Source organism: Rhinolophus hipposideros (genome assembly GCF_964194185.1).
Source record: "Rhinolophus hipposideros genome assembly, chromosome: 9".
NCBI lineage: Eukaryota > Metazoa > Chordata > Mammalia > Chiroptera > Rhinolophidae > Rhinolophus > Rhinolophus hipposideros.
The window spans coordinates 8013112-8153725 of NC_138055.1; the positions used below are offsets into that span (position 1 = coordinate 8013112).

The window sequence follows — 140614 nt, forward strand, 5'->3', positions numbered from 1 at the left end:
CTCTCCTTACATCTGTTTGGCTATAACTTAACTCATGCCACATGTAGCTAAAAGGGAGGTCAGGAAATGTAGGCTTTGGACTGAGCTACAATGTGCCCAACTACAGTTTCTGTTACTAAAGAAGGCTAGGATAATGGATACCAGGAGGCTATGAGCAGTCTTCTCTGCCATGAAGGGGTTTGGGAGGGGCCAGGTGGTTTTTCTGGAAAGAATCAGGATTTGGAGCCCAACCCACTCCATTCTAATCGCTGCCCCATATCCTGTCACCTGTGTGACCCTGAATAAGTCACCTCCCCTGTCTGAGCCTCAGGACCCCTCTTTGTATAATGGGAGTGAGGCTACCTGGCAGAATGACTGCAAGGATTAGATGAGATGCCATGGAAAGACCTGGCTTGTGGTAGGCCCTGATTACAATTTAATGTTTTTAAAGATAATAAACACACATTGAGCACCTACTGTATGCCAAGCACTTGCTGGATGCTTTTTCATCATACACTTATTTATTTCTCACACCAGCCTTGTCAGATAAATATTGTAGTCATCTTTAGTTTATAATGTAGGAAACTTCAGTTCAGCAAGTTACCCAATAAATAAATGTCGGGATTTGAACCTAGGTCTTCTGACTCTGTGATGTGATGTAATAAGAAATACATATTTTGGACTTGATCCCAGTTCCTGGCACAGAGCTTCTCTTTTTTTCTTTCCCCTTTCTTCTGCCTCCCCCCATCCCCCAACCCTACTCTGGTTCAAGCCGTTGTTTCTCAGTCTAGTTGTGTAGGACACAGCTCCCTGGCCCATGCTGGTATTATGAGCCTTCTGCTCCCCCGGCTGAGGCAGTCGGTTGCTGGTCATTGGTCGGCGGCTCACAGCAGCTCTTGCCCGCTGCCGGCCACTCACGCTGGCCAGTGGCAGCACACAGCAGCCCACAGCAGCACTCAGCAGCCCATGACAACCTCCTGTTGCTCACAGCAGCCCAGCTCCCGGGAGAGGCGTTGTTCACAATCTTAGCTGTAGAGGGCACAGCTCACTGGCCCATGTGGGAATCAAACTGGCAACCTCAGCATTAGGAGCACAGCGCTCCAACCACCCGAGGCACCAGGCTGTCCCCACAGAGCTTCTAAAAGGGTTTTGAAATTTCCCTGAGTGATAGAGATGGTAGGACATCATTTGTTACTCTTAACAAGCACCTTTCAACTATCTTGCAGTTTATGTTAATGAGATGACAGGTGGCTGGAAGCCCCTGGATGACTTTAGGTTGGAAGCTGGTTGCCAGAGCAACCACCCACGTGATTAGAGCTTTGAGCCCTGCCACTCCCATCTCAGGAGGGGAGAGGAGCTAGGAATTGAGTTAATCACCAGTGGCCAGTGATTTAATCAACCGTGCCTATGTAATGGAACCTCCATAAAAATCCTAAAGGAAGGAGTTTGGAGAACTTCTGCGTTGGTGAACACATCTGCGTGCTGGGAGTGTGTCACACTCCAAACTCCAGGGGGACAGACACTCCTGCACTCTGTGGACCTTTCCAGATCTTACCCTATTACCTCTTCACTTGTATCCTTTGTCATAACCGGGCAATAGCAAGTAAAGTGTTTCCCTGAGTTCTTTGAGCTGTTATAGTATATTACAGAATTTGAGGAGGGGGTCATGGGAACCGCCGATTTTTGGCCAAATTGGACATTAGTGTAGATAACCTGAGGACCCACTACTTGGGACTCGTGTCTGAAGAGGGGGCAGTCTTGTGGGAATCCGCCCTTAGCCTGTGGGATCTGTACTAACTCTGGGTAGTTAGTGTTAGAATGACTTAGATTACAGGCACCCAGTTGGCGTCTGCAGAGAACTGGAGAATTGCTTCCTGTGGAAAACCCACACATCTGACGTCAGAAGTGTTCTGCTGTTGTAGGTAAAAACCCCTCAGTCGAAGACTCCAAGGCCTTTCCCGGCAACCTTGTGAGAGAAGCAGACTCTCCAAGGCCCTTCACAGCTCAGCCTCGTTGTAATTGCTGGAAGTTTTCCACACAACCACACTGTTTCCGGCCTCCATCTTTGTGCCTGTTGTTCCCACATTTGACTACCTGGTGGACTTCTGTTCAATTGTCCAGGCTCTTAGCAAATGAAAGCCCTTCTCAGAAATTCCTCTTGATTCCCACCCTAAGGATTACTCCCTCGGTCATTTTCGATCATTGAAAACTCTAGTTATTGGTTGCAGTGACCTTCCAGAGGGCAAGAACTCTGGCCTTTTAGCTCTGGGTCTCCTCACAGGCTCCAGGAAAGCTGCTCAGCAAATGTGTGTTCGCAAACTGGTTGAAGAGTCGGGGACAGGCAGTCCCAATGTCTCCAAGTATCTTAGAGGAGAACTGGGTCTATGACTTGGGGCTTCCAGGCCCCCCACCCCTCTTTCCATACCTCAGCCCCTAAACAGTAAACTATGGCAAGCCCTCCTTCCAAAATGTCTCGGATCTGGTTTTCGAGGGAGAAAGGAGACACTGGGCTCAGCACAGCACTTGGAAGAACAAGCATTAAAGTTGGCACCTGCTGTTTGCAGGGCACTGAGCTCCCAGGAGGTGGGGGTGGATACAAGGAACTCCTCCTCTGGGAATCGCATTCCTAGAAACAAAGCTGTGACGTGGGTCCTGTTTTCCCCAGGACAACCCTGGTGGTCACATGGGTTTGCAATCAATCCAAGACAGGCTTCTGCCAGCAGAACAAAGATACCACAACTGCTGACCTTGGAAACTGTTTTGACAGCCTGAGCGAGCTCGGGCCCTATCATGGGCGCCCAGGTGGATGGGCCATCTGGCAGGGACAAGGGCCCCAACACACTATGACATGCACACGTGGGCCCAAACATCAGATAACTTTGTGCCACCATCCCGTGATCTTTCGAAACTCCAGACCCCAGAAGGATAAACAGCCGTGCAGTGTGTTAACCACCTTTGGGAACTGAGGAGGATTGTGCATGGGGGTTGGAACCGCCCCTTGTCATAAGGTCTGCAGCCAGGCTTTCCATGCCTCCAGCCAGCTCCCCACAGAGCCAGCAGATTCCATCGATCCTTTGTTCGGCCTCACAGACAGACTGCTGCAGCAATGCTGGTTGGCAGATAACAGCCTGGGAAGATGACATAAAGAACACTGAAGAATATTTTGAAGGGAAAATAACATTTGCCCATCACCCGACCATCGTCATCCCACCTTCCGTTTTGTCTTCTCCATTCTGGCTGGAAACCCAGGCAGGTCTTTTGGCCTGGCTGCCAGATGAAAGTGCAGAGACCACTTGGACCAGGCCCTTTGCCTTTCTGGAGTTTTCTTGGTCACATGTGGTTTCCTACGTGGCTGTGTGGTCTTTGTGTTGATCGTCATAACGCCTTCGTGATAGTCCTTTGACCGATACACCCTCACTTTCAAATTTTGGCTACTAAGCTTGTTTTCAGTTGGGGCTATTATAAACAGCCCTGCCACGAACAGTCATCCATGGGTTTAAAAACTATTTATTGAATTTCTTCAATAAGAAGCACAATGAAATAGATAGGGGAAATGACTTGCTTTACAGTACTTTAGCAAAGGAAGAAATAAAAAAGGAGAGATGGAACCAATGGGACAAATTCTGCATAATCAGGGGTGGTGGGCAAATGGCGTCTCATGGTGCGATTCTCTCCCTATTTCTGTATATGTTTGAAATTTTTTATAATAGAAAATTAAAAATTGAAATGTAAACACAGTCCCTGCCCTCAAGAATCTCACAGTCCAGCAGGAAAACAGAACAGACAGGTACTTAGCCCTGGCAGAGCAGTGTGACAAGTAGTGGGTTGGGGCTAAGTGCATAAAATAGTGTATATAAGATTACAATAGAAACCAATTATATTGAAACACATTCATCGAAAAATATTTTTAAATTGGGCTATCGTGATCCAAAGAAGGTGTGAGACGTGGAGCAGAGCAGCCCCAACCTTGGGGCCTAAAGCCTCCAGCCCCACTCAGCCACAATCAGCTGAACCCCACAACACCCACAGATGTGTGATCGTTGCTGTAAGCTCCTGAGTTTTGGAATAGCGTGCTTCATGAGAAAGTCTCTCTGGTGCCATAGGGGAGGGTAGTGTGTCTGCCTACAGAAAACATCATCTCAGCTAGTAGTTAAACCTGGAGCAGAAATGGCTAATAAGCCAAAAGTTGTCCACGTCCTATGCCATTAGGGAATTGCCAATTTAACAAAAATGAGACACCACTACACATCGACTAGAATGGCTAAAATCCCAAACACTGACAACACCAAATGCGGACAAGGATGTGGAGCAACAGGAATTTTCCTTCATTGCTGGTGGGAACGCAAAATGGTACAGCCACTTTGGAAGACAATGTGCCGATTTTTTAAAAAGCTAAATATAGTTTTACTGTATGATCCAGCAACTGGGCTTCTTAATCTTTATGCACATGAGTTGAAAATTACATCCACATGAAAACCTGCACACACATGTTTATAGCAGCTTTATTCATCATTGCCGACACTGAAGCAACCAAGGTGTCCTTCAGTAGGTGAGTGGATGAACAACTGGGGTCCATCCAGACCCCAGAATATTATCAGAGATAAAAAGAAATGAGCTGTCAAGCCATGAAAAGACATGAGGGAACCTTAAATGTGTATTGCTAAGTAAAGAAGATGATCTGAAAAGTCTACAAACTGTATGATTCCAACTAAATGATGTTCTGGAAAAGGCAAAACTAGAGACGGTAAAAGGTCAGTGGTTCCAGGGGTTCGGGAAAAGGGATGAACAGGTGGAATGTGGGGGATTTTTAGGGCAGTGTAAATACTCTGTATATGTATAGTGCCGTACGTAATAGTGGATACATGACATTATGCATTTGTCCACATCCGGAGACAACAACATAAAGAGTGGACTCTGGACTTTAGTTAATAACGTATCGTTATTGGTTTATCCATGGGAACAAATGTACCACATTACCATAGGGTGTTAATAATAAACTCTGGGGACAGAGAGACAGGAAGTATATGGAACTCTCTGTATTTCCTGCTCAATTTTTATGTAAACCTAAAACTACTCTAAAAAATAAAGTCTATTTCGAAACAAAAATAAAATTGGGCTATAGTTACAGAGGCTACAGTTACAGTTATAGTTCTTAATGCATTTAGTAACAAGGTCTCCTAGCAGGGCTAATAAGCACAGAACTTGGATGGGTGATGACTGTTCCAGAGCTCAGCTATGCCACGGGTACTGCTAATTCTACTGTGGTTTGCTGCCCTCATTCATAAGTGAAGGAAGTGCTACATTTCATGGAGAGGTCCCTAAAATAAAGGTGTAATGTTTGTGTCCCCCATTCAGGTTCACAGATCTTTGTTATACAGTAAACTTTCTTTGACCGTAAGATACACTCCTAGAGATGGTTTTGTTGGGTCATAGAGTATGCACACTTTTAAGGGTTTTGCTAGCAGTTGGAAAGTTGTCTAGTTTGAAGTTGTCATTTCCACTCACCCAGCACACTAAAGGGCATGTTTTCCTGCCTCCTGCCTGCACCCAGGAGTCCTCAAATTTCTCCATCCCCTGGGCCCTTCGGCTTTTTCTTTAATACGGAAATGAAAACGGCTTGAATGTCAGCCCATGAGACTAAGCCTTTGGAGGTTTGCTCCTCCAGGTGACTTCTAAGCAATGCTTCCTATGCCCTGCTCTGACCTGATGTCACTCATTACCTCAGCCACCTCCCTTCCTCTGGACCACTGCCTTACTCCCCGCAAATGAGTCACCTCCTGCCATCTGGTGACATCACCAGGCTTCAGCTCCCCGGATGGCTTCTCTGGGCTCAGCGCCTTCCCTAAAACATGGCTACCACCAGTCTGACCAAACCTGACACAGGTTTGGGGAGAACAGAAGGTAAATGTGAATTGGGCACTGCTGCGAGAGTGCACAGTCTGAGATTCTCCATTGGGCCCATGCTGGCTGCTTTCTTCTTAGGTCTCATTGGCCTCAGTGCAGCGAGTGCCCAGAGTCCTCACCCCAGGGGAGGAGAAATCCTGGCCTCCTGTCCAAAGCCTGCTTCAGCTTCTGCTCCTGCAGCATTGACAGTAGGAATATTCCTTCTCTTGGGGGAACCTCTACTCTCATTATGGGGCCTGGTCAGGCCAGACCATCACAACATCTGGCTGCATATCCCAAGGTCAGACTGGCTCCACTGCCTACAGCCCGACAGCCCAGGCCAGTGGTTCCTGGTTAAACCTGGGCAGCCTCCTGCTGGTGGCCTGCCTCCCTCAGCCATTCTCCTTTGCAGATAGTGGGACCAACTCACACACACACACACACACACACACACACACACACACAATTTTCTTGCATAGAGCGGTCCAAGCTCCAGATTAGGAAAAAAAAGTTCTTTAACTAACAGATTCAGTTTGTAGAGCTGAATAGAATACTTGACATCTTAGTCTAAAGCAGTTGGCTTTAGGCTTCCGGAAGAGCAACAGAAGGCTTTTACTTCACAGCTGCCTGACCATGTGGGCCCTGAAGGTGGTCTTTCCAGAACAATCCAGAACAAAGAGAATGGTCTTTGTAAACAGATTCTCTCTCCTGCCCAAGAATGCAAAAGCTGTTTATAACCTTTAAAATGGCAGTTTCTAGCATGGGCAATTTTAAGATATATTTTCCCATGGTACCCTATGACACTATCATTTTATTAAAACAAATGTCTGATAACTTGCCATAGGAAAAATGATACCTCAATTTGATTTAATTTGTATTTCTAGGATTACTAGGAAAATCGCAATTTCTTCCTATGTGAATTGTCTATTTAGATCACAAACCTATATTTCTGCCTGCTAACGTGAGAAATATTTTTCCTAGTTTTCCATTTTACTTATTTATTTTTGACATGCTAAACATTCACATTTTTACAAAGCCAAATCTCTCAGTATTTTCCTTTATAGTCTCCGCTTTCTGTGTTATGCAGAGAAAGACCTTCCCAACCCCAAATTCTTATAAATATTCACCTTCAGGTTTACTCCATTTGGAGTTTTAACACACTATAAAGTGGGACTGTTTTCATATACATAGCCAAGTTCGTATTAAAGTCTTTTATTGAATAATCTCTTCTTTCCCCTACTGCTTTGAAATGCCACCTTTATTAGTTTTGTAAATCTGATACCCCAGGTCCTTTGTTTTTAAAATCCCTAGTTCCCAGGGCTGTTCTGACGATTAAATAAAGTTAGTATCTTCAAAGCTAGGAACAGCATGAGAATATAGAATTTGCAGCAGACATGTTGGTTCTCTCCCCTTCTCCTTCTCTTTTCCAGACCCATTTCCACCTCCTCATGCCATATGCGTCTACCATTTGACCTTGGAATTCTGGGAACAGATCCAGATACACAGAAGGCGCTTACTAAGGCTGTACTTTTGGGCCCCCAAACTGCTTTTTTTACTGTTGTTGCCACAGCCATGGTGAGCCCCCCTCCTGCAAAATGGTAATTACACGGTGCTGGGGAAGGGGGGTAGAGGAGTGTTCAGGGAAGACTTCATAGGGGAGGTGTCCTTAGCGCTCATCTAGGAGGGAAGAGGAATTGGGAAGGCAGAAAGGGGAGAAAGGACACCCCAGGCCAAGGGAACAGCATTAGAGTGTGCCTGTGTGTTTGGGGGGGGGACTGTTGAGCAATAGCAGAAGTGGAGTGTGGCAGGCAGCTGGGGATGACACACCAGGCAGGGTGTGGGTGTAGGAAAAAGGATATAGATTCGTTTCAGTGGGAGAGTCGTGATCATACTTAAGTTTTAGGAAGATCACCCGGGGCGAGGCAGCAGGCAGGGAGACTCGTATGAGGGGGCTGCAGAAATAGCCCAGATAAGATGGGTGGTGGCCTGGACTAGGGTGGTGGCCACGAGGATGAAAAGGATGAAAGGTAATGGGCCGTTTTCAGGAATAACCAGGTAGGTAACATAATAAGACCGGCAGTGGATTGGAGATGGAAGAAAGGGGAGTTGAGGATGACTCCCAAGTGCCTGGCCTAGGCAGCCAGGTTGATGTGGGTGGAGTTACAGAAACGCGAGCACTAGAGAAGAAGCAGATTTGGACCTGGTCTGGGAGGACTTGGGGATCAATGGAGTGGGGTGGAGCTGGAGAGAACATTTAAAACTTCCAAATGTGCAAACTCTGTATTATTGTATGCATTCGAGACATCTGTTATAGAAGGGCAGACCCAAGGAAATGGCAGAGGGGTGACAGGAAGTGGATGGTTTGAAAAATATTGAGGAAGTTGAGTCAACAAGATCTGGCAATGCTTGGATTTTTGAAGAGAGGGACAAATCTCGGATAACATCCCCACAGGGTAACTCTGGGATGATGATACCTTTTTCTGGGATGATGAACCCAGGGAAGGGAGGAGGTTTGGTGGGGAGATTAACTCAACAATTCTAGATTAAGTACCTACTATGTATATGCCAGGTACTTTTGTATTTTGGATAGGGCAATGACAAAATCCCTGCCCTCATGATACTTACCTTCAGTGAGGAGAGTCAGACAATAAAGAAATAAACACGTCAAGTGGTAGAAGGTGATATGGAGGAAAAGAAAGTGGGGATGAGGACTCATTTTTAAAAGGCATCACCTGGGATGGTCCCATTGAAATGGTGCCATGTGGGCAGAGATCTGGAGGTGGGAAGAACATCACAGGCTGAGGAAACAGCTCATGCAAAACATACCTGAGGCAGAAACATACTAGATGTGTTCTAGGAATAGCAGGCAGGCCAGTGTGGCTGCAGCAAGGAGGAGAAGGACAGAACATGGGATGGGAGAAGTAGCAGAGGCACATCCTGTGGGGCCATGTAGGTCTTTGTAAAAACTGGAATTGATGCTGAGAAAGGAAAACTTTCTGGAGAGTTTTGAGCAGATGACCGTGATCTGAATTGTATTTTAAAAGCTCAGTGTCTAAGAATTCCTTGGTCTTTAGATCCCAATTCCACCACTTTCTAGCTTGAGGACCTTGGATAAGTTATTTAATTTCTCTGTGCCTCAGTTTCATTATCTGTAAAGTGGGGATAATAATAGTACTCACTTTGTATGGTTATTGTGAGGATTAAATAAAGTTAATGTCAGGAAAGCACATAGAACAGTATCTGGCACCTTCTAAGCACAGTACAGAGGGAGCAGTTATTGTGATAATAATGAATATCATGGCTGCTGGTGTCGAGGACACATTGGAGGGGGCCAGGGATGCCATCTGGGCAGCTCCTTCGCTGGTCCAGGAGAACAAGGAGAGTCGCTGGGACGAGATTAGCCGCGGTGGGGGGAGAGAGAGAGCTGGTCAGAATTAGGAAGAGCTGGCAGGAGTTGCCAATGGATCAGATGTAAAATAGGAGAGGAGCTGAGGCTGGCTCCAAGGATTTGCCTGGAGCACGTGGAAGATGAAGTTGCCCTTTACTGAGATGGGGAGACTGGGAGGAGCCATTTCCGAGAGGAACATCGGGAGTTAGGCTTTGAGCCTGTGAAATGGGAGACATCGACTAGGTATCTCAGCGTGAAGGCAGTTGGATATGTAAGTGGCCCAAGCTTGGGGTTGGACACTTGGGCGTCGTCAGTATGCAGTGGGTGTTTGAAGCCATGAGACCAGATGGACTCACCAAGATGGGCCTGGGAATCTGCCACAGTGACAGTGAGAGCTCAGCGGACGCCACTGCCCAATGGATGTCACTTTTGCAAAGCCTGCAGACTTTTGAAAAGGCTTGAAAACAAAAAAGGCTTTCGGTTTTGTTAGAGCCCTCTCAAATGTTTGAAGTAGCATTTCTAGAACATGTAATTGGGACGGGCTTGGGAAGACACAGAGATGGGTAAGCAGGGAGGATGGATAGGTAACCAAAGCTGAAGTCTTTGCTGATCTAGAAACATGCAGAGCCAGGGGTATTTTTGCATAAAGCAGGCTTGAAGGATATATGTGTTACTGAAAATGTACAGAGATAATTTCACAAAAGGCAGCGAAGTGGCTAAGAGCATGGGTTTTGAAGGTGGACGCACCAGGCTATGCCCGGTGTAACCCTAGGGGTGCCACTCCTCGCTGGCTCAGCTCCTCATCTGTAGAATGGGCTCAGCTTGGTGCCTCAGTCACAGGTGTTGAAAAAAAGTGCAATAGATAATGCTAACAAAGAGCTTAGCATATCCCTGGCCCGAAGAGAAAAACAGTTTTCTTCTGTACTCTATTCCCGCCAACACTTCTAACATCGGATGTGTGACACCGATTCTGTGACACCAGCTGGGTGTCCTACAGTTCACTTCTGTTGACACTGTACCTGGAGTTAGTGGCTGATCCCACAGGTCAAGTCCCACCATCGTGCCCTCACTTCAGATGCTAATCGTAAGTCCTCATTGACCTACCAACTATAAATCAGGGGTTCCCATGACCCCCTCCTCAGGCTCAATAACTTGCTAGAATGGGTCACAGAACTCGGAAAGTGCTTTACTTACTGCTACTTGTTTATTTCAAAAGGATGAGATGCATGGGGCAAGATACGCGGAGGGGAATGCGGAGCTCCCCTGCCCTCTCTGGTCACACACCTCTCCCAGCACCTTGATGTGTTCACCAACCTAGCAGTTCGGTGAACCCCTTTGGTTAGAATTTTTATGGAGGCCTCACTACGTAGGCATGATTGATTAAATTGTTGGTGACTGACCCATTTCCAGCCTCTCTCCCCTCCCCAGAGGCTGAAAATTCCAACTCTCTAATCATAGGGTTTGTTCCCCTGGCAACCAACCCCCCCCACGCCCATTCTTAGGGGTTTTCCAAAAGTCACCTCATTAAAGTGCGGTCAGGTTTAGTTGAAAGGGGCTTGTAAAGAATAAGAAAAGATGCGTCTCTTAACCCTCTCATTCAGAAATTCCAAGGATTTTAGGAGCTCTGTGTCAGGCACTGGGCTGGATGAAAACCAAATATATATTTCTTACTATAGCACAATACCAACAGTGCCAAAAAATATATATACAAGTAGACACCTTGATCGATGTTGTTCAAGCAGTAGTTCGCTGTATCAGAAGTGTCTGGACGCTGATAGGAGCCACTTGAGCACCTCTTGTAACTGCAGAAGTCAAATGTGACTTGTATTCATCTTTTGTTATTGGTATATGTTGAGTATTACAATTTTAATAGTTTTTTTCCTTTCTTAAAATGTGTATACATTTTTTTGGCATCCTCCATATTGTAGGCCCATTGTCATGCAGGGTGTCATGCGGGGTCTCTGTTTCCGCTCCCCACGTAAGAACACTTGACATGGTGAGGCCAAAAAGGAACACCCACGGAGCCATAGATAGGGAAGTCATACCACTGTAGTCTCGCTGGCGGCTGGGTTGGAGACACAGGAAGCAGGAGCCACACAATCTGCAACCTGCCGTCCACTTCTCTGCAATCCACAATCCACGCTTGCTAGCGCAGCCACTGCAGTTTTATCAGTGGCTAATGGCTAACCAGTAACAGCTGATGGCCAACTAGTCACAGCTGATGACCGTCTACTACCTGAGCCAGCACCTTTCCACGTGAGACCGAGAGTCTGGAAACTGCTCTCTGGGACTCTGTCCCCGCACCCACAAACAAGTTAGCTGTTTAATTGATAAGGAGACTAAAAGGAGAAGAAAAAGAAGATTCAGGATAAGATAAAGGGGCTACAGAGGGGACTGGAATCAGTATTCTGGGCATGGCTGAACTCATGGGCCTGTGACCTGTGCCGTCACACATGGCACCACTCTCAGAATGGATTCAGTTCTGGGTTTCATGCTCTACTTTTGCCGTCTTGAAATTCTTAATATTTTCTCTTTGAATTTGCGTGTTTTAAGGGAAGCCCGTGAGATAATGAAGCATTTGTGTGAGCACAGAAGATACACCAGGTGGCAGCAAGCAGACTCCGGCCAGCAAGAATGGTGGGAAGTGGGCAGCATGGGTGCCGAGCAGTTGGCCTGGCCACCTGGCATGCACCCACATGGCTGGGCAGTCTGGACACCGCGGGGCTGCAAAGGGGTGGCTGGGCCAGGATCTGTGCCCAGATCGGCAGCAGCAGAAGATGGCTGCAGTCCACCAAGGCTGTGGTGAGTGCAGGGACCCCACATGGCTAGCATCTACACAAATAGCAGCTCTGCAGCCGACGGCTGGGGCAGAACTGCCAGCACTCATGCAGTCAACTGACAGCAAATGAGTATAAAACCATGGGTGTTGCAATAAAGCATATCAGAGAGTTAGAATTCTTCAGAGTTTAATGTCTCTGGTTTTGCAAAGAAGTATTCACCGGCTTCAAAACAAGTTACATTTAAAGATCACATTCTACAGAAAATAATTCTATTTTCATGGGACATTTCATTGTTAATAAGGAAGGCAATTTTAAAATTAATTTTACCTTGTAATCGAAGATACTGTTAACAGTCAAATGCCTAGAGGTTATTAAAATTATATACAAACCATGAAGTCACTCTCAATTTCTTGTACAACCTCCACAGATTACAGAAAATGTACTAAAATTTGTATTTTGTAATAATTTATGAGAAATTGCTCCTAATGTGAAAGCCTATTAAATATTCTTAAGAACTTCAGTAACTGCTGCCTCAGCAAAAAGATCCTCCCCCAAATGAAAACTTACAAAAAATTATCTGTGATCTTGCATTTGTCAGGAATGATGGTTGTCACTTTCAAGTCCAGGCAGACCTCGGACATATCATGGGGTCCGTTCCAGACCACCGTCATAAAGTGAGTCTCACAATAAAGCAAGTGGTAATCTTTTCGTTGGTGGAGGGTCTTGCCTTCAGTTTGTAAAACAAATGCAACACCTGTGAGCTGAATAAAGTGAAGTGCAATAAAACGAGGCATGCCTGTATGTCAATTGAAATGAAGTTGGCAAAAGTGTGTATTTCGACGACCTAATAAATGAACTTGCAGAAAACTCTAATGATCAATCAGAGATCAAATTAATGTTATTTATTGTATTATATAAAATTATGACAAAATATTAAAGTTGTGCAATTTTAAGTTTATGGTATTAGTCATTGTATCATTGTTACCCTATTACGTCTTATAAGTAATCAAATATTTTGAAAGGAAAATTTTTGTATTTCAGTAACTTCTTTAACTGCACGATTTTTTTTTTTTTACTGGTTTTTGAACAAGGGGGCCTGCATTTTCCTTTGGAACTAGGCCCTGCAAATTTTGTAAGGGCCCTGGTTCTGAAAACTAGTATTTCTTTGAAAGGCTTTTCATATTTCCCCAAATTGTCCTGACTCTATTAAAACGTTTTTAGGCTTTTACTGACTGCCCTCCAGTCCAATGAATGGCCATCACATTATAACTTTTAAAACCCACATCACAGCGTGGATGGCTGGTGTGGGGACAGCGTCCCAGAGAGCAGTTTCCAGGCTCTCGGCCTCATGTGGAAAGGTGCTGGCTCGAGTAGTAAATGGCCATCAACTGTGGCTAGTTGGCTGTCAGCTGTAACCGGTGAGCCATTGGCCACTAATATAACTGCTGTGGCTACGCTAGCAGAAAATGGGGGCTAGCAAGAAGATGGTGGCTGAGCTAGCAAGCGCGGATTGCAGTTCGCACGGCGGGTTGCAGGTAGCAAGTGGGGTTGGTTGGCAGAAAGAAGTGGTTCAGGATAGTATGGCTCCTGCTTCCTGTATCTTCAACCCAGCCGCCAGCGAGACTATAGTGGTATGACTGCCCCATCTATGGCTCCGTGGGTGTTCCTTTTTGGCCTCACCATGTCCTGCGTTCTTATGCGGGGAGCGGGACCAGAGACCCCGCCTGTCACCCTGCATGACAGCTGGTCATCTTCGAAGGCTGACACTCCCGCTGTGACGTCCTCACCCCTTTCTGGAAGCCATCTTCCTGATCTGAGACTCACTCTTCTGAATTGCTCCCCCCCCACACACCACAGGTGGCAGATCCAAGTCCTTCGGATGTGGGTCAGTTTTTGAAGTCCTTTCGAGGTAACGTAACAAGTAACAAGTGCTTTGGTAACTAAGGCGTGGACTACACACCTGAATAATGATCAGGACAGAAACTGCCAAGGGAGGACAGTGTGTTTGTTAAGTGATCACAATTCCGGTAATCGTCTTGAAAACGGGGGACGGGCCGTTACAGGTGAGGCGAGGCTGTCGCGGGGTGTGAGGCTTGACCAGGAGTTAGAGCGGTCTGCGCCGGTGGGCAGCTGCCCCAAGGGCAGGCCTTCCAGAGGTGCTCGGCCTCTTTTGATTGCAAGCAGTTGCAGGGCTCAGACCTCCTTAAGGCTAGGCGGATGTAGGACCTGGGTGGACTGGAACCTGCCACTCTCCACTTTCTCGGAACCCCCACCTCTTCCGGAGTCTCCTCCCACATCCCCAGTTGACCAATCCCTCCGCATCATTGTGGAGGGAAACGATGTGTGATGGGCTTAATCATTGAGGGGGGCCTTTATAAGGGTCTCGGCACCAAGACACTGGAACCCATCAGCCTATGAAGGGGAGGCCTGTGAATCAGGTATTCACCTCTGTCCAATCAGAGTCAATCAAGTCCCCCCAGACCGGGGACTTGCAGATGACAGGGGCATGGGCGTGGCCAGCACCCTGACTGACAGGACCACACAGAGGCCAGAGCGCACCTGCTCCTCCCTGCGGACACTTCTATACGAGGATCGAGGATCGTTCTGGTACCAACACACCCTCCTTTCCCCAAGGCAGCATTTACTGATTGGCTCCTTCCTCGAATATACCTTGACTTCTGCTGTTACCATTACCATGGTGACCCTGTTCAAACAATGGGCAGCAGGCACCTCTTGATTACAATCTGACCACCGGAGTCGTCTTTTTAAAGCAAACACCAGGACGGTCACCCACCCTACCAGGGGTTCCACATCACTTAGTATGAACCAGACCTCCTACGGAGGCCTCAAGTTCCTAGCCGTGTGTCCTGAGTACCCTCTGGCCTGCCCTTCCTCATTCTTTTCTTCTACGTGTCTGCCTCTCCTAAGCTCTTCCCCAGCCAGGGACCTGGTGTTTCAGTTCGTCTCTCCAGAGCACTCACCAGCCCATCATCTCCTTCCCAGCAAAGCCCGCTCATCCTAGAGAGCTCAGGTCCGGGTCACCTGCTCAGAGGGGCTGCACTGTGCCCTGGTCTAGACTGCATCTGCTGACTGTCACTCAGCACTTAATGACAATTTACATTGTTGCTTGCATGTGGGATTAACGTCCATCTCCCTTGTTGGAAACATCTCTGTGAAGGCAGGGCCGTCTGCCTTGTTCCATGTTGAACACCTAGGGCCTAGCACAGTATCTGGCACTTTACAGGGTCTGGATAGGTATTGTGCCAGCTTGGGGCCACTAACTTTAAAACAGCGTCCTGCAAACATACCCGTATGTAAAAGCATGAGAATGGTTCAGAAGGAATGAGGCCAAGCTCCTAATCTTGGTCTCCCCTGGGAGCTGGGGAAGAGATCAGGATAGGGGATGGTGATGGGGTGTGCACATACATGTGTATGCCTGCGTGTGTGCACACATGTAAAGTTGGAGAGCGCTGGCTTCAACTGTACTGATCTTAATTTTTGCTAAACAATGATGAACAAACAAAGCATGTCCCAGGTAAGGACAGACAGGGGATGAGCAGTCCCACAACACTCACGAAGAGCAAAAACATACCACGATACACTGCAATCCGCTGGTGGGTTTTGAGTCTTCACTTTATTACTGTCACCAGAAGTCGCCACCTTCACTTGGTTCACCACAAATGGACGGATGTCATAAAAGAGGGTGCCACAGGATTCACTCTTGAGAGACTTAACCAGGTGGTGGGGGAGTCCAGAGTTGGGGTCCAGGAGGGGACCGCCATTCACTGCACACACGCACACACACGGAGATATATTTGTGGAGCCTTATATTATGCATCTTATATATAGAAAATATATATATTTATACTATTCACAGGCAGTAACGCTGCAGGAGGGGCCGGGGCTCCCAGACAAGGGCTGTGGACACCAGGGAATGGGGACTGTCACATCAAGAGACAGCGCTGGGAGACGGCTGGACCAACCCACCTTTTCACAAATTCCCGGGAGGGGTGCTCCTTAGAGAATCAGAGGGGTCTTGGGCCAAGGTTAGGGGTCCCCCAAGGGGTAATCAATGGAGGCTCTTGGTTACATGGGGGAAAGCCTGGGACCCCACAAAAGTCTTAGAAGACCAAGAATCACCAGGGAAGGTTGGAGTGGGGAGCAGATGCCAGTCTCCTGGGAATCAGTCCCTCAATTGTTACACCCCCAGGTGGACCAGGAGCCACACCCAGGTAGACAGCCTGTGACTGTGCAGGATGAGTGTCCACTCAGAGGCAGGAGACCTGGATCCTGAACCTCTAGCTCTGTGCTTGACTTTGGACAAGTCACTGTTTTCCAGGCCCAGACTCTTGCAGCTCTAAACTTGTGGAACGCAGTTTTCCTGGGCCATCTCTTGTGCTTCAAGGGAGGAGGGAACCCAAACTCTGCAAGGTCAGGATGTAGGGGACCTTCTCCCAGGAAACACTTGGAAGCAAGGGAGAGGCAGGTGGGGGCAGCAGGGAGAGAAAAGGAGATGCCGCTGGCCTGTGAACACAGGCTTTCAGCTTGGGGTCCCCAGGGTGTCCTCAGCTAGCAGAGCAAGGCTTCCCTGCCAATCTGCTGGTAGGAGGGTCAGGAGCCCTGGGTCTCGTCCAGAACCTGCCCTCTGTGTCTCACCTCCACCGTGGGCTGGCCCGGGCCAGCGCCCAGGCTGCTGGAGGGACCATGTCGGGGCTGCGTCTCAGGACAAATGAGGAACGCTGACTGAGATGTTTCAGTGCCCCCCACTCCTGGCAGGGGTCTGATACACTTTCCCAGGCAGGGGTGGCAGGGAGAGTCTACAGTAAACATCCAGGGACCGGGGGAAGCTTAAATGTGCCCTGCACTCCAGTCCAGCCTCACCAGAGCTGGTTGGCACTGGAGAACAGATGGAGAGCATTCTGGGGTTTGCTAGTGCCCATCAGTGGGGCGGGGGGAGGTTTGGTGGGGCATGGGCCAGGGGAAGGACTTCTCACAGCCCCCTGCATGGGCACAGGACTTCTGCCAGAAACATATCCACACCCACCTACACCCTTACCTGATCTGCAAACCTCTGGTCTAGTATAGCCTGGCAGATCCCGTGACTCCCTCCGGCCCCCATTTGGGCCATCCAGAGAGACCCACGGACAGAACCCCCTTCCCAGATGTGAAAAACTAAAGTCAGCAACAACCAGCTGTTGCTCAGCTGCCTGGGGTCCTCTCCCGTCACTGCTGCCCCTTGGGAGGACTGGGACAGGCCTGAGTTTGGATCCATGTCCCGCTAACTCACGCTCTGAGCCTGTGTCCCTTTCTGTTAAGTGGGGACAGTGATGCTACTTCTCTGCCCAGGAAACTCCTTCTCCCTCCCTCATTGAGGTGCTAAGTCCTGCCCTCCCAGGATCCTCCTCGGGGAGCCTCAGCCCGTCATGCTCTCCCACAGGCCTCTGCCCGCTATCTCACCCTGGTCCAGCTGTGTGTTCATCTCTTACGGACTATCAGTGCCTTAGCCCCAGCACAGGTGCCCGTAACTGCCGAATCAATATCACCTGCCCCTTAGGGTTCTTGTGGGGGACATGCTGCTGCTGGTGGGTACACCCAGCACCATGCCAACCCTGCACCCCAAGGCACTGGGCCCCAGGGCTCCTCACACTTTTCTCCACCATTTAAGGCCTCCCCCCCTTATGGCTCAGTGAAGAGCCCACTTTGTGCAAAAGCCCTTCCCTGCCCCTCAGACCCTCCTTGTGCTTTGGGGTCACCCGCTGCCCTCCCCCCCACAGCCCATGGCCTCCCTGAGCCTACCATGCACCAGAGGGTCTCACTGTTCATCTTGGGCAGTCTGTCCCACGGCAGAGGCTCCCAGGCTGGCCACAGAGGGTCCAGAGCTCCTGTCCTCTCTACTCAGCCTCCCACAGGGAGACCAGCCCCTTGGGGGGCCTTCTGGAAGGCCAGGGCAAGGACCCACCATGGTCTTGGCTATTCCAGCCCCTAGGCCCCTGGCTGACCCTGGAGGAGGGAAACATGACACAGTGTCCCAGATCAGCTGTTTCCTGGGAGGTCACAAGGGCAGGGAATTGGGACACCTGCAGGGTGGCTGGAGCCAAGACACTCAGGCAGCAAGTCCAGCTCTGCCCCTCACCACTGTGACCTCGGGCCGCTGCTCCCCCTCTGGGCTTCCTTGTCTACCCAGCCCTGAGAAAGGTCTTAGCGAGCACCTCCTGGAGGCAGGGACAGTGATCAGTCCTTCGGGAGGGCACACACAGCACGAGGTGGCACACAGGGAAACTCCCACCCTGGGAGGGCCGGGCGGTGTGCAGAGAGGTCCTGCTTGGGAATAGCCAAGGCAGAACAGGCCCCTCGATTGCAGCAGAATCAGGGTGTCTTACGGGCTGAGGTCCCCAAGGCCTCCCGAGTAACGGGATCGTTGAGCAGAGGAGCCCCAGGCTTGGGGATGAGGGAAGGCAGGGAGGACAGGGGACAGAGGTGCTCTGGGCTTGGCCCCGCCTCCATCACTGGCTGCCTAAGTGACCCTGGGCCAGTGACCTTGACTTCTGCAGGCCTGTTTCTTCAATCATAAAATGGAGACAGCCCCAACACTTCACACAGGGCTGTTGTGTCCCTCCTGGCAGACGGCAGCCCCCAGGATCTTACACTCATCCTGCAGCCAAACCTTCCCAGAATCATCCCGGCCGATCTTTCCCACTATTCCTGCCTCTGGTACCTAACAAGGCCTCCTCCACATCTCATCTTCTCCCTTCCCAGAGGCCATTTCTCTTTCAAAACTGTGTCAAGGATTGGCTGGACACACCATAGGTGCTCAATGAATGCTCCATGAAACAACAAATGAATGTCAACACCCCAGGCCCTTGCTGGACACATTTGCACACACATGCCCACACACACCTTATTGCCCCATCCCACCCTGAGCTGCCCTGGACCTCAGTGTAATAACCAGGAGGCTGGTGAGGTGCTGGGCAGGGCAGCTGGGGAGGGAGCGGGGGCCGGGTGTGGAGGGAGGGGGGAGGGGGCGGCTGGGGCTGGGGCATGGGACGGCGATGGCGGGGAGGGCAGGTGGTCACTGCGGCTCAGTAGCCCTGCGACTGGTAGCCCTGGGGCTCAGTATCGAAGGTGTTGGCTGGCTGTTGGTAGGTGCCGCCCATGCCGGCGGGGTCTGGCCCAGCGCTGGGCTCCACGTAGGGGGCGTAAGGCATGCTGGAGTCCTGGCTGGGATCCATGTAGTCCTGGGAGAAGAGGGCCGAGTCGGCGCCAATCTGGTAACGCTGGAAGGCCAGCACAGCCTGGCCCGCCTGGGGACAGAGGCCGGTGGGGACGAGGACAGGAGGGAGGGGACGGTTAGGGGAGAGACAGACAAGAGCACTGGGTTAGTGGCAGTTAGTTCATAGGACACAGGCAACAGAGGGTTAAATATTCAAAGCACCAAAGATAAAACCAAGCCTGACTGAGGGGAAGGAAGGCTGCCCTTGCAGCCAGTCCCGGAGAGGCCCAGAAACATGTAATCCAGCCACAAAGAACTTCAGAATTCACTTGCTCCATGTCCCCCAATCTCAGAGGTCACTCTGGGCCACCAAAAATTCTATTATCTCCACTGTGGAGTGTTAAAATGGCCCAAAGGGCCACAACTTCCTTCTCAAACTGTGTTCTCAGGGGTGTTATGTACAATGGGGAAAACGTTTCTTGGTGACAGAGAACTGTTGGCATATCCTTCAATTGTTCTGTCAGCTAGGTGCAGCCATATGACTAAGTTCTGGCCAATGGGTCACCCCAAGTTCTTTGTCCCACCCTTTGACCTGATGCCCGGAATGCAGATGTGAGAGCTGGAACTCTAGTTGCCATCATGGACCATGAGGTCCAGGAGTCCACTTGTAGGGATGGAAGAGGCCTGAGTCACTAAAGATTTCTGGAGCCACTATGCCAACCCTGGACTGTGTCCCCAGACTTGGACTTCATTTACACCACTGTTATTTGCGATTCCTGTCTTGCTACTGAACCTAATTGGAACCGAAACAACTTGGTCAAACAAGTTTGGGAAACTAAGTTGGAGTGAGACAAGTTTCAGGACCATAGGACTTGTCAGAGCCTTGACTACTTAATGTATGCTGGGAGCCCCAAGGGGGAAACTACAGCAAGCCATATGCACCAACTTTATCTGACCACTGAAGCCCTTTTTTTTCAGTTGGGAAAAACTTATCTACAGCCTCCACGCATAGGTGGTAAGTTCTTTTTCTTTAAAAGCGGTTATATTCAGGACAATGACGGTAACCACACCAAGCTAGGAGACACATTACATCTGTCATTTTAAAAAGTTTATAGGTTTACATTGAAAGCCTCTCCTGAGATCTTTCCAGCCCAGGTAATCTGCCCGTGATGGGAAAATGCTAACACTCTACATACCCCTGTTTTGGGACTCAAAAACTAAGGCCGAGAAAAGGAGGCCTCAAGGCAAAGTTAGTGACAGAAGCCAGACCTGAACACAGGGGTCCTGTCCCTTTCCAGGCCACGGCCCTCCCCACCTCCTTCCCTTTGACCAGCACCCTGACAAGGCACTAAATCAACCACGGACCCAAAAAGGCCATCAGGTCAGAGGCAGGTGCTTGGCGTTTGATTCTAGAAGCCCAGTGATTAGGCATTAACTCTTTGTGTCTGGAGAAAGCCCTGAGGGGCAGCCCTTCCTGAGAAGTGGCTGTTTAAAGCAAGGCATCGGGGGCCTGGGAAAAGCAGGCCTAAAGGAACTGGGCTGAGAAAATCAGGTGAGGCCCTCTTGTATTCCCTACTACCATGTTTCCCTGAAAATAAGACCGGGTCTTATATTAATTTTTGCTCCAAAAGATGCATTAGGGCTTATGTTCAGGGGATGTCATCCTGAAAAATCATGTTAGGGCTTATTTTCCAGGTAGGTCTTATTTTCAGGGAAACACGATGTATTGGCATGAGGTCCTGGCTGCAGCAGCCTTGAGAACCAGGGTGGTGAAAAGCCCCTGGGGTAGCGGCCAGGTCTTCAGCACCCTTGGGCTATCGGCAAAGCACATGGGAATGAATGAATGAGTCCCCGATAGGAACACCTGCAGACCTGGTCCTCCCGGAGCTCCCTAGATCCACTGTGCAGGCTGCTTTCCTGCACGGACACAGAGGGCTAGAATAGATGACCTCTAGCCCTATCACAGTGATCCTATCAGGGAGAGACCTCTAGTGCTGGCCATGTGGGAACTCCTCTGCCCTCACTGAGTCAAGGCTTTCCTTAACCATCCAGTTCAACAAACCACGAGACAGGAGCAAAGGAGGGACGTGGGCTCTTGCGGGATTGGGGTGCACAGGGGAGGCTGGGAGTTCTGCTCAGAGCCCAGGGACCTGGTGGTCCACCTGGCTTTGCTTCTTCAGAACAGGCACACTCTCTGGAGCCTCTCCACCATGCCGCAAGCAGCCTGCACTGGTATGCAGTGTTGAGAAACTCACTCTTTGTGTTTTTGCCCCGGGAGCCTGCTTCTACGTACTCGATTACCTCCTCAACTCCTGCAGAGACTGGAAGGATAGGTGGCTTCCTACCCAGGCAGCTGAGGGCCCCAAGAAGGGAACATGTGCAGAACTAGAGGAAAGTCCTTTGGAAGAACAAGGACTCACCCCATGAGGATCACCCCCAAAGTCAAGATTACAGAGGTGTCGCTGATGCCTTGGAGAGAACAAGTGAATGAATGAATGAAGGGATGAATGAAAGAACAAAAGAGCCTACATTTATTGAGCATCTCTGTGCCAACCTTTGTTTCGTCCACACAATAGCCCTGAGAGGTTGGTCCATCATCACTCCTCAGTCTAGAAAATGGACTGAAGTTCAGAAAGGTGCAGCGATTTGCCCAGGGTCACACACCACGAGAGGAGGGCTGGGCCAGGAGTCCTCTGATGTCCTCGGCCTGGCCCTCTTGGCAGCCAGCCTTCACGGGGACCGTAAGATCAGCCTTCATGCCACAGCCGTGGGACAGGCTCTCACACTGTCCACGGCTCATCACCCTGGCAGCCCATGTATGGAGCCACCTCCAACCCTCAAATAGCCCGTGGCAGTCCATGTGGGGGAGATTTTGGTTCATCTGTCTTCCCCTCCCCAGCCTGTGGGCTTCTGGGGCCAGGGACCCTCTTTGATTCATCACTAAGCACAAAACAGCTGCTCAATAAATGTTTACTGAATAAATGAACACAGGAAGAATAAACAAAGGAGTGAATGAAGAAGTGAGGAGTCTTAACTGGCCTCTCAAGCCAGCCTTCCACTGCCCTGTATGCCCTGGCATCCTGGCCATTCCAGGAAGTAGGCAATTCCCACAACCCGCCACGGGGCAGGACACCGGGCTCCCTGCTGCTGGAAGCCGGGCAGGGCTATGGCTGTGCTGAGGCGGGAAACAGCGTGCTGTATTCCTCCTGGAAGGTAAGGTCCTTGAATCTCCGCACGGCCAGGGCTGCGGTCAGGCTCTGCCAGGAGAGAGCAGGGGTAAGGCCAGCAGGGAAGAGCTGGGAAGGGCAGAGGTGCCAGCAGAGAAGCAGACTTCAGTGGGCCAGGGAGCACCTGTCAGTCAGGCTTTCAGACCCGCCCCTGATAGTGCAGATGTCCGTTCACCTGTTCACCCACTCCTCTGTGAGCCCTACCCCCATCTCAGGGCTCACTGCTCCCAAACTCCTCCCTGCAGGGCTGAGTGGACCCCAATTCCAGGGCACCTTCTGTGGTCTGAGATCCTTGGGGTCACCTGGTTCTTCCTGCCCAGACTTGAGGATACGGAGATCTGGAGTGCCCATGGCTGGCCTGCTTGGGCCTGAACCACAGCTCTCTGCCTCCAAACTCGAGCTCCCAATAGTGTATGGCAGGGAGGGGTTCCAGGAGAAAATGGATATCTAGGGGCCCTCAAAAAGAGACAGAAGTTACCCCAGGGCAGGCCGAGGAGGACGGGGGCAGAGGGAGGGCTGGCTGCCTATAGAGAGCCCCAGAGACTCTCCTTGCAGAGGACTGGGCTGTGGCAGGCCTGGAGGGGAAGGGGTTGGGGAGAGCCCTCGGGATGGGGTCATGGAGCCATGCGACCCCAGATAGCCGCGGGAGAGAGATGAGGAGAAAAGAAATACATTGAGATAACCTGGAATCTCAATTCCAAGGGCAGTCTTGATGTCAAGACCTCTGGGTTCAGAGGCCACAAAGGGCCTCCCTCTGCCCAATGGCCAGAGACATACTCTCCTTGACCTACAAATATTTTTTTTAAATCTGAATAAATTGCTAACACATAAAGATCAGATTTCACACAGAAATTCAGATTTCTGGCTTCTCTGGAAAACAGAAGAGCTGGCCTCTGTAGGTGCTTATTCCTGCTTCGGAATGGGGGCGGGGCACAGGGTGCCCTTTTGGGGTGTAGACTTGCCACCTGGCGCGCTCACACCTTCTCACATCCTGCCTGCCCAGTGTACAGCTGAGTGTGTGACACCCTCCCACAAATCCAATATACTGATTTTACAGAAGGGAAGACAGAGGCCCAGAAAAGTGGACGCAGCCGCAAGGTGTGACCTAGGTCTCCTGACTCCTAGGCCTGGGCTCCATTCTGGCTGTGCAAGCCGCAGCCTTCTCGTCTGTTGAAGGGGATAGTATATACCCACCACCCAACTACCGTGGTGGGTGCTCTGCACAAAAGCAGAGGTCTGCTATCCCCATGTGACTGTGCTCATGGCAGTGACAACAGTCTCCTTCCTCAGGGGGCAGCCCTCCCATGGACATTGAGGAGGGAAGCAGAATGGAGTCCCTGGCTACGCTGGAAGGCCCCAGCCCGGGTGCCTGGCTGGGTGGGCGAGTGTGGGCTGTATACTCACCCACGTGAAGATGGAGAAGAAGGAGAAAGCGATGGCGGCCCGGGCCGCATCTGTCCCTTCGTTCAGCGGGTTGTCTTTGGGCTTGGAGACCTGCCACTGATTGGCCAGGAAGCAGAAGCCCACAAACCAGAGGAAGGCCCAGAAGGCTGGGGTGTCCAGCAGGGTCAGGCAGAATGGGCCACACATGGGGAGAGGGGGCGAATGGGGAGGAAATGGGGAAACCGAGGAACAAGGAGAGGTTCAAGAGCATGTCTCCCGTGCTCCCCCACCCCCAAAGTAGGGGGTGGTGCAGAGAGGGGAGCACAGGGAAGAGAAGGCGAGAACAGGGAGGGCAGTCAGATGCAGGGCCAGAGACAGACCATGGAAAGGAGCCAGCCAAGGCCCAGGGAGAGGGAGGGAGAGAGACAGAGAAAATGTCAGTCAGCCTAGGCCCGCATTTCTCTAACCTCAGCCAAACACAGATTTCTGAGCTCTCCCTGACTGGCCCACTGTGCACCCCAAGGCCGGCAGCATTCTGGGAGGAGCAGCGCTGACCAGCGCCTACCACAGCCTCACAGAGAACTGGGCAGGGGAAGGGGGCGGGGGGCAGGGCAAGGGTGTGGCTCAACTACCAGGTTTGAGAATCCACGTCTAATGCGCTTGCAGCCTCATAAAGTCCCGAGGTTAATGAGGGGCCCTTTGGAAGCCGAGGTCTGGGGAGTTCAGCAGTGGGAGCCTTGTGATAACAAGACCTTCTATGGTGCCCAGGGTCATATCCAGAGAGGAGCAGAGCTGCTCAGACAGTGTATGTGTGCCCAGGGTGGGGTGTCTGAGCCTAGTCCCCCCAGAGGCACAGCTGGGGAACCCTGGGGCTCCACCGAATACAATTTGGGAACTATTAATTTTGTTCTAGTTCCTTCAAGTCTAAGGGACCCCAGACCTTGCTGTCGGGCTCATTCTGAGAGTTTGAAGGCCTGGAAATGGGGGGAGATCCCCACCAGAGACCTGGGATCATGGCCTTAGGCCAGAGAGACCAAAGTCTTCCCGACCCCCAACCTAAGCCTCCACCAATCAGACTCTCTGGACTCGTGGGCCTGAGGTCAGGGTACCTCTGCCAAGGTCGGTTCTGAAGAGCAAGGGCAGCAGGGCACGTCAGCCCCTCAGCCTCAGCTTCTGACCCTCCCAGGGCACCTACTGTGTGCCAGGGCCTTCAGTCACCGCTGTTTAGTTCTCAGGGGGCTCCACCAGGGAGGTGGCACAGAGGAGGCCACTCCGAGCAGAGACGGCTCCCCTGGATGCTGCACTGCCCTCCCCGCCGTGGAGCTGTGGGCTGCTCTGGAGTCCCACCCTTCTCTGTTGCCCCTCCTGTGACCCCAAGTCTGTCCTGTCACCACGCAGGTGTGCATGAGGGTTAATAGGAATAGGGCTGGGACAGACCTCTGCAGACTCCGCTGTGTGGAGGGGACGCCCTCTGGGGTGGGGACTCACCCGAGACACCGATGTCTGACAGGACGGCTTTCTTGCGGTCCTTCACGCTGCTGATCTGTGGGAAGTACACATCCAGCGCCAGGTACAGCAGGCACGTGAGGAAGGCGAACACGCCCACGGCCACACCGTAGCTGCAGGCATTGGGGTTTCGGTTGTAGATGCAGAACTCCTTCCCCTCTGAGGGGGTGTTGAGGTAGCCCTCATTCACAATGGAGCCAAACACCACGATGGAGAACACCTGTGAGGGGCGGGGATGGCGGAGCAGGCATGAGACCCAGGTAGGTCCCACTCAGTACCAGCCCTGGTCAGGGAGCTACCAACAGCCCTCGGCCCACTGCGTGCCCCTCCCTGAGCCTTCTTCACCTCTAACAGCAGGTATGTCAGAGGCGAGGCCCAGAGAGGGAGGGCAACTTGCTTGGGATCACACAGCATAGGGCAGTCAATCGTTTCCTTCCTCAGCCCCAGGCACTGAGGACCCTCTGACCACAGATGTGGCCCACCCCCACCAGCCAGGTCCTGAGAGGTCTTCCTGGGCCAACACTAAGGTTCCTGTAGGACTGGACCCGGCCTCCCAGGACCAGTGGTCTCATGCCCTCCTGGGCTGTGAACCTGCTAAGCCTCCACCCCACCTTGTGCTCCCCTCCCCTCCACAGAGCCACAGGCTGTTCTGGGGTCTCGGGTACTGTCCTTGTTCTCACCTCCTTCCCTGTTGCCCAGGCTCTGGCAAGTGGAAGGAGTGATGGATAAAAATAACATTAGTCACAGTCCTGCTAATGATGGGGCAACCCGTACCACGCTGAGTATGTTACACGCGGGACCTCATTTAACGGCCCCAACAACCCTCCACAACAGGTCTATTTCAAGTGGGTGGGCAGCCAGCTAAGATGGCCCCATGACCCCACCTCTTGGTATTCATGCCCTGTGCAGACTCCCTCCCCTGGACTGTGGGCTGGGCCTGGTGATTTGCTACAGAACATGGCAAAAAAGGGTATCACTACTGCGAGGTTACAAAGAGTCTGGCTTTCATCTTGCCCACCCTCTCTTGCCCCTTCTCACTTGCTCACTCTGATGGAAGCAGATGCCATGTTTTGAGCTGCCTCATGGAAAGGGCCGTCTGGCAACGAGCTGAAGGAGGCCTCTGCCAATAGCCAGCATGGAACTGAGCCCCTCCGTCCAACAGCCCACAAGTGGGCGAGTCCTGCCAGCACCATGTAAGTGAGTTTGAAAATGGATCCATGCACTGCCTTCAGATGAGACAGCAGCTCTGGCTGACACCACAGTTGTAGCCTGTGACAGACCCTAAGGCAGTGTGGCATGTAGCTAAGCAGATTGCTGACCACAGAAACTGTGAGATGACAAATGTTTGTGTTTTAAGCCACTACATTTTTCGGGTCACTCGTTACACAGCTACAGCTAGCTGATACAAAATCAGTATCACCAGCATTTTGCAGATGAGGCATTTAAAGTGCAGGTATTGATTAATGTGCCCAGAGTCACACAACTGGTAAGTGGCGAGGCTGGCTTCAAACCCAGAGACCTGATTCTAAAGTTCATGCTTTTTCCTCCTGCCTCCCACCTGCCCTGAAACTGTGTGAAGATGAGGAGGACCTGATCCAACGACACACACATAAGAAGGCAGAGGCTGGATGGCATTTTTATCGCCCATTTTCCACTCCTCTTTGCTTTCCAAGTTTTCTACAATAAGAAACTTTAATTTCAATACAAGCCAGACATATTTTCACCCTCAGTTAATGCCCAGGCAGGTGGGGGGAAAAGATGAGAAGCATGATTATTTGTTTATCTTATCTTTTTAAGACATCTGTACTTTACATGGATTTTATCATGTCCTAGATATATTAGTGTAGTAGTAATATATATCAAATGAATAAATATATATTTAATGAGAAGATTCAAACATTTTTTTCCTGAAGGAGTACATGATCAAAAGTCGAGAGACCACTGGTTCATGATTCTCTGTGTTCAGAAGGATTCCGACCCAAACGTCCATCAGTGGATGAATGGAGAAGCAAGTCGTGGCATATCCAAACGATGGAATATTATTCAACCATAAAAAGGACCATAACTCTGATATCTGCTACAACCGGATGAATCTTAAACCAAGTGAAAAAAGAAGTGAAAGAAGCCAGACACAAAAGGTCAGTATTATATGATTTCTTGTGTGTACTCTATGCATTTCAGTCACTGCTGTTTTTCTGGCTAGAGGTTACCAGGGGATGGGGGCGGGGGAGAATGGGGAGTAGTTACTAAATGGCTATGGGGTGTTTTGTGGGGTGATGAGAAAGTTTTGAAACTAGAGAGAGGTAGTGGTTGCCCAACATTGTGAATACACTAAGTGCCACTGAATTGTACACTTTAAAATGGTTTGTTGCATGTTACATGAATTTTTCTGCAACTGAAAAAAGAGAAAAGATTGTGAGGCTGTGCCCTGGTTCAGCCATGCAGGAAAGTGGGCCGTGAGCCACACATTTACCAGTCCTGATTCGGGAATGTCCTCATACAGTCATCCTGGCTCACAGCTCTGCCCTGTCACCGGTCCTGAACCAGAGAGGGCAATTCGTACTGCCCCCAATGAACAGAGTAGAAAACCTGAGGCTCCGAATGCTGTTAGCAGTACCGGCTGAACTGATTCCCAGCCCCGTGCTCTTTTCCACTTGACCAAGCTGACTCAGCCTCAGGAGATGGACCTTGAAGAAGGGGTGGTACTTCCTGAGACCTGAGGGATCAGCAGTAAAGCATCAGAGTGACTGGATCAGGCAGTGTGACTGGCGTGCCATGTCTGGTGCTTAGGGGCACAGAAGGGGAGAGACAGGAAGTCCTGACTCAAAGCACTTCCTGACACATTCTCCCTGGGGCTGGACGAGACCTCCCTGTTGCCAGAGGTGGGAACAGGGGTGGACCCCCTTCCACAAGCAGGCCAGAGGAGTTGGGAGGAAAAGCAGGCTGGCAGGGGCCAGGCTTTGGGCACAGCAGAGGAGGGACCATTAGATGGGCCCCCCAGGGGGAGAGAAGCAGAGAGTCCCATGAGGGCCAGGAGGGAAGTGCTGCAGACCATGCGTCCCCAAGAGGGTACGGAAAAATCAAAACACCCTCCGAGGGACTGGAACTGTCAGGGCCCAGGTCAGAGCGGAATGAGGGGGCTTCACAGCAGCTTCCTGCTGCCTGCCCCTGGGCCCCTGGCCCTTGGCTCTGGCAGACGTGGGCTGCTTGGTGCCCGGCAGTGGGCTGGGAGGCAGCGTCAAGAGGTAACCACGTCCACGGAGACCCTGCTGTGTGGGGGAGCTAATGGTCTGGAGGGGCAGGAGTGAGGGGGGTAAGAGTCTGGGTCAGACTACCGGGGCTTGCTGAAACCTTGTTTGGCCACTTGGCTAGTGGGTGACCTTGGGCTAGTGTCTTAACCTCTCTGAGCCTCAGTTCTGTAAAGTGGTTGACAATAACCTAAACCACTGACTGTGAGGCATGAATGAGGTCCTGCACAGAAGGCAGCACATGACATGGAGTGAGCATCCCCCAAATGCTAGACTGACACACACAAGTGGAACAGGAGGGAGGTGGTCCGGGAAGGGTGCTTGAAGCAGGGGTTCTTGAACTAAGATGAGAAGGGACTGGCCCTGCAAAGATCGGGGGTAGCATGTTTCAGGCAGACAAACAGAAAGGGTGGAGGCCAAAGGAAGGAGAAGTGAGGCAGTGTGGCTGGGCAGTGACAGGGGAGCAGGGGTTGGAGCGTAAGAAGGGGGAGCAGAGCAGACAAGGCTGGTGGGCCACAGGAGGGACACTGAATCTAAACGCAGTGAGAAGTCACAGCAGGGTGAGGAGATATGGCTCGTGGATCAAGGTCCCCACCCTGCAGCACGAAAGTCACGTAAGTGGTCCCCACCGCCTTCTGGATACAATCAAGCTTCTAGGGCTGGTGGTCAAGGCCTCACCTCCCTGTTCTTCCCACATACACCTGTTCCCCCACCTTCTCCCGCCCCAGGCTCTTTTCACTGTTTCCTCTCTGGAAGACGGTTTCCACGCCACAGATCCTGAGCTGTAACTAACTTTTCTGTTCATGTTCAGTGGAGGTGGAGTGAGCTGCCAGGCGGCCCCTCGGCTCGGCATGTGCTATCCAGGGAGCCGACAGCTCTACAGCCACAGGGCTCCCTGCGTCCGCGGCCTGGGAGGCCTCATCTCAGAGGCCAGAGAACTGGGGCTTGCCATCAGTTGTTCTATCATTCAACAGTAGTTCCTGAGCACCTAGTTTGTGCCAGGCCCTGTGCAAGAAGCTGAGGAGGCGGGAGGTACCTGTTCTCACCGAGAGAGACAAATAGTAAGCCGACAAATATGCAGGTAAGTCCTGAAGAAGCACAAAGCAGGGCGAGAGGAGATGGACTGGGTGAAGGAATGGGGGCTGTGAGGGAGCTCTGAGCAGAAGAGCAACATTCCAGGGAGAAGTAACCGTAAGTGCAAAGGCCCTGGGGTTCGAACCAGCTCCGAGTGTTGAGGAGGCACATGGAGGGCAGTGTGGCTGGAGCACAGTGAGCGAGGTGAGGCAGGCAGGGGCTGGCCCCCGGCGCCTGGAGGGGCAGCATGAGCTCGGGAACCACTTCAGGCTTAAGAGCTGGTGACTGCCATGATCTGATTTAGGTTTGAAAAGAATCACCTTGGCTGCGATGGAGAAAAAAGACAGCAGGGGCAAACGTAAAAGCAGGGAGACTGGCGGGGGCTAAGCAGCGCCCAGGTGAGGGATGAGGGGCTGGGCAGGTGTGAGCAGGGGTGCTGGTGAGAAGTGGTAGAATGCTGACTGTATGTTAAAGGTAAAGCCACTAGAACCTGGGGACAGGTCTGCTGTGGGGAGTGAGAGGAGGAGTGAGGAGGGGAGGGGTTGGGTGTGATGACAGCCAGGAATGGAGGTGTGCATGCCAGGTCCCCGCAGGTTGCAGCGCTGGGCCAGGACAGGGAGCCTCACCTGAACCAGGCCTGCTCGTCGACAGGTGGGGAAACTAAGGCTCAGGGAAGGGAAGAAACGTTGCGAAGGACACACAACCAGCCCCCTGCAGTCTCCCAGACTCCCTCCAGGACCCCAAGCCACCCCAGTTTAACTTCTCCATTTAGCTGCCACCTCCCCAACCCGAGTGGGAGGGAGCCTCCCAAGAGCAGGGCATGGGCCTCAGTTTCTTGTCCTTAGCTGCTCACAGTCCGTGGCAGGAGAAAGGGGGACTCCCTCAGGACCCAGTCTGTGACTCTTAATTAACTCCACGAGGACCATGCTCTGATTCTCATTCTACAGCCGTGTCTGGGGACCTGTCCAGGTCACACAGCTGGTTAGAGTGGATCCAGCCTCCAACCGAGTGCCCTGTGGCCTCTGGGGTGGCTTGCTAGGGCCGGATCTGCAGGGACAGCAAGGAGCACACAGAGCAGCCACCAGCGAACCGGAAATTAAACAAGAATGAAATTCAATGCTGTGCAGTGGAGGCGTGGGGAAAATATCCTAACAGACGGGTCTGCTGGAGGGACCAGAGACAGGTCTGCAGAGGCAGACCCACAGCCGGAAGTGGAGAGGATGGAGGGAGGGTGGCCTGGGGGAGGACCCAGAGAGGACACTGGTCACTGGCAGGCACAGGAAAAATAACCTCTTTCCCTCGAGCTAAAGAAAAATGCTGAACAAACAAAAACAACAACAAGAAAACCCCACCAAGGTAAACGGACCAAGGCTCTTTTTCTTTCTTTTTTTTTTCTTTTGCCATGTTTATAATCCAATCCCGGGTCTTTTAAAAAACGGATTCCAGAGGGTACTTGGAGCAGAGCTGTGTCAAACTCATAAAAAACACATCGGAAGGAATCTCAGAATTTTGGAATTTCAGGATCTTGGGTTGGGGATTCAGCTATGCACAGAAATGGAGAACGGCCTCCCCTCTTCCCACCCCCTCTCAGCCATCCCAGAGAGCTGGGGGTTGACAATGTTTGATAATTTTGCACCTGCTGTTCCAGCCTTCCCAAAAGCCCTTCCCTACCTTTTTCATCTTTCAAATAGGAGTGAACTCTTTCTTACCCTTCAAAACCGTGCTGGGAGGTGACGACTCCCAGCCGCGTTCTGGAACACTCTCCTTTGCAGTCACTCCTCCTAGACCCTGCATATACTTCTGCTGGGGACTCATTTACAGGTCTGTCTCCCCAAAAACCCTGAGACAGCCCACAGCCTCTACAGGGCCCTTGCACTAATGGGAGTGCCTGACAAATACCATCTCATTTAATCCTCACCAAAGCCTCTAAAGACAAACCCCCAAAAAACCCCACAAAGCAGGCTTACTCTGCCCATTTCACAGAGAGGGAAACTGAGGCTCAGAGAGGCCTGGACTCTGGCAGGCCCATAGCAGGTAAGCAGAGCACAGAGTCTCCTGCCAGGCCTGCCCCAGAATGGAAGCCAAGCCTCTACCTGCAGCTGCTGCCCCCTGAAGAAGTGAATTCCAGATCCCAAACTCCAGGATCAACATGAGACCCAGGAGAGACACCTGCCGTCCCATGCCATGTCACCAACCCACAGTGCAAGAGGGGCTGGGCCCACTTTACTCCACATTCACACACAGAGCTGGCAGGCCATTCACGGCTCTGGGGAGAGCTGGGCCCAGCCAGCATATAGGGGGTGAGGTGCAGGGGTGGGGGACAGAAATCACTGCTATTCACCCAGAACTTCCCAGAGGCCTGGCCTTAACGTCTTTAGGTATATGCCGAGTTTTCCCCCAGATAAACTGTAGAGAGACGAGATCTGATGCCCGCGGCCCTCTGAGACTGCCAGCTCCGAATGACACCATCTATTTCACCCTGCACAGCGACATCTGTTCCCAAGCCGAGTGGCTGGGAGGAATCCCTGGTCCCTGCCCCACACTGCGGACAGCCAGCTAGCTGACTTGTTCCCTGGCTCTGCACTTTGCAGTCTCGGCTGCTGCCCACGTCCAGGCTGCCAGGGCACTCACCAACCCCGACTCTCCCCAGTCCCTCCTCTGGCTGAGGGTCAAGTTCCTCCCCTAGGCAGGGGATGAGTTACCCCTATCTGGGCTGCTGGTCTCACCCCCAGCCTCTCCTAGTCTCCCAGTGACCTCGAGTCACCCTCATCCTGGTTCCCACCCCGCTGCTCAAACCCCAAACCAGGCTTGTCCTCGAACCCCATGCAATCTGGCAGGCAGGCTTCATCCTCCCCCAAATAACTCGAATTACTCCAAGCTCCCGCTGGTCCAAGCCAGCATCGCCTCTTGCCAGGCGATGACAGCAGCTTCTTAGCTTCTATGTGCCTACCCCACCCCCACCCTTGCACGGTCCTCTTTACAGCAGTTGGAAAGATCTCTTTAAACCTGAATTAGTTCATGTCACCCACCCTCTACTCCATCCCACCTACCCACCACCACACCCCTCAGGGCTCCTGCTTTCTTCTCAGATTCCTTTCCTACTGCTCTACTCCCTTCCTCCTGCCTCCCCAGCTCATTCCTGCCTCAGGGCCTTTGCACTTGTCTGTTCTCTCAGCGTGGAATAGGCAGAGTTCCCCAGATCCTCCTGGCTGGCTCCTGCTGGTTCCCTCTCAACCTCCAACTCTCAATGCAAGACACCTCCTCAGAGAAGCCCCCCAGACCTGACTCCCAGATCTACAATATTCTCCAATACCTCAATTTATCTTCTTGATAACATCATATTTTTTATATATATACTGGTTCAGTTGTTAGGTGTAGGTTATACCCTCAGGGCCAGAGGGAGAGTCAGGAAAGGCTTTGAGGAGAGCAAACAGCAAGCCTCATAGATGGGCAGAGCACAAGCAGCACGGGAGTCAGGAGAAAGGAGTATTCCCTCCGTAGCATTCCTGGCTTGTGCCCCCACTTGCACACCTGTGACCACAGAGAACTCACTCTCTAACAAGGGCGCTGCTGGGTCCTCTCCCTCACGAGCTGAACCTGCCTCCCTACCACTGTCCCTACCCAAGTCCTCCATTCTGCCTCCTGGGACCCAGGGAAAGACCATCATGCTTTTCAGGAATGAGTCAGGCTGCCAAGGGCCCCCTTCATGGGAATGGGGCCCTGTCTTCCCCAAGGTCATGTGAGGAAAACAGCTGAAGCCACAGCAGGGGCGCGTGATGGACACTGGACAGCCACTCGGCTTCCTGAAGAGCCCCGTGTGGAGCCGCAGGGCCAGGCAGAGTGGGTGGGGGGCTGGAGTCCCTCCTCCCCACCCCCCAGCACCACATTCTGCAGCCTTGGATGTGACCTGCTGGGGATTAAGCTGTAATCTTCCTGCAAGCTGTCCCCTCCAGTTCTCAGCAGTGGGGGTAGGGGATGGGCTCTGCTGGGCAGGGGCCAGAGCAAGTAGCCCCGTGGCCCCAAGGTGCTGAGACTTAGCCTGAAGTGGACTGAAGGCTCCTCCTTCTCTCCACACTGTCACCGTCCTCACCTTCTTGTGGCCAGGAGCCTCATTAGAAAAGGGGAAACTGAGACCCAGAGAGGGGCCCGGGACTCAGACTTAGTGGCAGAAGTGTCCACCCCAGGTCCTGCCACCTCTGCCCTGCCTGAGGCGGGGAGCCGGTGGGGGTAGTGAGAAATGCCACCCCTGGAAAAGGGTTGTACCATCAACAAGCATGGCTGAGCCCTTCCCCGGCAGGATCTCATCTCACCCCCATCTCACAGGTGGGGAAACCGCGGCTCTGTGAGGTCCCTCAGCTCGTAAGAAGGGTAGAGAAAACCACCCACTGCTGTCTGCTCTTCCTCACCTCAATGCCTGCCTCTGTCCTGCCAGTCCCTACACGCCTGACACTGTTCCCTGTTTCTCTCCCTCTGTGGAAATTCCAGGTCTTCAGAGAGATAGTCTGGCCCCAGGCCCTGGCTCACGTTCTAGAAGAGAAGAAAAACACAAAGGGTGGAAAGACCTCTGCTTTGAGAGTTCTTACAGACATTCACAAAGGAAACGGGGAGCACCACATGAGCTTGGAGGAATCCTGGAAGGCTTTAAAGGGGAGGTGATATCTGAGGTGAGCCTGTAAGGCTGGTGGGAAATTTGAACAGGGATGGTGGGCGGAAGGAAGAAGGCAGAGCAGCGCACGTCACAGCGTTGTTCGCCCACAGGTGGAGTCCCTAAGAGACGCCAGGCACTAACTCCAGGACTACGACCGTGACATAACAGACCCTGTCCCTGGCACCGCTCTGCCGCACCTCTCAGCCTTTACTACACCTTTCCACCTGCCTGGAACGCCTTCCCTTCTCTGCCTGGCTGGCCTCATCCCTTTTCTCTCAACTCCACGGTCACCTTCTATCCCTGACCCGAACGAGCGGTTCCCTTGCCCCCTTGCCCTGGGTCTCGTGCTCACCTCTGTATTGTAACTGCTTTCTCCACATTCCCCCTCCCCCAAGATTGTGAGCCCTCACCAAAGGGCAAGCACCCAGCACACGCTCCATATGTAAATCAAATAGAAGATGACAGGGTGTCTGTGTCCTGTAGCTGTTGGGTCCAACGGGAGCACATAAAAACCCCTCACTACCTGCCAGATGCAGCCGAGAGATCCATTAATAACAATCAGCAATGGGATTTGGCAGTGTGAAGGTCACGGATGATGGAGAAAGCCTCGCAGGGTGCATGTGAGAAACCCAGAGGAGAAACACCGGAGACGGTGACCGTAGACAAATCTGAAAGACCCTGAGAATGGGTGAGGGATGGAAATAACGCACATCTGTAAGCTGATGGGAAAGAGCCAGAGTGGGGAGGGCAAAACTGAGGATGAAGGAGAGAGAGGGAGACAAGGAGTTGGGAACGCTGAAGGTCAACGTCATTGCTGCATCTGAATCCTTGAGTAGGTGAGAGGGCGGGTCTAGTGCCCCAGGGAAGCTGGCCAGAGCCACCAGAACAGGAGACAGCCTGGGAGAGGCTGAGGCTGGATGTAAGCAGAGCTTTGCCAGGTGAGTGCAGAAGGCTAGAGCTAGAAGCAGGTGGGTGAGACCACTGGGGACCCCAAGCTGGAGAGGGGGACAGAGTGGACCGGGGTGAGGGTGGCTCACAGTGGGAGGGGCAATGGCTCAGAGGTCCCAGGCACAGGGACCACTGGAATCAGGGGAGGCGAAGAAGAGAGCTAGAAAAACAGAAGGGGTGGGGAGAGGTGGTCCCCCGAGTGTGCACACAGGAGAGAACGGCCTAGGGGACACCTGGCAGTCCTGGCTGCTGAGGAAGATTAGGAAAAAACTGTGGGAGGAGGGGAGGCCGAGGAAGTGGAAAGCCAAGGGCGGGAGAAGGATGATGGGAGTGGACACTACAATGACCAGGAATGAAGGCAGGGGTGGTGCTACTAGAGCGAGCAGGCAGGTGCTAAGAGGAAGTGCTGGGGCTGGCCTACAATGAGGGGAGTGGCTGATCCCAGGCCACTGTCAGATTCAAAGCTGGGGGAGAACGGTCTGGAAACAGCCTCAGGAGCCAGGGGGACCCTGCCCCACCTCCAGGCCCAGCAGAGGGAGGGTAAGAGGGAAAGAATGGTCCCACCGAAAGGGCTGCCAAGAAAGCAGGGTCTCGGGGGATGCCAGGTTACAGTGCAATTTACAATCTGGGATGTTTAGAGGGTGCTGAAGAGGCAGGACACAGAACACGTCCTCTCGCCCCGTCCTGACCGTGAGTTATTTGAGGAGCGCCTGTTGTTCCTGGGGTTCCTGGATGATGCCGTTCTAAACCGCCGTTCTAAACCGTCTGGGTGTGGCAGCCTGGGGCTGTTCCCGGCAGACAGCCACCCCTCCCCATATCCTCCTCTCCTGCAGAGGGGAGCTGAGCAAAATTCCATGCCCAGAAGGGAAGGCTCCCGCAGAAACACAGGGGCGCGGCTGCCCTGCCAGACTCTACTGACACTGCTCTGCTCACACGTGGACCTGGGGACCAGGTCTCCCTGCCGCAGGCCCCCACAAAGCATTGGGGGCAGTGGTTCTTGATATACTTCTTTAAAGACCGACCAGTCCGAAAGTTCCCAACCTACAATCCATTAAGAGCAAGAGTGGGGTTCTTTGAGGGTGGAAAGGGTGGAAACCACCAGCCCAATCTGACCATCCTGACAGCCGGGGAAACTGAGGCCCAAGTAAACCACCAGTCAGTGTTGGAGTGGATGCAGAACATGGCCCCAGGCACTCGCCAGCGCCCTGCCCCGCATCTCCTCCCACGAGACAGCTGGTTATTCCGGTCTGGGTACCAAGTGTGGCTCCCTCGCCAGCACTGCCATCTGCCCTCTCCCTTTTCTCCCTCCTCCTCCTAGTGTTTCCTCCTCTCTGCCTTTCCTCCCTCAGCCTTTGTTCTTTCTCCCCTGGCTCAGGCTGGGGACTCCCTGAAGCAGGAAATGGCTATGTCCTCGATGTCAGCAAGAGCTATGATCCCAACAACTCCAGTTAAGCTCTCTGGGTCTCAGCTCCTCCCTTAAAGTGGAGCCACAAAACCCACTGGAGGAGGAAATCACGTGCCTAGAAGGAGTGGATTATACGGCAGGACCTTTAAACACCCATTTTCACAAACCTTCACATTCACCCCAAATCTGCACTCCAAACCCATCTTACAGATAACGTAATGGAGGCTGAGAGGTCTGGGGTTTTCCAAGGTCCTGTTCTGGGGGTCCTGCTCTTGATGCAAACCCCAGCTGCCCCAGACTCCCTGAGCTCCTGAACTGCCCCTGTACACAAGAAATGCCAACGGGGCCGGCCCAGTGGCTCAGGCAGTTAGAGCTCCATGCTCCTAACTCCGAAGGCTGCTGGTTCGATTCCCACATGGGCCAGTGGGCTCTCAACCACAAGGTTGCCAGTTCAACTCCTCGAGTCCCACAAGGGATGGTGGGCAGCGCCCCCTGCAACTAAGATTGAACACAACACCTTGAACTGAGCCGCCTCCCGCATGGCTCCGTTTTTGGTTGGAGTGCGGGCTCTCAACCACAAGGTTGCCGGTTTGACTCCCGTAAGAGATGGTGGGCTGCGCCCCCTACAACTGGCAACGGCAACTGGACCTGGAGCTGAGCTGCGCCCTCCACAACTAAGATTGAAAGGACAACTTGACTTGGAAAAAAGTCCTGGAAGTACACACTGTTCCCCAATAAAGTCCTGTTCCCCTTTCCCCAATAAAATCTTTAAAAAAAAAAAAAAGTTAAAGGGGAAAATTAAAAAAAAAAAAAAAGAAATGCCGAGACAGTTGACAGAATCCTATCAGCCAACATCTCCTAAAGACCCCTCCCCCAAGCTGTCCACCCCTCTAGACTCTTGATTTGTCATTCTCACTCACACACCTGGGGCCTCCAAGAACTCACCATCACTTCTAAAACCGACTGAGATCTTGTGACTCCAAGTATTTGCACATGCTGTTCCTTCCACCTCAAACACCCTTCCCCATTTCCTTATCAGAGTCAGCTCAGAAGTCACGTCCCCCTGGAAGCCCTCTACATCCCCTGGCAGAAGTAGTTATGGCCCCCTGGATCTCCTTGTAGCATCCCAACCCTACTGGATGGTGCCTTTCAATGCAATTCTGTTCTCACTGGACTAAGGGCATCTCCAGTGGAACACACAGGCTGGCGCTGAGCAGGGACTTGATATACGGAATGAATGAACAAAGGCCAGAGGCTCTGTCTCCACCTGCACCCCTTTTACTCGCCACCACCATGGCTCCAGCATTTCTGTGCAGTATGGCAAGAGCATGGCAATCCAGTTGGGAGCAAGAGATTGAAGCTGCTGCGTTTGCAAAGCAAGGTCAGCTTTCATACTCACTGTTCCCTTGGGATGATAGAGGGGGGCTGATAAAAATGAGGGTGTAAAGCTGCCTCCCTTCAGCCACCCCTTGGTGCCACTGCGACCCAGACAGAAAAGCCACCGGGAGTGTACTGAATGAGGACCTTGCAGACCAGGTTGAAACTGTCCCTCTGACAGTCCGAGCCTTGAGCAGTAGACAAGTTTCCTCCAGCGTGCGCCTAACTCTGTATCTGGGGGGCGCACAACACGCACCCTACTTACAGAATCCTGCCTGGGTTTTACAGCCAACGCCCTTAAGAAATCAACCCTGAAAGGGGAAAATTTCAAACATTTTATCGTTTCATTTTGCCAAAATAGAGCTCTAACAAAAAACTTTCATCTACCAGCAGCAATATTCTTTCCCACAGGTCATTTCAACCCTCTAAAAGTAAGACTACAAATCGAAATAGAAGGTGGTCGGTCCTTTATATGAAATCTGTTAGTTCCCTGCTGGAAGTCCCTTTGTCCCACTTGGCTCCAGCACAGAGAAAGGTGTCACTGCTGGCTGCAGTCATGGTGCAGTGGCACCTGTCGGAACCTCGCCTCATTCAGAGGGCATACTGAGGGGTGGGTGGAGCGGGCGACAGCTGGTGCCTGGGGAGCCAGGAGTGGCAACAGATCTCCCGGCCCCCAGCCCGCACAGCCCATCTCCCCCCAACCTGGGTCAGAGGCAGCAGCTCCGGGGTTGCCCTAGACACTACCCCAACTCAGCCATCCTCCCCTTGCCCAGAGCAGATCTACCTGCCAGAGGGCTTACCAGCTCTCTCCCTACCTTTAACCAACATGATCAATTCCGCAATTCTTGCTGTGAGTGAGCACCCTGACAGGTGTGTGTGTGTGGGGGGGGACACAGGGGCAGAGAGGAGCTGAGAAAGTCTCCGTCAAGAGACAAGGGGGTCCTAGGACCTGCTTCTGCCCTAGCAGGGCCTGGGTGCTCAGTGGGCTCAGGTTCCAGGGTGGGCCCAGGTTGGGGGAGGCCTTGAAGCTTATACAAGTTTAGGGGTCCTCTTTCAGAAAAGGAACAGGAAAAGATTTGCTTTTACAAATTTTAGAGATCACAAGTCCCTAGCACACATTGCTGGGCCCCTCGGGGGGGGGGGCTTGTCTGGGACTGGGGGGACACGAGACTTTCAGTGCTAAAGCCAGGAAAGTTCCTGCAAACCAGGACAAATTGGTCACCTCAGTGCAGGAGCTCAGGCTTCATTAACGCAAAGATGAAGCTTGTGGACAGACTGAGACCCCCTGGGGTACTGAAGGGGCATAAGGGCGAAGGGATACTCCCCAACGTGTTAGAATGTCTCCGCACGCTACATATTTCCGGAAAAGACTGGAAGGAGACAGCAGCCCTTTCTGAGCAGTGGGATCTCACATGCCTTTTTACTCCAATTTTTTTTAATTGTGGTGAAATATACATACTTAATATAAAATTTACCACCTTAACCATTTTAAGTGTACAATTCAGTGGTATTAAGTACATTTATATTGTTGTGTAACCATCACAAGTGATTTTTAGATTTTCCAATAATTGGCAGGTATTAATTTTATGATCAGGAAACAACACTCTATTTTAAAGGTGTCAATCAACCTGGAACAGAATCCTCTGCTCACACAAGGGTAATGAGCGGAGCTAGGGGGCTGTGGGGTACTGCGGGTTTGGGCATCGGATGGGGTTGGTACAAAGGATAATGGGTGGGTGCTGAGACCCCCCCATCTCCTTATCCTTTCTATTCCTAAAATTCCAGGATTCTGAACTCTTCCTGCCCCAGGGGAAACACTGTGCTTTGGAGACAGGAAGATTTGGATTCAAATCTTCCATCTGCCACTTACATGCTCAGAAAAAACTGGGCATCTCTGAGCCTCAGTTTCTTCAAGTGTTACACAGGCTGTTTGTTGGGGGAGCTAGCTGAGTAATCGTGATAGCGCCCCTGTATACAGTGGGGCTCAATCAGTTACTTTTCCTTCCTCCTGCCCGGAATGTCCTCCTTGCACCCCGCTGTGCACCCTCCTCATTCTTCCAGGCCCAAACTGACGTCACCTTCTCCATGAAGTCTCTCTGATTCCCACGGCAGGCAGGGAGACCCCTGTCCTGGCTCTAACGGCCTCTGCCTCAGGGTGCCTGGCTCACTCCCCAGCAGGACTAAGGGCTGCGTCTGAGTCATGCCACCTTCCCTTGGGGCCCAGCAGACTCAATAAAGCTTTGCTAAATGAAGCCATCACAGGCAGAAGTGACCCAAGCAGACAAACTGCCACACCCCCTCACAAAGCCAGTGGCTTCACCCTGCCAGGCCAGTGGCCCAGGGGCCCCCAAAGGAGAGCAGTGCCCACAGCTGGCCCACCTGATCAGGCACGTGCCCTCTCCCCGCCCTTCCCCCAGCTCTATCAAGGACCTGTCGGGTCTCTGGGGAGCTGGAGACCGACACAGATGAACGAATTCAGCATCGTTAAATCCTAACGGATGTGCCAAGGGCGCCAGGTGCCAGCACTGAGGACCCAAAGACTTACAGAACAGGGCTTCCCTGCCCACAAAGAGCTCCCCATCTCGTGGGCACTTGAGGAGAAAGGGCCACCCTTCCTGTGGCACCAGGAGGAGGTTTTAATGGTTTTAGACGAAGGAATAAACACCCAAGCTGTCCCACCCATCAGACCCTGGAAACCCAGGGAATGGGGAAGCTTGAGGACCCCGAGGCCACAGGAGGCCTTAGGTGTAGCCCCGTGGGGTCACCGACAGGGCCCCTGACCAGTGTCTCCTGCCCAGGCCCTTCAGGTCTGGGCCCACCGGGAATGGTCGCAGCCCTGTAGAAGCCAGACCCTCTAGTGAGGGTGTCTGGGCAGTGGCCAGCCAATCCTCATGAGCCCAAGGGACCTCCTCCCCAGGCCTCAGCTGGCCTTCTTTCCCTGGGGTGCTGCCAAGGCCATGTGAACCCCTCCCTCTGTCCCATCCTCCTCTCCCCCACCTCACGTCTGAACAGGATCCCCACTCATCCCTCTGCACCGGGGATTCTGCTCCCCTCACCCAGGCTGGAGATCCAGAAGGGGCCTCTGGGAGAAGAGCTTTCGGCGGGTGGGGGGGGGCAACCCCCACAGGCACCCAGGTGTACTGGGGGGGGGGGCGGTTGTCACGGATTCATGATATCAGAGCCCAAGGAAGCTTCGAGGAGGCTCCTCCTACCTCTCTACAAATCGGGAAACTGAGGCATGAGAGAGCAGCTGACGCTTCTACCTCGGCATTTAACTCCTGGTTTCCCGTGAACATTTCTTGGTTTCCAGCCCAAGGTCACGCTGCGAAGGAAAGGCAGTTCCTGGTGGAAGCCAGGTATCAGGCTCGACGAATCGCTCCACACCGCCCCGGCCAAGCCATAAAAACCGGGTCCCTTGCCCTCTCCTCCTTGAACGTCCACGGCAGGTGCGGCGTGAACCCCCGCGATATGATCCACGCCTTGATCACCTCCCCCCCAAAAGGCCACCTGAAACCCGGGCTCTTTCCCCACGGTCGCGGGTCCGCCCGGCGGCCGCGCGCAACCCGAGCTGCTAGCTGCAGGGCCACGGCCTGGAGGTCACGGCGATGGTGGGGAGCGCACCAATTGGGGGCGCCGGAAAGCAAGGGCCTCGGGAGCCACAGCGGGCGCCCCGCGCGAGTGACGGGACACGCGCTCCCGGGCCCGGAAAGAAGGGAGGGAGGGACGGGAGGCGGAACCCCGCAGGACGGCTCTCCGCGGGCTGCCGCGCCCCTGTCCCGGGTCCCGTGCGGTTGGGGTCCACTCGGGCTCGCCGCTCTTGTCCGCGCCCAACCCCGGCCTGGCCCGGCCACCAAGCCGTCCTTACCCAAGACACGACGCGCAGGATGGTGTGCGGCTGCCGGACCAGCGTGTGGGGGTCGAAGGCGCCCCCGGCTTTGCCTGCTCCGTACGCACCCCCTTCCATCGTGCCTGCACCCGCGCGGTGCCCCCCGCTCGGCGCGCGCCGCCGGCCCGTGCGCGTGCGCGGCGCCCCCGCCCCCTCCCTGGCTCGCGCGGCTGGCGCGGCCTCCGGCTCCCGCGAGGGGGCGTAGTGCGCGGAGAGCGCGGGCGGGCGCGGGCGCGGGCGGGCGTGGGCAGCGCGCGTGCACGCGTGCGCGCAGGGGCGCGTTTGCTGCAGACCCGGCGGAGGGCGAGCATGTCGCTGGCGTTGTGACCTCTGCGAAGTTGGGGGTGGAGGGTGGAGAGAATGTGCAGCAAAGGCAGGACGTGTCCCCACTCCCGGGAGGCCAGTCTACCTGGCCGCCCTGCCCCCGTCACAGCCCCTCCGAGCCTAAGGCTCTGGTGGAACCCATCATCGTTATTTATTGGCTTGTTCCTCTATCTGCGCCCAGTATAGTGACAGGGCAGGGGCCGCGTTTGTCCTCCTCACTGGATGCTCGGCACACAGGTGCTGCAGGAAGATTTATCGAAGAACTGAATGAACCACGATGAAAGGAGCCGTTTCTCCATGTTTCAACGTTTATAGAGCCCTGGGAAGCACAGCCCCTTTCTACCTTATTTTCGCGCTGACGTCATGTGAGTTCCTGTGTCTGCGCACCTCCCACCCCCAGCCTGGAGGGGCCGAGACACCAGACACAGAGGCAGAGGCTGAGGAAGGGCAATAAAGATGAGACATCCCCGCACCCCGGGAACCCTACCCTTTTCCTTAACCCAATAATTAATTATGTAATTATTTGTTCATTGTTTTCCTCTGCTAATCTGTGGTTTTGTCTGTCTTGTTCACTGCTGTAGCCAAGGGCCTGGCACACAGTAGGTGTTCAATAAATAGACCATAGTCCCCATCACAGCTTGGGCTAGAGCTCCAGGTGGAAACTGAGGTGGGATGGAGGAGTGCTCGCCGCAGTGGGTAGAACCACCTTGCAGGTCTGACTCTTCCGATGACCTATACAGTCCTTAACGCCTTTTTCTATGCCTCAGGTACCTCCATTGGTTCCAGGAGCAGGTGGACAAGGATGTCTGCAGAGGTTCTGCCACTGTGTAATGACAGGACACCCACATTCTGTGACAGGATACCAGAGGAAATGTGTAGTAGGCGTGGAGCCACCTCTTACAAACATTTCATAGGCCGATGTCCATCTTAGGCTCTGTGTATTGACTGTTAACTCTGTGCCAGGCTCTGTGCTGAGGGCTTTACATCCATTATCTCATTTAATAGTACAAATTATAAGGTTATTTTGTATATATGTACTATGATATATACAACTTCTAGAAGAAAACATGAGAAAACTTTTGTGACTTTGAGTTAGGCAGAGTTCTTAGATACAACACCAAAAGCATGGTCCATAAAAGAAAACAGGGTAAATTGGACTTCATCAAAATTAAGAACACTCATCAAAAGACATTGTTCAAAGGATGAATGCAAAAGCAAACCACAATCTGGGAGAAAATATTTGCAAAGCTTGAATCTGATGAAGGATTTGCATCCCAAATGTACAAAGAACTCTTAAAAGCCAATAATAAAAAAACAACCCGCTTTTAAAAAAAAATGGGGAAAAGATTTCAATGAACTTCACCAAAGAAGATATACAGATGGCAACTAAGCACATGAAAAGATGCTCAACCTCATCTGTCATTAGAGAAATGCAAATTAAAACCAGAAGGAGATACTTCCACACACCTTTAAAATGGCTAAAAAAATTTTAATTTGACAATTATCAAGTGCTAATGAGAATGTAGAACAACTGGAACTCTTGTACATTGCTGGTGAAATACAAAATGGTGCAGCCACTTAGGAAAAGAGTTTAGCAGCTTCTTATAAAGTTAGCTATACATTTACCATATGACCTTGCAATCCCTCGCCTAGGTATTTACCCTAGAGAGATGAAAACTCACACAAAACTCTGTACAGCAATGTTTATAGCAGTTTTATTTGTAATTGCCAAAACCTGGAAACAACCCAAATGTCCCCACAACTGTGGAATGTATAAATAAATTGTGGGACATCCATCTAGTAGAATACCACACGGGAATAAAAAGGAACGAATGATCAATACACTCAACAACATGGATGAACCTTAAGTGCATTATATTAAGTGAAAGTAGCCAGACTCAAAAGACTACAGATCGCACGATTCTCTTTATGTGACACTCTTGCAAAAGCAAAACTATAGGGACAGAAAACAGATCAGTGCTTGCCAGGGGCTGGGATATTGGGCTGTAGGGTGTGAAATGTACTACTAAGGAGAATGGGGAAACTTACGGGGATGATGGAATCATTTTGTATCTTCTTTATGGTGATGGTTACATAATTATATGTTTGTCAGAACTTGCAGAACTGTCCATAAAAAGGGTGATTTTGCTATAAGTAAGTTACATCCAATTTTTTTTTAAATGGAGAAAACAAGTGTGCAAGTGTAATGGGCCAAATCAGTAACATTCAGATCAGTGATTAATATTCATTCAATAAACATTTATTTTAAGCCCGCCTTGCAAGGCTTTGTGTTGGGCATGGGAGTAAAAGGAGTGAAGAATTTAGAGACTGTCCTTAACCATCCAGCACTCAGATTTGAGCACACCAATGAATTAAATCTCAGAAAGGGTTAGGAACCTGAGCTGCAGACTCAGATATCCTTGGATGGAAGTCCCGGCTTCCCCCCATACTGGGCAAATGGCTTCTCTCTCTGGGCCTGTTTACTCATCTGAAAAATGGAAATAAGCATAGTTTCTAGCTCTGATGATTATTCTGAGGATTAAATGAAAGAATGCACAAAATGTGCTTAGAATAGTGCCTGATGCAAAGAATTCCGGTTGGTTTTCAAGGTACATCACAGCAAGGGATGTAAGCATTTTTCTTAGGAACACAAAGCTATATATAAATAGTGGGTGGGTTTCCGAGCTCGTCTGTGAACCTCTACTTTACAGCTATCACTGCAGGTTATAGAAACATCCTCCTCTTTTACCGTCTGTATTTATGTGTTCTGAGTCAGCGGCAAGGCCAAAGCAGGAAGTCAAACTGTTCTTTGTAGGTCAAGCCTTTAAAATCCCGTAGCTGCCTGCAGCTTGCCATGTCCTTTCCGGTAATTCGAGTTCCCAGCCCAGGCCCAGCGGCATCTCGCCTTTGTTCCTTCTCTGCTGCCCCCTTGAGGCCGCTTTGAGGCCGCAGGTATCGAGGGTGTTAGGTCTGTTTTCTATGTCTGTGGAGTCCTCCGGGCAGAGGGGAGGATGAGCCAGAGCATACAGCCTGAAAAATTTGCCTCAAGTACCTTTCTGGAGAACTGTTTGGCAGTATGTTTCAATTCACTAAAGAAATTAGTCAAATTGCCATTCGGTCCAGCAATCCCATTCTTTTCTCAAGGAAGGGATGAAGGAAGCGAATACTTACTGAACTAAGTGAACGCTTAATAAGCTCTAAGCCTATGTATTGCACATTCATCTAGACATTTGTTCAATATATACGTGACACTTCTGTATGGCAGGTAATTGAAGACCCTTGGGATCCAACAGTACTGTAGCACATGGTCTCTGCCCTAAAGGATCTTATAGTTCAGGGGGAAAAAATAAACAAGGGTGGCTGATGAAATATGGTCACAAATTCTTTGACCCTCCTCCCACAGAGAGGCAGAGTTTGTGACTCCTCCCTGGCCCAGGCCTTAAATATTGTTAGCTTTCACTTTCCATCTCTTGAAACACTCTCAGCCCTGAGCGATCATGTAAGAAGTCTATGTTGAGACCACCGAGAACCTCATGTTCATACTCAGGACAAGAGTCCCAACTAAGCCCAGCCTTCTAGCCATCACCACCATTGCCTTGAACCCTCCAGACTGATCCATGTACCAGCTGAATATACTGAGTGACTTCGACTGATACCACATGGAAAAGAATCACTCAATGGAGTCCTGCCTGGGTTCCTGAAGCACAACATCGTGACACATAATAAAACGGCTGTTGTTTGGAGCCACTAAGTTTTGGAGTAATTTGTTGCACGGGAATAGGTGAGAACCACACCAAGTCAGCAGAAAACTTCTGCACCACACACAGAGCAATGCGAAGAGGGCTGAGCCATCGGCTTTGGGCTCTGGGCCCAAGTGGACACCAAAGCTCCAGCGCATGTACGGTAATAGAGAAATACGCTCCACAAGAGACAGAACCTGAGCCAGGCTTCTGCATGAAGGTAGTGACAAGGGTGGCACTCCGCCACTGGGAGAGGAAACAGAGTCCCTGTCTGGGACTCAGAGAACATGGTGGGTCCAGGGAGGGACCACAGGGATTTAGTTTGCCCACCGAATGCTGAAAGCAAGCCTCCTGCTGGTTCTTCAACTGAGGCTGCAGTGTCCCCAGTAAGTCCATAGGTAGGAACCCTCAAATAACATTGTGAGATCTGCTTCTGGATTGTGGGCCCCGAAGCCTGGTAGAGGCGACAGCAACTTTCCTGGACAGAGAGCGTAAGCACACAGGGAGGGAGAAAGGAAAGGAAAAGGAAAAACAAAACCCTCCTAACAAAAACAACCCCCAAATTCCAAAAGCCTTGTTGAAATCCCACGAGCAACGAATTCACCATTCCCAACAAACAGAAAGTGAAGTCACTGCAGATGAGATGAAGTTATAAAAGACAAAAAACTATATGTAAAACAAGTGTGTTTGGAATCCTCCGAGAAAGAATATTAAGGGGCGGGGGAGGAACAAAACCAGTAGTATGAAAGTCTAGATAGCGAAAAACTTAAAATACTAGAAAAAAAAATGAATGGATGATAAACAAATAAGGAAGACGTGAACCCAGAGAGGTGAGCAGACCCTGAATTCAGAGTTTCCCTAACACAGCTGCTGCTCCCTGGTGCCCTGAAAATTTAACAGCCTTCAGGTAGAACTGGAGACCAGGAGAGGCAGTCTGGACCCACCAAGGTGGAGAGCTGATTTAGATCCCACATAAAGTTCTGATGTCCAGAGGGACATACTCTCAGTGGCAGTGTGAACCAGAAGGGCAGAGAGCAAAGAAAGCTGGCTGTCTTGGGCTTCAAGCAGGATAGAGAGGGATTGGAGTTGGGACCCAGCCAGCCCTCCTGCCCAAATTCACCCTTTCTGCCTACTCTGAAGAATCCCAAGTAGAGAATTTAGTTTCAAATGGTGCTATGCAGGTGGCACCCTCAGGCCCCAGGAAAATGCACATCTTCTCAATACAAGCTACAGAGAATTCCTGCAGATAAAATTTTACCAAATAAGAACTCAAACTAAAAAAAAATCACAAAACATGTGAATAAACCAGATAGTGAGATAAAGTCAGCAGAAATAATAAATCAGACCAGGAAAAAATTCAGATGTTAGAACATTATGTGATCATGATATAAAATGGGAATACTTAATGTATTGAAGAACTAAAGAAAGAATCAAAAGGATGAGAAAGGAACCAAAGACTACCGAAAACAATCAGGCAGATATGAAAAAGAACCAAACAGAATTTCTAACGCCAGAAGGAAGGAAAAGAAATATACCAGGCAAATATGAACCCAACTATGGCTAATGGATCTATAGGAAATATTAAACAAAATGGAATTTAAAAAAGTATTCTTAGTGATAAATAACATCACTATATAATGTGATATAAAGTTCAATTTGCCAAGAAAATATACTGAAAATTTCATATAACACTCATATATGTTGTTAAAAAACAAAATTCAACTGAGTTAGTGTGAAGATCTAATTGGCTTTATCAAACGATTCATAAACCAGGCAGCATCTCATCTAGCAAGCAGGGAGATACTCTGAGGAGTTACACAAAATAGAAAAGAGCGGGGCAGCTGGATGGCTCGGTTGGTTATAGTGCGAGCTCTGAACAACCGGGTTGCCTGTTCTATTCCCACATGGGCCAGTGAGCTGCGCCTTCCACAACTGGATTGAACACAAGGAGCTGAGCTGCTGGAGGGGCAGCCTGATGGCTCAGTTGGTTGGAGCACGAGTTCTTAACAAGGTTGCTGGTTCAATTCCCACATGGGCCAGAGAGCTGCGCCCTCCACAACTAGATTGAAGGACAATGACTTAACTTGGAGCTAATGGGTCCTGGAAAAACACACTGTTCCCCAATGTTCCCCGATAAACTAATTAAAAAAAAAAAAAAGAGGGTAGGGCAAGGACGTCACTAACAAAGGAAAAATGAAAGTTCATTGGAGGAAAGTAAGAATTCAGGATAAAAATGGCTTCTCATTGGCTGAGCTGTGGCATTTTCTGTTGTCTGGGCTTGTTGCTGTTCAAGAAGAAAACCTTCCTTCCTCCTGGGAGGATAGTCAAGTAGATAGAACTTCCTGTTGGAGAAGGAAAGTACGTCTCTTCCCGTCTGGGGTAATTGAGGATGAGTGGTAGGGCATGAGAGCTCCCTCTACAGGCCTTCCTGACTCTAAGTTGATGTTTCCTTGACTAATTTTCACAATACAAAATAAAATAGATGCAGAACATATTCAATTAAAAATTGACAGAACCTTAAGATATTGACACATTCTGCATCACAGTGAATGCACATCCCTTTCTGAAGTTGATAGAACAAGGAGAAAAAAGTAATTAAGTTTAGAGACGATATAACGTATGACAAACAAGCTTTACGTAAAGGAATATATAGAGCAGAGTACTTAATAATTGGAGAGTAAAAATTATTTTAAGTAAAGTGATCTTCAAGCATTTCTCATAAAATTTCCAAGACTCAGTAACACAGAGATCACTTTTCCTGACCACAATATAATTAAGTTGAAGTGGTTGACAAGAACAATAAAAAAACTAAAAAGAAAAAAACACTTAAATATTTAAAATACATTACTAAACAACCAAGGATCAAGGGAAAAAATCATAATGAAAATTAGAAAATACTTAAGACTGCAAAATAATTAAAATTATAATTTGGGGGATACAGCTAAAGTAATATTCAGAAGGAAATTTTTTTGGTCTTAAATGCTTACATCAGAAGAAAGGCTGAAAATTAATGAGCAAAAAAACCAAATTAAGAAATCAGATAAAGATCAACAGAATGAACCACTGAAAATTAGAAACAAAGAAATTATAAAAATAAAAATAAATTAATTAAAAGAAAATATTACAATAAAAATCATCAATAAAGCTAAAAGTCAATTCTCTGAAAAGACCAAAAACTTGACAAACCTCTTGCGAGATTGATCAATAAAAAAGAAGGCATAAATGAACAACATTAGGGATGAAAAAATTGGTCATACCTGGAGATGCAGCAGAGATTTAAAATAATAATAATAATATAGTAAGAAAGTATTGTGAACAATTTTATGCCAATAAATTTGAAAATAAACAAAAATGGACAATTTCCTATGTATTTATAGAACATTATAACTTACTAAAACTGATTCAACAAGACATAGAAAAATCTATACAGTCCTATAACCATTAAATAATCTAAAACAGTTGTTAAAAATCTAGCAACAAATAAAATGCAAAGCCTAGATGATTTTTTGAGTGAATTTTACCAGCTACCCAAAAAGGAGATAATTCCATTTTTACACAAATTCTTTTAGAATGAAAAAGTGGGAATACTTATTTCATTTTATAAGGGTAGAATACTTTGACATCAAAATCAGACAGATAGTACAAGAAAGGAGAAATTCAGGCCAATCTCACTCATGAATATCATTGCAAACAGTGCTGAGAAAATATTAGCAAACTTAATCCTGCAATGTATAAAAAGATAACATAGGGATGGCCGGTTAGCTCCGTTGGTTAGAGCGCAGTGATCTTAACAAGAAGGTGGCCGGTTCAATTCCCACATGGGCTGCTGTGAGCTGTGCCCTCCACAACTAGATTGAAACAACTTCTTGACTTGGAGCTGAGGGGTCCTGGAAAAACACACTTAAAATGAATTTAAATAAATGAATAAAATAAAAAGAAAAAGAAAATGTATCATAAACAAGTTGGGTTTATCCTAGGAATGCAAATTTGGTTCATTATTAGAAAATCTATCAATGTAATTTCTCATTAACAGATTATAAGGTAAAAACTATTTCGTCATTTTAATAGGTGCATTAAAACTATTCAATAAAATCAATATCCATCAGATGTAAAATCTCTTATCAAATTAAAAATAAAATGTCCTTAACTTAATGAAGATTATCTACAAAAATCCTACAGGATGAGTATACAGTAACGCACAGTAGGAGCTGTCCTTTTTCGTCTCTGAATGCATATGGCCAGATTGAATAGCTGAAATCCCTGACGGACGGAGGCAGAGCTCAGAGGCTAAAATAAGTAGAATCTGAGTCATACAACTCCCTGAATATAAAGGCAATAAACTGTACTGACATATACTATTTGAAGCAGGGGTGTTAGGACAAACAAACCAAGAATTTAAAGTGAGCACAATATGGAGATGCGGGAAGATATTAGCAATATAAAAGAGGAACAAGAAATAATAAAAATGAAAAGTGGAGAAGTATTAGTAACGAAAATACAAATATTAAAATAAAAAATAACGAAAATACAAACATTTCCATGCTACATGTTTCCATGTTTGGTTAAACTAGTGTTGGTTAAACACTAGTCTAGATGTTGCTGTGAAAGTATTTTATGGATGTGATTAACACCTACAATCTGTTGACTAAGTAAAGATTACCCTCCATAATGTGGGTGGGCCTCATCTAATCAGTTGAAGGCCTTAAAAGCAAAAACTAAGGTTTCCCAGAATGGAAGGAATTCAGACTCCACATGACTCCTTTGCGAGTTTCCAGTCTGTTGGCCTGCCCTACAGATTTGGGACTCACGCCTACAGCATCAATTCTTGCCTGAGTTTTGAGTTTTGAGCTTGCTGGCCAGCCCTACAGACTTCAGTCTTGCCAGCTCCCAGAACCACATGAACTGACTCCTTGAACTAAATCATATACATATATGGTATGATATGTATATGATTGGTCTGTTGTTGGCTCTGTTTCTCTGGAGAACCTTGACTGATAGAGGTGACATGTAAAAATCTCACCACCATGGAAGTTCCTTTACCTTCTCCACTTTGTTGTAGTTATCATATGTATTACCTTTATACACACTGAAAACCCCATCTGTGGGAGTTGCAATAAATTTAGAGGGACTGACGTGGAAAGCGAAGGTGAAAGTGGAAGTCAGAGAGGCTGGATGTGCCTGTCTCCTCATGATTATGCGTACATTAAACATTTGGACAGTAGTTCACAGATAACGTCATGCACTTCCTAAGGCACGCCATTTGGGGGGACTCCAGGCCAGGCTGTCCGACATATAAGTGGTGCTGCTCGCTTAAAGTGGTGACCACTGGTCTTCCTGTTGTTGAAGTACACTTCTCCTTGGTAATGAATAAGTAATCTGGAGGTGATCATTTGCATGACTCTCCTGTTTCCCAACTGTTTCCCCCAACGGTTTTAACGTCTCTTGTAGAGCCATGCCTCCTGATTCAATTAGGGACTTTAAAGGGGGCGATTTTCTACTTTTATTCTGTATTGATTAGCAGAGCTGTTTTGTTTTTAACAACACAGTGTTAGGTTTGGGTTAGCTGGATTAGAAACACAGCCCATCTAGAATTCTAAAGGTAAGTGGAAGGGACTTGGGACCATCCAACAAAGAGATTCTGGTCTAATCCCCTTCTTTTCCAGAAGGGACTCAGACCCAGAGACAGAAAGGGATTTGCTCAAAGGCTCCCAACATGACCTTTGTAACGTCCCAAAGGAGTGTTTGGGTGCACAGGGAAGACTTTTACAGTCACTTGGATTTTAAGTTCAAATGATTTGCCCAAACTCTCCCTACCTGCGTGTAAAAGAACCTGGGGTTCTTTTACAACATGGCTGTGATTCCCTTTCTCCCAGCTTCTGATTCAGCAGGCCCCGGGGTGGTATCTATATTTTGAATAAGTCCAGATGATTCTTATTCTGTTTTTTCTCAGATGTTCACTTTGATTTTTATTTTTAAAAATTGCACCAGTAATTAAAAATGAGTACATTCTTGTGAAGAATACAGCAGGGTGTACAGAACCATCTGGGAAAGCCGCCTTCACACTTACCCCTTATGCCCACTGTACTCCTCAAATGTATCCACAATTTCATAAGCCACCTTCCGGTCGGCTGTTTGTGAATTTACTCACTCTATGTGCATGGGCATACACGGGGATTTTAAATAAATGGAATTATAGCGTTTGTGTTGTTCCATGACTTGCTTTTTTTATTTAACAATGTGTCTTGAAAGGCTTTTTCTGTTGCTATATACAGATCTATCTAATTTTGGTTAACAGGCTGTGAACTATTTCCCTGTACAGAAATATCATTGAAAGAAATCAGAATATGTCACTTCCAGATATGCCTCTTTGAAATGAGAATTATTCTGAGGCCACATTCACAGGTTCTAGGTGGACATATGTTTTGGGGACCACTATTCAACCAACGACAAGATCCATATTTTTTTTTTCATGTAGTGAACCAGTTTCTCCAACTGTGTCTGCTAAATGGCCCATGCTCTCCCCATTGGTTTGTGATGTCACCTTTTCATGTACCAAGTCCCCACTTATAGCCAGCTTATGTCTGGGCTCTGCATGCTTTTGCTACTATGATTTTGTAATATGTCTTAATATTTGACAGAGCAAGTGCCCATCTTGGCTCCATTTTCTCAAAAACGCCTTACATTTTTAAGGAACTTGATCTTCCATATACATCTTAGAATCAGTTTGAGTCTCCCATCCCCCAATCCCTTGGGATTTTGGTTGGACTCCTAATAACTTTACAGATGAATATGAAGACAATTGACATCATCCATGAATTGACTATGTCTCTCCATTTATTCAGGTCTTCTTTTTATGTCCTGTAATAGAATATAAAAGTGTCCTTTAAAGAGGCCTTGTTAAGGAAATTAGAGAGCACTCTATAATTTACAAAAGGCACATTTTATGTATCCTCTTTCCCTGGAGTCCTATTATCTATACTTACAGAAAAGGAAACTGAAGCTGAGAAGGGTGAAGGGACCTCACGAAGGAGACACAGTTGTGACAGAACCGAGACTAGGTCTCCCAGCCCAGCTTGCATACTGCATACCACCCACCCTTGCCCCAGCCCAGGGAAGGCCTAGGGGATAGATCTGACGTCATTCAGTGTCTCACTGATAAAGCAAGCCAGGGACATACCAGAGGCCAGTTCACCCTTGATCATTTATTTTAAGATTTGCACGAAGAGAGACACGGCATAGATATACAGAAGAATAATGAGCACACCGGTTGCCTTGGCTTGCTGTGCAAGGACCTGCTTGGATGAAGACCCCTGAAGGCCATCTTGCTTGTCCTATTGCTCTGGAACCTTGTGCTGATGGGCACATCGGTGGCCCCAAAGTTGCAGCCTCTTTTTCCCTTGCTGGCATCCTTGTCTCCAACCTTGAGGCACAGGCCAGTGGAGGCTGACGTGAACCTGCTCGGGGTCGATGGGAATCAGGTCCCGGGAAGTGCTGGCTAAAAGGAACAGTGGTGGCTGGAAGGATAGTGGTAACCGCATCCAGGTCTTTGGAGGCTGCCTGGCATAGCCTGGCCCACTCCAGGGGTTGAATGTCCCTGTCCCATGGCCTCCCAACACCCTGTGTAGGCAGTGGACCAGGAGAGACACAGCTACTTGCTGCAGCCCAGCCCGCAGCAGCAGCTCCAAGGCCTTGCGGTTCTCGTGGGGGAAGTGGACCAGGCTGTAACAGGCCCGCTGGGCCACGGTTAGCATGGTTAGGTGGGCCGCCCATCGCAAGTGCCGCAGGAGCTGCAGTATGCGCGGCAGGCCCCGTGGACCAGGGTGACCAGCAGCTGAAGGCTCCAGGCCCACACGAGGGTCAGGGGCTGCCTCAAGGCCTGTTGGACAGGAAGTAGCACCTCCATGCACAGCTTCCAGACCAGGACGAGGGTGAGTCCAGCACCCAGCTGCAGGCTGCTGTACCCCAAGATGCACAGGCCCAGCAAGCTGACTGAGAGGTAGTGGGAGGCCATATTTGCCATGGCCTCCTGCAGCCCCACCAGGGGACCACAGAATTTCACCAGGCCAGGGCTACAGAGGAGCAGGAGCAGGAGCTGCCAGGCACCTCTGGCCAGCCGGCTCTCGTTCTGCGGGGTATCTCCCTGGCAGCTGGTGGTGGAGGAGCAGGGAGTAGGGTCCTTCATAACCCAGAGGCTCTGTGCCCAGGCTCCTGTCCCTGAGGCATGGGGCTGTGCTCATGCCACAGGCTCATATTAACAGATCCCCCAGCCCCAAGGCCCTGCCATCTGGGCCAGGTGGTTTTGCAACAATCAACGACAGCACAAAAGATCGGAATGTGAGCTCATGTCAAAGACGGGGGCATTATTGCTTCAACGGGCAAGGGAGGCAGCCTTTGAAAGCGCAACTCGCATGTTCTGGTTGAGGCCTTCTGTGTTCTTGTCCTCTTCTGACCAATGTGAGCCTTCTGGGGCTGGGCGCGGGGGAGCAGGATCGTGTCTGCCAATACGAAACTTCTGGTCTGGTAAGGCAGATGGACACTGCAACACTGTCATGACAAAGCTGCCTCACTCAGCTCCTCCTTTGCCCTTCTGCCTCCCCATTCTGCTCCTCCTCACGTCCGCTTAACTTTCGCCAACCTTAGACTACACCTCGGGTTTTACCTGGCAGCAAAGAACATCTGCCCTTCAGGTATTTGAGCGAAACCTTGGACCCTTTTCTACACCTTACTATACTGGAAGTTCCATTTCGGAAACAGTCCTGACGGAGGACCATTTCTAAATAAAATCAATTCATTTCTTTCCAGACTCTGGATTTTTATCTTTGGATTAAACCAGCAATCTAGGCTAAGGTAACCCAACCCCCTTGTTAACAGCTCGCACAGATCGGATGGGTGCCATGAGTTCATTGGTTGGCACGGAGCGTGCACAGCTATTGTGTGTTCATTGTAGGGGGAGGTTCAGGGTCTCACCGGTGACATCCCACTCTGGCCCCTTTAGGAGAACCTCTCCTCCCCAGAGAAGTGTGTTTCAAACCTCATTTCAGGCACAGTGAACTCCTTCTGGCCGCTGGTTTGTTTTTATCCTGTGGATATGGTGAATCATGTTACTGGTCATATTTATTTTTTTTATTTGTCTGCACAGAGGCTTGGAACCAAATGTAAGGACTGCCTGGCATGAACAGAGTTCTACAATGCCGTTGGGTGTGAACCCTCTCTGGCTTCATCCTATTTCTCTTCTCTCATTTTCTTACTTTTTTGTTGTTATTGAGTTGCATACATCTTGGTATGTAGCCTTAGACATGATCTTAGAAGGAAAGGATACAGTTGACCCTATAAATGAATCCAAACCTACATATATCAGTTCATCTATTCCTCCTAAAAGTAACACTATCTACCCAATATTCTAAAATGGATATGCTGACTCCTGCCCTCTCTGCTTCCTCCCCCTACCCCAGCCCCAGTGACTTATACAAATGGTCTCCAGATACTGTCCATCCTAAATATCTCCTGATTCTGCTCCTTCATGTCCACCTTCAGTGCCGTTTTCCAGGTCACCCACCCTGATGGCTTGCAGGGAATAATGAAAGCCCTTCTACCTTATCCCCACCTTTTAGCTGGCCTCTTACAATCCAGTTGGCTCCTTAGTGTCATTCTTAGGCAGAGTAGGCTCGGAACACACTTATTGAATAAATGAATGAATTTCTCATTTGACACGGGGAAACTGAGGCCCAAGGCAATATGGACAATTAGCATGACAATGCCAATCTATTAATGCTGTCACGTCTCATGATTGCAGAGAGGGAATTCCTTTTAGGGGAAACAGTTTGTCCAGGACTTTCAGAGACATTGTTAAATCTTTTTTAGCCCTCACCACAATTTTTTTGACACCCACTATTATTTCATATTAGTTTCAGGGGTACAGCCTAGTGGTTAGACATTTATATAATTTGCGAAGAGTTTCTCACATGCCCCCTTCCCTCCCCCCAGCCCCGTCCCCAATAAGTCTTGCACCTACCTGGCACCACACATAATTATTACAACATTATTGACTATGTTCCTTATGCTGTACTTTATCCCTCATCACAATTTTAAGTAGTCGAATTTGGTCTGTGATGGTGGCCATCTGGATCCCCTTATTCCCGTAACCTGGTGTGGTACCTGGCACAGAGCAGCTCTTCAGTAAGAATTTCTTGTTGAGTCAATGACTGACTTCGGACCCAGAGCTCCTTTTCCAGCGAGCTCCTTTTCCACTGAATTCCCGAGTCTGATGTCATGAAGACGCAATCTAGAGTCAGGCAGACCTGAGCTCTGTCCTTTATGAATTGCGTAATTTTTGTCAAGTAATTTCCTCTTGGCCTGAAACTTAGTTTTCATGGTAAGCGGGCCGATATGGGTCACGATCCCTTCTCTACAATTCTGAAATCAAAAAACTTCTTAAGTCATTTGCTGGCAAAAAACGAAACTGACCTGAATTTTTTAGGCAAAGTTCGCCTTGTACTGAGAGAGAAGGCTATTTATATTTTTTGTAGTTCATTTGAATATTTATATTTCTTTACAGAATTAATTAACGTGTTTCAGCGAAGAGTTTTGGGAGGATTACGTAACATACAGTATGTGCACCATATTGCATATTATCTAAAACATGAGAAATGCTGAGTTTGGAAACACATCTGGCCCCAAAGATTTCCAGTAAGGGACTGAGGACCTCTCAGTGCTGCCCCTCAAGGATGGGGTGAGGATTAAATGAGAGAATGTGGTTTTTAACAGCGGTGTGAGCAATGGCCAGGCCGGGAATCAAAAAACCTGTGGGGTGGGATGGAGGAAGGTGACATAAGGGAGGGAATGTGTGCGCTTGAAGGCGACAAGGAGGCCAGTTAGAGCAGTGCTGGGGGTGGGGGGTAGCCCCAGGAATTAATGCGTAATCCTGAGGAAACAACAGCAGGCCACGGGAAGCCACAAAATGCGATCTGAGTCTTAGAAAGACTCGGAGGGTCAATTCTGGGGCCCAGGCGAGATCAGCGAGGGTCCTTCCTGCAGAGGGTGTGGCAGCGGCGAGGGCCAGGTCCCACGAGGCTGGGCAGCTGGGCCCAGGACCCACAGACTCAAGCTCGGGCCACTGCAACCGGGCACTGGGAGCGACGGCGACATGGGACCTGAGGCTGGGAGACGCCCGAAGTCAGTGCGCACTGACGGCCAGTTGGTGTCGTGGAAGCGGCTCTGGGTTGGGAGCCACAAAACCAGGGCTTCGGTCTTTTCTCTCCAACTTAGAGCGGGTGGGAGCGGCGCAACTCGTTCCAACACAACGTGCCCGCAAAATGGCAACAACGCTGGTGTGTGGGGGACGGAAATGGGCACCACGTGCCAACGAGCTTTGGACTGACGCCTGCAGCCGGGTTATTCAATTCCAGAGGTGACCGCATTTCGCCTGAAAAGAAGCGACGTAGCCATCTTGCGACAGCCGGACGGCGCGTTGCATCAGGTTGGCTGCCGCCCGTCGCTGTAGGCTTACTGCGTTCCAGCGCCGCGCCCGCGTTTCCGCGGCTTTGCACTACGTTTGAGCCCCGCCGCGTGCCGTAGGGGGCTCTAGCTCCCGCCTCTGAAACTGACGTCCCCGCTGGGAACGAAGGCGGGGCCAGGAGGAGCGTGCGTGGACATGGCACCCGTTCCCCGACCCGACGTCCGCCGCGGGTGCGCGCTCGCACCGGAAGAGGCGGGGCCACGGCAGGCTTTATATATCGTGCAGCGGGCGCCGCTCGACCTCTACCGGCAGTAATCGGCGGCGCGATGGTACGTAGTGTCATGGCGGCTCCCTCCTTGTCTGCGGTGGCGGCGTGGCTGAATCCGCGGCCCATCGCCGCCATCTCGGCCCGGCCAGTGCCAGGGGCCTGCCGTGGGCGCGCGGGGGACTCGGCGGGATCCGCATGCAGCCCTATTTCTGGAAGCACCCGAGGCCCGTAGCTGGCCTGGGGCCTGCCGGTTGGCGGGCGGCGAGAGGCCTTCGGGCGGGAGTCAGGCGGGGGCCCGACGGTCTTCAATGGCTGCTTTCTGGGAGTCGACCAGCCCAGTGTCACGCTCATCGCGATTGGGGTCCGTGAGCGCTCTGGCCAGGAGGTCGTGAAGCGGGGGGCGCTTGGCCCTGGAATGCTTTCTAAACTGGAAGGTGCAGCAATGAAAGCCGGCGGGAGGTGGAGACGGAGGGCGAGGGTCGTTGGGTTACTGAGAAATGGCGGGGACGGTTGACACAAGTCCTTAGGCCGCCAGAGTTCCCAGGAACCACAGATGATGAACTTACTGACGGGCGGACAGAGACCACGTGCTGATTGTCAGGTTCTGATCTGGCTCCGTCGGGCTCTAGTGGCCTAAGCGCATCGCCGTGGCTGGAGCCTTAGTTCTCCTCGCTAGCGAGGCGTTTGTCTCCCTCTTTGTCGTCGGGTCTGACTCGGCCACCTGTGAAGCTGTTTTTAATGCCAGCACTTGGTGTGCTTTTGTCCCCTCTAGATGAGGATTTGAGGTGAAGGGCTAACTGCCTTAGAACACGTGACCCTGCAAAACGCTAACCTAATTCATCTTGGGCGTGGGTGGCTGGGTCTGCGGTTTGTTTGCGTTCGGCCTGGCTGAGAACCCTCAGCACCACCGAGCCAGCTGGGAATCCGGAGACGTGAGTCCCTTACAAGGTCGGGTGCTGATGGCAGTCATTTCCTCCCAAGTCTCACAGGAAGTTCTCCGCTCCCCGGCATGGGTCCCTGGGCTTCTTGCCGCGGAAGCGCAGCAGCCGGCACCGCGGGAAAGTGAAGAGCTTCCCCAAGGATGACCCCTCCAAGCCTGTCCACCTCACAGCATTCCTGGGCTACAAGGCTGGCATGACCCACATCGTGCGGGAGGTCGATAGGCCGGGATCCAGTACGTCCTTGCGTCTTCCCTGCCGGTGGGGTGGAAGAAGTTGCAGGTGGGGACACATTAGTTGGGGCCAAGCTGTCAGGGCAGACTTACGAGGTCACCAGAACCGCTCCCTAGCAGGATGGAGATGATATATTGTAGGACTGATGAATTAATATTCTACACAGGGCTGACACTCCTTGGTCTCAGTGGAGGGATGTGTTGGAGTCAAGAGCCACAGCGTAGAGAAGTATGCTAACCTTTTAAAAAGCTTGAACACTGCCCACGTCCCTGGATTGTGAGGTTTGAAGTAGGAAAGTCGCCCAGCGGGACACAGTACTTAGCCACGGTAGATACTAATGGTAGGTTCATATTGTCTACCTGGGCTCAGAGCTATTATGACATCCTGTTGTGTACTTCCTTAGGACTCATGTATTATCTAGGCAATAAGGAATTTGCTTCTAGAGATGCTGGTGATGGACAGGAACTGGAGCCAGACTAGGCTGTTACTTTGCCTTACTAGGATCCTATATTTTGGATTGGAGTCTGCAGACAAGTGTAGTAGGGGCAGCCCTTGAGAGTCTAGGTTGCTGCTAGGGGCCCCGCTTCTGTAACCTTCCTGTTGTCTGAACCACACGAGCCCCTTGGGGGTTCTATTCAGTCCACTCAAGTCTGATCACCTGGTTGCTTTGCAGAGGTGAACAAAAAGGAAGTTGTGGAGGCTGTGACCATTGTAGAGACACCACCCATGGTGGTGGTGGGCATTGTGGGCTACGTGGAAACCCCTCGAGGCCTCCGGACCTTCAAGACCATCTTTGCTGAGCACATCAGCGATGAGTGCAAAAGGCGCTTCTATAAGAACTGGTAAGGTGGGGGGGGCATGCAGGCCCTGGGTTAGAGGCTGGGGAGGAGCTGCTCTGGTGTTCCGGTTAGTTGCCTCTTGAGCAGAACCATTCCTGGGGACAGTCCTTGAGCAGCCAATGGTTTCCTCAGCTGGAAGCAGCACCTTGAGACACTCTTTCGTGTTCCGCTTAGTGGGGGTTGGCTGAGGACTGAGTTTTCAGTATTCTCTTGGTTGCTGGAAAAGAGTCCAGGTGGAAACCCAGAGACAGCAGTGGAACTCCCGAGTCCTGCCCAGGGGTGTGGTCTGGGTAATGGCTAGACCGGAGCAAGCGTTAATGTGTGTTTGAATGTTTGTAACTTCCATTAACCTGTGGACCTCTGCTCAGCTCCGCTCGGCTCTGCCCGATGAGCTCCATCCAGGCTCCGCTTGCCGGTGGAAAAGGCTCCTTAGAAGCCGGCAATGAGCCACATCCCCTCCTGGTGCCCGTGTGCCTTCCGCTCACCCCTGGAGGGTGATGAAGGCCTGCACCTGGTCCCCCCCCAACTCTGCTCTGCTCCTGAAGGCATAAATCGAAGAAGAAGGCCTTTACCAAGTACTGCAAGAAATGGCAGGATGACGACGGCAAGAAGCAGCTGGAGAAGGACTTCAGCAGCATGAAGAAGTACTGCCAGGTCATCCGTGTGATCGCCCACACCCAGGTGAGCGCTCACTGGCTGCCCGGGACGGCAGCTTTCTGTCTGCTGCCTTGACGAGAGGTGACCTGTGACCATATGTGGCTTTGAACATCAGATGCCACCTATTTTGGAGACTCAGCTCTGACTGATTGTGCCGTGCCTCAGCATTTTAGGGGGGTGGTAAGACTGGTTCCTGTGTCTCAAACTTTGTAGTGATGGCGATAGGCCAGTGAGCAGCCTGGGGGCCCTGCCCTTGAAGCCGGGGTTCCTGGGGCCTGCTTAAGGCCATGGACTGTGGCCTGGGAAGCCATCCAGTGCTGCAGCGCTTGTGGGTTGGTCTCTCAGTTGCCAGCAGAGGGCACTGAGTCCCTGTTGGCTCTTAATTGCGGAAACAATACCCCATTTTAAGGAATACTGGTTGAATGACTGGTTACTTCAGACTAACACTGTCGGGGCCTGATTGAAAATAGTGAAGTCAGTGTTGAAATACTGTCTGTTTGCACTTTAAACCTGACTTGTTAGAGTGAGCGCTTCTTGTGACCTGAGCCATTACCCTGGCTGCGTACCTCCTGATTCCTCAGTGCCCAGTGGCCCTGTGTAGTTAGTGACGGCCATGGCAACACAGATTTATAGCAGGTATCCGTCACCGAAGGAAGTTCTGTAGGACAGCACTGGGCACATCTTAACTAAAACCTTTAGGCTTGAATTTGTTTTCTAACTTGGCAGTTTATGCTCTTGGCTGCAGTGCTGTTCTCTCCAGAGTAGAAGTGGCTTTGTTGACAGTTAATTAGAGCAAGGTAGCTGGCCATGGTAAACGGGGGCAGTACCCCAAAGGAACTGGCCAAAGGACAGTGGTTGGAAACGGGCTCGTTGGTGCCCGGATCTGCTTAAGTGGGCCTGTCTTGGTGTGTCTGTTAAGGATGGGCTCATCTGGATGGTGATTGAAAGAGCATTGAAAGAGGACTTGTACCCAGTGGGGAGTCACAAAGTTCTTGCTCCGCGGGAGGAGAGTGACTGGAAGCTCAGGAAGCTCAGCGGTGTCCATCTCCTCCTAGATGCGCCTGCTTCCTCTACGCCAGAAGAAGGCCCACCTGATGGAGATCCAGGTGAATGGAGGCACAGTGGCTGAAAAGCTGGACTGGGCCCGTGAGAGGCTAGAGCAGCAGGTCCCTGTGAACCAAGTGTTTGGGCAGGATGAGATGATCGACGTCATCGGGGTGACCAAAGGCAAAGGCTACAAAGGTGAGCTTTGCGGGGGCCCCAGTTGCTGTGTTGCGCCTCTCGGGAGGGTGTCCAGCCCCGCTGTTCGGTGATGAGGCCCTGGAATGAGCGCTGGGCACAGCGCCCGAGTCAGACTGCGGAGACATTCCTTGCTGCCTTCCTTCTGAGAACAGCCCGGGGTCGGTGGCTGGGGCGTCCTGGGGCACTGGGTGTGACCTGTCTGGTTCAGGACTTCTCCAAGGCCTGTGCTTCCCACACTTAGAACTGAAGGCTCCTTCTTAGGCAGGTGTTCAGCTTGAGGACGGGGGACTTCGAGGGTAACAGGAAGGTCAAACCCACCTCTGTCCTTCAGACTTACCCGGTTATTGAGTGTTTGTCCACAAGCGAGTGAACTCAACGTGAACACGCCCAGGAGCCAAGGGCCAAGTGGCATGAGTGCCAGACCCCCAGTAACAGCCTGTGTCTGTTCCAGGGGTCACCAGCCGCTGGCACACCAAGAAGCTGCCCCGCAAGACCCACCGAGGGCTGCGCAAGGTGGCGTGTATTGGGGCATGGCATCCTGCCCGGGTGGCCTTCTCGGTGGCCCGGGCTGGACAGAAAGGCTACCATCACCGCACTGAGATCAACAAGAAGGTGAGGTGCTGGGGTCCCCGTGGAGAGTTCAGCCCTGGGAGGGAGGGGGAAGGTGACCCCATTACTGGGAGGGAGAGTTCTGTCTCTGGTGCTTCTGGGCATCACAGGGAGTTCGCTGCTAACGTGTGATGGACGCCATTCTGGCTCCTGGGTGTCACCATGTGTAAGGTGCCATCCTCTAAGGTGGTTCCAGCGCCACTGACCATCAGCTGGGCAGTTGATAAGAGCCTTGTCCTTTCCTCTCCCCGGGAAGTGTCGGAAGAGGTCTCCATCCGCAGTCTCAGTTGGATGGCAGTCGCTTTCGAGCCAGCCAGCTTTTCTTTCTGCTCTGAGCCTGGGATACCCCATCACTAGGCCTGAGGTCAAAGCTGCTTTTCCAGAGTCCTCTGCAGGCTAGTCCACTGCAGTGCGTAACTTGGTGCCAACCTGTCCTGTCTAGGGGCTGAGAGCATGTGAGTGCAGCCCCATCTCCCCAAGTGCTCACACATTCCCTTTCGGTTCAGATCTACAAGATTGGCCAGGGCTACCTGATCAAGGATGGCAAACTCATCAAGAACAACGCCTCCACCGATTACGACCTGTCTGACAAGAGCATCAACCCTCTGGTGAGTGATGGGAGCTGTCGTAAAGCCTCTGACGTCCTGGGTCTGGCACATTTCTCCCTCATTCTTTGTGAGGCTGCCGCAGGCCTCAGCTGTGGGGCGGGGGGCCCTGGTGTGTTGGGTTCTATCTGATTCATGGGACCATGTTTGCACCGTTGTCTTTGCACAGCAGTTTGCTGTCTTTCCTTTAAATGGCCTGTCTTCTGTCCGCTGGTTGGGGCTGGATGGTGAGAAGTGGGGTCTCTCCAGCCCGATTGCTTGGTAATGAGGTCCTAGAATGAGCGCTGGGCACAGCGCCGGAGTCAGACTGCGGAGCCATGCCTTGCTCCTTCCTCCTGAGAACAGCTCTGGGGTCCCCATGCTTGATCTGTGCTGACCCGATGGCCTTGCTTGTTCCAGGGTGGCTTTGTCCATTACGGTGAAGTGACCAATGACTTTGTCATGCTGAAAGGCTGTGTGGTGGGCACCAAGAAGCGGGTGCTCACGCTCCGCAAGGTGAGGCTGGGGGAAGGGTAGCCTTTGCATGAGGTGGGGGGAGGGAAGTACACCAGAAGGAACAGCCCCCAGTCAGGCTGAGCTTTGTTAGGGAGGGGAGTTCAAAGGAAACCTGCTCCTTGAACATCCTCTGAAGTCCTGGAAGGAGGAAATTCCAGTCTGGCTCAGCCGTGTGCTTCTGTGTTCACATGTAGAAGGCAGCTCCTTGGGTATGGCGGGCCAAACCATGCGGTGTGGGGGTGGGCAGCCTGGGTTCCAAGACAAGCTGATTCAGGTTGAGTTGATCTCTGCCCTCTCAGGCCTTGACATAAGATGGTGCGGAGAAAGGCCTGCGCTTAACTAACCTTCTCTTGGCCCATAGTCCTTGCTGGTGCAGACCAAACGGCGGGCCCTGGAGAAGATTGACCTGAAGTTCATCGACACCACCTCCAAATTTGGCCATGGCCGCTTCCAGACTGTGGAGGAGAAGAAAGCATTCATGGTGAGCCCCGTCCTGGCTGCCCTCGCCTGGGCTTTGGGTGGCTCCGGGCTGGGAGACAGCCTAGCACCTGGTCCCACTAGGGAGTGGCTGACTCTTCCTGGCCACCTGCCTTTCTCCACCTCTAACCTTGTCCCCTGCACCTTCCTCCACAGGGACCACTTAAGAAAGACCGAATTGCAAAGGAGGAAGGAGCGTAATGCAAGAACAGATTGTGCAGCTGGTGGGATCTCAATAAAAGTTATTTTCCAGTGACATCTGACTGACTGTACCTTCCCAGTGCTGGCTGCTTCCACAAGGCTGTGTGCTCCCAGAGTAATGCTGCCCATGGCCTCATGGTTCCACTTGGTCTCCTTTGCCCTATCTTTGCCTGGTCCTGGTGCCTGGAGCAAACTCCAGTAGGAGGAGTCTGAAGCTCCGCCTGGGTCTGCCCCCGAACTTGTAAAGCCACCCTGGGGCAGGCAAGCAATGAGCTTTGTGCAAAATGTTTGTCACCAGGGTGAGGCGGCTGGGGTTCAGCTGTGGAGTGTTTGCACAGCCTGGGTGGCAGCTGTGGAGATAGGAAGAGGCAATCAGGCCTTGCTGTTCCCTGATGCTTTTGGTTGCTGATGGGCATGGCAGGGCTGACCCTGGGTCTCTTGAGGGTACGAATGAGTAATTTAGTTATTAATCCTCACAGGAGCAGGATCCAGTTAAGGCTTGTTGAGGTTCTTTTGTAACCTGGAGGACTTGTGGGAGAGGGGCTGTCACAAGGCCTGCACTGCACCTGGAACTGGGAGGGGAACACTGTTGATTCTGAGAAAGGCCCTGGTAGCTTAAAGGGACTCACCCAGCCTCACTCCAGTGAGAACGTGGGCATGTGGAGGTCATGCCTGGGCCAGGTTCACCCAGCTGGGTCAAGGCCACGGGCCCATCGTGGCCTGGAGACTGAGGTTTCAGCAGCTCAGACGCCCCTGATCTGAGCCCTCTGACCCACCCTTCAGGGGTTGAACCCCAGGGCGGCTCCTGGCGTTCCAGGTGTGCAGGGTGCACTTGGCTGCTTCCCATGTAACATCTGGTTGTGGCATGCTTTGCCTCAGCCCCACCCAACTGCCCCACCGCTGGAGCAGCTCTGACTGCCTTGCCCAGCAGTGTCACCTGGGTTTTGGTGTTCTGATCCCATGTATGTAGTGCTGTCTCCAGGGTGATTGCTGGAGGTGGCAGCATGGCACTGAAAGGCTTTCAAAACACAGGTCAAGGTCAGAGGAGTTTGCAGACATGGGTTCTGAGGCATGTGGGGTGGGGCTGGGAGTGCACTGAGCAGGAGGCCTGAGTTTGGACCCACTAGGTGTCCTCCCAGCATTTTGGAGTCCCTTCGGAACTGGGTAGGGGAGTGGGCGTAAATGGCCACTTCTGGGCTAGTGCAGGAGAACCCCACTACCCCTGCAGTGTCTCCCATCTCGGAATCCAGAGCCCCTTGCTGCACTTCAGCATGGAGCCACCAGGGGGTGGGAGTGGGCAGCACCCCACTGGCCAGCCCCTCGCCCCTGCAGAAGGATCTCCCTACAGGCTTTGGAGGGGGCAGAGTCCTCTCCTCCACCAGGGTCTTGGATCCTCTGCTCCCTGGAGACAATTCCAGAGGCCATCAGGATCTGACCAAGGCAGAGGCAGGCATAGGGCCTGGGTTCTGCTGTGAGGGCTTAGGTCCAGATAGGTCCTCAGGAAGATGCTGAACTGGGCAGGGCCCCTACCTCTCCCTTGCTCATCCCAGTGGCCTCCCTTCCCAGCCCTAGAGTCCAGCTGCTCACCCAGCCCAGGTAGGGAGGGCATTGCTGGGCCTTGCTCCCTGTCCCAAGCTCTCCCCAGTTGGTATAGATAGCCAGGATGACTAGGGATGTGGGGCACCGAGAATGGTTCCTGGGGCGGGAGAGTAGTCAGCTCCCAGGCTGACAACATGCAGATACACCTCCAGGTAGGCTGTCACCATACCCTTGGATGTCTCCACACGTGCGACATGCATACCGTGTTTCCCTGAAAAACCTAGCCGGACAATCAGCTTGAACACGTCTTGGAGCAAAAATTAATGAAATCCAGTCTTATTTCACTGTAAGACTGGGTCTTTAACACCGGCTCATGTTAATTTTTGTTCCAAAAGATGCATTAGAGCTGATGGTCTGGCTAGGTCTTGTTTTCGGGGAAACAGTAGGTAGAAAGCCCTTTTCAGGCGTAGTTGTGCTTGACGGGAGCGTTCCCATAGCCCCAGTCCTGTTTCTGCCCTGCGGCTGGCCGGTGAGGGAGCTTGGGCACAGCCCGGAACAGTTGCAAGCCTCTCATCTTGTGGTGACTTGCTACCTCAGCCGTGGTGGTGGCACCAAATGTGGAAGACCCAGTGGATTCACAGAATGGCTGGAGTTAACCGGTTGAGACAGACAAGGGGGGCTTCCTGGGGGCAGTACGGAAGCTCAGCAGTGTGTGTGTGGTGTGTGTGCAATCAGCTTCACACCAGAAATCCTGAGTGCTCCTGTGGACACCATTCCTCCAGGAGCTGGCAGCAGTGACACAAAGGCCCTTCTCTCAGGAGCTTAAATTCTAGTTGGGGGTGGCAGACGGTAAACAAGGTAGTGTTAGAAGTGATGAATGCTGTGAAGAAATACACAGGACCCCGGGATATAGAGTGATGGGGGCGGGGAGGCCTCGCTGAGAGCTGAAGGTGCCAAGGAGCCAGCCTGTTGGAATTCTGCAGGAAGGACAGGCCAAGCAGAGGAAACAGCAGGTGCAAAGGCCCTGGGGAGCGCGGCTTCCCTGCTCAGATTCTGGGGAGGCAGATTCCCAGGGGAAGGTCTGTGAGGGAGCTCTGAAGGCAGGGCTGAATCTCCCTAGCCAGGGCCTGGCATACAGTAGGTACTTAGTAAACGTTATTCCCTGCCTCTCTGGGACACGCCTGCGCTTGTGTGTGTGTCTGGGTGTCCCAGACCAGGGTCCTCAGGCCTTTCTGGGGGCCTGCGGTCGATGGGGTGGCTGTCTCAGTCTCCTGCAGTCGGTCACTGAGGGTGCATATGTTGGCTTCCCGTCACCAGAACCCCCAGACAGGCCTCAATGGAATTCTGCGGTGACAGAACAAGAAGTCTCATTCCATTCCTCTTAAAAAAACAAATAAAACCAAACCTGCTGGGAATTTCTGAGCAAGTGGGAACAAGGAGGTGGCGGGAGCCACTATCACCTTAAAAGGTACAACAGCCAGTGACTTCCCTGAGCTCACCTGGTGGTGGCCCTGGGAGGTGGCGGGGGGTAGACAGCTGCCTCGCCCCAGGTGCTCTCCCTTGGATTCTCACTGACAGCCTTGCCAATGGGGGCTGCGCTGCGCAGGCCCCCTCTGTTCACCTCCCCCCACCCCCCACCCCCGCGGGTGCCCAGCGCTGTGCTTCCAACAGCCTTACCCTCCTCCCATCGGCTCTCAGCACGCAGCTACTTGTCTGAATCTTCTGTTGGTCCCCCGCCCGCCATGGATGTCTCCCTGCTCTTGCTGGCACTCAGGGTCTCCAGCATCCCGCCCCCCACCCCAAGTCCAGGCTCCCGGCCTGCTCCCAGGAGCCCAAATAGCCTTCCCCACCCTCTCAGCATCAGGTTCAGAAGCTGACTGGACCACCAAGAGAAGAAGGGCCTGATCCAAACCACTAGAGAAGAGAGGAATGCCCACAACCCAGGAATGAGGGAAGCAGCACTCAGGAACATCCCGGGGCCTAGTAACACATCAGAACTATGAAAATGTCAGAATCTTTACCATGTCTTGAGCATCCATCAGCCCCCTGGCCCACAATGACCAGGACTCACACGGACTTTAAATGCCTCCAGAGTGCAGTGCCCAAGCTGGCAGACGGTAGTAATTGTGGATACCTCATGCCTGTCAGACACCATCCTAAGTACTCTCTCTATAAACTTTGTCTTCAGGATTGACCCTTGAGGCAGTTTCTGTTATTACCCCATTTCACAGATAAGAAACTGAGGCTCAGCGAGAATAAGCAACTTGCCCAGCTTGCTCAAAGGCACACAGTGTTTAACAGGTAGGTCTGGGATGCTACTAGGGGCCTGTAAAGCACATTTTGGCTTAAGAGAGAAAGAGTAGGGTGCTCGTTCATTTGTTGAACACCTACTGTGTGCCAAGCTGTGTGCTAGACACTTCAGAGTTCCTTGCAACCACTATTTCCATTTCACAATGGGGAAAGTGGGTGCCTAGAAAGAGAATCCTCTAAGGTCAGAGCCAGAATGTGCTCTGCCAGGCGTCTTAGATGCTGCATCTCACTGAGTGATCATAACAGCCCCACGAGCTGTGAGTCGGTGCTCCTATTCCCATTCCCATTTTCACAATGAGGAAACCGAGGCACAGAGAGGCTCAGCAAAGGTCCCTCAGGTCAGACTCAGGAGCGGTGAAGCAGGGATTCAAACCCTGGCTCCAGAACTCTAGTGCTAACCACTGTACCACACTATCCACACTGGCGGGGGGCCTGGAGGCTCCTGTGAGGAGGGGGGTATGCCACTTCCCAGCAGCCACTGCAGCACCAGTGTCCCTTGGCTTCTGCCCCCCTCACAGGCTCACATGGGCCCCCGCTTGCATGATAGACGGGGCGGCAGGGGATGCCGCCCTCAGGGCTGCCAGCAGACAGGTGGGGGTGGAAGAGCTGGTCCTGAAGCCAGCCCCACCCTCCTCGGGCCCTGGCCCCACAGCTGGCCTTCAGGTCACTGGCTTCATGTGACTGGAGAAGTGGCGCCTCCATGCCCCAGCCCCACACAGCCAGGCAGAGGAAAAGTGCTGTGAGAGAAGGCGCTAAAGATAGCCAGCCCGCCGACTTCCTCATCCTTACTGGCCACCACCTCGTCCCCCGGCTCCAGCAGGCCAGCGCTCCACGTCAGGCCACTCCTTGGAGCCTGGTCGCCCAGTTTGGAGCACAGAACAGGGACCCAGGCAACAGTCATGCAGTGAAGACTCACCACCCTCTGGGCCTCGTCCTGCTCGCGCCATCCCCTCGACAGGAGGCAGGAGCGTTTGTATTACCCCCTTTACAGGGGATGAGCCTGAGCAGAGGGGGCATCGGCTCCCACGAGCACACCGGACCATTCCTACACCAGTGCCTGTGGACACACCTTGACACTGACACAACCACACCGTTTTCTACTGTGGCCCTGACCCTGAACATTCTGACATGGCAACACTAAAGCCCACGCCATCACCCATTCATCCATGAGTTCATCTCCACTCACATGGAAGCCTTTACACCAGGGAAACTGGAGACACTACATCCGGGCCTTTCTTTCAGAGAGCTGGTTGTTAAACCAGCCCACCACCGGCCTTAACCTTCAGATCTCCTGCTGGTGACACCCAGTGGCTGAACCCAACTGGAAGCTGGCGAAGGAGCTGGGTGGATGCAATCCCTAGAGGTCAGCATCCTGGGGCACAGAGCAGGGGGTGGGAGGGTGATCGAGGGTCTGGGAAAAACACAAGGTGTGCCTAACACCTTGCTCTGCCTCCTGGGGAGCCAGGCACTATTCTAGGCACTTTTCATAAATAGCAAAGGCAGGCCCTCCCTGCTCCAAAGCTCTCCGTGGCTCCACATTGCCCATTCATTTATTCCTATATATAAAACATTTATTAAGCACTTACTATGCAGCAGGCACCTTGGTGTGGCATTCAAGGCTCCTCACAATTTGGCCCCGGTTTACCTACCAGCTCATCACAGGCTCTTGTGCCTCCTTCAATGTGGGGCCCCCAGAGTCGTCCTGAACAGGCCAAGGTGGCTCCGGGTGGTGGGGCAGAGCCAGCCACGGCTGGATCCTGGCTCAGTCTCTTCCCAGGACCATGGCAGCTTTCAGGGTTATAGGGATAATTCAATGAGATCCTGCATGGAATATGCCCAACCCGTAGGGTCCATCCTCACCTTCTGGTCCACACTCTCCATCAGTAAATGCTGAGTGTGTGGCAGCCCTATCAGAAGGCAATATGACTTCCATTTCACAGATGGCAAAACCAGGGCTCAGAGAGGACAGCTGACTCGCCCAGGCTCACACAGCCAGCACATGGCCATGCCTGGTCTGGCACCCACAGCCCGCAAAGCCACAAGCGGCAATTGGCAGCCCAAGAGCCAAATCAGCCCCTAGCTATTGGTTTGGCCCTCAGAGTGAGCTTGTTTTACTGAGGCTTTGAATTTGGGAATTCGAAGCTTTGCTTTTATTTTTAAAAACTTGATCGATAGCACGAACCTGGATACAATGCAACGGTCCAATGACCAGAGAGCTGTTAAAGGAACGCCTGAGGGTTCCATTCGGCAAGCAAACGAAGAAACGCCAGCTGCACGGGGACCTCTCTTTGTAAAAGAGCCATTTCCAGAGGAATCCTGCTGCATGGAGGGTGCCTTCACATTTCCTTTGTATGTGTGACACCAATGGTAAATCTGATCTGCTCTGGCTGGGTGGCAGGCTGGACAGTGACTGGGTTAGGCATCGAGGACAGCCTGGCCCCCATCCGAGCTGCCCTGAGAACTCAGTGCATGGGCCTCCGTTTTCTCATCTGAAGCATGGGGGCTCAGGGAGGTCTGAGTTGGACAATTTCTCAGGCCTCTTTCAGTTCAGAGGTTGGGACTCTGAAGGCCAAAGACCAGTGCAAAGTGAGGAGATAGAGAGAGACGGAGACAGAGAGAGACTCCATGTGCTGCAACAATCAGGGAAGGCTTCCTGAAAGAGGGAGGCTTGAGCTAAGCTGTGAAGGCTGAGCAATACCCTGCCCTAACCTGAATAGGAATGGGTGGTTCTGGAAGGGTGGGAAATTACAATTCAAAGGAATGAGTTGGTAATAGAGAGATTTCAGGCACAGCAGGAAGCAAGCTGAGGGCGTTGGGAGTGGTCTGTGGGAGGTCTTCCTGGAGACTCTCCATCACACTTCATCACAAGGGGCCCCGGTTCTCCAGACCAGGATGGGGTCAGTGGTGGTGTGGAAGTTGACCTTGTTGTGGTCCATAATGTGCCGTGTGCCAGGTACCACACCTGGCACTGGGCCTGCATTGGCTCATTTATTCCTCCTCTCAGGGAGGTAGGCACTAAGCAGACCCCCTTTTATAGAGGAGGAATCTGGGCTTCACACCAGGCTCCTCTGAGCCCCTTTACCTGGAGGAGGGGGAGGAGAGGAAGCCTTTCATAGAAGCAGGAGGCCAGTGCCTCAGAGCTTCTGCATAGGCTGTTCCCTCTGCCTGGAATGCTGTTCCTTCTTTTCTGTGGTAAGTAACCCCAACTCACCTTCTGCCCTTGGCTCCAATGTCACCTCCTTCTGGAAGCGTCCCCAGATCCCCACCTGTATCAGGGGCCTCTGATGTTCGCTGTTTCTGTTCTCTCTGCTTCTCCCTCACCACCCACACCAGGACTATCAGCATATTATCATTCATGCTGCTTTGGTCTCTGTATCTACATTCCCAGCCAGGGCCTGTGTCTGTTTTGCTATTCTTGTGCCCTCTGCACTCAGCACAGTGTTGAGCACATAGTAGGTGTTCAATCACTGTTCACTGAAAGCCCAATTGACTGAAGGAATGAAAAACAAATAAATTTAAGAATAAATGAAGTGATTTCTCCCCAGGTCACCCAGATGGTCAGGGCAGCATGGCCACAGTGGAACGCTGGGGGCCTGCCTCTGCGGCAGTGCCCAACCCTCTCTGGCCTTCTGTCTGGTTTCCCCACTTCCATTCTGAACAGTCATGTCTATTCTCCATCCAGCAGCCAGAGCGATCCTATTAAAACAAGTTAGATTGCGTTCCTCCATACTGAGGTTCAGTTTTATAAGATGAAATCGGTTGTAAGGATGGATATGTATTTAATACCACTAAAACGTACACTTAAAAATGGTTAAGACGGTAAATATTATATTATGTGTATTTTACCACAATAAAAAAAAATGCATTCCTCCTCTCCTCCAAACCCTGCAGAGCCTCCATTGGAAGCAGAGTAGTTGAAAGCCCAAGTCGCCACAGTGGGCCGGGCACTGCACCTCCCTGACCTGCCCTCCCTCACTCTCCCCACTCAGCCACGGCCACACTGGCCTCCTCTCTTCTCTGTTTCTCTAAAATGGCAGGCCCACTCCTGCCTCAGGGCCTTTGTACTGGCTCTTCCTCGAATGTCCCTCATGTAGAAGTTTGCAGAGACGCCCCTTTGTCAGTGAGGCTGTCCTAACTACCCTCGTCACAATGGTACCCTGCTCCCCCAGCGCTCCTGACATCCTCCCAGCCTCACCTCGGCTCTTTCTCACAGCACAATCACCAGCTACCATCTGTAGCCTGAACTTATTCCTCACGTTTGCTATCTCTTTCCCACTCCCTTTCGTTGGGTCACTGTTCTTCAGACTTCCAGAGAAGTCAGGGTGGGAAGGGATGTGGTCTGGAGCGCGTGAGACAGAGGGGAGAATGCCAAGCAACAAGTTCCTCAAAGCAAATTTAGGAAAAGCTGAAGTGAAAAAGGCTTGGGCAGCTGAGTGCTTCCTGCAGCCGGTCCCAGAGGCCACGAGCATGTGTCGTGTCTCTGTGTCTGTGTGTCTCCCTGTGTGTATAGTGTATGTGGGGGGGAAGGGCTCCTAAAACAAGGGACGTGCCCCCTCGGGGCCTCAGGGGATTGAGCTATGTGGTCTCTCGCTCCTGGGTGCCCCCAGACTCCCCAGTGCTGTGGGGTTCGGTGTTTCTATCTTTCCTCTTCTTGGATGGTGTGACCTAATGGGACAGCATGTGGGCTCTGGAGCTGGACTTACAGGGTCCCGATCCCAGCTCAGCCACTAACTGTGTAACCTTGAGGAAGCCATTTAGCTACAACGTGCCTCAGTCTCATAATCTGAAAAATGGGAATGATCAGACAAGAACCCACTGTCTATCGTTGTTTTCAGGATTTGATGAATGAAGGCATGTGAGGGGCAGAGGCCAGTAGGGGGCCCACAGTAAATATTCACAATTGGGATTGGTCTAAGATCCAGCCTGAGTGAAACCCAACCCAGCCTCTGGGAGTGTGTGTCCAGGTAGAGGCCACCACCTGCTGTGCAGTGGGGGTTGCAGAGGAGGCACTGGCCCCAGGCAAGTGGTTTCAGCGGAGGCCTCAGGCATGAAGATGCTCTGGCCAGAGAGGAAGGGCGAAGCAAAGGGACTGCAGGGAGTGGGGTAGTGAGAGGCAGAGATGGCCTGGTGGGGGCTGCCAGGGACTGGGTAAGACCCATGCCCCGTGGGACCCAGGGGTGAGGCTGGAGTGCAGCCTCAGGAGCCTCCTCAATGAGTACCAGTGTGTGTTTGACTTTGTCCCGGGGCAATGGGGAGCCATGGAAGGTGTTTGAGCAGAGATGTGGAGGCTTCAGCCCAAGACTTCTGGTTCCAGGCTGATGGGGAGACACCATCATAATGTAGACTGGGAAGTTGAAATATTTTTGCACCAAATACGTAGAGAACAAGGCCTGAGTAGTTAGAGCACACTGCCTGGTGGAGTAGTAAAATCTTAAGGGGCTAAAGGGGCCCAGGAATGAGGCAATGATCGGTGAAGACTGCCTGGAAAAGGAGACTGTGGAAGTGAGCCTTGTGGTGGCCCAAAGAGACTCTGCCACAGTGCTGAGTAATCGATTTTGGGTAAACCGGTGCCCTCTGTGGTCTTTGCTAACACCTCCTCTGCCAGGGCTGACCCAGGCCCTTCCCAGGGGCAGAGTCAGGTTCTTGGTTTAGACAGAGACCCCACCTGCCTTGGTTTCCCTCTGCACTGGGCTGAGAGGGAGGCAGGGAGGATAATAATGCTTGATTGTCAAAGGCCTTGCACACCTCAGGGGCCAGATGCCAAGGATTGTTTCCATTCATAGGAGGGTGGGCCCTTCCTGCCAGGAGAAAATTCCGAGCTCCTGCGGCCGGGGAGGGGGGGGGACCCTGCCACCCCCTGTGACCACATACCCGCCGCCCAAACCTGTGGCATCAACAGCTTTCTTTCTTTTCTCCTTTCTTGGCAAAGGTAGCCGCCCAGGGCCTAGAGGAGTGGCTGTCAGCTCAGAAGCGCCCCCTCTCTTCCTCTCTCCTTTCCCGCCTTTGCTGTTCCCGCTGCAGAGAAACTGCCCCCAGGCAGGGACCACATTGAAGGACCCTCGCCAGGGCCTGGCCTGTTCTGCTATTGGACGTCTATAGTCTGGGTGCTGGGGACAACACATGGCTCATGTCTTCTGGGACAATGGGATTGTTGTTTGGGAATTTTCTGCTTCTCAGAGCCCTTGCTCCCAGAATTCCCTAAATCCGTTTCTGTGGTTTTGATCTTTGGTTGCAAGACGCTGCATTTCTGAAATTATTTGGTTCTGAGAGACCTTGGGTCTGGAATGGAAAATGTTCTAATACTTGATGGTCCTGGAATCTTCTGGTTTTACGAACCATGGTTCTAGAATTTTCTAGTTCAAAGGCATTGTGGTTCTGGAAGTTTAGATCCAGTTGTCTGATGCCACACCTTGGGTTGATGATGCCACCGGGATTGGGTGGGGGCGGGAGTAGGAACTGGGGAGGGGGTGGTGGCAGGGTGGCACAGTGGCAGGCCAGGTGTGCTGGTGTGGGTGTTGGCGGCAGGTCTGGTGCTGACAGCTGGGCAGGGGCTGCTGCCTGAGCTCATGGCACCTGGACCTGACCCAGGACCGGGTGGGGACGGGCCAGTAGGGGGACCCAGAAGAGGCCAGGCTGAGAGCCTTCCACAAGCTCTGCTACCTCCTTCTCTCCCTGGGAACCTCTCCTGTTGCCCACTGAGCTCACAGTGGCTGAGACTGTTGGCCCCACCTAGGGCAATCCCCCATTGAACAGTGGGGACTCCAGACACAGTCTGGGAGGGAGGGGCTTTCCAGTCCCACCGAGGGCAGGGGCAGCTCAAGAAAACACCCCTGCCTGTCCAGGGCTCTTCCCACGGGGTCTCCTGTTAACCCGTTCCTCAGATACCCCTCTTTTTCTCTGGATGTTTAGTCTCTGGTCACAGACTGATCGCCCCCCCTCCTTGACCCCACAACACTCTGTCACTCCAGATCTTTGGCTGGGAAAAATCAGGAGTTCAGAGTTTGACACCAGGGGGCCTCAGTCTTTCCATCTGGGCACTGGAGGCAGTGAGCTGTCTGCCTGCAGGGCTCTGACCATGGCCACTCTGACCGTCTGCTCCTTCCATCCATAGCTCTTCCCCAGGCTCCCCTGTGCCCTCCCGGCTTCTGTGAGGAGGGGCGCCCTACCCCTCCCTGGCCCCGCTTGGCACACTCCCAGCAAGCTCGTGGGAGCTGGAATTCGGAACGGTCCCTGGCGTGTGTGTGTGCTGCCTCCCGCCTGCCGGGGCACCTCCCCTGACTCGGGGCCAGGAATTCCTCCTGCTTGTTCCCAACAAGCCCATGGGGAAGGAGGAGCTGTGGGAAGGGGCAGGGAGCATGCTGGATGTCAGGACTGAATGGGGTGTTGGGAGGGAACCACAGTCAGGGACACCCAAGGCAGGACAGGCTGGTAGGAGCAGAGGAAGGGTGGCAGTGGGCTGGGGTCACATCCCCAAACCTCGTCTTCAATGCCATCATGATATCCTTCTATGGATTCATTCATTGGTTCAAGTATTTATTGAGCACCTACTATGTGCTGGGCGTTGCACTAGGTGCTGGGGATACAGCCATGAGTGGGACAGAGAGAAACCCTACCCCCATGGGGCTTATATTCTGTGTGAGGACCGATGACAAACAGAGACCTGGGAGATCAGAGAGAGTTTTGTGCAGACACAAATCCAGTGGGTGCTGGAGCAGAGGGTGGCTGGGGGTGGCTTCTGCAGACCAGTGAGGGCCTCCTGGAGGAGACACCTGAGAAGAAGGCATAAACGACAAGAAAGAGGCAATCTGTGATGATGGGGCAAGTCATGCAGGCCAGGGAGCATGGGAGAGGCTGAAAGGGGCCTAGAAGGTCCTTGGATCAGTACAGAGAGTGAACTGGAGGGGCAGGAGGTGCCTCAGAGGTGGTGTAGGGGGTGTCTTTGTCTCATTCTGTTTGACATCATTGGTCCTTTAAGTTGAGAAAGGTTTTTCTGGCTGCTGGGTGGAGGATGGACTGTTGGGGTGGCAGGGCAGAAGCACGGAGGGGGTGAGGGGCAACTCCAATAGTTTAGGTGGACGGAGGCTGGGTCCAGGTGGGGCCCTGGAGGGTTACAAGTGGTCAGATTCTATTACTATTTCAGAGTGAGAGCTTTGCTGATAAATTGGATGCGGGCAGAGGGGAGCTGGTTAACCACTGGTTCTCTGGAGGGGGGAAATCCCTGATTTGTAGCATTTGCCCTTTTTTGTGGTGTAAATATACCCACCATGGTCAATTTCAAGCTATGGAGTGTGAAGTTCCTGAACTCAGTGGGGGAGAAATGCACAGTAGCCTATTATTATACAGCGTTCCCACTCTACAGAGACAATAGATTTAAATAACCTTAAAAGCATAGATAACAGTACAATGTAAAAAAAAATAGGAAGTGATGAGTTGTATTTATTTACGTACAGGTTTAAATACTTTAGTTTTTAATCATGACTGTGTTTAAAAGCTGGTCTGCCAAATTCGTGAACACTTAACGATGGGTGAGGGGTCCAGTTCCCACATAACGTTGGGTGTGGGAACTCGGGGTCAGGGAAGCTGCACGTTTTCTGGGCAGTGGTGGGCAGTGCACGGAGGAGACGACATTGTGGGAGGAGCAAGCAGGGGGAAGATTCCGAGTTGTGCTCCTCCCTCCCTCACTGTGAGTTCCGGAGGGCATGGACCCTCTGTCCTGTCCCCTCTTGAACACAGCCCCTGTTCTCTTCCACCCCTCATGCCTCCCCTCCCACTCTAACCCAAAAGGACGCTGGGGAGGGTGGCCCCCGGCTGAGCACCATGTCCCAGGAAATGCGCTTGGAGGGCAGAGCACTGTGCTGGGAGACGGGAGGCTGGGGTCCCTTTCTTCATCAGCCCCTCACTTGCTATGTAACATTGGGAGAGGCACTGCCCTCTCTGGGCACTTGTTTTCCTATCTCTAAAACGGCGCACTTAAACCAGAGGTGGTGGGCACCTTGATGGCCTCCCCTCTGGTTTCCAAGTCACCTGAGAGTTAATCAGAGCCTTTGGCTCTGTTGGGCGTTGGCCCCCCCCCAGACTGGTGACATATTTCCAGCCGCCCACCTGGCCACACCCCAGCTTGCCTGGTCCTCTAGCTGTTCGACTCAGAGCAAGCAGTCTGGCTTGCCAGTGACGTCACTGCTGGGGAGACAGTGACATCATGTGGGGGTTACCTTGCCCCAGGCTCCTCAGGCCCAGCGCCAGGCCTGCTTCCTACTGGGAACTTTCATGGGTTACTCTGCTTCTCTGAACACCTCCCAGCTAACCCAGACCCTCACTGTGGGCTAGACCCTCATTTCAATGCCAACTGGCTCTGCCCAAGCTGATATGGTGCACCCAGAGGGCAGGGCAGGGGTCTTGGGGCAGAGCAAGGGGTCCTGGTTCAACCTTAACCAGCTGTGTGACTTTGGGCAAGTCACTTTCCCTTGCTGGGCCTCAACTCCTCTCCCGAAATAGGGGTCAGTTTCCAAACTGAGAGAGGGTGGGAGGCCTGACCCAGAGCAGGTGGCCTTGAGTCTGTGACAGCAAGAGATGGTCCCCTGACAGTCTAGATAATTCACACACTCCTCTACTCTCCTGGCTTCAACGTCATCGACGAGCTGAGCTGCCTGGCTTTCATCTCCAGCCCAGTCCCATGCCCGGCTGCCTGCTGCACACCTGCCTCCTGAAACAGAACCTGGATCCTCCCAACCTGCTCTTGCCTGGCTGTCCCCAGCTCTGTAAATGGCACCACTGTCCACCTAGCTGCTTAAGCTACAAACACCCCCCCACCCCCAACCCCCATCACGTGGCAACTCAGACCCATCTCATACAGAGAACAAACAGCCAGGGTGTGAAAGGAGCGTGGGAGAGGCTCCATGTCCATGAAGGTCAGGAACAGACAGAGCAGGGGGATGGCTCCCCTTGGCAGGGGGTGGGGACTGGCCAGAGGGAGACCGAGGGAGCTTCTGGGCACCAGGAATGATCTGTGCCTTGATCTTGGAGCCGGCTTTGTGGGTATGTTGAGTTAAATTCTAATCGTCAGTCTAGATTCTTCTTTTCCCACATCTACTTCATATGGCAGGAGCTAAAAATCCCCTCTCCCACACCTTCCTTCCTAGTAGGGGTGGGATGCGGGTGGGTGAGCAAGAAAACAAGTAAATATGTCCTAAATCAGAGATTGGGAAGAGCTGGGGGGCGAAGGACGCAGGGCCAGGGAGATGAGCCTGAAGGAAGAGGGAAGGAGCCACGAGGCTCTCATGACATGTCACGGGAAGGAGAGGGACAGCACGGCAAAGGAGGGAAATAAGGAAACATATCCTGATAAATACTGTAGTGGGTTAGAATAGGACACTGTAAGTGCTAAGAAGAAATAGAAACTGGGGCAGGGTAATTGGAAGTTGTCATTTTAGGGGTTGATATTAGAAGTTGATATATTTGGGGGTTGATATTTTAGCCCCCGGTTTTATTGCCTGTAGAGTACTTATCTGACTCAATCTGAGTCTATTGTTTTCTCTTCACTGAATAGACTGCCCTGAGTCTATTAGACTGCCCTGAGTCTATCTACCCCCACATCTCAGCCCCCCCCACCCCCCCCGTTGTGCCTCGCCTGGGATGCTGGCTCAGTACATGTGATGGGTGAGTGAACCAACTTAGGCCCACTTTTGTAGATCAAGCACACATCCTCTCCTCGTGGCAAGGTTTGCTTTGGACACCCCTTGCCCCCGGATGCTCTCTAAGGGCCGCCCACGAGGTCTACACCACGCCCGGCTGTTCCCTGCAGTAGGTACAAGGCGTGGGCCAGGTCTCATCTCAGTTGTTACCTCTCTGGGTGGCCCTGGCAAGCTGCTTTTCACCGTGAGTTGGCTTCCTGGACTGTAAAATGGGGATATTGCACATAGGTAGGGGACACAAAGGGCCGGCACAGGCCTGGCCCATGGAAGGAGCTGTGAGTTGGGGTGCCCAGTGGCCCACTGGATGGGAAGAGGAGGAGTACTTACGGAAGAGTAACTAATTGGGGACCCTGGGATTTGGATTTTGGCTGTGTGATTTGGGGCAAGTCACCTACCCTCTCTGATCCTTGCTTGGTTCCAAGGTAAATGGTACAGCTGCCCTTAGGGGCCGAGGACCAAGACAGGGGTGCTTTGGCTTGTCTGGGGGCCAGCCCCACCTGGGAACGGGAGGACATGGGGAGGTGTCGGAGGCAGGAGACAATGGCAGCTCAAAGTGTCTGGGGCAGACAATGGGTGCTGTGTGCGGGGGCATAGGGCGGGACGGTAGGGTGGCACTGGGCACCCCAGAAGGAATGTGAGCGCCTGTCTGGGAATTCGAGCACATGGCTCTCCTCATGGCCTGCTACCCCATGGTGGGCTCCCTGGATGGCCGCACACACCCTGTCACACGTGGTTGAGAGCCTGGAATGGCTGAAGGTAGCAGAGGCCAAGGGAGGTGCTGGCAGACTGGGATTTCCTGGGTCCCCACCCCCTGAAAGCTTGAGCAATCTCTCTGGGCCTTGGGAGAATGATGAGGGTGGGCACAGAGCTTCTTTGTGCCACTGACTTGCTAGGTGATTTGGGCAAGTCCCTGCCTCCCTCCAGGCCTCAGTTTCCCCATCTGTGGTCTCTGATCATCCCTTAGGGACTTCCTGGGGTTAAAACATCCCTCCTGGCCCAGTCACTTCCCTCACCCTCCCTCATTCTCCCCTCCTTGGAGTGGGGTCTTAGTTACTAATCTGTCCCCTGGGCCCAGAACAAAGTCTGGCCATGGCTATGCTCAGTAGATATTTGCTGAATGAAGGCATTTTCATTATTATTCAGACTATTTTCTGCCTGTTGGCTTCAGGTCCTTGCTCTGCCTTCATTCAACAGACTCTCAGGGCAATGGGCTCTTCTCAGAAGCTCAACCAGTGGGAGGCACTGCAGATGGGAGGAAAGAAGAGGGAGTATTTTTCCCTGCTCCCTCCTTGGTCCCAGCTGCAATTATGACGACCGCAGCTGCAGCTCCTCTGTGTATGGCCTTTCTCCTTGCCTCCGCTCTCACTGACTTGATGGACCCTCTGCCCCTCCATGCCCCTCAGCTCTGGGTATGGCCATGGCTCCCCCCTTTCCCCATTGTCTCTCTTCAGGAGCTTCATACCCCATCTGCCCACAGTTCAGAGTGTTCCCTTCCCCAAGATTTCTTTTTCTAAAGCCCGTGATGTCTGTTTTTTTTTGCCAGGATGCTGACACGTGCCTCTGGGCCAGGTAGCTTTCGTGATCCCCATTTTCCAGATAAGAAAACTGAGGCCCAGAGAGGTGAATGGCTGTGAATGACTGTCATGCAGGGTGTCATGCAGGGTCTCTGGTCCTGCTCCCCGCATAAGAACGCAGGACATGGTGAGGCCAAACAGGAACACCCACGGAGCCATAGGTAGGGGTGTCATACCACTCTAGTCTTGCTGGAGGCTGGGTTGGAGACACAGGAAGCAGAAGCCACACGATCCGCAACCTGCTGTCCACTTCTCTCTACCAACCAACCTGACTTGCTAACTGCATTCCACCGTGCGAATTGCAATCCACTCTTGCTAGCTCAGCCATCATCTTCTTGCTAGCCCCCATTTTTCTGCCAGCGTACCCACGGCAGTTATATTAGTGGCCAATGGCTCACTGGTTACAGCTGACGGCCAACTAGCCACAGCTGATGGCCACCCAATCACAGTTGTGGCCATTTACTACCCGAGTGAGCACCTTTCCACGTGAGGCCCAGAGCCTGGAAACTGTGCTCCTGGCTCTGTCCCCACAATGGCTCCAAGCCTTGCATCAAAGAGTGCCAAGATTTGAACCCATGTCTTTGTTACTCCTGTGTCTGGGGCCTTTGATTTTTAGCTTTTCTGATATCACAGTACTAAAAGCTTAGAATGAGTGCTCAGGTGGAACGACTAGCAAATAATAAAAATAATCATAGTCATGTTCCCTGACTCTCACTCAGCAAAGCCCCGGGCCCTGGGCCAACAGCTCATTCGAGGTGTCTCCTCCACTCTTCTCTGTGGTGCAGGGCTGTGAGGAAAGGAGGCTGGGCGGGCCAGGGCACTGCAGTCTGGGCAGGTGGAGTGGATGGCTGGGAGCCATGAGGCTGTCTCCATCGGTCAGCGGGCCCTCTCCATCCGGGAGCCAGGGGAGCAGACAGCCTCATCCTGGGGAACTCCCCGGCCAGTGAGTCCAGGGGCCAGACAGGCTCCCAAACTCCCGAGGTGACCTGCGCCTCTGGATGACTTCATGGGCCTTTCCCACTCATGAGTCACCTGTGCCTCACTCACTGACCCCTTGGGCACCTTTGGAGGGAGGGGAAGCGGCCCGCGGCGCTGGGCTCTGTTACCTAATGGTGCAGGGAAAGGTGGGGAAAGGAGGCCCATGGTGTTTGCCTCTGGTGTGAGCGGCATCCGGGCCCCTCTCTGAGCGTCCGGGGCCATATCACCCCTTCTGAGGGCTTCATCTAGAATTCCCCCCCCCCCCCGTTTACTCCAGCTTGGGCATGCTGGAATTGGCCAGCTCGGCACTGTGCATGTGACTGCAGCACAGTGAAGGAAGGAATAAATCCCTGTCTGTCTGCCTGTCCCCTGCCTGTCCTGTCCAAGCACGGCTGTGAATCAGCCCAGGTGAGGAAGCTGACTCACCTTCCCTACCTGGCTCTGGAGAAAGGACTACTTTCCCTTCCTTGCAGGTTGGAATCGAACTTGAATTTGACTTACTCTCAGAAGAGAGTGACTCTGCCTGGACACAGTGCCAGGACTTAGTGCCACGTCTCTGGGAGTCACGGAGCACCTACTAAGCACCAGGCTCATGGTCTCCACTTGGCAAACATTATCTCAGAGGATCTCAAACCAACCTACTGTCAGTGCTCTTGTTGGCAGATGAAGAAACTGAGGCTCAGAAGGGGGCATGACCCACCCAAGGTCACACTGCCCAGGTACGTGCCTGTGGACAGAGGTCTGACCAAGCCTGGGATTCTTGTCCTTGGAAGAACTTTCTGGCTTGATCTTATACCCCTAGTCCCCTAGCCCCCCATGTGAGTTCAGCTCCCTTCCTTAGAGACCATGGGAGGCTGCCAGGGGGTGGGGGCAAGGTGGGGTGGGGGTACAGAGCCAGCCCTCTTCACACCCCCTTCTGTGCCACAGGTTCCAGGGCACAGAACAGGGAAGGGGTGAACTCCTCTGTGCCCCTATCACGGGTCAGCCTGTCCCCCACCATCGTGCTGTTGTTAATCTTTAAACAGCCTGATGATTAATTAATTACCAAGACCCGGGGGGCTCGGTTGAGTGCACCTGGTGCCTGTGACCAGAGCACCCTTTCCCCAGCCTTGGTTACATGGGGCCTGTTTGAGCTTGTAAGGCTCTGGAAGCTTCGGGTCCTTGAGTCCAGCACCACTGACTGGACAGGACGGGCCCCGTCTGAGCCTCAGTTTCCCTCATCTACCTCACCATCCTGCTTGCCTCCTGGGGTAAACCAGGAAGAATGAATCTCGAGTGGAAACACCAGGGGCTGTAGCTGGTGGATATTAGGGAGATCAGGGGTCAGAGCTCCACCAAGAAGCAGTAGGACAGGACCGGACCAATGGCTCTTAATGCAGGAGGTGACCTTGGCCAAGTACTTCTCTTTCAGCCTCAGTTTCCCCATCTGTGAACGAGGGGCTAGGATCAGTGAATGTCTGGACCTTGGGAGGCGTCTAAAGAGGAGCGGTCATTGGTGTCACACAGAGCCCCCAGCGCACCATTCCCCTCCCTTCTGTCCCCCATCCCCCAGGGGGCTCAGCTCACACTCTGGGAGGTGCTGGGCTGTGACTATCATCCGATCATCTCCAGTAACACGGAAGGCTCATTACCTGCAGGCCGGAAGACCCCAGGAGACTTCTGGCCCGACCAACGAGGGCAGGTGTGGGAGAAGCGTCAGCCCTGCCCACATTGCCCATTTTTACCTTATCACTGAAGGAACTGGGCCTCCCAGAAAATCCGAGACACTGACCCTGGGAGACGAGGGATCTTTGAAAGACATCTGATCTTCTGTGATTTTCAGAATTTGTGTAAGTTGAAATGAAATAACACAAGTCATATCTAAATCCGTAAACACATTTTCATGTTAGAAGGCATATTTGCCTTCCCACCCTATAGGGGGTTACATCCCCTGCGCCTCCAAATTCAGGTCTACCCAGAACCTCAGAGTGTGACCTTATTTGGCATGAGGGTTTCCATAGATGTAATTAGAGTGAGGATCTCAAAATAAGATCATACTGGACTTGGGTGGGTCCTAAATCCAACCTGAGTGTCTTTATAAGAGAAAGGAGAGGTGGATGTGAAAACAGAGACACAGGAAAAGCCATGTGAGACGGCGGCAGTCGCTGGAGGGATGCAGCCACAAGCCAAGGATGGCAGGGCCCACCAGAAGCTGGAAGAGGCAGGAGGGATTCTCCCCCAGAGCCTTTGGAGGGAGTGCGGCCTTGCCGACACCTTGATTTCAGCCTCCAGAATGTAAGAATAAATGTGTGCTGTTTTAAGCCCCCTATTTGTGGTCATTTGTTACAGCGGCCACAGGAAACCAACACACACCCAGATCCCAGGGCCCTTCACAATCTGTTGTCCGTCCCTCATCTCTGCTCTTCGTACAATATGTGTGACTATATTGTACGTACAGAGGTTGTGTTTGTATAACTTCAGTAGGTGTACAGCCCATGTAATGTTCTGTAGGTGGCTCTCGCTCCCGCCCTAGTGCACCTGGGAGGTAGGCTCTGGGTCCTTGCTCCTTTCTAGTGGCCGCAGTCTATCGTGTCACTCTACCACCCCTTATTTAACGAGCCCTCATTGATGGACGTGAGGTAGTTTCCAGCTTTCCTTGATGAGGCACGATTGCGAACACCTTTGCGCCGTTTCTTCTGTACACATGTGATGATTTCTGGAGCATAGGAGATTCCTTGGGAGGAGAATTGCTGGGTCAAAGGGTAAGCTCCTTCACAATTTGATTGTTTTGTCAAATTGAATCAAAAGGACTTGGAAACTTAGACTCTTGCGAAGTAGAGAGGCATGGCAATAGACTTTTGGATTGTATGGTGTTGGATACTTCCAACCTCAAAATCATGAACATATAGGACACAGGAAGAGGGGGCCTTGGAAAGAAAATCTATGCTGGGGACCCAGGAGGGTCCACTACCAAACCCTGCCTGAGTCTCTGTCCCCCTGGAGTGGGCGAGGAGGAAGCAGACAAGGTAAGACTGGGGGCCTGGGACCCTGGGGGTGTCAGGGAGCTCTGGCAGGGGGTGAGGCACCTCTCCAGCCTGGGCACCCAGCTCTTCTGCCCCACAAGGCTGCTGTCCCTGCCCAGCCGAGGTGCCAGGCCAGCTGGGCCTCTGTAGTCACACTCTGTGTGTGGACTGTCTGTCGGTCCCTCCTGACCCCTCCTGCCATCCCCCTGGAGAGGGACCTCTTCATCTGACCAGAGGAGCACAGGGGACTGCTGGCCCTGCACTAGCCCACGGCTCACGGCGTGGTGTGGGAATGGAACGACGGGGGGTGCGTCTGGCAGTACGTCTACCCCCAAGACCAGCGGCAGACCTTCTCCGAGGAGCTTATTGTTCTTCTAACAGGAGCCCCGCTCAACCTGAGTAAGAACCGGGAGAAGGCGGCAGAGGTGTCCTTTGAGACCTTCAACGTGCCAGCCCTGTTCATGCTCCGTGCCGGCCATCCTCAGCCTGTACACAAGATGAGGCCACCCATGCTGCCCCCATATATGAGGGCTTTGCCACGCACACACCATCACGCGGGGAAGGGGTTTGGCCGCGACCTCTCCTATGTCTAGTTGCTGCCACAGAAGGAAGGCAGCTGAATCTGAGGTTGTCCGAACCATCAAAGAGTGAGGCGGCGACCTGTCCATCCAGCCGCGGAAATATGAGGCACTGGAGACAGAGAAGGTGCTGTGTGTACGTTGTGGGATGGCAGCACGCTAGATGTGGGGCCTGCACAGTTCCTGGCGCCCGAGCTGCTGTTCCTGCCAGAACTGGTAGGGGGCGAGAGCGAGGGGCTCCATGAAGTGCTGACCTTCGCCATCCACAAGTCCGGCTTGGACCTCTGCCTGACGCTGTTCGCCAATATCGTCTTTTCAGTGGGGCTCCATGCTGTTCAAGACTAAGCAAAGTGAAGAAGCTTGCCCCAAAGGATGTCAAAATCAAGATCTCGGCCCCTCAGGAACGGCTGTGGTCCCCGTGGGTCAGTGGCTCCACCCTGGCCTCGCTGAACACTTTTAAGAAGATACGGGTCTCCAAGAAGGAGTAGGAAGAGGATGGCTCCCATGCTATTCATTGTAAAACCTTCTAATGCCCAAGGAGAAGGGGGTGGCATGTTGGGAGAATGGGAGGAAAGGGGAGCCAGAGCCCTTGACCCTTTCTGGTCTGGACACACATGCCAGGGTCCCTGGCATGACCTGAGTGCCAGCTAGGTGCAACCGTGCTTCCCTGTGGCCCTCTCCTCTGCCTGCACACACAGTACTGTTTAGCTGCATGGCTGGGAGTCTTGAGCTGCACTACAGGAATTGAGGAGCCCAGCCTTGGGTGGTTCTGGGTGTCCCTCTTGGCCGGGCCAATTAGGCCTGTGGTTCCTGGTTCTGACCTTCAGGGATGCTTCCCTGAGCTCCAAGGCCAGATACCCACATGCCCCCATTTCCTCTGAAAGGGTCCCTCCTAGGGCCAGAATGCCTGGATGCTTGTGTAACTAGCCTTGGGGAGTGGGGTGGAACAGGGGATGTCCATCAGCTCCCTGCTGGACCACCTCCTCTTCCTGACCTGACAGGGTAGCACAGAAGGCCAGGCATTCCTAGGCCTCCCTGACCTTCCACACACTGCTCCCGCAGCCTCTCTTCCTGAATGGACATCTTGGTGTAGGCTGAGTCCTGGGAAGTCTGCCATCCCCAGTGAGGGGGTCTGGCCCAGGTCAGACCCTTTGGAGCCAGGGCAGAGGATACACTGGGTTTGGGTGGCCACAGTCTGTGCTCCCCACTTCAAAGCGCTTCACTGACTTGCTTTGCCCTCAAGGGTTAAGGGTCTTCACTTGTTGAGGGGAAGCCACTTAATCAGGAGTCAGACCCAGAGGGGTGAGGGGGCCACATCTCCTCTCCCACCTCTCCCAGGAAGGAGGTCTTCATTACCTTGGGCCAGGACCCCCCACTCCCTCCCAGATACAACACAATTTAACATAGCTGCCTGGAGAAACTGTTTTGTAAATCATTATAGTAATTGTTGCGACAAGGCCCAGGGTGGGGGCGGAGGAAATGGGGCTGCTTGCTCTAGGGTCGATCTGCTAGCCCAGATGGAGGTCTGGGGTCTGGCGTAGGGCAAGGGGTTCCGGCCTACACAGTGATCGCCTGGCTTGGGGCCACCTCCATCCTCACTCTGGCAGTTTTAGAACGTGCTGCACCCTCCAATTATTTGACACTCCTCTTACTGAAGGTGGGGGACCCCTTCCCTTGAATCTGGGCTCTGTGGATGCTTGAGTTACATGGTGGAAGTGACGGTGGGTCAGAGCCCAGGCCCAGGCCGTGAGAAACTGCAGCTTCCATGTCCATCTCCTAGAATGTTTGCTCTTGGAACTCAGACACCATGTGGTGAGGAAGCTCAACTGCCCACGGAAAAGCCACATGGAGAGTAACAGAGGCCCCTGCTCTCACCCCAACAGAGCTAAGGGGTCATCTAGCCCCCAGCTGAGCTGCCCCATGCCACCTAGAGCAGGGATGTGACTTCCCTCTTCAGCCCCGTAAAACTTGCAGATCTGTGAGCAAATGCTCACTCTTATTTTAAGCTACTGAATTTTGGGTCATGGGTTACAAAGCAAAGGAACACTGGAACACCCCCATGGCCAAAAATGTCACCACCAGTGTCTGAACATGGGCTTTGGGGTCAGTCGCGCCAGCCATGTACTAAGACCTCTCTCAGCCTCAGTTTCTTCATCTGTAAATAGCGATAGTACTTGCCCTGTAAGGTGCTAAGAGGATGAAATGAGATGCTGCGTGGAGGGGGCGGGGCATAGTGTAAGCATGGTAAATGGTAGCTGTCAGGACTGTTGACTGTTCCTGCTGTTATTTTCATAGGCACTAGAAAATTCAGGGGCCTCCTCCTCCAGGAAGTTTTCCCTGACCACCCCTGGCTGAGCTGCCACTCCTCTGTGCACCTACAGCCTCCCGTTGTACCCATCGCCACAACGTGGGTCCCAGTGTGTGGTCATGGCCTATTTATGGCTGCTGGCTTGGGAGCCCCACGAAGGCATCATCAGAAGGGTCAGCAAGTGTCCAAAGTGAGGAAAAGATATGTGTGCACACAGGTGACCTGAGGGTGCTTACACAGCTGAGTGACCCTCAAGCAGCCTGTGCACCCCAAGGGTACACTTGGGTGGGCCTGGGGTGCAGGCTTCCGTGTTGTGCCGGGCCTGGACGAGGTATGTGTGCATCTCTGCACACGTGAGTGACTTGTGCATGTCTGTGGGTACCTGTGGGCGTGTGTCTGTGCCTCCGTGCACGAACACATTCACATGCGTGTTCATGTATTTGCATGAGAGCTGTGTGCATGGGTGTGCCTGTGTGTGGCACGCTCATGCCAGGGGCAGGCTGCTGAGGTGAAAAGACTCCTGTGGCAGCTGCTACATCAGGGTCCCACCATTCCTCATTTGGGAACTAAAAATAGTCTGTGCCCAGCCCTGTCCCAGCGGGCAGGGGGCCGACGGGCAGCCCCACAGGGCACCCTAGCCAAGCTGGTGACCTCCTCCCTGCTTGGGCCACCGCCCTGCCTGCTGGTCCCTGCCTTGGGCTCCCATGAGCTCATGCAGGCCCTGCTCGCCAGGGCAGGGAAGGGGTGGGGAAGTGCTGAGGCCCTGCCCACGTCCAGGCGGCTGGACACAAGCAAGGCCTGATAAGGTCAAGCATGGAGTGGGGTCCGCCCCCTCCTTCCAGCCAGGGCCGGCCAGGAGGACATGAGTCAGCACAGGGGGCATCGGGCAGCCCAGGCCTGACCACTGGCTGGCAGCGGGGGAGGCCCGAGGCCGAGTGGGGGGCGTCCTTCTGAGCAGGGCAGGAACTGGCCAGGAGGAATCACCTGTTGATGACGGCCAAGCCCTGACCTCATTCTGCACTTTGAGGATCCCCTACTTCCACTTCCGCCCAGAAAGCCCCTCTTAGAGGTCCCCTGAGAGCTCCCTGCCCTGGCCTGGCCATACACTTGACCTCTGGAAGGCTGATGCCCACCCCGCAGAAGCCACTTCCCAGTTTAGTTGCACTGCCCCCAAGTCTTTCTATGCTCCTTTCTTAGGAAGTGCTCGCTGACCCCCAGGCTGGCCTGGGCCGCTCCGTCTCTTGGAGTCCCTCGCTCTGGAAGTCAGGTCTGGTTTCTTGTCCCTACAGCAGGAGCTTCTAAGGGCAGGGAAGTGTGTCTTTTCCTCACTCCTTCCTTCCCCGTCACAGCCTAGAAGGTATCATTCTGTTCCCCTTTACAGGGGAGGAAGCCGATGCATTGCTGAGACATGACTGGCCCAACGTGCCCGTTGGCTCTGTGACTAGGCTAATGGCCTAGCCTCTTTGGTCTCCTTATCAGAGAAATCAATGGGACACTAATCTCCTCCTGCTGATGCTGTGTGTTGTCTAAGGGAACACCATGAATTCTTGAGGTATCCACAGGCCAGTCCCATCTTGGGCAGGAAGCCCTGGGGGACCCCCCAGACACAGGCTCCATCAGGGGCTGTGCAGCCCCCAGCGGGACTGGAGGTTCAAGGGTGGAAATGTTTCTGGCTGGAAGCCAGATGGTCTTTGGATCTGGGGTTGAGCCATTCCCGGAAGGAATCCAGCTGCTCGGAGCCCAGCTGAGGGGCAAGAGTGTGAGGGTGTGCCTGGGGGGCTGGGAACTGCCCCACCAGCTCTCCAGAAGGAACCTGGAGAAGGAGCCTGTGTCATGGGTACTGGGTTGGGCCATGATTCACTCCAGGCTGTAAATCCTCAGCTAAGAAAGGCGGGGAGCAGGGACACCCTGAGAACATGGCCCCTGAGTTCTGAGCCAGCTTCTATAACTTCTGGTTGTGTGACTCAGTTTCTTCATCGTATAAAATGGGGTTATAACTGCCTCACCTCACAAACTTGTTGTGAGAACTGAATGGCTCATGTGCAGTGGCTTGGCACACAGTAGGCCTCATTGGGGGTAGTTCCCCTACCCCATCCTCTCTGGCTTTCAGGGACCTGGTTCCAGGCCTCAGGACACCTGCAAATGCCCCTTCACATCTCAGGCTCAGAGAATGACAGAAGGGGGAGAAGGGGGGACAATTAAATCAAACAAAAACTATATACTTGCTGAACAGTTTACACACTTGCCTGTCCAACAACAGAACGCATCAAAGGTATGGTCCTGTGTCTCCCAGAGACAGGGGAGAATATGGGCCTCTGCAGATACAGGCAAAGATAGATTTATATTCTTTTCTCCGTCTCACACCGCCCCCAAACCTACAGTGCTTCCTTGTTCTGTTTCGTGGCCATGGCCTGTGGGTGTTCCAGCGCTTATTTAACCGGATGTAGACGGAAGGGCTATTTATTTATTTATTTATTTACTTACTTACTTATTTATTAAAGCAAGGGAACAGCTTCTTGGAAACGTCCTTCCTCGAGTCTATAATGGGAGACCTGGGTTTGAGTCTGGGTTCTGCTACGCACCACACGGGGAGCCTTGTACATCTTGCTTCTCCTCTCTGAGCCTCAGTTTTCTCACCTGTAAGATGGTGGTTGTGTCCATCATGAGATAATGGTGGCCCATCGGGCTGTATCCTGCTTATCAATGTGTTTTGCTCCCCTAATTTTCCCCCAATCTGGAGATTTCACATTAAAATCCAGATTTCTAGTTTCTCTTGAAAAATCAAAAGGCTGGCAACCGTTGGCTGGAGCCCTTAGGAAGGGGCAAGGGTGCTCCACTTGGCTGCAGGCCTCGCCACGCCACATTGCTCACTTACATTCGTTCGCACCTCATCCTGTCAGCCTCCACGTGAGGGTCTTCGATGCTGGGGTTCGAGTTAAAGCAAACATATTGGGGACTTTGTGAACTTCCCACAGGCAGGGTCCCCAGCGACCAGCACAGGCCCAGCTTCACGCTCTGATATGTTTGGGCCTGGGGACCCCGACCCTGAGCAAGAGGATCCAGTGTCTCCCCCAGCAGAAGGGAAACAGAAATGCCGGCACCATCCCCGGGGCATGCTCTAGGAGGCAGCAGCGGAGGCTTCTTCTCTAGGCTGAAGCCGGAAGCTGGGCCACAGGCACCTGGAGTTCCCATCTCCTGGTCCCCAGGATGTGGATTCCTGCACACAACTCCCCCACGCCTTCCTCTTCCCCACCTACATTTGGCAGTCACATCCTGCCTTCAGGGGTGGGCCAGGCCTGAAGGGAGGCAGGGATATGGGTGGAGTCTGAGGTCATCCTCTCCTAGGGACAGTTGAAACCTCTTCTTGGCCCCAGGGTGCCTTGGAACACAGTTTGAAAACCACTGCTGGAGCGCTTTTGACAGACGGTAAGACAGAGTCCTGGAGTTGACAAGGGTGGGAGGCTCAGAACCTGGGGTCCCTTGTAGGACCCCTACCCTAGTCTGCTATAGAGCCTGGCACGTGAAGACACAGCTCACAGTGCCCCCAGCCTACCTCCCCTGGAAATGCTGAGTCCCCTCACTCTGCTCTCCTTTGTCCAGAAGGCCAGGAGGCATCGGGGCTTCACCACTTACTGTGTCAGACAGCCCGCTTCTCCAAGCCTCACTTTGCTGCACCTGCCAAATGCCCACATCACAGGGTTGTTGTGAAGAACAACAGAGATGATAATGGAAATAACAAAAACCCCAATCTTAGTGGGTACCAGTCCCTGAGCGATAACTAGATACTTGGCAGGTGGGCTGGGAGCATCTCATTTGTTAAAACACATTTATCGACATGTAATTTCTATACCATAGAGCACATCCATTTAAAGTACATGGTTCAATAGTTTTTGGCACATTTACAGAGTTGTACAAGTATCCCCACAATCTAATTTTAGGTAGTCCCCCAAAGAAACTCAATACCCATCAGCAGTCACTCCCATTCTCCTTTCTCCAGCCCCTGGAACCACCAATCTACTCTCCACGGATGTGCCTATCCTGGACATTTTAAATCAATGGCATCATACAATATGTGGTCTTTTGTGACTGGCTTCTTTCACTCAGCATAGTGTTTGTTGTAGCATGTATCAACAGTATAAAGTACTTCGTCCTTTTAATGACTGAATAATATTCCATCAGATGGATAGACCACATTTTGGTTTATCCATTCCCCTGTGGACAGACACTTGGGTTGTTGCCTCTTTTTGGCTGTTCTGAAGACTATTGCTCTGAACTTTCCTGTACAAGTCTTTGTTTGGACAAATGTTTTCATTTCTCTTGGGTCTCAACTGGAATTACTGGGTCATCTGGTAACCGTATACTTACTACTTCGAGGAACTGTTCAATTGCTTCCAATGTGGCAGAATCATCTTACAAGCCCACGAGCGATGTATGAGGGCTTCCGTTCCTCCATGCCCTCACTGACACTTGTTACTATCTGTCTTTGATGACAGCCATCCGAGCGGGTGTGAACGGGTATCTCATCGTGGCTTTGATTTTGATTTCTCCACCCACTAATCATGTTAATCGTCTTTTCACATGCTTATTGGTCATTCCTATATATTTTTTGGAGAAATGTCTATTCACATAGCAACAGCTCATTTACTTCTCACAACAACATCATGGGCAGGGGCCTCTGTCTGGGACGGACCAGCCTGCACACTTGGGCACCAAACGCTGGGAGGTTCTGGGCCTGCAGGGAGACCCTGCTCAGGCCGGTGGACAGCAGATGCACTACACGTGGGCAATGTCTGGGCTACTAGTCTGTGGAAGCAGTACATTTGTCCCAGAGGGAGTGTCTCCTGCCTACTGTCCACCTGCTGCTTCCACCAGGCAGGGGAGGAAGCTAGGCTGAGAGCCTCTCCTCTGGTATAAAACTGAGCAGATTAACTCACTGACTCTTCATTCATTCATTCATTCATTCATTCATTCATTCATTCATTCATTCATTCATCTATCCAGCCCTGGGGCCTGCCCTCCCGTGGCCGCGTGCCTTCCTGATACAAATGCTGACCATAGCATGGTCATCGTCTCAGATCTTACTGAAGGAGTGAACACCTCGAGCCTGGGGCCTGTGCTGAGAGCTGAATATTCCCAGACCTGCCCTCATGGAGCTCCTGGTGGATCAGGAGAGACAAGAGCACCAACGGCAGCAACCAGAGCCACTCCTCCCAGCGTTTGAGAGGGGCCAGGCACTGTCAGAAGGCCCTCGGACAAGTTCAGTCATTTAATCCACTGGACAACATTCTTAGGTAAAACCATTATTATCTCTGTTACAGATGGGGACACTAAAGCTCAGGGGTTGGGTTGAGGGGCCCTAGTGAGTTAGTTGCAGAGCGAGGGGCAGAAACCCGGTGTTCTGCTCCCAGCTCTGGGTTCCTTTCCACACCATGTGCCCCTTCCTCTCTGTTCCTCACCCCACCCTCTAGAATTCAGACCTGGATCTCTGCAACTCCCCTCCCCTCTTCTCACAATATTTGACCAGTGTTTGAGGACGGATGTCTGATGTACTGAAGAGGAACTTGCAGCAGCCAGGGGATCTGGGTTTAAACCCTCACTCTTATCAAGATGCTGTGTGACTTGGGCAAGGCCCCCCAACCTCTCTGGTTCCATTTTCCTCACTGGTCAGCCAGAGGGCTGGACCGGGTGCTTTCAGAGGGCCCTTGGCAGGGGCTGTGTCTCAGGGTGGGTCAGGGTGGGTTCCCTGAGGAGGTGCGGGTGGAACCAGGCTTAGGGAAAGGTGACTATAGCCTACAGGTCATTTTCCAGGGGACGCTGGAGACTTGTCCCCTCCCCACCAGCTCTGGCCCGGCTTATCATCTGCCTGTCTCGGGTGGCTCTTCCGAGTGGCTCCTCCGGTTTCAGCCTGGAGTCTGTGCTAGCGGGATCGTGGGAAACCCGGGGGGCAGGTGGGTGGCCCCGCTGCTTGTAGGGCTCTGGGCACCCTGTCTCCCCCAGGTTATCTCTGGTCTGGGACAAGCTGGGAAAGTGAGAAGCTGCGTTATCTCCTCCACTTCCCTCCGGAGATAGAGCTGTCTCAAAGCCCTCTTGTTCTGCACCCCTTCATGCCCACTGCCCCCCCAGGAAATGGGGGAGGCATTACCACAGAGTCGAGGCCACAAGGGGAGACAGAAGTGAGTCTGAGTGGACTGAGCACTAGGCTGGGAGTAAGGGGGCCTCGAAGGTTTTCAAGCCCCTCTATTCACTCACTCACTATGTACTCACTGAGCACCTACTATGTGCCAGAGCAGAGGAGAGATTTAAAATAATTCACATCCTGCGGGCCCAGGCACTTGCCAATCAATCAGGTAACCTGGAAGCAGCTCCAGGGTTTCCCTGCTGGAATAGGCTGTGTAGTTACTCGCTCATGAAGGGGCTGGGGGCTCTGGGGGAGGTCTGGGCAGCGTGGGGGACATTTGGAGTCCTGGAGCAGAAGCTAGTTATCAGTTGTTTTGGGTGTTTTTTAGGATTTTAGCAACCTGAGTGACTCCTTGGGACTCCCAGCCTACAGTGTTGTGGAGAGCCTGGGGGTAGAGAACCTGGGTTCGAACTGCCACCTGTGTGGGTGTGGCCTTGATTTCTTATCTGTAAAATGGGCCTGGGAGTGGCTTGTTCTGCATAGGGAGCTGAAGCAGCAGCAAGGTCCTCTATGCCCGCAGCTGCACCCTGTGCGGGAGCAGATGAGGGTGACCGGTAAAATTGCTATTGGACCATTTTTGACTAAAACGGCCCTTTCCCGTGCTCAGGCTAGAGTGATGAACAGAGGAATTCAGGTTTCCCAAGCCTCGTTCTAGGCACTGGGGACACAGCAGCAAGCAAAGCACTTTCTAAGTGCTTGTCATGGTGGTTCTCATCATTAATACCCCCTCACCTTCTGTGTGTGTTCCCTGTGGCTGCTGTAACAAATGACCACAAACGTGGTGACTTCAAACAACACACATTTTTTATCTGACCTTGTTGGCAGGGTTGTGTTCCTTCTGGAGGCTCTAGGGAAGAATCAGTAATCACAGGTGTGAGGTGGCTTGTGGTGGCTCCAAGGAAGTTGTGGCAGACAGAATAACAGCCCCCCCAACGATGGCCATGTCCTAATTTCTGGAATTTGTGACTGTGTCACCTTACAGGGCAAAAGGGACTTTGCAGATGTGATTAAGTTAATGACTTTGAGATAGAGATTAGCCTGAATTATCCAGGTGGGCCCAGGATAGTCACAAGGGTCTTTATAAGAGGGAGACAAACTGAACTGTACATTTACAAATGGTTAAAATGACAAATGTTATGTGACATATTGTTGTGCAGGGTCTCTGCTACCGCTGCCCGCACAAGAACGTAGGCTATGGCGAGGCCAAAAAGGAACACCCACGGAGCCATAGGTAGGGAAGTCATACCACTGTAGTCTCGCTGGCGGCTGGGTTGGAGACACAGGAAGCAGGAGCCACACGATCCATAATCTGCCGTCCACTTCTCTGCTAAACAACCAACCAACCCAGCGCAGCCACTGCAGTTATAGCAGTGGCTAATGGCTAACCGGTAACAGCTGATGGTCAACTAGTCACAGCTGATGGCCATCGACTACCCGAACCAGCACCTTTCCACGTGAGGCCGAGAGCCTGGAAACTGCTCTCTGGGACTCTGTCCCCACACATATATTTTCCTACAATTTTAGAAAATTAATAATGTAATAAACCCAGAGTCATTGAACTGTACAATTTAAGTTGTATACTTTGAATGGGTGGTAAATGAATTATGTCTCAATAAAGCAGTTCAAAAAACACCAAATGGAGGGATATTCTACAAAATACCCAAGTAGTACTCCTCAAAAGTGTCAAAGTCAGGAAAGATTGAGGAACATCAGAAATGGAGGGGAGTAAGGTGACCCAAGACCAAATGCCATGTGGAATCCTGGAACAGGGAAAGGACCTCAGTGGTAAGGCTGGTGACATCTGAAGAAAGTCCGCAGTTTACAAATTTGTATTACTGTTCACATCTTCATTTTGATAAATATAGCCCTGTTATGTTAGATGTTAACCTGAGGGGAATCTGGGTGGTGATGTGTACAGGGGAACTTTGAATTACCTTTTTAACTTCTAGAAAGCTACAGTGAGCTCGAAATGAAAAGTTTAAAAATATAGAGGGAGGGAAGAAGGTTAAAGTCAGAGAGGAGATGTGACGACAGGAGCAGAGATCAGAACGAGAGATTGGAAGATGCTACATTCCTGGCTTTGAAGATGGAACAAGCCAAGGAATGCAGGGGCCTCTAGAAGCCGGAAAAGGCCCGGAAACCGATTCTTCCCTAGAGCCTCCAGAAGGAACACCGCCCCGCCGACATCTGGGCCTCCAAAACTGTCAGATAAAAAATGTGTGTTGTTTGAAGTCACCACGTTGGTGGTCATTTGTTACAGCAGCCTCGGGAAGCTGATACAGAAGGTGAGGGGGTATTGATGATATAGCCACCGTGACAAGCGCTTAGAAAGGGCCCGTGTTCTGTAAGCGCTTCACATACGTTAACACAGTTAACCTTCCAACACCCCTCTACAGAGGCATTATTCTTATTCCCATTGTACAGATGAGGAAACGAAGGCACAGAGACATTAAATAGCCTGTCCAAGGACACACAGCTGGGAGCAGCAGAGTGGGATTCTTACCCAGGCAGGCTGTGGCTGAGCCTGTGTGGGTAGCTGCTGCCCTCACTGCCTGGCTTCACCTGGTGTGTAATTCCGACCCCACTTGGTGAGTGTTAGGCACTTTACACAGAGGACTGGGTCAATTTCACAGCTGTCCTATGGGATAGCTGCTCTTGTCATTCTCCCTTTTATAGGTGGGGAAACTGAGGCATGGTAAGATGAAGCCCCTTGCCCAAGGTCACAAGGACAAGGAGTGTTCCCCAAAGATGCTGCCTCCAGCTGGGGCCTGGGGCTGCCCCCTGCCCCCATCTCCACATTCCCTGCGCTCTCTGAATGGGAATGGCATCCTCATCAGATGTCCCCACACCCCTGCATGCCTGAGGCTGAGGGACATCCCGGACCCATTGTTCAGGCCAGGAAGCAGCCCCCTCCCTTGGGGAGGTGTCTCTGGGGGGAAGGTTCCTTCTCAGAGCGGTGAATGCTCAGGGAGCAAGTGAGCAGGCCCTGGCCGGGCCCAGGATAGAAAACACATGTTGGACCTTTAAGGGCAGGAGCCAGGGTTGAAGCTACTCATCCAGAGTCAGAGTCTCTTCTTACCAGAAACTCTCTGGGGGGTGAACCCGGGACCCGGGACCAAAGGCAGTTGGTGACAGAGACTGGGGTGGGGGTAAAAGGCTCTTGTTTGAGTATGGCCTCCTCCGTCTCTGGGCTCAGGTTCCTCAGCTGTGAAGTGGGAGAGTGGGACTGGGGCTCTCTAAGCCCCCGGTGTTCTGTGAGCCTGTGATTCTGTGGGTGCTTGCTCCCCTGTTTTTTCATGATAACAGAGTGAACACTTACTGGGGCGTCCGTGCCAGGCCTATTCCAGGTAAGTCTCACAGTGATCGGGAGCAAAGAACACCATTACAGTCTGTTATAGAGATGAGGAAACCGTGGCACAGAGAGGTTAAGGAATGTGGTGAATGAACAGTGGAACTGGGATATGCACCCAGGATTCGAGGCCACCAACCACACCCACTGTCCTTCGATCACTGTTCACTCTCCTTTTCTCTCCTAACCCACAAAGAGCTGAATCAGGGAGTGGGGGTCAGGGAGTTAGGATCTCCCATGGGAAGGGTGGATTGTTGCAGGTGCTCCAGTCTCTCAGCCAGCCAGGCCCCGGGCCCTTTCCGGGCTGGACCAGGGCTCAGGAGCCAACTGTAAACCTTTCCCTGGAGGGAGGGCTTCCTGGAGGAAGTGGCATCTCAGCTGAGCAAGAGTAAGCTTTAAGGAGGTAAAGGAAGAGAGAGAGGGCATTCTGAGCAGAAGGAACCCCAGGTTCAAAGAAATAGGAAACGTCCAATCTGACTGTTCACTTCCAGGTCCCAGGCCCGCTTTCTCAGTGCTGCTTCTTGGAGCTGTGCTGTCCTGGGGGCCCCTTTGAACTTCTTCTGGCCAAAGCAAAGCTGTCTGTCTACCTGTGGGGTGTGCTGGTACCTGATGGCTTCTGTGGTGGACGGTCAGTCAGATGCATTTAAGAGCCTGGACTCAGGAGCCAGACTGCCCAGTGCAAATCCTGCCTCTGTCACTTGCAGCTCCATCACCTGGCCTGAGTGACTTCACCTTCTTGTCACTTGGCAGTGCTACTAATATTATTGTTCTTGTTACCAAGTCCCTCCAGCCCAGCTCACATCCAGAAAGGCGCGTGGACTGAATATGGGTGGGAAGGATGGCCACAGAGTCCAGCTGGACAGGCGGGGTCTGGGCAGTGAGGGTACCTCAGCTAAGAAGCAAGGGACCATTTGGGAATCGAGCCTAGCATGGCCAGGTCTGCAGTGTTCAGGAGATGCCAGAAATCCAGACTCTTGCAAAATCTCCCCATTTTTAAGAGAAGGCCAAATTTTAAAAAGCAATTTGGGATCAAGGAAAACTGGGCTGGACTCTGCTCATGGCATATGTCATTCTCTGCCTTTTCTCACCTCTGCGCACAGACGCTAATATGCAAATGAACACCTTGATGCAAATGAGCTCCTTGATCCGCATATAGCCAAATGCAAGGTAGGTGAGAGTGCACCTGTCCTTCTTCCTGTTTGCTCCTTCCCTCCAAGCTTTTGGGATGGAAACACCTTGAAGGCAAGGGGTGTGTCTATTTTGTTCTCTGCAGTATCTCCAGGGCCTAGACTTGTGCCTGGCACATAGTAGGTGCAACTTACCCTTTGAATAAATGAATGAATGAATGAATGAATGACTAGAGTGATGCATGATGATGGAGGTAGGTGAGGTACAGAGGAAGGGCCTCAGGCATTGTTGACTGGCTGAGTGGCCGTGGACAGTTCACGGCACCTCTTGGGGCCTGTCCTTGCTCATCTGTAGAATGGGTGTGGCTCAGGTTCTTTGGAAAGCAATTTGACCGAGTTTGCCAGAAACATATATGACTCACTGACCCAGTAATTCCATTCCAGCCAAAGAGATATCCCTAAATATGGAAAAAGGAAAGCTTTCCGTGCAAAGATCTACCAAAATATATTATTTATAACATCAAAAAACTGGAAATAACTGAGATGTCCAACAATAAGTAAATGGCTAAATAAACTATGGAACTTCCACTCGACAAAATACTAGGCAGCCAATAAAAATGAGGCTCAGAGGAGAGGAAAAGAAATGCGTTATAGAGAGTGAAATAACTTGAAAAGTGCCCATGATATAATGGCAAGTCAAAAAGGCAGGATACCACCGTTTTGTTTTTTTCTTTTAATATACAGCATGATCTCAGCTATGTTAAAAAAAAAAGTCCCCAAACAAAAAACTATGGAAGGAAATACATCAAACCTTAACAATGATTGTCTCTGGGTGGTGGGGCTGTGGGTGGTGATTTTTCTTCCTTATTTTGACTTTTCTGCATTTTTCAGATTTTCATAAGTGAACATGTATTGTTACTTTGATAGTATAGCCATGAAAAAACTAAAAAAGAATTAGAATTCAGAGGGGGGAGTAGATGCTGCCTAAGACCTGCCTCGGTCTCTGAGAGGGAAGATCAAACTCACCTCCAGGGTATCAGGGAAGGTTCTGGGCTTGGGGTTGGCCACGTGCTTGTCAGAACCAGGGCTGTCTGTGTGACCCTGGGAAAAGCACTCTACCCCTTTGGGTGTCAGTGGCGTCACCTGTCAAATGGGGCCTGGACCCCTATTTCGCAGGGGCATAGCAAGAACAGGACCAGGACGTGGCTTCATAAGGCCTTCGGGAGTTCTGACCGAATGAAATAAATGGTATCATTATCATCAGTTCCCGGGAAAGGCCAGTTCTGCTGTGAGACACCTAGGAAAGATGTCAGTGTCCTTGTCCAGGAGCCCCAGGAGTATTTTTGGCTCCTGGAGGTACAGATGTTCCTGATTCATTGTGGAAAGTAGAGCTGGGGTAATTTCCAGAAATGTATCACTGTGTGGGGGAGGAACATGGCAGGGGGTGGGGGGTGGGGAGGTTAGAGTCCTGGGTCCCAGCTCTTCCTCCACTGCTGTGTGACCTTGGGCGAGTCACACAGCCTTCCTGACCTCAGCTTCCCCTATGCCATGGGCTCTGTACACAGAGATCACTAAGATTCCTAAATTCTCTGTTTAAATGAGGCCATACCACCTAGAACCTTAAGGGCAGGGAGCCAGGAGCCTGAGAGGCAGCCCCTTACCTGCTGAGGTCCCCAGACCTCCCATGTGTGGCCTGTGGCCTCATTTCTAGTCCAGCATTCCCCCAGAAGGTGTAAGGGGTTGGGGGGACATTTCCCAGCTGGTCTCTGGAAGCTCAGTCTGCTACAATGGGATTACGCTTGGTTCCTTTCAACACCCTCTGACACTTATGACCTTTCCAAGGGTTCAACAGTGGGGAAAAGGGTGGAGGTGTTTCAGGGCAGGCAGCATGTACACACAGCTTACACTCCCAACCTGGCGGTGACAGCTGGTCCTGCTCTTGGCACCATAGGGAAACTCAGCCTGGGACACTCCTAACCTCCCGCTCTGACACGTAGTAGATGTGTCCGTACAAACTTGTCTCATCCCTGTAGACGCAGATCAAGGACCTCAGACCTAATTATGGTTTAATTAACTATATGGTTAATGCTTCTTGAGTGCTTCCCATAGGCTGGGCTTCCTGCAGGAGTCATCACAGTGAGTCTTCAGAACATTCTGTGGGACAGGCCCTGATGTTCTCTAGCACTTACAGATGGGGAAATGGAGGCTCAGAGAGGTTAAGAAACTCATCCAAGTTCACACAGCTAGTAAGGGGGCAGGGCCAGGATTTGAACCCAGGCCATCAGGCTTGAGGCCACACTTATAATTATGGTGCTTTGAGATCATTTAGCCTCTCCCACCTATTGCTTTGGCAAATGAGGAGAAACTCAGCCCAGGTCAGTGGCTTTCCAAGAAGCTAGGGATGACCCTGACAGACAGACTCACTCGCATTTATGTTCAAAGAGCCCATTCCCCAAATCCAGTGCTTTATGTACAAGTCAGTGAATAATTGGCTGACAGGACTGAAATAACTTCCCTGTTCGTTTGTCCATCCATCCATCCATCCATCCATCCATCCGTCCGTCCGTCCGTCCGTCCGTCCGTCCGTCCGTCCATCCATCCATCCACTAAAATCCTTCTTGGTGCCAAGCTCTATGCCTGGCCCTGGGAGTATAGAGAGGAATAAGACCCATCTTTTGCTCATAACCCAGGGACTTCCAGGAGGAGGTGATAACTAAGATTTGGTCAGAGGGAGGAGGGAAGAAAGGGTGTTCTGGGCCTATGGAATGGCTGCTGCATGTGCGGAACCCCCATGATTTCTGGGAGGGTCAGCGAAAGGGAAGGAGAGGAGGCTGCCAGGGTTTGACACTGCAATTGCCAATGGGTCGGTGAGGGGTGGGAAGGCAGATGAGAAGTCAGAAGGGAGTTACCCACAGGCGGAAGGTCAGCTGCTTTGTCCCCTGCCCTCCACTCTGGAGGTCTGAGGGAGGAGAGATGGCCCTGAGGAAAGGATGTGGTTGCTGCCTTTCCAGGTCACAGCTGGAAGGGGAAGTGGGGGCTGGGTCTGGGAGCTGGGTGGGGCTGAGGTCACAAGGCAAGAGGGGTGGTGGAAGAGCGGCACCCCAGCTCTGGCCAGGATGGGGGTTGCAGTTCTGCAAGTCCTAGTCCCTCGGACGCAGGAAGGGGTGAAGGAAGTAGACCCAGCACCCGGCTGCTCTGATCTCATCTCCTGCTGCTCACTTCCTCACTCACTTCCCTACTGTCCTTGTTTCTGGTTCTATGATGCGTCTAGCTTATTCCCACCCCAGGGCCTTTGCACCTGCTGTTCCCTCTGCCTGTACAGCTTTCTTCTTTTAATCACTCACCTCTTCAAATGTCACTCCTCAGAGAAGTCTCCTGCCCCCTCTAAACTTCACTGCCCCCTCCCTATCCGTCTTCCCTACCCCCAGTACGACTAGATTGTTCGTTATTGCCCTTGTCACTGCCTGTCATTTAATGTCCATTTGCTCACTCTCGGGACCTGAGCTCCACGAGGACAGGGGCTTCGTCTGTGCTGTTCACCACTGAATCCCCAGCTCCCAGCCCAGTGCCTGGCACACAGTGGTTCCTCCACAACATAGCGTGAGCACTTGCTGTGTGCTGTGCTATGGGCAATCACTCATTTCATTCTGAAAATGCTATGGGTAGGGGCCGATTCTGGAATGGTGGGGCCTAAAGCTGAGTCAGTCTCAGGATCTTTAAGAAAAATATACATGGTCAGGAATATTCAATAGGAATGGTGCCTTGGAAAAGCCTATGCAGGCAAGGGGTGCTGGGCCTTCAAGTTCCTTAGCCACAGGGCAAATCCGCCCCTGCCTCTGAGGGGGGATTATCCCCCCTGTTAGAGGGGAGGACACAGAGAGGTTAAATAACTTGCCTTCTTGGTTTTCAAGGGTCTACCCAGGTATTTAAATTCAAGAAGTCTGGCTTCAAAGATGCTGGAAGTTTTGGGTGCTTTTACAAGTGTTGAATATGCGAATGACGTTTTAGCTTTTGACCAATGATTTACCTGCCCCGGGCCTCAGTTTCCTCATTTGGAGCCTGAGGATGGACCCTGAATGGGCAGAAATGCAGCCCATTTTGAGAGGCTCAGTGAACTTTCTCTCACCCTCTCGCCCATCGGGGGTTTCGGTTGAGTGGAAGCGTTCTTGAATCATTCATTCATTCATTATTCATCATTCAATGGACATCAGAAGCTCTACATAGGCCAGGTCCTGGGCTCAGCACCGAGGATAAGGCAGTAAAAACAAAGTTGCTGCTGGTAGGGAGCTCATGATCTGATAAAAAAGGAAGGCAGACAAAAATTGAGATACAATTTGTCCTCATTATTGGGATGGGAAATTCAATGGAGTAAAACAAAGCACGGGGAGAATGGGGAGTTTGTGGGGGGCAGGGTGGTCGGGGAGACCTCACTGAGTAGGTGACATGGGAGCTGAGAGCTGAAGGGGGTGAGTGAGCCAGGCAGACATCCTAGGCAGAAGGAGCAGCATGGTCAATGGCTCTGAGGAAGGGATGTGCTTGATGAGTTTAGAGAAACACTGGAGAAGCGTGAGTGAGGGGACAGTAGGGGGAGCTGAGGTCAGACAGGTTGTGGGGGCCAACCGTGTGGGTCGCCGTCAGGACTCGAGGGAGATGGGAGCCACGGGAGGGCTTTGAGCAGAGGTGCCTCACTCTGGCTGCTGTGTGGTGCACAGACGGCAGGGTCGAGGCCAGAGGAGGGAGACCAGTCAGAAGGCTGCTGCAATTGTCCAGGCAAGAGGTGCAGTGACCCAGATTAGGGAGGTGGATGGAAATGCGAGAAGCAGTTGGAGTCCAGATTTTTTTTTTTTTAACATCGGCCCAATAGGATTTGCACTGGATTGGGTTCCAATTTACTATTGCTGTCTAACAAACCAACCCAAAACTTAGTAGCTTCAAACAATAAGAATCATTTTATTATTTTTCATAGTTTCTGTAGGTCAGGCATTTGGGATGGGCTGGGGATGGTCTGGTTTGGAGTCTCTCAGGCTGTCACAGTCAGTGGCTGGACCTGGACCAGCAGGGTGGGAGCTGTGGGTGCTGGCTGGGCTTCTGCTTCCTGCACCCTGGGGGCCTCTCCCTCGGGTCTCTCCAATCTCCCCGTGTGGGCTGGTTGGGCTTCCTCACAACATGGCCATGCAGAGCTCCAGTGGTGAGTGTCCCAGGAGAACCACGCAGAAGCTACATTGCACTTTGCGACCTAGCTCAGAAGCCAGGGCACGGCTTTTGCAAGTTCAAGTCTACCCAGATTCGAGGAGAGGGAACGCAGGAGGCGTTGTGTCTCCGTGGGAGCAGCACCTGCGTTGTGCTGTAAGAATGTACGCATTGAAAGCTATTGCTGTGGTCCTTGCTGGGAAATGCAACCTGTCACAGATTGTAAAAGCCAAATTTAAGTGCTGTCACTGTGTGACCAACCTCCTCACGCTTCCATTTCCTCATTTGTAAGAGGGAGCCGATACCAGCTACATCCTAAGGTTGGGATATCCCATGAGCCTACCTCTCACAGGGACGGGCTCAGTGAACTTGACCTTCTGCTCCCCACCTGCCCCCAACTGTGTGCCTCCGTATGCGTGGCCTAGAGCGGCTCTCCTCCACAGCGAAGGTGGAAACAGGTGTTGAGTGGCTGTGCCATGAGGGGTCTGCTAACTCCGTGTCACCTGCCTGGGCCTAGGCTGCCTTCCTTCTTGTGTGTGTGTGTGTGTGTGTGCGTGTACCTGTGCACATGCATGTGTACAGGTGAGTCTGTGCATGCACACCCATGTACTCACGTGCCTGTGAGCACATCTCTCCCAACCAAGGCATGAGGGCCATCTCAACCGCTAGCCAGCTGCTCCTGCAAGAAACCTGGCCACGTCCTCAAGGACCAGCTGCTCACCTGGGCCTGGAGGATCTCTCTGAAACCCAATTCTCAGGGTGGCCCCCCTTCACCTTTCCTGGGCCAGGCCTGTCACGGTCATCTCCATCGTGCGGGGACCCTCCATCTTCCCTGGCCTTCCTCTTCAGGGCCCATGCGGCTGCCTGAGCAATCTCCTCAGATACAGGCATGGAATTCTAGAAAAGGCAACATTACAGGACTAGAAGACAGGCCAGTGGCCGCCAGAGGCAAGGGTGGAGGGGCAAGAAGGAACTTTTAGGGTGAAAAAAATGTTCTAGATCCTGGTTCAGGTAAAGGTTACATGACTGTACACATTGAGGTTTGACAACTGGTGACTTTTATTGTGTGTACATGACTCCGTGATAAAGCTGACAACAACAACAAAACCTTTCCACGCTCCTCAGCCATCCAAGTGCTTGTTGAGTACCTACTGTGTGCCTGGCACTGTCTGTTCTAGACACAGCAGCATACAAAATGGAGAAAATCCCCATCCTCATGGAGGGCGGAGGAGACAAAATTACTACAAAATTACTACAGGGAACGTAACAGGCAGTGACGCTACATGGAAAATCAAAGCAACCTAGGAGACAGAAGAGACCAAGCTCATTTCGAGGCTTTTGGCGACCTGTCTTCTCTCCATTGTGCCCTCCCACAGATTTCCCTTTGAGGTCCTTCCCCAGCGACCTGGGGTGGGGTCAGGCTCTGGGAAGGGGGCCCTGATGCTTCCTGTCCTCGCAGGAGGAGATGACAGTGGGAGGAGACATATGGATACACTGTGCTCCTACCTCATTGGTGGGGGGAGGGGACACAAGTTGTTTCAGGTCTTTGTGAGTACGTCCTGGGCACACACGTTCTTCTTGGACAACAGTGCACACACACTGACGTTGGACTCCGGTCCATGTGCAAATCCACACCCCAATTAGGGTGCTCATTCTATTTTACATACACCCAATGGTTTCCACACGCTGGGAGCACAACCTGTGTGCACAAACACACACAGGCTGGTGCACACGCACGCATACACACACATCTTGGCTCCACTGCACACATGGTAAGAGCTAATGCTTACTGTGTGCTTTACCCATTTCATTTCAATTGTCCCAACAGCCTTACGCGAAGCAGGTACTCATGATCCCATTTTATAGATGAGGAAATGGAGGTGCTGAGGGTGGTGCCCAAAGTCTGAGCCTGACAGTGGAGAGCCAGGATCTGAAGCCAGGCTCTGGGGTCTGGTGCCTTTGGCTTTCCATAAACACCACCAGGTGTTGGGGACACCCATTTCCAGTGTCTCCTGCCCATCTGGAGACCCTGTGCCCACAGGTGCACAGGCACCTCAGAGTTTACAAAGCACTCTCCCACCCTGAGACGTCAGCAAGGTGGGTCAATTATCCCAGTTTTACAGAAGAGGAAATTGAGGGAGAAAGGACAGTATGGATCTTGGTCAAGGTCACGCAGAGGTTGACTGCAGAACCAGCACTAGACCCACGTCCCTGACTCCTGGTTTATCCATCTTACCCTGCCCTTGGGAAGTGTTGAGTCACTGCCAAGTGCACTATCCTCCTGCTGCACCAACTCGGAACTTTTCTGGAGAGCTGTGAGCAGAAAGGTGTGAGTAGGCAATAGTGCATCATGGGTGTTGGGCAGGATGGGGAGCCTCCCAGAGGAGGCACAATGTCCAGCCTGGTCTTGGGGGACTGTAGGGGTGGAGGGAGAGTCTGAGGGGCCAGGTGTCCTGGATCCTGAAGCCACTCTTGGGACTGGCCCCTGCAGGGGCCTGAGCATAGCAGGTATGTCTCAACCATGCCTCTCTGATGGGGGTGGCTTGTCCCAGGGGTGAGGGAGGGGCAGGGACTAGGGAGGACTCTAGAATTCGGATCCCCTGAGGGACAGCAGACTCTGTGTCCCTGTCAGTGGGAGGACAGAGTCCCCTAGGCACCTGTCTGGGGGTGAGGAGTGCTGGCCCAGGAAGCATGGCTCTCAGCCCGTCCTTGCTCTCTCTGTCCTCTTTGGGAGCCCAGTGCGGGCCAGGCATTGTTCTCAGGTTTAAAAATAAAGGCATCTTGGCCTGGGCCCTGCTCGCAGAGGGGAGGAGGGGGTGGCCCTGCCCTGCCCCAGGCCTGAAGGGCATCTGGCTGGAAAAGGAGGCCTCACCCAGCTCCACCACCAGCATGGCTGGGAGCATGGGGGGTCCCCAGAGAACCACTGGCACCTCAGCTTCTCCTGCCATGAGAGGCACAGGTGGAGGGCGTCTGGGTGTCGGCTGCCTTCTCCTCACTCTAGCCACTCAAGACTGCCCCCACTCTCACCAGAAACTTCCAACAACCTGGGGCCACTGGGGGGACACAAGCTCCCCCTATACCCGCTTTCCCCTACCAGCTGATTATACTACGAATAATAGCTATGTCGCAACAACCCTAGTGGGGAAGGTGCTGTTATTATTACCATTAAACAAATGAGGAATCCAGGTTCAGAGAGGTTTAGTAACTTGCCCAAGGCTACACAGCTGGTAGGTGGAGGAGCCAAGGCTCAAACCCAGGTTTGTCTGACTCCTATGTCAGGATCCTAACTTCACCACTCCAGTGCTCCACCTCTCGCTGCTCCTGTCCCAGGCTGTCCACAGGGGCCAGCTGAGGGAAGAAGCTTTCTACTTTCCCTGAGTTGTCAGGGATGTGGAAACCAAGGGGCAGTAGGGAGAGGAGGGAGAGAACCAGCCAGGGCCTGGTGTGTGAGGGGCTATTACCTTACGAAAATCTCACACCAAGCCCTTGCACAGGGGGATTTTCTGCATTTTGTACATGCAGAAACAGAGGCCCAGAGAGACAGTCACTGTGAGGAAGGGATTTGAACCCAGATCAGCCCAAAGCTCTTCTCCTCACACCCAGCGTCTGAAGGGTTAATAGGAATGTCCACATAGAGCACTACCTCCCCTCACCCCCAACAGGGTTCAAGTGTAAACCTAGAGGTACTGTGGGTGTGGGCAGCTGGAGGGAGGAGTGTGATGGAGGGGCACTGTTGCTACGGAACCAGCTCCCCCACTCCTGGAGGGATGGTAAGTAGAGAGAGCAGGCCAGCAGTTCAGGGCAGCTCCAGTGTGGGGTGTTCCCCACCTGAGATGAGGCAGGCAGACCAGCCCTCCCCTGTGGCTCATGGCTGCCAGCCTTCCCATTCCAGACAAGATCCGGTGATCCCCCATCCACCCCCGAGGCCTCTGCCGAGGTTGGCACACTGGTGCTGGCACCGGAAAGCGACATTCCAGAGGCCCCCCGCAACTCTCTGCCAACCACGGATTCTTGGCAGAACAGGAGAGTGGGGGCTTCTGGGAGATGCACAGGGCAGGAGTGTGGGGGTGAGGGTTGTGTCGGGGAGGATTGTGGGAAGGGCCAGAGTCAGAACACCTGTCCACAGGATGTGGGAGAAGCCAGGCCAGAGACAGGGCAGATCCCCGACCCAACCCCCAGGAACTGTGCGTCTCTGGCTTGCTCACCCCCACCCCAACAGGAACCTGGGAGGGGTGACAGTGCAGCCTACAAAAGGGGGGACGAGGCTGAGGGCAGTGTCTCAGGCATGGTGTTCGTGAAAAGACACGTCCTTTTCAGGTGGCAAAGTTCCTCTTACTACCTACTGTAAGAGGTTTTCCAGGCAGAGCTCCAACTCACTGTGTGACCTTGGGCAAGACACCTGCCCTCTCTGGGCCTCAGGAGAGGACTGAAGCAGGTCAGTTGTGAAGGTTCCCTCTAGCAAACGGTTTTTATTATCCCAAGGTGTTATGGCTTTGGCCTCCTCCCTGGTCGCCCTGAGGTCCCACTGATAACAGCCAACAGACCCTTTTAAATCTGTGAGTCAGGCACTGGTTCCCCTGCTCATCACCCTGGTGGACCACCTCTCACAGAATGCTGCCTCCTGACCACTCGCCCTCCTAAGAGTGGTGTCCCAGCCTCCAGAATGCCCCAAGCCAGATAATTTTCTTCTCTCCTGGGCGGCTGTCCTTGACCCTCCTCTGGCCTGGAGAGCTCAGCCCCACCCAGATCTTCGAATAGTTCTTTCTGGTCATCCAAGACTCAGCTCAAATGTCGTCTCTCAGAGAGGCCTTCTCTGACCCCTTCTCGAAACCAGGGCCCTCCACCCCACACAGGCTTCACGATCGCCTCTCTATGATCTGTTTCCTACATAACATTTGTCATGACTAAAATGATCTTGGTCACTTATTGTTTACTTGCTGATTGTCTTTCTTCCTCTGCACTGTCCCCTGGAGGGGGGGCAGGGTCAGGCTCTTTGCCCAGCGCTGGGCCCAGAATGCAGCAGGCCCTTAGTGTCTTTTTTGAATGGATGACTATGAGACTTGGTATTTCTTCCAACTTGCCCAAGCCCCTGGTTCTTCAGTGTGTTTCCCCTCCTGTACAAAGATGCTCACTGCTCCCTGCTTCCCTCCATGCCACCCACTCCCTCCCCCCACCCCCCGTTGGTGGTAAAGTTCTTGGGGACTCAGCTCTGGGCCCAGCAGCCAAGGGGCCAGCAGGGCAGGGAGGGAGGGAAGACCCATGACCCCTGGTCCCCTCGTAGCTAGTTCCCCAAAAGCAGAAGAGCAGCCCTGGACCTGGAAACCCCCTAGGTCTGGCTGCTGGGGCTGTGATACCGGGGTGACCTCATTGCCTTGAAAGGAGGGCAGCAGGGGCAGGAAGTGGAAGACGCATCAGATGGGCTAAATTTAGAGCGTTTGATTCAGCTCAGGCTGAACAATATTCCTGGAGTCCCCATTGTTGCGAGGGGCCAGAGGGCAGAATGTCCATTGAATGGCTGGGTCTGAGCCATGCCAAGCTGTCTGGGCATGCAGGGGGTGGGGGTGGTAGGAGGGGTGGCTCCTCCCTGCCAGGCGAGAACCTAGGCCAAGGGTCATCAGGGCAGAGCCAGGGGGTGCAGGCTCTGGGGGCTCTGTCCTTGGGATTAGGCAGAAGGTGGAAACGAGGATGCCTCAGAATGAGGAGGGGTCTCTAGGTGGCCTTGATAACAACCACTCAGCTGTGCGACCCTCACAGCAGCCAAGACAACCATAGTCCTCCTCTTTACTCTGCCATTTTATAGGCCAGGGGCCTGAGACTCAGACCCAGGGAGCTACTTGGATGCTTGTCTTGATTCCCAGCCTGGGTCTGCAGCAGACAGCTGTGCCCCTGGCCCACGGCCCTCCCACCAGAACAAGTGCTGTGGGCCCTCACCCCACCAGGCCAGGCAGCCTCAGGGTGACAGGAGAGGGTGGCTCTGCCTGCGCAGGCTCCAGAACCTGTTGCCATGGCAACCCAGGGTCCAGGCCTGCCCGGCTCTGGAGATGAGCCTTAAGCTGAGGATTTCCTTGGGTGAGCAGACAGAGGCTGGGGCTGCCTTCTGACCCTGGCCTTCCAGAGCCTGGGACTGGCCCAGCAGCCCAGCTTAGCTGCCTGGGCTGACCACACGGGCCAGGTCAATGATTCTTGAGGGTCTGCTGTTTCTGCACCCATGCCTCACGCTCACACTTCGGCCAGGCAGCCAAAGAAGGGTGGGGAGATTGTCCTCAATTCAGGGCTGCCCTGGGGTGGGGGGAAGGCTCAGCAGGCCATGTTCAGGAACCTCGAGCTCCTGAGCAAGCCCACCACCAACTCCCAGCCTGCAAGTCCCACGGAGGCCCAGGGAACTCCGTGGGCCACACCTGCCTTGAAAATGGGGGGAGGGGACCAGAAGCACCAACAGACCTTCTCTTCCCACAGACCTGTGACGGCCACAGCGAGAGAACCAAGGACGCTCAGAGATGGCCCCTGCCCACCTTCCTCTTCCCAGCTCAGGAAGGGCCTTGGGAATGAAGCCAGCCCCCTTCCCTCACCTTCCCCCCAGCCTGGTACAGGTGAGTAACCTGAGGGTCTGAGCTAGGAAGAGGCTTGTCTGAGGCCATGCGTGGGGCAGCAGCTTCACCTGTCTTCCTGGGCCCTGCCCTCCGCAGGTCCCCAGGTCCCAGATCTCCAAGCCCTGTCGCCCCGCTGCCGGGCCCGGGGCGGAGGCCCAAGGCTGTTCACTGCTCCTCTAGATTTCACATCATGACTCATGTTATCATGTTCTCAGGAGCTGAGTAACCACCTGAGTTATTTATACCCTGGCTTAGCAGGCTTCCTTCCCTCCTCCCAGAACTCAGGGCAGGGAGGATGGGTTGGGGGTGGGGAGGAACCTGGGAGGGGGGATGTGGACTGGGAGAAGGCAGCTGAGCACCCCCTTGTGCCCTCCCCTGGGGTACCACCCCCGTAACGCACCCAAAAATAACTGTGACTCTCCCAGCACAACAGGATGGGCCTGGATCCATGGCATCGATATATAGGTATGATGATAGTTTGGGGAGGGGGGAATTCCTTTCCCGAGCGAGTCACCGTCTGGAAAAATAAAGAAGGAAAAAGCTGAAATTTTTTCCTTCCATCAAAACAGGAAGGAGCTGGGGGAGGTGGGAGGGCAGACAGGGAGATGACGGGTGGCGGCCGAGTGGCATTCTCCACACTGTGGTGGTCTTCAGGGAGGGGAAGCCCCCAGGCACCTGCAGTCTGGGGCCCACTGGCCCAGGGCTGGCCCTGGGTGTCCCCTGTGTGGTCCATCCCTGGCTGCCCCGGGGATGTTTTTGTCCTCCCTTCCTCCCAGGCCTTTGTGCATTCATGGACACACAGAAGCACACTTACTGGTGCTCCCCCAGGTTCCCACACTACACAGACTTGCTTGCCCATATCCGCACTCCCCCACACCCCCCGCCAGACTCCATAGGAGAAAAGATCTCACTCTGGATGGGTGGGACTTCCTAACTTTCTTGTTTTCCCCTCCCCTTCAGGAATCCTGGGTCTTAAATTCAATCTGACTTTACTCCAACCAGTGGGTGACTTAGGGAAGTCACTTTCCTTCTCTGAGCCTCAGTTTTTCTCATCTGTAATAGAGGTGCGGTCATTCCCTTTGGGGCAAATTGTGGGGATGGCCTCGTCCAAGTGAGGGAAGCCGTAACCACAGATCCCACTTACCAAGCGCTCTCTTTGTGCTAAGGACCTACATTCAGTTGCTAGATTAACCTCATCACCAAATATGGTAGGTTCCAGAATTATCCTCATCTATGGCCCAGGGGACAGGCACTCACCTAGGGTCACACAGCTGGGATGAGATGGAGGCTGGTCATGAACTCTGGCAGCACTGTTTGCTTCCAAGAAAGACTGATAGAGGAAAAGGAGGAAGGGAGAGGGAATGGGAAAGAGGGCATCCCAGCTTCCCTGAGTCTTGTGCTCCCACTTGGGACCATCAATGAAACTCCATGGCTTCCCTAGGGATGCGACCCAGTGGCATCTTCACTCAAGCAGCCTTATGCCCACTGCTGTGGTGATTACTATTGAGACGGTTAGTCAGTCCCCTTGGGCTGCCCTCTGTTTGCTTATTGACTTACTTAAGCACTGCCTGAGGGTGTTTGTTCAGTTGTCTCAGTCTTTCTGTCTATCTTCCACCTGCCTGCCTCGGCCTGTAAGCTCTTCAAGGGCAGGGGGCTCCGGAGAAGTGAGCTGCCAATGTAACACCCAGTTCTGTGTGAGGACAACCCCGGGGTACCACGCACGCAAAGCTGCACATACTCCCCGCAGTCAGATTGTGTTGAGGACCCCCTTCTACCACGAGGACACTGAGGTCTTGGACTTTGCTCCTCCGAGGCCAGCAATGGACTGGCCTGGGACGGCCGCTCCCGGAGGTAGAGTGCTGAAACCCATGACCCTGGTTCAAATTTAGCTAGGCCACCTCCTCCTGATCATGCTTATTAGGGAAGTCATGTGATCTTTCCAGGACTCAGTTTTCTAGTCTAAAATGGGGATAACATAGTTTGCTCTGCCTGGATTATCATCAGGTGGTTGGAGGTTGATGTATTAGTTCGAGCTGTGTGAAATCACGACTTCGGACCATTTGTGACCTACCCTTTAGGTCAGTGCTTCCCTACTGTGCACATGAGTCACCCAGTGGGGGTCTTCTTCAAATGCAGATTGTGACTTGGCAGGTCTGAGGTAGGCGTGGAACTGTGCATTTCTAACAAGCCCCCAGGTGAGGTGGCTGCTGGTCGATGGGCCACCCTCTCAGGAGCAACACTATAGATTTAGACTGAGATGGAAAGGTACTAATTGTACTGGGCTGTGCCAGGCACCGGACTGCACCTTCCCACCGTTCTCACATCCAATCCCTACAGCGTCCCTACAAGGCGAATGTGGACATCCCCAGTCTACACATGAGGAAGCAGAGGCCCAGAGAAGTCAATGCCCTACCCAAGGACACACAGCCAGAAACTAGCATGGAGGGTCTCAAAGCCAGGCCTGCGGGGCTTACAGGGCCCTTGTCCATTAATCCAAACCTTTGCACAGTCTCCTAGGCCCCGCCTTTGAGAAGCTCACTGTCCTGGTGGGGATCTAAGATATACCCAGGACATGGAAACATCCTCAAGTGGTCTCCAGGCAGCTGGTGGGAAAGGACAACTCGTTACTTCTGGGTACTCACCCTAGGGAGAGCTTCCCAGTAGGCAGGCAGGAGGGTGAGGAAAGGGTGAGACCTGGGTTGGAGAGGAGCGTGAACGATACTCTGAGAACAGGGCCAGTAAAGGTGTGGTTTTGGGTAAAAATTAGCCATCTGCTATTCCTTGTGAAAGCCAGCCTCACTCAGACCCCGTTCTTTCCTCCCATCTCCTTCCATCCTTCTATACTGAACACAATTCCAGAGTCACTGCTTTGGGGTCCTTCCCCCCGGCAGAGGAGGGCCAGGGTCCCTGGTGTTGGCAGAATTGTCACCCCATTTCAGTCCCTGACTCACCTCGAGCAAGTCATAGGCCATCTCCGAACTTACATCTCTACTGAAGCCCTTGGCTTGTACTGTGGGGACAGGGTATTGAACACTGGGGCTGTGTCAGGCCTTCTCCCAAAGGGGAGCTTCCTAATGGTAGGAGGAGACGGGGACTTGACGTGGTAAGACGAGGTTGGGGAGAGGACAAAGACAGGGCTCCCTGTGCTACAGGTCACTGCACTTGCCAGCTGCGTTTCTTTTCTAGCAGCCTCTAGGGTACGCGGTCCAGAGTCAGCACAACAGGGTAGAGCACTGCTCACTATAGCGAGAGCAAGCTCCTTCAGCCCGAGGGCCAGCCTAACACCCACCCGAGGGCCCTCCCCAGACAGGGGTAGAGCTCGGCCAAAATATGTGGGAGCCAGGTGAACCAGGCAGCTGTGTGTTTTCATCTTTGCCCCGCCTGGCAGATGGGCACAGAGGCCAGAGAATGACACTGGCACTAGGCTGCCCAGGTTCAAATCCCAGCTCTGCCCTCACGCATCTTTGATCTTTCAAAGGTGCTCCAGACCTTGGTTTCCCATTCTGTAAAATGGGAGTGATCGTAGCTCCTCTCTCATAGGCATGTTGTGCGCCCTGTGAACATTTGTTCTTATGAATATTGATGAAAAATTGGTGACTTTCACACTGTGGCTGGCTTCCCATTCTTTTGACAGGCCCATCATGTTTCCTGCCTTTACAAGTATCTTTCTGTGGAAAGCTGGTGACGGTCTGTGTGCTGTCCTAGCCATACCCTCACCAAGAGGGGATCCTGCTACCTGCCTGCCCCTCTCTCCCTCCTGCCCCACCCCTTCCAGAGTGTCCAGTCAAATCCTTAGAACATGGCAGCAAGGATACCCGATTTAGAAAGGGCCACCACCCAGACCTACTACACAGCTTCCCAGCTGGGGGGCTGCAAATGGCTTCTCTCCCCGGGGTGGTGGGCAGGGCCATCTAGCTCATTTGTTAAATTTTCTATGTGCAACGTGATATACAAAGCTGGGCAGACACGGGGAGGTATCACGTAACAGGGAGATGGCAAAAGCGTGGGCTTTGGCATCACAGCTCTGGATTCAAATCCTGGCACTGCCAGTTCCTTGCTGGGTGGTGCTGGGCAAGCTCATTTCCCTCTCTGAGCCTCAGTGCCCCCTCCCCAGGTATGAGCATCATAGAGCACCAGCCCTCCAGGAAGGGGATAAGGACTCAGCCAGCCTCCTTCCTTTGTTGATAAAATGGGAATAACTGCTGTACCTCCCTCATTGCTCTCAGTTCAGGTAAAATGCTTGGCACAGGGCCTTGCCCAGGGCGAATGTTCTGGAAGTGGGGCTGTCACGATTATCAGAGTGCCCAAGAACAGCGAGTGAGCAGCAAAGGGTGCGGAAAGGATGAGTATTCTCACCAGATCCCAGGGGAGGCATCTCCCAGGCCCATGTGACCCAGATCCCCTCACCCTGGGAGCCTCCGCCCCACTTCTAGCCAGCTTCCAGGACAGGTAGATCTGAGCGCCCGTCCAAACATCCTCTTCCTCGTCTGGAGACTGGAGTTACTAAAAATGCATCACTCGGCCCAGGAAAACAAACACTGCACTTCCCTTGCCTTTGTATACAGGACACAAGGCCAAGGCCGCAGGCCGTGAGGTGGGCACCCCAGGCTGCCCTAGGCCTGGGGATCGGTCTGTCTGTCTGCCTGCCTTCCGGGGGTCTCCCCTGCCTCCCTGGTACTGGTACTCACAGCCACAGTTGTTGGAGCCTCATCAGGGTGGGGGTCTCCAACAGAGGGGGTGGGAGCTGTGTGGGGGGATACCCTCCCCCCCTCCAGGTGACGTGCCCTGGCTTTCCCAGCCTTGGGCTCCTCTCCTAGCCCTGTCTCTGGAGTTCACAGGTGTGTGTGTGTACATGCGCACATATGCATATAGCGTGGAGTAATGATAATAATCCAGATAATCAGCATTTGCGGGGCACTCACTCCTGCTTTCGACACTCAGGATGCACGAATGCACAAGTTATTTGACTCCACGCAATAACTACCACTGTTATCCACATTTTACAGATGAGCAAACAGGCTCAAAAAGGTAGAGTAACTCGCTCAAGATCACGAGTGAGTAAATGGTATAGCTTTATACCATTTAAAAAACAGCTTTAAAACCAGGTGATCTTTGATGGGAAGCCTAGTTCCTTGTCCTAAGTCTCAGTTTTCCCATCTGTAAAATGAGCACATCTGGCATAATGCCGCCCTTGCTGGTGACGGTGATGGTGAAGCAGGGCAAAGTCGTGCAGATGGGGAGGTGGAGATGGGGCAGGCAGGTCTGCAGGAGCAGATCGAAGCTCTGTGGTATGGAGCAGAGTATGCTCTATGCCGTCATACAGCCCAGGGCTGGGATCTCAGGTCCTTTGTGGCATGGCCTTGGACTGTCCCGTTTGGAGCCCCATGTCCTTCTCTATCAAGCCAAGAAAGCACACTTGCCTGGCGAGGGCCCTCTCAGCAGAGTGGAGGTATTCCCATCCTCTGGACTTGAGTGTGCCCTTGGGATTGAAGCCAACTCCTTCCTTGGCCCTGGGTCCCCCTCCCAGGATGTGAGATGATTTTAATGGACAAGACTGTGCATGGGTTGTCTAAACATCCAGGCTAAAAAACCCCTGGCTGTGGGCAGCACCCACCCCAGCACTTGGCTGAAGGCTGTGGCCTCTTGGTTTTCCATTTGGCCCAGACCTGTTAGGGCACTGGGGGGCTAAGCGTTATGGGGGTGTCACCCCAACTCCACATAAACCTGCTTCCAGACCTACTGGCAAGCCTGATTCCTCAGTGGCCCCAATACCAGAGATAGGCTGAGGCCTTCCCAGGTGTGTGAAGGTGGTGCCCTCACATGCCCTGTGCTTCCGACTTTAGCGGCTCAAGCCCCCTCCCCTCCTCTCTCCACCCTTCAGGCAGAGTCTGACATCTTTGCACCAACAGACCAGAACTCAGAAAGAGAAACAGGTAAGATGTTTACTCGTTTATTCATTCCTTCAGCAGATCTTTATTGAGCAGCTACTGTATGGTAGGAACTGGAAAGAGGCCCTTGCTCACCCGGAGCTCAGTCTAGTGCTAGATCGATAAATGGGCAATGACAATACCATAGGGTACATGCTGTGGGAACCCAGAATAAGCAGTAAGCCATCTGGTGGTGGTGGGTGGGGGGGGCTTCCTAGAGGAGGTGTCATCTAAGCCGAGCCTGACAGGAGGATGAATTTAGAGAATTGTTTGTGTGGAAAGACCTGCACACTGACATAGTGTCTGCAAGGAGAAGATACAGGAAAGGGGTACTCCTCAGCATGGCATTTAGGACTGGTGCCATATGGTCCCTGCTAATACCTCTGTGGTTCCTGTCCTGCCACTTCTCACCAGTGCACAAAGGCATGTGGATTGTAATGATTTGTGTCTGTCTCACTCAAGAGCCTGGGAGGTCTCAGATGCCAGGCAGGACTGGGTCTCCTTTCTCATCCCATTACTCAGTGCTTCACGCAGGGCCCTGCACACAGTAGGTACTCATTGATGCTGCACCCAGTAGCCTTTTCTCTTTTGCGTTCCTCCCAAGGCTGAGCTGTGTGCCCCCTCCTTTGTGCTCCTACAGTACTTTGTATGCAAGCTGAGAGCTCATATTGGTACAGCAGTTTTCAGTTGGCCAAGTACTTTTACATGTATTAATGTATTTGATGCTTACACAAGCAAGCCTTATGTAAAAGTGTCACTGTTGTCACCATCATTATGTGCTAGGAGACAGCACAACATGGTGGTTTAAGTGTGTGAGCTCTGCAGCTGGACTGCTTGGGTTCAAGTCCTGGCTTTACCACTTACTGGCTGTGTGACCCTGAACAAGTTGCTTAACCTCTCTGTGCTTCCTTTATCTCCAGTTATAAGATAGGAGTACTATATCTCATAGGAGCATTGAGAGGCTACATGCAGAATAAAAATACTACCTATGACAGGGTCACCTCAATAATAATGGTAGCTATTATCATCTCATGTACAGCCCAGGATATAGGTCAAGATCACCTACCTGTCCAGTGGAGCAGGTTCTAGCTGTCTTTAGACTTCAAATCTTGTGTTTGGGGATGATTTCCCACACCCTCCCTCCCTGTCCCCTGGCTCCTAATTTATCTGTTTAAGCATCTGTCTGTCCTCTGGATGGGGCTCCTCCAGGGCAGGACCCCACATTAACGTTATGCTGTCTCCCCAGCACCGGGCCACCATGAGATACTTGAAAGCTGTGTTGAAGGAAAGATGCACTCCACACGCCAGGCATCCTGCTCGGTGCTTCCACGTGGATTATCTTGTCTGAGCCTTCAGACCGCTCTGTGAAGTAGGTGAAAAATGTTTTACAACCGTTCGGAAGTACAGTAAACTGCACTTTTCAGTTTTGACCTATGTATATACCCGTGAACCAGCAAAGATGACAAACATTTCCATCACTCCTAAAATTGTCCCATTCTCTTTGAAATCCCTCCCTCCCTCCAACTATAAATGTATCTCTAGTTTATAGGGGGAGGAAATCGAGGTAGAGCGATTGCCCTTCCTGGAGACACTAAGCCAGCAAGTGACCACACCGGGAGTTGAACCAAGGTGACCTGCCCCCACTCTGCGTCTTGGCCACTGGGCCATGCTGCCCCCAAGGTAATGGCTGGAAGGTGGGTGCGTGTGGCTGTTTGGAAAAAGTCCTCCTGGGAAGTCCTCCCTCCTCCAGCCCTGCTCAGGTCCAAGACGACGATTTATGAGATGTTGGTGTGCTCGTCTCACTGACAGAGGGTGTGTGCATGTGCGAGGAACAGGCTGCCACCCCAGAAGGATGTTTGGTACAAAGGGCAGATGAGAGACATTGCAAGGGGACCAGATAAAGTGTCCGAAAGCCAGGAGAAAGGTGATGCAGTGAGCCTGTGGGTCCCGTGGTGGGTGCTGTGCTCTGCGGGTATGCGTGTGACTCTGTGACTGTGACCGTGTGACTGCTGAAGACAGGGACATAGCAGCTCCCAGAGCTGGGGGCGGAAGGTGTTAACTGTGTGATTGCTGGGTGGGTTGGGGGCCTTGGGCCTCAAACCTGGGGGCTGAGGGAGGTAGTAAACATCAGGGTGACTGTAGGATTACGATGGCCCCTGAGGGTGCTGCAGGACTGTGGGGGTTTATGTGACTCTGCAGTTCAACAAATTCAAATTCCGTCAACGCTGGCAGTGCCTGTTGTGTGCCAGGCAACCAGCTAGGAGGAGACGTGGACCCAGCTTTCAGCTGAATGGTACTGGCTGTGGGGTTTGTGTGATCACCTTGAGGCTGGCTTGGGGTTGGGTGCTTTCCGCCCACTGGTGTTAAGTCCTCACAGTGACCCTATTTCACTTTGAGGCTAGACAGAGGAGCACAGAAAGGAAGTGACTTGCCCAAGGTGACCCAGCTACTCAGTGCCAGGGCAGGATCTGAATCAAGCTGCAGGGCCTGGGTTCTTCTCCATCATGCCTGTGCCAGGGTGCAAATATCTGGTTCTGGAGGAGCCGGCTTGGACTCCTGGCCCAGGCCTTGGAGATATCTTCCCAAACACGTGGAGCCAGGCAACGGTCACTGTGTTGAGGGGCTCAGAGGCTGGTCGCCCCTAGCTTTCCTTTTCCAGGGGCCAAATTCTTGGACAGAGTGGCTGCTGGGTTCTCAGAGACCCCTAAACTCTCCATCTTCGTCTCAGGCCCTCCCGCGCTCCTGCCCCCACCCCCCTCCTGGTGCTGACTCTCGGCCAGAAGAGGAAAGGCTGTCTCCACCCACCTCTCTCGCGCGCACTCTCCCTTCTCATCTCATCTATAAAGGCCGAACAGCTGAAAGGGTAGGGACTTCTCCAGACGCCGTGCCTTCCTGAGCGCTCGAACCCCGCTGTCTCCGTGAGGGCTCTCCTCCGGCCGCCAGCGCCCATCTTTCATTCCCGAGACAGAGATATTTTGCACACACGCACACATACACACACGCGCAAAAAGAAAAAAAAAAGCCCACCCCCCCCCCCCCCCCCGCCTCGCTGCAAAGAGAAAGCCGGAGCAGCCGCAGCTCGAAGCCCGCAGAGGACGCCCTGAGTAGCGAGCCGGAGGGCAGACGGATCTACGGACTCGCGCCGCATCCACCTGTCTGCCGTGCCGGGCCCAGCGCGCAGCGGGCACGCCGCGCGCGCGGAGCAGCCGTGCCCGCCGCCCGGGCCCCGCGCCAGGGCGCACACGCTCCGGCCCCCCCACCCGGCCCGGGCGGGAGTTTGCACCTCTCCCTGCCCGGGTACTCGGGCCGCCGCTGCAAATCCAACTTTGGGAAAAGTTTTCGGGGGGAGACTTTGGCTTTGAGGTGCCCACCTCTGCGCTTTCCGACTTCGGGGGCCTTTCCAGAAAATGTTGCAAAAAAGCTAAGCCGGCGGGCAGAGGAGAGCGCCTTTAGCCGGCGAGTGAAGACCAACGATCGACTGCCGTGTTCTTTTTCCTCTTGGAGGTTGGAGTCCCCTGGGCGCCCCCACACGGCTAGACGCCTCGGCGGGTTCGCGACGCAGCCCCCCGGCAGTGGATGCTCGCTCCGGCTCGGGATCCGCCCAGGTAGCGGCCTCGGACCCTGGTCCCGTACCCAGGCCCTTCCTCGTCCCCCAACGACGGAGCCGGGGCCGGGGGCGGCGGCGCCCAGGGGCCATGCGGGTGAGCCGTGGCGGCGGCTGCAGCGGCCTGAGTGCCTGATCGCCGCAGACCCCAGCCGAGCCCACCTCCCTCCCCAGCCCCCGCCCTCCACCCTGGCCGCGGGGGCGGCGCGCACCGTCCACGCGTCCGGGGCCCAGCGGGGCCGGGCCCGGAGTCGGCATGAATCGCTGCTGGGCGCTCTTCCTGTCTCTCTGCTGCTACCTGCGTCTGGTCAGCGCCGAGGTGAGTTGCGACAGCCGTGGGGCTGGTTCGCTTCATTCATTGCCCCCACCCCCATCCCTGTTGCCCCCTCCCCTCCCTGCAGTGAACTTTGGACCCTTGCAGCCCGTGGGCCTGGCGCCCGGCGCTAGGTGACCTCCGAGGGCTGAAACGGTAGGTCCGAGAGGTGCCAGGCTCTGCAGGGAGGGGGCAGAGGTGGTTTTCTTTCCCAGGGGCGATCCCAGGTCTCCGCACCTTTAAGCGTCGGGGGAGGGTGTGTGTAGTCTTATCCCCCACCTCCGCAGAAAACCCAGAATAAGCCCCTAACTGGCCTAAGGGAGAGGGGGTGGGGTGGCGCTGAGGGTGCAGAAGGCGGCGCATCCTCCAAGCCCACTTCAGTTCCAGCTTAGGTTCTGTCCGGGAACCGGCTTGCACGGTAGGTGCGAGCTCGCGCACTGGTGGCAGCCACGCCAACCTACGGCAGGGGTTTGCGTCCCACCCTGGCTCCCGCTCCAGCTCTTGCATGCTCGGCCCCGGAGCGCGGTGCAGGAGCAGCTTGTGTCTTGGGCGCGGCGGGGGTACAGAGAGAGAGGTTTCGGGAACTTGGGATTAGGGAGGAATGGGGGCTCTTAAGGAATCCAGCCCCGGGGCGGTGTGTGCCTGAGGCCCCGCCATACCTGCGCCCGCGCCCTGCGAAAGGAGGAAGCACCTCTCTTCCCCGTTTGTAGGGTACAGAGCGCGCCGCCTGGAAAAGCGTAGCTGCAAAGGAGGGAGGTGGGGTATAAAAACGTCTGCGGGAGCTCTCGGGTCGGATCAGACCCCACCCCTCCCAGCTTCACGAAGCAGTGAGTTAGCAAGTCTACCCGGCGTCCAGGTGGGAAAGGGGGCGGGGCAGGGAGGAGGCGTGAGGTGCCGAGGATCAGGGGCTGCGAGGAGCGCTACGCGCCTGGTCCCGTCCCGCCTCAGCTCAGCGGCCGCCGGGAGCCCGCACCTAGCCGGCTCCTGGGAGGGCCGGCCCCTCTCGGGCCTCCAACGAGGAGCAGGAAGGAGGCGGCGGCGAAGGGGTTAAGGTGAAGGGCTTCGAGGCCGCGGCCCGGCCTTGGGCCGCAGCCAGCGCAGGTTGTTTTGACCACGGAGGAGCCGTCGCCGTCTCCTTTTGTTCTCGGGGCTCCTCGAGGGCCGCCGGCCGTCCGCCCTGGGGCCCCGCCCTTCCGCGGCCGTCCCCCGTGGCCCGCACCCGGGAGGGAGGACGCGGGGATCAGCCTGGCTGCCTGCAGTCCCCTCCCGACGCCCCCTCCTCTCCTCCTGCTGAAGCCCCCCGGGCCGCGGCCAGCTGTTGGGGCGGGGGGCGCCGGCCGGCCCCAGCTGCCGCCTCGCCGCGGGGCCTGGGGGCTGGGCCCTGTGCCAGGGCGTCCTGGGAACGGCGGCGCCCCAGCCGCTGCTCTCCGCAGCCCACCCCGCCCGGCCCCCCGACTCGCTCACTCACCCCACGCATGCACACTCTTGGCCGGAGGCGATGCTGCGCTCCGGCGGGCGGGCGCGCAGGGCGACGGGCACGCACTGGCGCGGCCGGGTCGCGCGCCCGCAGCCACGCCCGTGCACATGCGGGACACACGCGCGCGCACTACACACATACACGCATGGTCCCCGCACACACGGCTTGAGCACACGTGCGCGCACACCCACGCACGCAAAGCCTAGCGCCAGGTGCCCACCCCCGCGCCACAGGTGGGCCCACGGTAGGCCCTGGAACCTCGTCACCTCTAGTGGCTCTATTTCCTTCCTGGGTGCTGTGAGGGAGGGGAAACAGGAACCCTCCCTCAGGTCCCTCTCCACAGCACCCATGGCTCCCCCCCACCCCCCCCCCACCCCGTCAGGTCAGTTCCACGCCCTTCGCGCATTACCCTTCTATGATTGCTTTTTTTCAACCACTCCCATGAGGCTGAAAATAGTGTTGATGTGCTTGGGGGGTACTGTTCAGAGCATTTCTCCCTTCAAGTAAACCCTTCTTTGAACCTTCAAGACTAGAGGACCCTGAGCTCCTGAGGGGGCTCCCACCCCCCACTGTTCTGTCCTCTTCGCTGATCTCAGCCAGCATGCTCCAGAGAGGCTGGGAGACAGCTGGATAAGGCTTTCCTCGCCTGCCCTTACCATTCCCAGCTTCATCCAGCACCTCCTCCTCCTTTCCCACAACTCCCTGGGTATGTGTTTGGGGGGGTAAGGCTATGGCACAGAAACTGGTGCCTGTCTCCTCACTTTAATCACAGCATTTGGACACGTGGCCCTCAGGAACCCACAGTTGTGTGGTGCTTTGCAGTTTACGAAGCACTTTCCTGCTAAGCTTGACTCTGAGTAAGCAAGCCTCAGGCAGCTCTCGGGGAAGAGACCTAAAGAGAAAACCTATCGACATGGGGACGGGTCCAGGAAGGTGGACTCCAGGAGATCTTACTGGCAGAGGTGGCCGTGGGGCTGGCCATGTCTTGGGCATATGTGGGTGAGCTTCAGGTAGAGGCCTCAGCAGCTGGGAAGGAGGGTTGGGTTGGCTAAGGCAGGGCCTGGCAGGGGGTCAGCTGAGGCCTGTGAGGTTCCGCCTCCTTCAGCTGAACTGGCTTCAGGAGAGTGACTCCCACTGTCACGTGATGCCTCCTGCCTTCGCACCCTTCTGCTGGGAAAGAGTGAAGGGGCACTACAGCCCTTCACCACCCAGCTTCCTTCTGGTTTGCTAATGCCTTAGGGGGTGGGAGACCAACTTGCTGGAATCTCCCAGCCCTAGACGTGTCTGCAAGGTTAAAATCTAACAGAATTTGGAGCTCTGGTGCAAACCTAGGAACAGTGGGTGCATGCATGCATGAGAGAGAGAGAGAGAGAGGACAGTTTCAGCAGGAGTGGTAAAGAGGTGTTTATCATGGGCCTCATAAATCTCTGAAAGTCTTCCCCCCCACCCCACCCTGTTGAAATGCCCCTTCTAGACAGCTATTTTCATTTTCTGGTTTATTTAGTTGTTTGTTATCTGTTTTTTTCTCACTGGAGTGTAAACCCCATGAGAGAGCTTTTGTCTTAGTCATCACCGTCTCCCATGCTTAGAACAGTGCCTGGCCCATGGTGGATAATCTGTAAATATTTGTGGAAAGGACAGTGAATCCTGGGGGCGGGGGAGGGACCCGGTATGTGTCCATTGCTTGGTAAGTGCTTTATAAACACAGCCTCATTTAGCCTTCACCCCAGGGTGGCCTAGCATGGCCACACTGCTCTCCACCAGGCATCCTCATTCGAGCCCCCTGACCCCCCATCTTGAGAGACAAGCATATCTTTCTTTTCCATGTCTTGGGACTTGGGCTGCCAAGATTGGACAGGACAGAGGGGAAGAAACAGAAGGAAAATCAGATCGCAAGGCTTCTGTGTATCTTGAACTGGGCTGGGCCTCAATTGCAGCCATGTGAGAATATGAGAAGGTTGGCTTAGCTCAGAGTTCCCCCAAGAACCGCAGCGTTACCGGGCCTCTTGAAAATGCAGAGCCCTGGGCCCTACCCACCTGGTGCTGGGAGCTGGGGTGTGGTGTGGGAGGGGGCAGTGATTGGGCTGCCAGGATTAGATTGCTGCACAGCCCCCCTCTTTTCCTGCTCTAACAGTTTTTCTGCTCAAGGGAGAGGTGGGGAACCCAGTGGGAGGCTGGGCTCACATTAAGGAGGAATAGGGGGAGGGCCTCTGGAGTGCTAGAGAAGGGAAATGGTAGGTGGGAAAGGCTGGGTCTAAATGGCTTCTGTGGTCTGCCCAGAGGAGGCGTCTTCAAAAGGCTTGGCTTTGGCGTTGAATCTAAATTAGGCCTGAGACTCTCAGGCAGGCTGGCGCTTGGAGGTATGGTCGGCTTCTGCCTCTGCCAACCATAGACAACGCCCCTGGGTGTTGGGGCCAAGAGCGACGACGTCCTCTCTCAGCTGAACAGCGCACTGGGGAGTGTGTATCTGTGTGCAGAGTGTGTGTCTGTGTGCGCTGGGGCCCAGGTGGAGGGTGGGGTCCAAGCCCCTTTGATCTGCCAGCATGGTTGGGAGCAGGTAATTCACCTGGCCTCACGCTTCCTACCTTCTGCAGCTGGTGTTGGGGGTGGGGTGGGGTGGGGAGGAGACTGTTTGCCTTGGCTCCCAAGGCTGGCTGTGCCCCAGCTGCCTTCTCACCACACCCTCACCCTGCCAGGAACCCCAGGCCTGAGATCTGGGACAGTTTCCTCATAGTACCAAGCCTCCTTTCCTAGCTCTGAGGGGAGCTGCCCACCTAAGGAGTCTTCTAGAGCCTGTGCCCAGGAAAACCCTCACCATGTGCTCACTGTCCCACACTAAGAGGAGCCTTTGTCCCCAAGCAGGTGCCCAGGGGAGTCTACCCCTAGGGCACTGCATCCTGAAGTTGACCACGAGCTGAATTTCCCCACCCTTCACCCACCCTCTGACCTGGAAGGGACCTGGCAGCCCACATTGCCCCACGCAGTGCCAGTGTGAGGCTAGGGTGCCATTTCCTGTGACCCAGCACAGGGGATAATGGCAAAGCCACACACACGTTCCCTCGGGCAGGCAGCTCTCCACCCACCTATTGTCATCCTCAAAAATGTCCTGCACTGCTGGCCCCGGGCCGGCGGGGCATGTGCTGCTCGCTGCTGCCCTCAAAGGAGCCACACTGAAGGAATGCACAATGACCACTGTGACAGCTCATTAAGTTCCCATTATTTGCTGGCTGCACTACTGGGTGCAATTAAGCTTCCCCATAACCCTGGGAGGTATTATTAGCCCCATTTAAAAGATAAAGAAGCTGAGGTTTTCGGATGTTAAAAGACTTATTCTAGCAATCCAGGTTTCCCTGGCAGCTGACGCTACTACAGTTTCTCTGCCTCTCCACTGTTGACATTTGGGGCCAGACAGTTCTTTCTTGTGGGGGAGGCTATCCTGTGCATAGTAGGATGTTTAGCAGCATCTCTGGCCTCTACCTACTAGACACCAGTAGCAGCCCTCCAGCTGTGATAACCAAAAGTGCCTCCAGACCTGGCAGTGTCCCCAGGGGGTCATTCACTCCCTCCTCTATGACCTCCACTGGGTGAAGAGCAGACCTGTGCTGAAAACAATCCATGAAAGAGGGAGGGGCCGCTCTGCTCCTTACCAGTCGTGTTGACCGTTAGCCATTTATTTAATTTTTCTAAGCCTCAGCCTCCTCATTGGGAAGACAGGGATACAAACAGCGCCAGCCTCTTCATTGTACTTGATTCACAGTACAGCATTCAGCCCAGTGCCTGGCGCATAGTCAGCACTTTATGAGTTAATTGTGGTCTTATCAAACCTAGGGCCTCTTAGTGAGTTCTGGGCACCCAGTGGTCAAATTGCTAGAAGCATGTGCAGGAATGACCTCTCTGCTAAGAATAAAGTGGAGTCTATAGGAAACAGTTTGCATGTGTGGGGGGTGGTGTGGGAGACTATCCCAGGTGGTCCTCCTGGTGGAGGAGGTAGGGGAATCATGCAGGAGAGAACCCCGGGGAGTAGGGGAGAGCCCTTCATGCATTTTGCCAGTGTTTATTGAGCACCTACTCTGTGCTTTCCCCCAGTCTCTGTCCTGGGCTCTTCCCCGTGCAGGCTGGGAGGGTGGTGTTCTGGGTTTGTTTCCATAAGACATCATCGTCTCTTTTGTATTGTAGGCCGGGTCCAGGGTGTCCACTGGGCCCAGCTGGGATCTGCCTATTCTGCCATGGCTGGCAGCTGCAGCCAGCTCTCCAGTGGGCAAGGAGGTCTTGGCATGAGTGCTACGTGCCATTTGGTACTGGGTCTTCAGTCCGCTCTCCTGAGAGGTTAATTGATTCATTATGCCACAAAGAGCCTGGGAGACCTGGCTGGGCACCCCCACTTCAGCTTTCCTCTGCTGCTGCCTCTCCTGCCAACCCCAGACAGAATTAGAATTAAGATCAAATCAAATGGCTACAACCCCCTTAGTTCACAGGTGATAGCCAGGACCCGAGAGGGGCAGCAACCAACCTGAGGTCACAGGCAGTTAGTAGCAGTGGACGGTGGACTCCAGCTCTCTGGATCACGAGGTCTGGGAGTGACAGAACCCCCTGGGGAAATGGCCTGCCTTGATCTTAAGTAGAGATCAGCCACCTGCCTGCGGTTCTTGGGTTGGATCATGTGACCACATTTGGAGACCACTGAAGGTGTGGTATCTCTCCTGGTGTTGGAGATGAGAGAGGAAAGTGAGGGACAGCTAAGCCAACGTCCCTCCTCTTCTCACACATGTAGCCCCTGGCTCCCTGGCTGCACAGCTGTGGACCCTGAAGGAGAGACCCCAGCTCCCAGCTAAGCTTACTGCTAGGTCCTCAACCTTCCTTCCCTCGAACCTCCTGACAGCCCTGACACCAGCCAGGATGATAAGCTCCACGTTGAAATGAAGAGCTCAGGGGTTTTAAGGAATTCATTTTAAAAGTGGTTATGCCACGCTCTGCGCTGGGTCCACTGGTGCCAAGGCCAACTTGGGTGGCCAGAGCTGGGTATGGTGGAACCCCTGGAGGAGGTATTCCCAGACACCACTATAAGTCACGGTAAGTGTCTAGGAAATGGAGCTTTGTGGGGAGGCTAGAAACTGATCAATCACTGGGCTCCTAGCAGAGCTTTTGGAGTGAGCCCTCCGGGGCTGGCCTCCTGGCAAGATGACCTCCCCTCCTCTGTCAGGCAGTGAGAGGCCTCTTCCCTCCCTTGGAGGCACCTGCTCTAGGCCTCCCAGAGCTCCAGTCCTTGGGAGTGTTTAGTGAGCCAACGAGAGCAGGGGGTCCTCCCTTCTTAATCCAGGGAAACTGAGGCACCAAGTTGTTAGACCCAAGGTTAAACAGTGGTAAGTCAAGTCAGCTGACGCCCTCCCAGGGCTCCTCCCACGAGACCATGCCGTCCTGTGTGTTTGTGCACACACGTGTGTGTTTGCCTGGGAGTGAGTTCCGAGGCACATCTTATGCATTTTCTTTGCCCTGAGGCGCTGCGTGTCAGCTTTGTGTGTCTCAGATTCTCATCTGCCCTCACTTCTTTCTCTAGACCTCTGGCTTCAGCCCCTTGGGTCTCCCTGGACAGGGGGGTATGTGACTGCGTCCTTCCTATCGGACTGCTCTCATGTCATTGTGGGTCCTGTGGTTTCCCTGGAGGAAGCCCAGCTCCGAGTGGGGCCTGTTAAAGTGCTTATTAAGTTTCAAGTGTTTTTGGTAACAGGCCAGAGAGGCTCTAAAAATAGGGTTTGCCTGGGCATGGGGCATGGGTAAGCTTTCAGGTTTCCCGGCCGCGTCTGAGGATTCCCTTCTGCCTTCTTTGAGTGAAAGACCAAATAGGTATCGTTAGTACCTGTGTCCTCCAGAGACCATCCAACTCTACAGGCCTTTATTACACACCTCGTGTACAGGCTCTGCTGTCAGAAAGACTGGGGTTTGAATGCAGGTTCTGCTGATGATCTGCTGTAGGACTCGGACAAAGCCTATTTGAGCCTCTGTTTTCTTATCTCTGATAATTAGATCTCCCATGACAAACGCTGGCTGTCATCTGTCAGGTGTGGAGGAGAAGCATAAAGATTGTGGAGTTTCCCGGAACCTGTAGTGGGATGGGGGAGATGGATGGGAGATGGATCAGAGCAAGCTGGGGGTCCTATTTGGAGGCAAGGGATACAGCATCCTCTCTGGGTCTTTAAGGCTTCGGCAGATTCTGGCCCTTGGGCCTCTGTGTTCCTGGTTCTCAGGCCTGGAATCTACCTCCTGCCCACCCCTCACCCCGCTGTCCACCTGTCCATGTCCAAGAGGCCCCGTGGAAACTTTCTGTAGGGGGTAGTGTCTGTTGGGGTGAAGAAGGCTGTGGCTGGAAAGTCCTTACTCCCAGTGTGCTTGCCTGGCAGGGGGACCCCATTCCTGAGGAACTCTATGAGATGCTGAGTGACCACTCGATCCGCTCCTTCGATGACCTCCAGCGCCTGCTGCACGGAGACTCCGTAGGTAAATTGAATCCTCGCCCAGGGCTCTGGCCCTCCACTGAGTCCTCGGGGGCCAGGGGGTGGGGAGTGGGTGCCGGGCAAGGGCCATCCTCTCTTTTGTGACATCCAGAGAACCAGAGACCTGTGGCAGCTGAGGGAGGACTTGGCCACACCTGTCTGGGGCAGGGCTGAGTAGGCGGATGGGCTGGTACCTAGGATGTGAGGTGTGGCAGGAGAAGCATCCACATGTGGCTCTGGCTTGGTGTAGAGGGTGGGGCTGTGGGAGGGGAGGCAGGCAGGGAGAAGGTGCCCAGGGCATCTGCCCCATGAGTATCCAGGTGTGGACTTAGCCAGGGAGGGTGGTGCTGGAGGAGCCACCTCCCCGTCTCTCTGGCCAAGGGCCCGCTCTACAAGGTCTCCCGCTCTACAAGGTCTCCCGGGGACACCTGGCCGGGACCAGTGGGCAGCCCTGCCTGTGCCCAAGAGGGCACTCAGAGAATGGGCACGTGCTTGGTGGCACACACGTGGCAGGGCTGGCGGGCTGTGTCGGGAATGTATTTATAAACGCTGTCTTCAGAGCAAATTCCATTCTATTCTAACCTCTGGCCTGTTCCCTGGAGCCCTGGTCAGCACCCCCCTGCACCCCCAGCTCCCCTTCCCTCTGGGGTTTTGTCTCTTTGTCACTTTGTAATCCTTGCCCAGACTGCTATCTACGGGGGACAGCATTTCCTGCCTTTGTTTCCTCTCCCAGTTGGGCCCCTGGCTCCCTCTCAAAAGCATTCCCCGGGCCCTTTCAAACCCGCCTATGCCGGGGGCTGATGATGCAGGCAGGAGGGGGCCCCAGCTGGGCCCACCTATTGTTCACCAGGCCCCCCACCCGATGTCTCCCACACCCCCACCCCATGCCCGACTGGCCAGCCCTGGCCAACACAATGGGGCAACTTCCAAATTTAGCTTTTCTGCTGTTTCTTTCCAAGGTCCTTCGCCCCCACCCTCATATTGCCCCTCCACACCCCGGGTGGGGGTCGGGTCGGGGAAGACGAGGTTTTCAATAGCAGGCCTGTTTCGAGGCAACCATGTGGCTATTTTTTCCTAATCAACTTAACCTTTCCACAAAGCACATCTTTTCCCCATCTCCTCCCAATCAGGGACATTCCAGAAATGGCAGAGAGAAAGGAATGGAGCCAGAGGGACAGACAGACACACTGTTCGTGGGACAATAGGCTAGACGGAAGTGTATCAGTTTTAGGAAAGTCTGCTCTAAACAGGGCCCCTTGGGAGCCCACAGGGACGAGCAACAGTTTTGTCATGGGCAGCGTCAGTGGGATGGGGAGACAGTGTGAGCCTGAGATACTGTGTGGAGGGGGACAGAGCTAGTCCCCGACACTCTTCAGTGTATTTGCTGGCTTTCAGCCATCAGAGAGCTAGAAGAGTCTGCCCACCATTCAACTTCAAGCTCAAAGTTCTCCTGTTCAGCCCTCACTTTCCGCAGCTGACTTCCGGCTGCTTCTACGCAGAGGGATGTCTCCAAGGAGTGCTGATGGTGCTGAGATGAGGGCCTCTCAGGCTAGAGAAGGGAGCTGTAGCTGTGACCTTAGGAATAAATGTACAGCTTAGGGCAGGCATGGGGCAAAAGGTCAGAGGGAGAGAGACAGAACCACAATGAGGGACTGGGAGATGGAGAGAGACCAAGACCTAGAAGGATGCTGGATGAGGACTCCCCTATCCTAGCAGTTCCAGCTCCCTACCTCTCTCTGCCTTCAGTCCCCACCCCACCCCACCCCATCCCTCTCCCTCCCACCCTCTCTCCCGCTCAACTGAACCATTGTCAGGGGCTCCAGAGGAGCTGTGTCCAGGGCATGCTGGTCCCCCCTGGGGACTATGGGAATTTCTCCATTCAGCACTTCCTATGGGAACGCTGGGTGGAGGGGCACTGGAAAGTGGCCTCGGAGCTCTGGGTCCTTGCCCTGCCCTGGAGGCCGAGGAGGCTTCGCTTACAGTAGCAAAAGGGAAGGGTTATTTTTAACTCCATCGACATGGGTTCTGTCCAAAAATGTGGCTGAAGAGCCCAGAGTGGGGCTGAAGGCTCTCCGAGGGTACAGTCAGCACCCTACCACCTCCTGAACCCCTTGGCCACCCTGGGGTTTGCCTGGAGGGCGCCTCCTCAGAAGCAGGGAGCCAGAAGGGGAGTATGTTCTCTGGAGTGGGGTCCCAGTGAAGGGTGAGAGGCAATCCTCCTGCCTGCCCCAGAGCCCCCACTGGAGCCCCCACCCCGTGGTCTGGCCAGCCAGCACTTGTCACAGTGCATCTGACTGAGCCTTCTCTTGCAGATGAAGACGGGGCTGAGTTGGACCTGAATTTGACTCAGTCCCATTCTGGAGGCAAGCTGGAGAGCTTATCCCGAGGGAGAAGGAGCCTAGGTAAGAATGAGGGTGAAAACGGGGACCCCTCAAAGGTGGGGGCCAGGGAAGAACTGGGTATACAGCCTGCCGGAGGCTGTGAGGGTGGGCCCGGTTTGTCCCACACTTAGAAGTGAGTTGAGCCAAGAAAGAATAACATCCTTAAATACCCTATACTGAGTTGTCATCACGCCCACCCCTAACACACTGTTTCCTAAATATAGTCTTTTAAGTTCATTTGTTCATTACTTTGACCCTAGAGATGGACATTATTAACCTTATTTTATAAAGTTGGAGACTGGAGCCCAGAGAAGGTAAAGAAGTGGCTGTGGTCACACAGCTAGCATGTGGTAGGGCTGGGATCCCAATAGCTCTTCTCAGTGCCACCTGCTGCGTGTCTCTGCTGTGGCTAAGGGCTGTGGCCTGGGACAACAGGCATGGAGCAAAGCCTGGGACCTGCCTCCTGCTGTACTGCAGAAACCAAAAGGAGAATGTAGATCAGGGAAGGCAAGTGCCCACTCCACGCCCCTCTTCCTCTCTGCCCACTTGCAGTCCCCAAAACACTGTAGACAGTGGCTGGTGGGCTTCCAGGTAAGAGTCAGTGGCCTGGGTTCCACTCTTTGCTCTGTGAATTTGGGCATCTAATTTAGCTCTTGGAGACTCAGTTTTTCTATATGTGAATAATGACAAAGCCCAGCATTGCCTGTCCGCTTGCTGTAGGCCAGGCTTCATTCACCTCACTCCTCAGGTCTGCAAGGGCCATGTAAGCACTGTTATTATCCCATTTCGTAGATGAGGAAACTGTGGCTTCGAAAGAAGCAACAATGTCAGAATAGATTACAGTCTAAAACGAGAAAATAAAGTGATTACAAGATAATAGGGCCACATGTCAGACAAGCCCATAAAGGTGTGAAATCAGAGTGAAATGGGTGGGGGCTGGCGGAAGGAAACTGGCATTTACAACATGCCAGCACCTTCTGAATTACCTCACTTGATTCTGACAGTGGTTCTTGGGTGTAGATCTCATCACCCACATTTGTACAGGGAGAAACAGATTCAGAACCCATCAGCAACCTGCCCAAATACCATGGCTGATAACAGCCAGTACTTAAAACCTCCCCTGACGTGGAAGGAAGAGGGAATCGGCCAACCGTTTTGGAGGTGCTCCACTTCCTGCCAGGTAGGGGCTCTGAGCAGCCCTCCACCCCCACTCCTGACGGACGTCCCCTCTCCCTTCAGATTCCCAGACGGTCGCCGAGCCAGCCATGATTGCGGAGTGTAAGACGCGCACTGAGGTGTTTGAGATCTCCCGGCGCCTGGTTGACCGCACCAACGCCAACTTCCTGGTGTGGCCGCCCTGCGTGGAGGTGCAGCGTTGCTCTGGCTGCTGCAACAATCGCAACGTGCAGTGCCGCCCCACCCAGGTGCAGCTGCGACATGTTCAGGTGTGCAGGCCCCACGTCCCCTCCTGGGCTGGCCCAGCTGAGAGCAGGGGCTGCCCTGCTGGGGCTGGCACTCACGGACCAGGCTCTTGAATGCGTCAAAAGGCATTCCTGGCAGGGTGTGGGCTCAGTCCAGAGAAGGCGCTCTCAGGAAGCTCTCCGGACAGGTGTGCCGAGGCTGCCCAAGAGTCCTCTCTGGCCTCCCAAGCCGCTGTGACCAAAAGGCACAGGCAGACCTCCAGACAGGCTGGGTGTGGGACATTAAGTAAGGGGCACTACCTCATTCTTTACAGCGATAAAATCCCAAAATGTCTCTTGAAGAGACATGTCTACAAACATATTGGACCCTCAGGATGTTCTGGGCAGCTGCTCAGATCCCCCCAAAGCTCTCCCATCTGGCCTGTCAGTTTTCTATATTCTGCAGAGAAAAAGGCTCCCCTGCGTCTGTAACACCTGCTCTTCTCCTTTTGACAAACTGTGTCTTTCATAAGGAGGTGTAGAGACCCTCTAGGCTACAGACACTGCAAGAGCTGGGGCAGTCCCTAGCACAGAGTCAGAATGCTGCATGCTGCCTCTTTTCTGGAAACATTGGGTACACACTCTGACTCAAGGGAAATTTTAGAGTGGAGGCTGTCCTGGGGAGCTCCTGATCTCATGGCAGGCAGGGCAGGATCAGAAAAGCCTCAGCTGTCTTCTGATTTATGTGGAAAGTTTTCTGTACCCCTCGGGCCAGCCTCACCCACACACCTCTACTGAGCTGAGGTGCTGGGTGGTAGGCACACCGAGGGCCAGCGCTGGCTGCTGAGCCCCGCGTTTGCTGAACGATCTGGTGACTTCACCACACCCCCTCCCCTGCGGTCAGCTGTGGCCCTTCCTCTTGCCCACCTTCCATCCCAAGCCTGGGCCTTGGGCCCGAGATTACGAGTGTCACTCTCCACCCCACCTCCCACTGCCATGGTATCTCCTGTCCCCAATGCTTCCAGCTCTATGGATGGACACCTGACAGCTGACCTCCCCATTCCCGCCTCCCTCCTGGATAAAGCCTCCCCTCACTTCCTTCCAGACAACCATCTCCCCGCCTCTGCCACAGCCCCTGACCTTGGCTGGCGCTCCAGGAATGAGGACACCACAGGCTCCACGCTCCACCCGGAAATGCCTTTCTCCCTCTCTGAGAGCACCGAGGGGGGCTGTGGCCAAGCTGGAGGCCAGGTCGGGAGGGCTTGTTTTGATGGAAAAGCTACAAGAAGGGCAGAGGGCAAGGTCCTGCTATTGTTTTGGCCGCAGTGTCTGCACTGCTGCTCTTCAGGCTTTCGAGGAAAGATTCCCCACAGGGGACGTTGGGGTGGGAAGAGAAGGCAGGCAGCTACCTCAGCCTCTGCCCAAGTGGTCTTACAGAGGCACGTGGGTGGTTCTGTCCTCCAGGTGAGGAAGATCGAGATTGTACGGAAGAAGCCAAGCTTTAAGAAGGCCACAGTGACCCTGGAGGACCACCTGGCGTGCAAGTGTGAGACGGTAGTGGCCGCACGACCTGTGACCCGAAGCCCAGGGAGTTCCCAGGAGCAGCGAGGTAACCTTTAGTCCAGGGTCGGCCTCTGATTGCTCAGCCTGGCCAGCCCCTTCTCCTGTGGCAGCTGCCGGGTGGGGGGAGATTGGATCAGGCAGGTGCCCCACCCCCCACCCCTGGTTAAATTCATCTGAAGCTTTCCATCTCACTGAGAACAATCCAGATTCATCCCCTGACTGCAAGGCCCTATATGAGGATGTAGCCCCCAGTTGGCCCTTTGGTCTTGCTGCCAACCAATCCCCCCTCACTGTGACACCCCAGCCAGCCTGGCCTTTTTGAATGGCCGGCTACATTTCTGCCTCAGGGCCTTTGTACATGCCACTCTGTCTGAAGCTCACTTCTCTCAGCTCTTCATAAGCCTACTCTTCATTTGGACCTTAGCTCAGAAGTCACCTCCTCCTAGAAGTCTGCCCTGAACACCCTGTCCAGAGTAGCCCCCATCCCAGATTTGCTACCCCTACTCAGTTGAAGGAATACATGAAATGGGGAGGAACCAGGGCCCGGACAAGAAAAGACCCCATGTACATTGTCTTCAGATTTTTGACAACTTGTTCTAGGGATGAGAAATCAAACTAATTCCTGTGGCCTTGAGGGGGAATTAGGATGAATGGGGCAAAGCTACCAGAGAGAGAGGTTTAAATCCATAAACCCATCAGGGGTCTGAGATGGAATTGTCTGCCTTGTGATGTAGTGAGTTCCCTGTCACTAGAAGTGTGTAACTAAAGGCTGGGCAGCGGGATTGTGATGGACAAGTTTCAAGCATCCGATGGATAAGTGGAACCAGAGTCCATTCCTATCCTAGTGAGCCCCACTTTTGCTGAATGCTCTGGTGACTTTGCTATGCCCATTCACTGAAACTTTACAAATTCATAATTTTAGGGGCATAGTTTGACTTAAAGACTTGAAAAGACCCCCCCCCCAAAAAAAAAATCTGGTTTAATTGCCTCCTCCACATTTTATAGATGAGGTACCTGACGCCCAGAGAAGCTGAGGTCTTGCCAGAGGTCACACAGTCAATCCCAGAGCTTGTAACATCTAGTTCTAGGTTCTTCAGATTGTATCCTGCTACCTTTTCTCCTTCAAATGTTTGTAGTAAGGATCAAATGAGAATCATTAAAATAATGTGATTAGATGCGCATAAAAATCACTCAAGTGACTGTTTTGATTTTCAGTAACTTTCTATTGCTGGGGAACAGAACGGTCTCACCGTCATTTCTTATTAACAGGCCTCTGGAAGTCAGGGCCATCTTTTTTAGCCTCTTTGTCCTGTTCTCAGAGCTGAGCTGAGGCCTGGATGTCCTGGGAAGGCTGATAATTTGACAGCTTCAAACTGACGTGTTGTAAATTATTTATCGAGTTAACATGGAGAATGATTTTTCTAGTTAGGAAAAATTATATTTTTCTTCATGTTTAGAACAGGGTTGTTTTACGTGCATTTTTTTCCACACGATTTTCCAAACCAGTTTCTTGGGAGGCATGTTAAACCAATTAGTGTGTAGATAATGTCTTGCTATTTAGTTGTAGCATTTTGGCCCCGTGTGATGGGTACACTGTCCTGGCCGGGCTAAGGCTTGGTGGTGTGGCCTGTGTGATGTGGTGGTCAGAACCCTGGGCTAAAATTTCTGCTCTGTCACTTGTGAGCTGTACGACAACCTTGAGCTGGCTCAGGCTTTGCCAGTCCAGTGTCCTGCTGGTGGCCTGTTCTCTGGATCAGAAACTCTAGGCCCTCAATGGTTCTTCTGGGTACAAAGGTCCCAAGTCCCTGAATTGCAGAGGTGGGGTAACTACCTTATCGGAGCTTGTGTCTGCAAGATGGAAGGTCAGGTGTTTAACCCAAAGAGTGGGGTGGGCCTTGAGCTTGGCAGAGAAAGCTTTCATTTTCTACTTGGGGGCCCAGGAGGAAGAGAGACGTAAGCGCAAACGTTGACCTAGGCTCACAGGTACTGTGACTGACAGCAGACGAGTTGCTTGACAGTTTGGACTCGGGACAGATCCCTGGGTTCAAATCCCAGTCTCTCTGCCTCAGTTTTCTCACCTGTTGTATAAAGGTACTTGTACCCACCTTGAGGATAAATGAGCTTAGAACATTGTCAGGTGCTCGCTAAGGGTTTCTGGCTATTTTCATATATTATCTCCTAATCCTAGGAGGCCAGGGCTGCTGGCATCTCTGTTTTAGAGATGTGGAAATTGAGGAATAGGGGGTTTATATGACTTGCCCCAAACCACATTACTAACACGTGGGAGAGTCCAGATTTGAACCCAGGTGGTCTGGCCCACCATCTGAGCTCTGGACTGCCCCATTGTGCCATTACTCTAAGTGGCGAGGGTAAGGCAGACATCAGGTGCAACTGATGGAAAGGCCCAGCTCTGTGGTGGGGGGTCTGGTTGTGGCCCAAAGCCCAGTGGCTCACTTATCACAAGACTGCAAGGGGCTGACAGGTGGGTGGGAGGAAAACCTCAATGGGTGAAGTCGAGGAAACGAAAGGGAAGTTTATAAGAGCAGTTGCCATTTGCCAATCGCAACTTAGTCTGTACTTAGTGGCAGAGACAACAGCCATTTCCTTCTTTCCTGTGTCTGTGGGCTGATGGGGCTCAGCTGGGTGGTTCTACTGCTGCCTCTCATAGTTTCAGTCAGATCTGGAGGCCACACTGGGACAGCGGGGCCACTGTCATTCAGGGCCTCTCTTCCCCAGATGGTCTCCCCAGCAGGGTAACCAGACTTCTTATGTGGTGGCACAGGGCTCCACAAAGTGCAAAGGTGGGACCTACCAGGCCTTTTTAGGCTTATGCCTGGACCTGGCACAGCACTGCTTTGCCTCCTTTTATTGGTTAACAGATAGGGAAACTGAGGCATGGAGTGGTTTAGTAATTGTTCCCAAGGCATGTACAGCTGGTGAGAGATGTAGTTGGGATTCAAACCCAGGAGGTCTGGCCCCTTCCCTCAGCGCAGAGGCTCTGGGGAGGTGTGTGGCAGGCCTTGGTTGAGAGGGACAGACACCCCCACCCACCCCCAGTGGTTCTGCCTGCTCACAAGTCCTGTCTTTCTCTTGAGCAGCTAAGACACCCCAAACTCGAGTGACCATTCGGACTGTGCGAGTCCGCCGGCCCCCCAAGGGGAAGCACAGGAAATTCAAGCACACGCATGACAAGATGGCACTGAAGGAGACCCTCGGAGCCTAGGGGCATCTGCAAGAGAGTGCGGGCAGGTGAGGGAACTGCGGCCCACAACCCTGTTTCCTTCTCCTTGGCCTGTGTTTTGGGCTGTGGAAGGGATTGGGGGAGAAGCATTTTCCCATAGGCCCTAAGCTTTGATCCCTGCTGCCCAGTTATCATCTGAGTTTTTTCATTGCGCGCGGGGGCGGGGGATGCTTTGGAGACCCCAGCCCAGCTGTGTCCCAGCATGCCCTCAAAAAATCAGTGGTCAGCCCTGAGTGCTGCTGAAAATCAGCGATGACTGGTCCACTCCAGCTCTTTGTCCCTGGCAAGGGGGGCTTGTGAGCATGGCATGGAGTTCCTAGGCTGCTTCTGACCCCGTGTCCCTCTGCTTATCTTACAGGGTTATTTAATATGGTATTTGCTGTATCGCCCCCATGGGGTCCTTGGAGTGATAATATTGTTCCCCTCGTCCGTCTGTCTCGATGCCTGATTCGGACGGCCAATGGTGCTTCCCCCGCCCCTCCACGCGTCCGTCCACCCCTCTGCCAGTGGGTCTCCCCTCAGTGGCCTCCAGCATCTTGCCCGGAAACTTGAGAAGGAAACAAAAGACCTGGATTCCATCGAGGTCTTCCTCCTCCAACCCCCAAAATCTGGGACAGGGGTACAAGAGAGACTGATGGGGGAAGGGGCTCCCTTCCCCAGCACCTGGCCCAGGCCACACCTGAGCGCTGTGGACTGGCCCACGGGACCCTGCATGTGGCCCTGAGGACCTCTCTGCATGGCCTGCCTGGTTCCTGGACTTCCAGCCAGCTGTGACGGGAACACCCCCAGGCAGGCCAGGATCCCTCCTACCCCTGTGGCCTAGACCAGGTGGGGGAGCACAGACTGGAGAAAACCCCCTCTCACCATGCCCAGGCCCACTCACCTCTCCTCGGTCACCTCTGCTCAGTGGCTTCCTTTCATTTTACACGTATGAAATATTTGAAGAGGTGGACTCCTGCAGGCGAGTGTGGCCCGAGTGCCAAGCAGCCAAGTGCCCTCTCAGATGGGTTAGAGATGAGGGTTGCTCTGCAGGTGGGTATAGATGGTGACCTGGGCTTCTGCTGTCTCTTCCCCTTCCCCGCTTTCACTTCCTCCTGTTTCATCTCTCTACCTCCACCCAGCAACTTTCTCTTGTCCTGGCCCTTCAGTCTGCTCCAATAAAGGGAGCACCTCTTATGGAGGCTCCAAATGACCCCCGTCACTGCTTCCTAGGGCAGAAGACCAGGGGCCAGGGCAGCAGGGGGCCTGTCCATTATATCCCAGCCCGGCCAAGACTGCCGTGTAATGTTGTGCAGGTTGTGCACTGCACAGGGCACTGCCTTCGGGAATCACCGATCACATCATAGACATGGCCAATTTGTATATTTATTATGACAATTTTCTGGCGGGTGGAGGTAAAGTGTCTTGAGGAAAGGGATACTTTTCCTCATTGACACAAAGGCTCTGTGTGGACTGGCTGTGCCTCTGACCCAGCTGGTGGCTTGGAGTGGTCAGATAGGAGTGAGCTCATGGTAGGGAGGTGGGGAGGCAGCATATGTCCATCTGTCCTCTATTTCCCCAAGTCCTCAGCTCAAGCAGGTGTGAAAAACCTGGAAGTCTCCAACGGAGGGGGCAGCCCTTGTGCCCCATGCACACTTCCCCATCTTAGATGCTTTTGAGTTCTGCCTCTGGTGGCTCCTTCCAGGAAACCAGCTCCTGGGTTGGGAGTGGGAAAGAAAGAGACAAGATCCCCAGGACCCCTAGGGGCGGGCTCTGAGCTCCCACCTCTCTTGCCACCTTCCACTGATATTTTCCCCTCCCCCTCTCCAAAATCTGCTTCCTTCAGTTTGTAAAGTCGGTGATTATATTTTTGGGGGCTTTCCTTTTATTTTTTAAATGTAAAATTTATTTATATTCCGTATTTAAAGTTGTAAAAAAAAATAACCACAAAACCAAATCAAATGAATCTGCCGGAGGTCTGTCTGTTGGCATCGTGCGCGGCAATTACCCTTTCCGCATTGGCAGGGTTTGCTGACAGCTTGCTGCGTGTTCCTCTCACTCTGGGAGGCTCCGGTGCATGCTCAGGCACGTGCGCGCACACACGCACTCACACTGGACCCACACACATGGGCCCGCTGCTCTGAGGGAGGCTTCTGTCTGGGAGTGGGTAAGAGCTACGCAGTCCACTCTGTAGGTCTTAGTCCTGTAGCTGCTCCTGATACCTGGACCGCAGGCCTCAGCCCGGTACCTCTCACTGGGAGTGACCAGAGATGGCTTTCTAAAGCAGCCCGAGGGTCTCCACAGGGAAGCAGATCCTCAGCATCATGGAGTGGCACTGGCTGTGGGAAGGGGGTTCCCAATGTAGGGAAGGCTGGAGGAGGTTCCAGAGGGGCTGTGGGATTTAGAAGGAACACAGTTGAAAGTTGGGTTTGTGATCTGATCTTGGCTCAGCCCTTAGCCAGCTGTGTGGCCTCGTGCAAATCACAGACCCTCTCTGGCCAGAACCTCATCTGGAACACGAGAAGATGACCGGGAGACCTGTAGCCTCTAAGGTCCAGCTGTGGCGTTCTGTACTTTCCCTTGCCTACGTGGGTACTGGTCCATAAAAAAGATTTTAAACGTGTTTTGGGTCCTACCTGCAGGCTGACTGGGGCTGATGGGGAAACCCAGGAGGGGGAGAACGTGATTCATTATAGGGATCATTTAAAACTAAAACCATTTTGCCCCTGGAAGTAGTGAGCTTCCTGTCATTGGAAGAGTGGAAGTGGAAGCTGGGTGCCAACTTGCCTGGGGTTAGACTGAATGACATTTGGGCTCCCCACGACTGAGTGATTGGTTGATTGACTCATTCATTCATTCCCTCATTCATTCATTCGCTCACCTTGAGCTCCTACCACATGTCTGTGTCTACCAGGGGCTTTTATAACAATGTAGTTTAAATGCACCCTAGGATTCCTAGGCCTGCATTGAGGAAGTGGAGTTCATGTTGGGTGGTGGGTAATGCAGGTCAGAGAGGTTTACCTAGAAACGCTCACCCTTGCCTACCCAACCCTGTGTAGGACACTCCCTTCTCCCTCAAACCTCCAGGGTTCCCAGGGCACCAGAGAAGTTCTGGATGGGAGGAGGAGGGGACAGCTCCACTAGGAGATGGAGATTAGAGGGCAGCTGGAGGGCTCAGTGCGTGTGGCATCTTGGCAGCTGCAAACAGCTGTACTGTTTAATGGATGGCTGCAGAAACGTCCCTGGGAGAAACAGGCAGAGCTGACTGCATCTCCCCCTTCCCCGGTGCCATTCCAGGCAGCAACAGTGCAGAGCCTGTGGGCCTCCCAGGGGCCTCATGGGCCTTCTCTGGGTCTTAGAACCTCTAAGCTAAAACGGTATTCTTCTAGAAAGCCCTTTGTTGAGGAGAAGGCATCTCCTTCTTCATTCCTTTCTCTGCCCTATTTGCTGTAATACAGACCTGATGTTTGGCACTCCAGCAGCCATCTTGAGCCTGAGGTGAAAGTCAAATGCTGACAAAAGTGGAGCAAGATGGAAGCGGCAGGGTCCCCGACACCTGTCTGCCTAGCTCAGGACTTTCTGCATAAGAAAGGAAGAAATTTACTTCTGTTTGAGCCACTCTTCCCTTGGGTTTTCTGTCCCTTGTAACAGAACTTAATCCTAATAGCTAACCCCCTTTTCTCTGGGAAAGAGATAATAGAATATATCCATAAGGCTGGTCCGTTTATCTTCCACAATCTTTGGACATTTCAGCATCTCGCTATGAAGGCTTCTCCTATTCCCAGCCCACTCAGATCCCATTTTCCCTGAGGCACCCCTTCTCTGCCCCAGCCAGCTGCCCTCCTCCCTCCACGAGAGCAGCGCTGTAGCCCTCTTTGGAGGCTTAGCGTTTGCTGCCTCTATAAAATAACAAAATAGCGAACATTCACTGCTTACAAAGTAAAATATCTGTGAATTCTTAATACTCACAAGACTATTTTAAGGAATGAAGTTCAAGACTGTTTTAAGGAAGTGAACAGTGAAATGATGGCAGATAGACTTAAGGAGATTAAGATCGCACAGCTCCTGACTGGCTGGATCCTGACGACACCGTATCTGTTGTGTTCCTGCTATTTGGGGGGCACCGCAGGCCTCCAGCACCTGTACAAAACCTGGGTTATAGCCCTGATTCAGCTGCCTAGTTACTGTGTGATCCTAGGAATGTCACTGCTCCTTCTAGATGTCGGCCTGACTGGCTTCTATCTTTCCTTTGGGCTTCCATGTAAGTGTCAACCCACCAGGGAGGCCTGCTCTCTCCAATTTTTCCAAAAGAGCCCCACCCCAGCTTTATTTTTTTTCAATCCCTGCTTTACGTGTCTCCATAGTGTTTACCCTCATCCGGCTCCCCCCACATGTACATCTTTCCTTGTCTCCTCCTTGGAAGCCCCACATGGAGCTATTTTGTTCACAACTCTGACCCCAGAGCCTAGAGTAGTACCTGGTACGTAGTAGGTGCTGAATAAATGCCTGTTCGATGAATGAACATAAAAATCTTTTATTGGAGACATCAAACATGTCTGTGCCAACTCTCAACTTGCCTGGCTGGTGTTCATTGCACATACTATGGCGTCGCTGGACAACTGCAGATTCTGAGGGAGTCACTGTGTCACTAACCACAGACATCTCAGCTTCTCAGCCAGCTGCGTGCTTAGCACTGCATCCTTCTGGGCTGGGAGATCCTCGAGGGTTGGTGTCATGTTGAATTCATCTTGTAAGTCTATCCAGCCATCATCTCCCTCCATATCTCCATCCATCCACCCGT

At 52.9% G+C, this 140614-nt stretch overlaps 3 protein-coding genes and 1 pseudogene across 7 annotated transcripts; 3 read left to right on the forward strand and 1 right to left on the reverse strand.

The window, feature by feature from the left end:
- Window positions 1-15645: 15645 nt before the first annotated feature.
- SYNGR1 (synaptogyrin 1) lies at window positions 15646-42092 on the reverse strand. Of its 3 annotated transcripts, none has more exons than XM_081061538.1 (4): window positions 41922-42079; window positions 25339-25576; window positions 23872-24017; window positions 15646-19331 (listed from the first exon to the last, which is right to left on the reverse strand). In XM_081061538.1, the coding sequence occupies exons 1-4, from the start codon at window positions 42018-42020 to the stop codon at window positions 19110-19112; spliced, it is 705 nt and encodes a 234-aa protein (XP_080917664.1). In that variant the 5' UTR covers window positions 42021-42079; the 3' UTR covers window positions 15646-19109. The 3 variants fall into 3 exon arrangements, with proteins under 3 accessions (XP_080917664.1, XP_080917665.1, XP_080917666.1); XM_081061539.1 differs by lacking the exon at window positions 41922-42079 and adding an exon at window positions 41269-41526; XM_081061540.1 differs by lacking the exon at window positions 15646-19331 and adding an exon at window positions 22197-22497 and having other exon boundaries at window positions 41922-42092.
- Window positions 42093-57205: 15113 nt separating this feature from the next.
- RPL3 (ribosomal protein L3) lies at window positions 57206-64081 on the forward strand. Its single transcript, XM_081059878.1, has 10 exons — window positions 57206-57790; window positions 58711-58903; window positions 59575-59743; window positions 60286-60421; window positions 61453-61639; window positions 62091-62251; window positions 62755-62856; window positions 63253-63348; window positions 63710-63829; window positions 63982-64081. The coding sequence occupies exons 1-10, from the start codon at window positions 57788-57790 to the stop codon at window positions 64024-64026; spliced, it is 1212 nt and encodes a 403-aa protein (XP_080916004.1). The 5' UTR covers window positions 57206-57787; the 3' UTR covers window positions 64027-64081.
- A 16903-nt stretch (window positions 64082-80984) lies between these two features.
- Window positions 80985-85228, forward strand: LOC308502581 (beta-centractin-like; annotated as a pseudogene). The gene is made up of 3 exons: window positions 80985-81083; window positions 82671-82812; window positions 84355-85228. The product of its transcript is annotated as a beta-centractin-like (transcript).
- A 33573-nt stretch (window positions 85229-118801) lies between these two features.
- On the forward strand, window positions 118802-137769 carry PDGFB (platelet derived growth factor subunit B). Of its 2 annotated transcripts, none has more exons than XM_081060460.1 (8): window positions 118802-118972; window positions 119146-119290; window positions 127157-127253; window positions 129562-129651; window positions 130870-131075; window positions 132495-132639; window positions 135692-135842; window positions 136193-137769. In XM_081060460.1, the coding sequence occupies exons 1-7, from the start codon at window positions 118944-118946 to the stop codon at window positions 135814-135816; spliced, it is 837 nt and encodes a 278-aa protein (XP_080916586.1). In that variant the 5' UTR covers window positions 118802-118943; the 3' UTR covers window positions 135817-135842; window positions 136193-137769. The 2 variants fall into 2 exon arrangements, with proteins under 2 accessions (XP_080916586.1, XP_080916587.1); XM_081060461.1 differs by having other exon boundaries at window positions 118849-118972; window positions 119117-119290.
- The last annotated feature ends 2845 nt before the right edge of the window (window positions 137770-140614 follow it).

What these genes read in the sequence shown, in the direction of transcription:
- PDGFB (XM_081060460.1), top strand. Translation starts at nt 118,944, where the DNA reads ATGCTCGCTCCGGCTCGGGATCCGCCCAG. An exon ending in GCTGCACGGAGACTCCGTAG is followed by an intron (nt 127,254 to 129,561) that starts GTAAATTGAATC and finishes CTTCTCTTGCAG; the next exon opens with ATGAAGACGGGGCTGAGTTG. An exon ending in CCGAGGGAGAAGGAGCCTAG is followed by an intron (nt 129,652 to 130,869) that starts GTAAGAATGAGG and finishes CTCTCCCTTCAG; the next exon opens with ATTCCCAGACGGTCGCCGAG.
- SYNGR1 (XM_081061538.1), bottom strand. Translation starts at nt 42,020, where the DNA reads ATGGAAGGGGGTGCGTACGGAGCAGGCAAAGCCGGGGGCGCCTTCGAC. An exon ending in GTCAGACATCGGTGTCTCGG is followed by an intron (nt 24,018 to 25,338) that starts GTGAGTCCCCAC and finishes TGGACACCCCAG; the next exon opens with CCTTCTGGGCCTTCCTCTGG. An exon ending in TCTTCTCCATCTTCACGTGG is followed by an intron (nt 19,332 to 23,871) that starts GTGAGTATACAG and finishes CTCTGTCCCCAG; the next exon opens with GCGGGCCAGGCTGTGCTGGC.
- RPL3 (XM_081059878.1), top strand. An exon ending in GGTCGATAGGCCGGGATCCA is followed by an intron (nt 58,904 to 59,574) that starts GTACGTCCTTGC and finishes GTTGCTTTGCAG; the next exon opens with AGGTGAACAAAAAGGAAGTT. An exon ending in GGGTGCTCACGCTCCGCAAG is followed by an intron (nt 63,349 to 63,709) that starts GTGAGGCTGGGG and finishes CTTGGCCCATAG; the next exon opens with TCCTTGCTGGTGCAGACCAA.